General features: G+C 33.7%; 11 protein-coding genes, 2 long non-coding RNA genes and 1 pseudogene across 37 annotated transcripts in view; 6 read left to right on the forward strand and 8 right to left on the reverse strand.

Annotated features, from left to right (window-relative positions):
* Positions 1-36,986: 36,986 nt before the first annotated feature.
* On the reverse strand, positions 36,987-42,970 carry LOC112695828 (peroxisomal ATPase PEX6). Its single transcript, XM_025748323.3, has 16 exons — positions 42,561-42,970; positions 41,771-42,424; positions 41,447-41,690; positions 41,146-41,281; positions 40,823-41,003; positions 40,332-40,523; positions 39,627-39,905; positions 39,437-39,508; positions 38,796-38,882; positions 38,561-38,683; positions 38,361-38,471; positions 38,235-38,273; positions 38,021-38,142; positions 37,775-37,919; positions 37,614-37,694; positions 36,987-37,496 (listed from the first exon to the last, which is right to left on the reverse strand). Exons 1-16 carry the CDS (start codon positions 42,819-42,821, stop codon positions 37,407-37,409), a joined length of 2,817 nt encoding a protein of 938 aa, XP_025604108.1. The 5' UTR covers positions 42,822-42,970; the 3' UTR covers positions 36,987-37,406.
* A 781-nt stretch (positions 42,971-43,751) lies between these two features.
* LOC112695830 (transcription termination factor MTERF15, mitochondrial) lies at positions 43,752-45,181 on the reverse strand. The gene has a single exon (XM_025748326.3). It carries the CDS (start codon positions 45,017-45,019, stop codon positions 43,856-43,858), a length of 1,164 nt encoding a protein of 387 aa, XP_025604111.1. The 5' UTR covers positions 45,020-45,181; the 3' UTR covers positions 43,752-43,855.
* Positions 45,182-45,421: 240 nt separating this feature from the next.
* Positions 45,422-50,913, reverse strand: LOC112695829 (uncharacterized). The gene is made up of 15 exons (XM_025748325.3): positions 50,459-50,913; positions 50,283-50,355; positions 50,149-50,170; positions 49,994-50,072; positions 49,852-49,884; positions 49,405-49,553; positions 49,093-49,249; positions 48,695-48,935; positions 48,250-48,491; positions 47,309-47,581; positions 47,097-47,207; positions 46,525-46,749; positions 46,238-46,441; positions 45,938-46,114; positions 45,422-45,849 (listed from the first exon to the last, which is right to left on the reverse strand). The coding sequence occupies exons 1-15, from the start codon at positions 50,816-50,818 to the stop codon at positions 45,643-45,645; spliced, it is 2,553 nt and encodes an 850-aa protein (XP_025604110.1). The 5' UTR covers positions 50,819-50,913; the 3' UTR covers positions 45,422-45,642.
* Positions 50,914-52,740: 1,827 nt separating this feature from the next.
* LOC112695831 (peptide chain release factor APG3, chloroplastic) lies at positions 52,741-57,733 on the reverse strand. 2 transcript variants are annotated; one of them, XR_011862855.1, is made up of 15 exons: positions 57,464-57,733; positions 57,291-57,347; positions 57,107-57,187; positions 56,954-57,011; positions 56,726-56,829; positions 56,267-56,318; positions 55,928-55,977; positions 55,535-55,600; positions 55,289-55,453; positions 54,653-54,725; positions 54,435-54,567; positions 54,155-54,212; positions 53,977-54,024; positions 53,489-53,564; positions 52,741-53,072 (listed from the first exon to the last, which is right to left on the reverse strand). XR_011862855.1 is itself a non-coding variant. In XM_025748327.3 (15 exons), exons 1-15 carry the CDS (start codon positions 57,617-57,619, stop codon positions 53,001-53,003), a joined length of 1,257 nt encoding a protein of 418 aa, XP_025604112.1. In that variant the 5' UTR covers positions 57,620-57,733; the 3' UTR covers positions 52,741-53,000. The 2 variants fall into 2 exon arrangements, 1 of the variants encoding a protein (XP_025604112.1); XM_025748327.3 differs by having other exon boundaries at positions 53,489-53,572.
* Positions 57,734-59,514: 1,781 nt separating this feature from the next.
* Positions 59,515-64,774, forward strand: LOC112695832 (zinc finger CCCH domain-containing protein 32). 3 transcript variants are annotated; one of them, XM_025748332.3, is made up of 7 exons: positions 59,515-60,208; positions 60,340-60,482; positions 60,947-61,009; positions 61,183-61,302; positions 61,396-61,683; positions 61,771-62,082; positions 62,284-64,774. In XM_025748332.3, exons 1-7 carry the CDS (start codon positions 60,115-60,117, stop codon positions 62,287-62,289), a joined length of 1,026 nt encoding a protein of 341 aa, XP_025604117.1. In that variant the 5' UTR covers positions 59,515-60,114; the 3' UTR covers positions 62,290-64,774. The 3 variants fall into 3 exon arrangements, with proteins under 3 accessions (XP_025604117.1, XP_025604115.1, XP_025604114.1); XM_025748330.3 differs by having other exon boundaries at positions 63,846-64,774; XM_025748329.3 differs by having other exon boundaries at positions 63,853-64,774.
* A 3,788-nt stretch (positions 64,775-68,562) lies between these two features.
* LOC112695833 (BTB/POZ domain-containing protein At1g03010) lies at positions 68,563-72,490 on the forward strand. Of its 4 annotated transcripts, none has more exons than XM_025748334.3 (4): positions 68,563-68,907; positions 70,041-70,107; positions 70,314-71,525; positions 71,742-72,490. In XM_025748334.3, exons 1-4 carry the CDS (start codon positions 68,687-68,689, stop codon positions 72,321-72,323), a joined length of 2,082 nt encoding a protein of 693 aa, XP_025604119.1. In that variant the 5' UTR covers positions 68,563-68,686; the 3' UTR covers positions 72,324-72,490. The 4 variants fall into 4 exon arrangements, with proteins under 4 accessions (XP_025604119.1, XP_025604122.1, XP_025604120.1 ...); XM_025748337.3 differs by lacking the exon at positions 68,563-68,907 and adding an exon at positions 68,941-69,956; XM_025748335.3 differs by lacking the exon at positions 68,563-68,907 and adding an exon at positions 69,630-69,935.
* Positions 72,491-73,128: 638 nt separating this feature from the next.
* On the forward strand, positions 73,129-76,413 carry LOC112695834 (uncharacterized). 2 transcript variants are annotated; one of them, XM_072197964.1, is made up of 4 exons: positions 73,483-73,939; positions 74,610-74,737; positions 75,153-75,422; positions 76,020-76,413. In XM_072197964.1, the coding sequence occupies exons 3-4, from the start codon at positions 75,382-75,384 to the stop codon at positions 76,210-76,212; spliced, it is 234 nt and encodes a 77-aa protein (XP_072054065.1). In that variant the 5' UTR covers positions 73,483-73,939; positions 74,610-74,737; positions 75,153-75,381; the 3' UTR covers positions 76,213-76,413. The 2 variants fall into 2 exon arrangements, with proteins under 2 accessions (XP_025604123.1, XP_072054065.1); XM_025748338.3 differs by lacking the exon at positions 74,610-74,737 and having other exon boundaries at positions 73,129-73,939.
* Positions 76,414-78,370: 1,957 nt separating this feature from the next.
* Positions 78,371-78,688, reverse strand: LOC112695835 (monothiol glutaredoxin-S1). Its single transcript, XM_025748339.3, has one exon. The coding sequence runs from the start codon at positions 78,686-78,688 to the stop codon at positions 78,371-78,373; it is 318 nt and encodes a 105-aa protein (XP_025604124.1).
* Positions 78,689-82,543: 3,855 nt separating this feature from the next.
* On the reverse strand, positions 82,544-83,750 carry LOC112695836 (monothiol glutaredoxin-S6-like). The gene is made up of 3 exons (XM_072197965.1): positions 83,538-83,750; positions 83,356-83,435; positions 82,544-83,135 (listed from the first exon to the last, which is right to left on the reverse strand). Exon 3 carries the CDS (start codon positions 83,133-83,135, stop codon positions 82,827-82,829), a length of 309 nt encoding a protein of 102 aa, XP_072054066.1. The 5' UTR covers positions 83,356-83,435; positions 83,538-83,750; the 3' UTR covers positions 82,544-82,826.
* Positions 83,751-85,658: 1,908 nt separating this feature from the next.
* LOC112695837 (OVARIAN TUMOR DOMAIN-containing deubiquitinating enzyme 5) lies at positions 85,659-89,310 on the reverse strand. Of its 2 annotated transcripts, none has more exons than XM_025748341.3 (3): positions 88,956-89,310; positions 87,509-87,625; positions 85,659-86,815 (listed from the first exon to the last, which is right to left on the reverse strand). In XM_025748341.3, the coding sequence occupies exons 1-3, from the start codon at positions 88,964-88,966 to the stop codon at positions 85,945-85,947; spliced, it is 999 nt and encodes a 332-aa protein (XP_025604126.1). In that variant the 5' UTR covers positions 88,967-89,310; the 3' UTR covers positions 85,659-85,944. The 2 variants fall into 2 exon arrangements, with proteins under 2 accessions (XP_025604126.1, XP_025604129.1); XM_025748344.3 differs by lacking the exon at positions 88,956-89,310 and adding an exon at positions 87,924-88,060.
* A 488-nt stretch (positions 89,311-89,798) lies between these two features.
* LOC140173566 (uncharacterized) lies at positions 89,799-91,354 on the forward strand. The gene is made up of 2 exons (XR_011862856.1): positions 89,799-90,072; positions 90,389-91,354. It is a non-coding gene; the product is annotated as an uncharacterized lncRNA (long non-coding RNA).
* Positions 91,355-109,931: 18,577 nt separating this feature from the next.
* LOC112695839 (uncharacterized) lies at positions 109,932-118,722 on the forward strand. 3 transcript variants are annotated; one of them, XR_011862857.1, is made up of 6 exons: positions 109,932-110,864; positions 110,967-111,033; positions 111,192-111,326; positions 112,043-112,122; positions 112,643-112,717; positions 118,405-118,722. It is a non-coding gene; the product is annotated as an uncharacterized lncRNA (long non-coding RNA). The 3 variants fall into 3 exon arrangements; XR_003150532.3 differs by lacking the exon at positions 118,405-118,722 and having other exon boundaries at positions 112,643-112,998; XR_003150531.3 differs by lacking the exons at positions 110,967-111,033; positions 118,405-118,722 and having other exon boundaries at positions 112,643-112,997.
* An 8,020-nt stretch (positions 118,723-126,742) lies between these two features.
* Positions 126,743-129,038, reverse strand: LOC112698076 (histone acetyltransferase of the MYST family 1-like; annotated as a pseudogene).
* A 3,276-nt stretch (positions 129,039-132,314) lies between these two features.
* LOC112695840 (uncharacterized) overlaps positions 132,315-144,179 on the forward strand; it is a 13,725-nt gene continuing 1,860 nt past the window's right edge. Inside the window, exons 1-11 of one of the 15 annotated variants that reach the window (XR_011862858.1) lie at positions 132,317-132,892; positions 132,977-133,055; positions 133,132-133,186; positions 134,174-134,240; positions 134,950-135,245; positions 136,143-136,259; positions 137,204-137,581; positions 137,746-137,892; positions 138,950-139,078; positions 139,465-139,561; positions 141,492-141,638. Coding sequence is in view for 4 of the 15 variants with exons in the window: in XM_072197966.1 (XP_072054067.1) it covers positions 134,194-134,229; positions 134,950-135,245; positions 136,143-136,259; positions 137,204-137,273 (519 nt within the window). In the remaining 11 variants the exon portion in view is untranslated. Of the gene's footprint in view, positions 132,893-132,976; positions 133,056-133,131; positions 133,187-134,118; positions 134,241-134,949; positions 135,246-136,142; positions 136,260-136,843; positions 136,904-136,976; positions 137,613-137,745; positions 137,901-138,949; positions 139,079-139,464; positions 139,775-141,491; positions 141,639-144,179 lie in introns of those variants that run through there. The other 14 variants (XR_003150539.3, XM_072197966.1, XM_025748347.3 and 11 more) reach the window with 14 other exon arrangements.

The following is a 144,179-nucleotide window of genomic DNA, read 5'->3' on the forward strand; positions in this document are numbered from 1 at the left end:
CCCATTCGGGATGATTTCGGCAGAGATCCCCGCCTCCTAGGAATTTTTGACACCCCTACTTGTATCAATGTCCCGTCTTTATAAACAAATGCAACCATAATTACTGCAAGCGTGTGAAACCATATTTTCTCACAACCTGATGAGGAAAAAAATGATTCCACACAAACTCACCGGCAAGTGTATCGGGTCGCATCAAGTAATAATAACTCACAAGCGTGAGGTCGATCCCACAGGAATTGATGGATCAAGCAACTTTAGTGAGGTGATCAGTTTAGTTAAGCTAACAATGGTGAATTGGGTGAAATTGTATTGGCGGAATGTAAATTGCAGAGGGTATAAAGTGCAGAAGGTAAATTAGCAAAACTTAAAGAGAAAGAAACGTAAATTGCAGCAAATGTAAAGGGAATTGGGTGCTGGAAAATTAAATGAAGCAGTAAATCAAAATTCAGAACAATTGCAGAAGATTTAAATTGCATGAAAGTAAATTGAAAGCAATGGGAGCAGAAAGCAATGGGAACAGAAGATTAAAATCGAGCTCAATGTAAACTGAATTGTAAAACTGCAGAAAGGAAAATTTGCAGAAGAGAATTATCAGAAACTAAAATTGCGTAAGCCAAATTGAATTCAACACTGAAATGTAAAAGTGCAGAAATATAAAAGTAGTGTTTTAAGAGAGCCTTCTATTCTACTCCTTTCCTACTCCTACGGCTGCCTACTACTACTGCAGCCTACTCCAGCGTTCCCCCTTTCTAAAATGAAACTGATGCCTTTATATAGGTTTTCTAAACTATTAAATGAAATTCAAATTAAAAACAAATTATAATTAAATGCAAAATTTTTATTCTAGATGATCTTTGTGCTTTTGAGCGATGTTAATTGGACTCTGCTTAGTTTGGAGTTTCAATGGACTTGAATTGGAATTAATTGAGCCAGAATTGCAGTTTTCAAAAAAACGTAGCGTTCATTTAGAGAACGGAGCGTTCGGACACCCACGCATACGCGTTCCTAACGCTTGCGCGCCCTTCTTCAAGTAAGCTACATCCACACATACGCGTTGATGACTATACTTCTATTCTAATTTTTGTTTTGTTTGAAAATGCTCACTCTTGCAACGTAGCGTTCTCTTTGAAAACGAGCGCTCATTGTCGGAGCGTTCTTTGAAGAAACGCAGCGCTCCTTGCTTTTTCACGCTAAGCTTCCTTTAGATTAAATGGCTTAGCAAATTAAATGGCTCATTGCATGCATATTATTAACGCCTTAGCTTGCATATTATATTAACGCATGGTTCATGAATTGATGGCATTAATAATATTGCATGCATGCTTTCATTGGCTTTATTTACATTAATTAGTAATGCCAATACATTACTTAATTAACGTAGCGTTCATTCATTGCCCATTTGGCATTAATAATGAAAGTTTCATGCATGCATGCTTCCATAAGCTTTATTTGATTAATTAGTAATGCCAATGCATTAAATTGACGTATGATTCATCCATTGCCAATTGACATTACTAATAAAAGTTTCATGCATGCATGCTGTAATTATTAATTCATGATAATGCATGCATAAGACATTAATGCATATATATCATGCTACTAATGCCAAGGCTTTATGGTCATGGGTCACGTTTTTAAAAGTGTGGCCTAAGGTTTCAAAGCGTGCTCAATCTTTAAAGCATGTCCCAAAATTTTTCTTTTCTCCTTTTGAGCTTAATTTCTGCTTTTTTACTTCTTTCTCTATTTATTTCCTATAAAATTTATAAAATCAAAACATCAAAGCAATATACTATTTAAGCACAAAAACACTCAACAATTAAGCATAGAAAAACTCCATTTGAATTTTGTAAAACACAATCACCAATGAAAATCGAAATTCATGTCACAGATTAGAATTTCTTAGTGAGGCAATAACTCAAACACCTTGGTATCAGCCTTAAACAGAAAATTAAAAGAACAAAAAAAAACAAAGAAAATGCTTAATCTAGACTTCTCACCCACTTAATAATTGTCAATCTAAATCAATCCCCGACAACGGTGTCAAAAACTTGATGAGGAAAAAAAACAATTCCACACAAACTCACCGGCAAGTGTACCGGGTCGCATCAAGTAGTAATAACTCACAAGAGTGAGGTCGATCCCACAGGGATTGATGGATCAAGCAACTTTAGTGAGGTAATCAGTTTAGTTAAGCTAACAGTGGTGAATTGGGTGAAATTGTATTGACAGAATGTAAATTGCAGAGGTTATAAAGTGCAGAAGATAAATTAGCAAAACTTAAAGAGCAAGAAACTTAAACTATAGCAAATATAAAGGAAATTAGGTGCTGGAAAATTAAATGAAGCAGTAAATCAAAACTCAGAACAATTGCAAAAGATTTAAATTGTATGAAAGTAAATTGAAAGCAATGGGAACAGAAAGCAATGGGAGTAGAAGATTAAAATCAAGCTCAATGTAAACTGAATTGTAAAACTGTAGAAAAGAAAATTTGCAAAAGAGAATTATCAGAAACTGAAATTGTATAAGCCAAATTGAATTCAACACTAAAATGTAAAAGTGCAGAAAAATAAAAGTGTTTCAAGAGAGCCTTCTATTCTACTCATACTCCTACTCTTACTGCTGCCTACTACTACTGCAGCCTACTCCAGCGCTCTCCCTTTTTAAAATGAAACTGATGCCTTTATATAGGCTTCCTAAACTAATAAATGAAATTCAAATTGAAAAAAAAAAATTACAATTAAATGCAAAATTCCTATTCTAGATGATCCTTGTATTTTTGAATGATGTTAATTGGGTTCTGCTTGCTTTGAGACTACAATGGGCTTGAATTGGAATTAATTGAACCAGAATTGCAGCTTCCAGGAGAGCGTAGTGTTCATTTAGAGAATGGAACGTTTATTTAGAGAACGGAGCGTTCGGACACCCACGCGTATGTATCCCTCACGCTTGTCCGTTCTTCTTCAGGTAAGCCACATCTATGCATACGCGTCATGCACGCATACGCGTCGATGGCTATACTTCCATTCTAATTTTTGTTTTGCTCGAAAACTCTTACAACGTAGCGTTCTCTTTGAAAACGAGCTCATTGTCGGAGCGTTCTTTGAAGAAACGCATCGCTCCTTGCTTTTTCACGCTAAGCTTCCTTTTGATTAAATGGCTTAGCAAATTAAATGGCTCATTGCATGCATATTATTAACGCCTTAGCTTGCATATTATATTAACGCATGGTTCATGAATTGATGGCATTAATAATATTGCATGCATGCTTTCATTGGCTTTATTACATTAATTAGTAATGCCAATGCATTACTTAATTAACGTAGCGTTCATTCATTGCCCATTTGGCATTAATAATGAAAGTTTCATGCATGCATGCTTCCATAAGCTTTATTTGATTAATTAGTAATGCCAATGCATTTAAATTGACGTATGATTCATCAATTGCCAATTGGCATTACTAATAAAAGTTTCATGCATGCATGCTTTAATTATTAATTCATGATAATGCATGCATAAGAGATTAATGCATATGTATCATGTTACTAATGCCAACGCTTCATGGTCATGGGCCACGCTTTTAAAAGTATGGCTTAAGGTTTCAAAGCGTGCTTAATCTTTAAAGTGTGTCCCAAAATTTCTTTTTTCTCCTTTTGAGCTTAATTTGTGCTTTTTTGCTTCTTTTTCTACTTATTTTCTACAAAATTTATAAAATCAAAAGATCAATGCAATATATTATTTAAGCACAAAAACACTCAACAATTAAGCATTAATCATTAATTTCTTATGTGATAAAGTATAGAAAAACATGACATGATGACATGTCATCACAACCCACACGCCCTGTTAGTGTTAAGGCGCGTCCCTTTGCGTGCTTCCCTGTTTTTTTCAGCTAAACTACACTAACATTGTTAGTTTGTTACTGAAGTGTTTGGATAGAGTCTCTGATACCAGATAAATAGATACAGCTACAAATACACACACACAAAAAAACATAAATATAAAGATACATAACATATGTTTATTGATAATATATAAAATACAGTACGATACAAATACACATAGAAATATAAATATAAAGATATATAAACTGCGTTTAGTGATAATATATAAGACATAATGATATAAATTAAATATTAATTTTATTCTTTTTAAAATAACCTAGACCTCATTATATTACTACTATTACCATTATTATTATCACTACCGTTATTTTTTGTCATCACTATCATTGAAACTTTGATAATCAACCCAAATTATCGCAAGGTGTAACAGATCCTATTCTTAACCAAAACAAATAAAACAAGAAAAAACTGATGATAATAATCATAAAAGTACTTTATTTCATGTTATAAAGTGATCTTAACCACCTAATTGATGTCGAGCACTCTAAAAAAGAATAATCATTCACCACAAAAATATTGAAATACAGAAATTTAATACCTTTCTTTTTTTGTTATCTCCCGTATCATAATTATCCGTGTCGCTTCACTTTTAATATCATCGAAATCTGATTTCCTTTATGCCTTTTCTTTTTTAAACAAAGGAAAACAATTAAAACAAAAATTGAGAAAGAAAAAAAAAGGTGAGAGAAAGGGATGGAGTTTGAGCCGACGAGGTGGAAGGACAAAGTGGGAACAACGCAAAGTTGGGAACGCGACAACGAAGGTTGAGCAAGTTCCGCCATCCTCCTTGTGCTTGGTGACGGAGTTCATAGATCTAGATCATGGTGAAATTAGATCTGGACAACAGTTGAGTAACACGACCACGCGGAGTAGCAAAGCAAGACGACCTGACGGTGGCAGGGCAAGAGTTGAACAGAGTCACCGGAGCAACGATGTTGGCGAAGGAAGAGGGCGAAGGGCGCAGTGCAGTGATAACACAGTGAGTGGACCGGCTGAAATGGACAGTAGCGAGGCCGCAATGGAGGTGGTCGAAGGTGGTTGGCTGGGACGCTGGGTGCAAAGACAAGGGAGAGAACGCAGAAGGGGTGGGGTTTGTAAACCCCGCTAAAAGCGGTAAATAATTAGTTAATAAATTGCATTTTAATTAGGAAAGTTAAAAAAGCAAAACTAATATCAAAATAAGATAGAGCTCGTCAAAATGAGAATTTTGATACCAATTTAAAAAATTTGGCCCAAAATTGGACCGGAAAGACCGAACTGGTTGAATCGGGGTCCAAATCGGACCCGTAGGTCCAACCGGACCCATACTTAAAAAGGGGACAGAAGCTCTTCTTCCCCATTCTGCATCAAACACGCCAAACAGGTTGGGGAAGGAAGAGAGCTCCCTAACCCTCACTCAAACTTCATCTCTCAATAACTTTTGATCCGGAGCTCCGATTGACAAACCATTTGCGACTACACGTTCACTGCGACGAGCTCTACGAAACCCATGGAACAATTTGGTAGGTAACTCATTATTTCCTTCTCAGCCAGCTTCCCCTAATTTCGGAAATTCATGAATAATTAAGTTAAAAATTGTTCAATACTTGTGTTCTAGGTTCAAGTTAGCTTCCAGGACTTATGAGTTCAAGCTATTGAGCATATGGGTATGGTAAGGATACCCTAACCCTAGCTTAATCTTGTATTTATTATGGGAAAATTGAAATTAGAATATGTATATGTATTAAATAAAAACTAACAAGAAAACACCAAACTTAAAACATGCAACTAGACTCAAACAGAAAAATCTAAAAGAAAAATAATAAATTTTGAAAAATTTTAAAAAGAAAATAAAAGACTCTGACCCAAAGGACAAAATTTTTCTAATCTAAGCAACAAGATGAACCGTCAGTTTTCCAAACTCGAACAATCCCCGGCAACGGCGCCAAAAACTTGGTGCACGAAATTGTGATCATCAACAATGGCGCCAAAGACTTGAAGCTCTCAAACATGAATCACACTTTGTCACAACTTCGCACAACTAACCAGCAAGTGCACTGGGTCGTCCAAGTAATAAACCTTACGTGAGTAAGGGTCGATCCCACAGAAATTCTCGGCTTGAAGCAAGCTATAGTCACCTTGTAAATCTCAGTCAGGCGAATTCAAATGGGTGATAGAGTTTTCATAATTAAAAGATAAATAAAACATAAAATAAAGATAGAGATACTTATGTAAATCATTGGTGGGAATTTCAGATAAGCGTATGGAGATGCTTCATCCCTCTTGAATCTCTGCTTTCCTACTACATTCATCCAATCATTCATACTCCTTTCCATGGCAAGCTGTATGTTCGGGTTTCATCGGCGTCAATGGCTACCTCCCGTCCTCTCAGTGAAAATGGTCCAAATGCGCTGTCACCGCACGGCTAATCATCTGTTGGTTCTCGATCATGTTGGAATAGGATTTACTATCCTTTTGCGTCTGTCACTACGCCCAACACTCGCGAGTTTGAAGTTTGTCACAGTCATCCCTTCCCAGATCCTACTCAGAATACCACATACAAGGTCTAGACTTTCCGGATCTCAGGAATGACCGCCAATAATTCTAGCTTATACCACAAAAACTCTGATCTTTCGGAATGGAGGCTAAGAGATACACGCTCAATCTTAAGTAGAACGGAAGTGGTTGTCTATCACGCGTTCATAGGTGAGAATGATGATGAGTGTCACGGATCATCACATTCATCAGGTTGAAGTGCGAGTGAATATCTTAGAATAGGAATAAGCATGAATTGAATAGAAAATAGTAGTAATTGCATTAATACTCGAGGAACAACAGAGCTCCACACCTTAATCTATGGCGTGTAGAAACTCCACCGTTGAAAATACATAAGTAAAAATAGGGTAGGCATGGCCGAATGGCCAGCCCCCAATGTTTAAGGAAAATGTTCCAAAGATGTCAAATTCCAAATATGAAAATACAATAGTAAAAGGTCCTATTTATAATGAAACTAGCTACTAGGGTTTACAGAAATAGGTAAATGATGCAGAAATCCACTTTCGAGCCCACTTGGTGTGTGCTCGGGCTGAGCATTGAGCTTTACACGTGTAGAGGTCTTCCCTGGAGTTAAACGCTAGCTTTGGTGCCAGTTTGGGCGTTTTAACTCCAACATTTATGCCAGTTCTGGCGTTTTGACTTTAGAATAGGGCAGAGAAGGGGCGTTTGAACGCCAGTTTGTGTCGTCAAAACTCGAGCAAAGTATGGACTATTATATATTACTGGAAAGCCATGGATGTCTACTTTCCAATGCAATTGAGAGCGCGCCATTTAGAGTTCTGTAGCTCCAGAAAATCCACTTAGAGTGCTGGGAGGTCAGAATCTAACAGCATCAGCAGTCCTTTGTCAGCCTCTGAATCAGATTTTTGCTCATGTCCCTCAATTTCAGCCAGAAAATACCTGAAATTATAGAAAAACATACAAACTCATAGTAAAGTCCAGAAATATGAATTTTGCATAAAAACTAATAAAAACATCACAAAAAATAGCTAGATCCTACTAAAAACTACCTAAAAACAATGCCAAAAAGCGTATAAATTATCCGCTCATCACCTAACGAACCGTTTAGGGAATGACTATGATGTATTATTGAAAAACTTAAGATGCATGCGGATGCAACATCGTGAGGTTGTGATAGACGCCCTAAGCAAGAAGTTTCTAACAGATTCTTGGACGTTATTCCAAAGGAGAAAATGTTAGATGAGTTAAAGTTCTAAGTTGGAAGAATGAGAGTGTTGGAAGTGTTGGTGTAAATCCACTGCTAGGTTACAACGTGGAATTGATGAGGTACGAGACGCATAATGAGATAATAAGGAGCCGTCAAAGATGTCGAAGTTTGGTAAACAAAAGGGAATTAAGAAGAGATTCATATGTCCATTGCCGGAATAGAGATCATGGAGTCAAGGACTTAGGGAGCGCAATAATGGTGATAAGGAGATACTAAGAGTATTGAGGCATGTTGAATCAGGAAGATACCAAGAGAGAGTTATGCGTCGATATTGGAACTTGAGATGAGAAACTATTTTCCGGAACTTACGAGATAGGATTTTCAAACTTACCCTGAAACTGTTAAGACGTACCATGAATCAAAGAAGATATTTTTGGGTAGCCAGAAATAAAGAATAAAGCATAAATCGGAATGCTGCAACCATTGGAGGTCCTACACCGAGAGTAAGGAAGAGTAATTACCGATTTTGACATAGATCGTCGAGGACTAGGATAGAGGATGGAGCTTCACAGAGCACTAAATGCCCCTGTATTACTAGAGCATTGAATACCTTAGTTCCTGAGTTTGATAGCCGAGACAACAAAGAAAAAGTTACGCAAATCTGAGTTAGAATTCTTACTATGAAAGCCGACAAAGAGTTAGGCGGATCTAAGAAAAAGATTTCTCAAGTTGGAAGGAAGAAGATACCTATTCCTGAAGATCACTTCAATGAACTAGAATCGGATGACCAATCAAAAACTGAAAAGCTAAATCCCCGTTACATCGGACCAATGGCGATAGGATCGCTCTACCACCACATCGCTCGAACCTGCATGACGTGTTTCACATATCGCAGCTTTGTAAATACACTTTTGATCCTAGTCATGTCCTAGAACCGAAATCAGTCAAAGTGAGAGAAGATCTAACGCTTCTAATAACTCCGGTTAGGATTGATGATACCAGCAGCAAGCATCTAAGCAGAAAGGAGGTTCCCTTGGTAAAGTAGCTTGGAGTTGGGCTGGTATTGAAGAACATACTTGGGAGCTTGAGTCAGAAATGCGGAAGGACTACCTACACCTCTTTTCAGGTAACTCACTTTGAATTTTGAGGGCAAAATTCCTAATTAGGTGGGTAGGATGTAAACCCCGCTAAAATCAGTAAATAATTAGTTAATAAATTGTATTTTAATTAGGAAAGTTAAAAATGTAAAACTAATATCAAAATAGGATAGAACTCGTCGAAATAAGAATTTTGATACTAATTTCGAATATTTGGCCCAAAATTGGACCAGAAAGACCGAACTGGTTAAACCGGGGTCCAAATCGGACCCGTGGGTCCAACCGGACCCATAATTAAAAAGGGGACTTATGGGTTCAAGCTATTGAGCATATGGGTATGGTAAGGATACCCTAACCCTAGCTTAATCTTGTATTTATTATGAGAAAACTAAAATTGGAATATGTATATGTATTAGGTGTTACAGGGTTTTGCGAGGAGGGTGAGGGTGAGCTATTGATTCGAAAGCGGCGCTAGTGTGTGGGAAGTGGAGTTAGGGTTTCTAGTTTTTCTATATATATATATGGGTGGTAAAATGACTAAAAAACCAAATTAAAAAATAAATTATTAAGGGTGTTTAAGTAATTTAATATATTTGGGAATTGTGGAAAATACGGGGACGGAAATCCCCATTTGGGTCCCTACATCTGCTTCGGGAAATTTTGTCCCCTATCTCCGTTACCGCAGAGAAAATTTCCTGCCATCGGGGCCCCATTCAGGACGGTTCCGGCGGGGATCTCCACCTCCTAGAGATTTATGACACCCCTACTTGTATCAATGTCCCGTCTCTATAAACAAATGCAACCATAATTACTACAAGTGTGTGAAACCATATTTACTCACAACCCACACGCCCTGTTAGTGTTAAGGCGCGTCCCTCCGCGTGCTTCCTTGTTTTTTTCAGCTAAACTACACTAACATTGTTAGTTTGTTACAGAAGTGTTTGGATAGAGTCTCTGATACCAGATAAATAGATACAACAACAAGTACACACAAAAAAACATAAATATAAAGATACATAACATATGTTTAGTGATAATATATAAAATACAGTACGATACAAATACACACAGAAATATAAATATAAAGATATATAAACTGCGTTTAGTGATAATATATAAGACATAATGATATAAATTAAATATTAATTTTATTCTCTTTAAAATAACCTATACCTCATTATTACTACTATTACCATTATTATTATAATTACTGTTATTTTTCGTCATCACTACCATTGAAATTTTGATAATCAACCCAAATTATCACAAGGTGTAACAGATCTTATTCTTAACCAAAACAAATAAAACAATAAAAACTGATGATAATAATAATAAAAGTACTTTATTTCATGTTATAAAGTGATCTCAACCACCTAATTGATGTTGAGCACTCTAAAAAAGAACAATCATTCACCACAAAAATAATAAAATATATAAATTTAATACCTTTCTTTTTTTTGTTATCTCCCGTATCATAATTATCCGTGTCACTTCACTTTTAAGATCATCAAAATCTGATCTCCTTTATGCCTTTTTTTTAAACAAAGGAAAACAATTAAAACAAAAATTGAGAAAGAAAAAAAAGATGAGAGAGAAGGATGGAGTTTGAGCCGACGAGGTGGAAGGACAAAGTGGAAACAACGCAGAGTTGGGAACGCGACAACAAATGTTGAGCCAGTTCCGCCATCCTCCTTGTGCTTGGCGACTGAGTTCATAGATATAGACCATGGTGAAATTAGATCTGGACAACAGTTGAGCAAAATGACCATGCGGAGTAGCAAAGCAAGACGACCTGACGGCGGCAGTGCAGGAGTTGAATAGACAGTAGCGATGCCGGCTAAAACAGACAGTAGCGAGGCCGCGACGGAGATGTTTGGAGGTGGTTGGCTGGGACGCTGGGTGCAAAGACGATGGAGAGAATGCAGAAGCGGGTGGGTTTCGCGAGGAGGGTGAGGGTGAGCTATTAATTCGAAAGCGGCGCTAGTGTGTGGGAAGAGTAGTTAGGGTTTATATATATATATATATATATGGGTAGTCAAATGACTAAAATACCAAATTAAAAAATAAATTATTAAGGGTGTTTAAGTCATTTAATACATTTGGGGATTGTGGAAAATACGGGGACGGGAATCCCCGTTCGAGTCCCCGCATCTGCTTCGGGGGAATTTTGTCCCCCATCTCTGTTATCACAGGAAAAATTTCCTGCCATCGGGGCCCATTCGGGACAGTTCCAGTGGGGATCCCCGCCTCCTAAGAATTTTTGACACCCCTACTTGTATCAATGTCCCGTCTCTATAAACAAATGCAATCATAATTACTACAAGCATGTGAAACCACATTTACTCACAACCCACACGCCCTGTTAGTGTTAAGGCGCGTCCCTCCGCGTGCTTCCCTGTTTTTTTTTTTTCAGCTAAACTACACTACACATTGTTACAGTAGCATTTGGATAGAGTCTCTTATACTAGATACATAAACAAAGACACAATTAGTCAAGTACACACAAAAAAAATAAATATAAAGATACATAAAATATGTTTAGTGATAATATATGAAATACAATACTGATATAAATATACAAAGAAATATAAATATAAAGATACGTAAAATGTGTTTAGTGATAATATATAAGATACAATGATATAAATTAGATATTAATTTTACTCTCTTTAAAATAACCTATACCTCATTATTACTATCATTATCATTATTATTACTACTACTGTTACTTTTCACCATCGCTACCATTGATATTTTCATAATCAACCCAAATCATCACAAGGTGTAATAGATCCTATTCTTAACCAAAACAGATAAAACAAGAAAAATTTGAGGATAATAATAATAAATGTACTTCATTTCATGTTATAAAGTAATCTTAACCACCTAATTGATGTCAAACACTCTCAAAAATAACAATCATTCACCACAAAAATAATAAAATGCAAAAATTTAATACTTTTCTTTTTTTTTTGTTATCTCCCATATCATAATTATCCATGTCACCTTACCTTTAAGATCATCGAAACCTAATCTTCTTTATGCCTTTTTTTTTTAAACAAAGGAAAACAATTAAAACAAAAATTGAGAAGAAACACATAATAATAAAAAATATAATTATGAAACCATTAATAAGAATAATGAAAGAAAAACTAAAAAATAAGGTATACTTCTTGTTAGTGTCTTTGTGTCATTTCTATCATAATGGACACAAAATACACTAATTTAATGTCTCTAGACACAATATTTCTATCCATATCTCATCTATCAAATACGATTTTCTGTTTTTATCCCTGTATCAATATCTAATCTCTATAAACAAATGCATCATAATTACTACAAGCATGTGAAACCATATTTACTCATAACCCACACGCTCTGTTAAGGCGCGTCCTTCCGCGTGCTTTCCTATTTTATTTTTTAGCTAAATTAGACTAACATTGTTACAACAGCATTTGGATAATGTCTCTGATACTATATAAATAGACAGAGACACAAGTAGTCAAGTACACACATAAGAAAAAATAAATATAAAGATACATAAAATATGTCTAGCGATAATATATGAAATACAATACAGATACAAACACACAGAGAAATATAAATATAAAGACACATAAAATGTATTTAGTGATAATATATAAGATATAATGATATAAATTAAATATTAATTTTATCCTCTTCAAAATAACATATACTTTAACACTACTACCACTATCATTATCGTTACTTTTTGCCATTATTACCATTGATATTTTCATAATCAATCCAAATTATCGTAAGGTGTAACAGACCATATTCTTAACCAAAACAAATAAAACAAGAAAAAACTAATGATATTAATAAAAGTACTTCATTTTCTGTTATAAAGTGATCTTAACCACCTAATTGATGTCGAGCACTCTTAAAAGGAACTTTCATTCACCACAAAAATAATAAAATGAAAAAATTTAATACCTTTCTTTTTTTGTTATCTCCCATTTCATAATTATTTGTGTCATCTCACCTTTGAGATCATCGAAATCTAATTTTCTTCATGCCTTTTCTTTTTAAACAAAGGAAAACAATTGAAACAGAAATTGAGAAAGAAAAAAAAAGGGAGAGGGAGGGATGGAGTTTGAGATGACGAGGTGGAAGGGCAAAGTAGAGACAGCGCAGAGTTGGGAACGCAACAACAAAGGTCGAGCCAGTCCCGCCATTCTCCTTGTGCTTGACGACTGAGTTCATAGATCTAGACCACGATGAATTCAGATCCAGACAACATTTGAGAAGAACAACAGATCTAGACGAGTGAAACAGGGATGGAGAAGAGAATAGGAATCAGTGGCGGCAGTAGAGGAAGCAGAAGAGAAGGTAGAGAGTAAGGGAATAAAGTGATAAAAGTGAAGATAGGGACAAAATAGATAATTTCAAAAATAACTAGAAATACAAAAGTCAAATTTTATGTCTTAAACTCTCAGTGTCTCAACTCAACTTTAAGAAAGGATACTAAAATATATATATTCTGTGTGTATCTGTATATTAACGTATCTATCAAAATTTGTGTTTCAATAAATATATATTATCGTGTTCATATCTAAGTGTCTATGTCTCTTTAATTAAATGTTGCCATCATTCCCTCTTAAGTACTTATAGGCTGTATTTGTTTTTGAGAATAAGACAAGACAAGACATTATGAACAAGACACAAAAGATAGAGACACAAAATTATATGTTCTTGTATATTCTATTTGGAGATAAACTAGAACAAATTAGAAAAATCTAATTTATTCTTTTTTTTTTTCATTCAAAAAAAAATTGAGAAGAAATATATAATAATAAAAAATAAAATTATGAAAAATTAATAAGAATCATGAAAGAAAAAATAAGTTATATCTCTTGTTACTGTCTCTATATCTTTTCTGTCGGGATAGATACAAAATACACTAATTCAATGTCTCTAGACACAACATTTCTATCCATATCTTATCTGTCAAATATGATTTTGTGTTTTTGCATCCCTGTCTCAGTGTCCTGTCCCCAGGAACGGACCTAGAGGGGGGCGAGTAGTGGCCTCGGCCTCCCAAAATTTTAAAAACCTATAATTATACATGAGATATATGTTTAAAAATAAAAATATTATGTAATTTAATAATTTTATATGTATTATTTTTTATTATACGATAGATTTATGTCTTAATTATTTAATTCACTAATATTTTTTACTTAACTAATCTAATATCATACCCTCGAGTCTTTGTACTTTTTAAATTAGTTTTAATATAATAATCTCTATATTTATTTTTAAAAAATTATTTATTTTTTATATTAACATATTTAACATTTATATTATTATATGAATAATGACTTACGTAGTTATATTTTAATAATCACATTATGTACTTTAGATATTTTTTCTTGTAAAAAATCTCATTTTTCTTCTAAATTTACGATGTTAAAAAAAATTTATAAAGATATCTTATATCTTGTATTCTATAAGGGTACTATGTCTTTTAAATAATTAATAATTTATAATTTATTTTCAAATTTTTTAAAATTTTTGAAAGAATTAATTTTAATTAATAAGATATGTGATCATTTTTAACTAATTAAATACACTATAACTTATTGGTATTTTATAATGTACTATTGATATTGTTATATTTCTTTTATGTAATATTAAAAATAAAATTATGAAAAAAATTATATATATATATATATATATATTGATAAATCTTTTAAAAAATTAACTCTAATAACTATATATTAATTATTTTTATAGAATGAAAAAAATTATCTAAAATTCAGCACCTTCATATTAAAATTTCTGGATCCGTCCCTACCCATCCCTATAAATAAACGCAACCATAATGACTACAAGCATATAAAACCATATTTACTCACAATCCACATGCTCTGTTAAAGCGCATCCCTCCGCGTGCTTCCCCGATTTTTTTTCCGGCTAAACTACACTAACATTGTTACAACAGTATTTGGATAGGGTCTCTGGTACTAGATAGATAGACATAGACATAAGTACACATAAAAAAACATAAATATAAAGATACATAAAATATGTTTAGCGATAATATATGAAATACAATACAAATACAATTACACAAAGAAATATAAATATAAAGATACATAAAATGTGTTTAGTGATAATATATAATATATAATGATATAAATTAAATATTAATTTTATCCTCTTCAAAATAACCTATACTTCATCACTACTACCACTATCATTACCGTTACTTTTCGCCATTACTACCATTGATATTTTCATAATCAATCCAAGTCATTGCAAGGGTAACAGACCATATTTTTAACCAGAACAAATAAAACAAGAAAAAGTGATGATATTAATAAAAGTACTTCATTTTTTGTTATAAAGTGATCTTAACCACCTAATTGATGTCGAGCACTCTCAAAAAGAACAATCATTCACCACCAAAATAATAAAATGCAAAAATTTAATACATTTCTTTTCTTGTTATCTCCTATATCATAATTATCTGTGTTACCTCACCTTTGAGATCATCGAAATCTTATCTCTTTCATGCCTTTTCTTGTTTAAACAAAGAAAAACAATTGAAACAGAAATTGAGAAAGAAAAAAAAACAAAGGTGAGAGGGAGAGATGGAGTTTGAGCCGACGAGGTGGAAGGGTAAAGTGGAGACAACGCAAAGTTAGGAACGCGATAACGAAGGTCGAGCTAGTCCCACCATTCTCCTTGTGCTCGACGATTGGGTCCATAGATCTAGACCACAAGTGAAATCAAATTCGGACAACAGTTGAGCAGAACGATAGATCTAGATGAGTGAAACAGGGATGGAGAAGAGGAGAGGAAGTAGTGGCGGCAGTAGAGGAAGCAGGAGAGAAGGTAGAGAGGGAGGGCATAAAGTGATAAAAGTGAAGATAAGGACAAAATAGATAATTTCAAAAATAATTAGAAATACAAAAGTCAAATTTTATGTCTTAAACTCTCAGTGTTTCAACTTTAAAAAAGGATACTAAAAGTATATATTTTGTATGTATTTGTATATTACCGTATCTATCAAAATCTGTGTTTCAATTAATATATATTATCGTGTTCGTATCAAGTGTCTATATCTCTTTAATTAAATGTTGCCTTCATTCCCTCTTAAGTACTTATAGGCTGCATTTGTTTCTGAGAATAAGACAAGACAAGACACTAAGAACAAGACACAAAAGATAGAGACACAAAATTTTGTGTTCTTCTATTCTATTTTGTGATAAACTAGAATATATTAGAAAAATCTAATTTATTCTTATTTTTTTTTCATTCAAAAAATTTGAGAAGAAACATATAACAATAAAAATAAAATTATGAAAAATTAATAAAAATAATGAAAGAAAAAATAAGTTATATCTCTTATTAGTGTCTCTGTGTCTTTCCTGTCCGGATAGATACAAAATACACTAATTTAATGTCTCTAGACATAACATTTCTATCCATATCTCATCTGTCAAATATAATTTTATGTTTTTGTATTCCTGTCTCAGTATCTCGTCCCTATAAATAATCGCAGCCATAATTACTACAAGCATGTGAAACCATATTTACTCACAACCCACATGCTCTATTAAGGTGCATCCCTTCGCATGCTTCCCTAATTTTTTTTTCAGCTAAATTATACTAACATTGTTACACAACAGTGTTTGGATAGGGTCTGTGACACTAGATAGATAGACACAGACATAAGTACACACAAGAAACACATAAATATAAAGATAAATAAAATATGTTTAGTGATAATATATGAAATACAGTACAAATACAAATACACAAAGAAATATAAATATAAAGATACATAAAATGTGTTTAGTGATAATATATAATATACAATAATATAAATTAAATATTAATTTTATCCTCTTCAAAATATTCTATACTTCATCACTATTACTACTATCATTACCGTTACTTTTCGCCATTACTACCATTGATATTTTCATAATCAATCCAAGTCATCGCATGGTGTAACAGACCATATTCTTAACCAAAATAAATAAAACAAAAAAATGATGATAATAATAATAAAAGTACTTCATTTCCTGTTATAAAGTGATTTTAACCATCTAATTGATGTCGAGCACTCTCAAAAGGAACAATCATTCACCACAAAAATAATAAAATGCAAAAATTTAATACCTTTCTTTTCTTGTTATCTCCCATATCATAATTATCCGTGTCACGTCACCTTTAAGATCATCGAAATCTAATCTCTTTCATGCCTTTTCTTTTTTTAACAAAGAAAAATAATTGAAACAGAAATTGAGAAAGAAAAAAAACAAAGGTGAGAGCGAGGGATGGAATTTGAGCCGACGAGGTGGAAGAACAAAGTGGAGACAGCGCAGAGTTAGGAACGCGACAATGAAGGTTGAGTCAGTCCCGCCATCCTCCTTGTGCTTGACAACTGAGTCCATAGATCTAGACCACGGTGAAATCAGATTTGGACAACAGTTGAACAGAACGACAGATATAGACAAGTGAAACAGGGATGGAGAAGAGAAGAAGAAGCAGTGACGGCAATAGAAGAAGCAGGAGAGAAGTTAGAGATGGAGAGCATAAAGTGATAAAAGTAAAGATAGGGACAAAATAGATAATTTCAAAAATAATTAGAAATACAAAAGCCAAAATTTATGTCTTAACTCTCAGTGTCTCAACTTTAAGAAAGGATATTAAAAGTATATATTTTGTGTGTATCTATCTATTATTGTTTCAATAAATATATATTATCATGTTCATATCTAAGTGTTTATGTCTCTTTAATTAAATGTTGCCTTCATTCCTTCTTAAGTACTTATAGGCTCCATTTGTTTCAGAGAATAAAATAAGACAAGACACTGAGAACAAGGTACAAAAGATAGAGACACAAAATTTTGTGTTCTTATATTTTATTTGGTAATAAATTAGAACAAATTAGAAAAATCTAATTTATTCTTATTTTTTTCTTTCAAAAATTTTGAGAAGAAGCATATAATAATAAAAAATATAATTATGAAATATTAATAAGAATAATGAAAGAAAAAGTAAAAAATAAGTTGTATCTCTTGTTATAGTCTCTATGTCCTTCCTGTCAGGATAGACACAAAATACATTAATTCTGTAATTCAATGTCTTTAGTCGCAATATTTTTGTCCATATCTCATCTATCAAATACGATTTTGTATTTTTGTATCCTATCTCAATATCTCATTCTTATAAATAAACGCAGCCATAATTACTACAAGCATGTAAAACCAATTTAAATCTATAATTAAATCTAAAGACTAAAAACCAATGCAAATTATCTGCATAAAAAAATTTTATAGTTCAATAGTTGAGAAATTTGCAAAATATATTTACTTCAAAATTATCTTACTATTTGTCTAAACTTATTTTACATTAGTAGTATATTAAATTTAATGCTTACATCATAATCATAAATAAATTTAATTTTTATGCATTATCTACAATTAAAAAAATATTTGAGCCAATACTAGAGTAGATAACATGTAATTAATTTGAATTGATTGAGTGGTTAGTTTATTCTTTCGTACAATTAAGCATTGAAAGTTCAAATTTTATTTTATACACAACAAATTATTAGTCAACAACAAGTCTTTAAATAAATATTTACAACAAATTCTAAATACTTTGGAAAAAAAAGAATGATGCTACATGTACAAGCATTTTTGTAGTAAGTTTAACTAAGTTAGTGTAAGCCCAGCAAAAAAAATGCATGCATACGTCACTACTCTTCCTTTTCTGTATTTTTTTATAGCATGCAAATTTTTGAAATATAACACAACAAATTTTACACATAACACAAATTTTCAATATAGTATACAATTTTTTTGCATATAGCATACAAATTTTTACTGCGAATGTATTTTCTTTGTTGGGTGAGTGAGTATGTAGTCTTCCAAAATTTTTTATGGTGCATATCAAAATTTCTATATTATGCACCAAGATTTTTGTGATGTACACTAAACTGTATGTGTTGTGCGTATTTCATTCATATAATATACAATTTTTTGCATATAGAATACAAATTTTTGCTACGAATGTATTTTGTTAGTTGGGTGAATCAATGTTTTGGGTATATAATCTTCTAAAAATTTATATGTTGTGCATATTTTATTAGTATAGTATACAAATTTTTGTGTTATAGTTTTCTGAATATTTTTAAGAGAAGAAGATGAAAATAACGAAGACGATGATGATGATAATAAAAGAGGATGAAATAAAAAAGAAGAAGAAGAAATTAAACAACAACATCATCAACATCATTAACAACAATAATAAGACAACAGTGATGACAGCGACGATGACAGACGACAGCGACGATGGCGGGCGACAACGACAACAGGAAGTAGTAGAAGTAGTAGAAGTAGCGCCCTTATGATTGGGAGAATTTAGTTAAAAACTTGATTTAATTATAAAATAAAATGCATGCTTGAATTTATAAAATATGAATAGGTGTTGTAATTATTAACTTTGTTAGTTATGCTTTTTTACATTAATATGTACCTAAATTTAATGATCATGCATTTGGTTTCACTAAACAAATTAAATATGAATGAACACACGAAGGTGAAAGTTTTAGTCATGTTTTCTCTCACAAGGTTATGATTTTTGCTAATTTTGTGAACCGGATAGGTTTGAGAATAAACTATATTTAGGGCTAACAGAGAAAAAGAATCAAGACATGCCAACTATAAATATGGTCAGATCAACGAATAAGTAAGAATCAAATAATATTGAAAAGCATATAGAAATAATAATAGAATGCTCTAATTGCTTAAATTTGTTTATTTGATGTTTAAAGTACAAACCTTGGTAAAGTACTTATTACTATAGCTCTCCCTTCGTTTCTATTTTTTATTATTTTCTTCTATATACTGTTTCTGTTGGTGACTTCTTGTATATATATAATTATTGGTTAAGGAACCCTTGAAAGTTACTTGTGACCAACTCACTTCATTAATGGATTGGAATTTGAAAAAGATATATTGACACATAAGTTTTTATTGGTGGCAAATTAATAAAATCTTTGATGTTGAACATCTAAAATATTTAAGTACCAAATCCCACTTCAGGGCAGAGGAAAGGTGTTTGGAACTTTGGCTAGACATGGCAACAAAGGTCCCGAACCACCTTAAAAATCTGCTTAAATGTTTCGGACTTTTCAAGCATAGCCAAAGATATGTATTTAATTCAATACATTATTGATTACTATAAAAGTAGGAAAAAAAAATTATGTGTAGATTTAAAATTAGCTATTAAATTGACTATTATGTATATATACATATATTAATTAACTAATTATATATTTCGTATTTCAATGTACATTCTATATTAGTAGTTGATTTGATGTTTCATCTTTTGTGTAACAGGGTTGAATATAAAATTTATGGCATCGATCTGACAATTTACTTAATAACAATTTTTTAACTGGTAAAAACTCTGCTCAAAGTTTTATAGTTACATACTGTTTCGGACCTAGCGTATGCATTCTTAACAAGCCCAATATAATTGGTCTAAAAATATTCCTGCTATCCCAATGGCTTGGGATCGTCTCTACCTCATAACCACTTTTCGAATTATAAGAGGTAAAACTCTTTATCTCAAAGATAAGATAACCTATACCATCTATAAAAGGGGAGTTACATCACTCCTCTAGGTATGATCATTCTACCCTAACACTTATTTTATACCTCTCTAACTCTCTGACTTAGGTGTCAGAGTGCCTTTGTAGGTAACACCCCTGCTCTGAGGATTTTGTCTTGCCATCTTGTCGGACCAATGAGTATCCAATCCCTCTTCACCTAAAGAAGCACTCTTTGAACCTTCACATGCCGACGTAAACATTGACGCCATTTGTGGGGACCATAAAAATTCTGGTAGCATGACAGACGTTCGTGAGGAACAACCCAACCAAAACTCGGAACCTAACCCTCATCAACTGCATGATCAACCTCCTCAGGACCACGGCGACCCCCTAGGCTGGCCAGCATGGTCGACAACCACGCGCTGTGCAATCAACCGAGATAGTAATCTCGAGAATAAAATTACCAATCTAACAGAAGCAGGCCATTCAGTGGCCGAGGATAAGATATAAATCGCATAATCCATGAGTTTGGCCACTGAGTTCAAACTCTGGAAGGTAGGATTGCCACAAACAAATGCTACCAACCAGAGCACATCGGCAAAGTGATCTCTCGAACTGTCTCTATAAGGGAGCACAGAACAAGAATCCCACATCGATGTCACGAGAGGCATAGGAATTGCAGTCGATCCTGAGATCCAGAACTAGAAGGAGACTTAGAGAAGTTACAAATAGGACAATCCAGAGAGAAAGTCACTTACATCAACAAGAATTAGTAACTTATCTTTTAACATTTTTTCTTTTTGATATTTAGTTTTTCTTTTTCACTTTTAAAGGGCACTCTTTCCTACGCAAAGCAGCGAAAAATTTTAACGAGGTCCTCACCTTGTAAACATTCTCCATTTAAGTAAAGTTTTCCTTTTTTTATGAGTAAATCCAAAACGTTAAACGGAATTCGACATAACGACTATCCCGGAGATTGATCACTTCCGAGACTAACGAAACGGATATCCAAAGTTAATAAAACTAAAATATCAGAACGGCCCACTAAGAAGCCCAAAAGTTTTTAAAACACAAAGTAACATTTTTCTTTCCCACGCGAGATTCACGATCTCCCGATCCACGGAGAGCCGAACTCAATCAACGTGAAGCCTAAGCAAGCTTATCCTCATGCTTTGGGGGCAACTTTTCCTAACCTAGCGTTTGGATTCTTAACGAGTCCAATACAACCAGCCCAAAAATATCCCTGCCATTTTAATGGTCTGGTCCTAACCATTTTTCGAATTATAAGAAGTAGGACTTCTTATCTCAAAGATAAGATAGCCTCCACCATCTATAAAAGGGGAGTCCCATCTCTCTCACATGTATGATTATTCTACCCTAACACTTACTCCCTACCTTTCTAGTTCTATGACTTGAGTGTCGGAATGCCTTTGCAGGTACCACCTCCGCTTTAAAAATTCTGTCTTGTCATCTTGTCGGACCAACGGTTACCCGATCTCTCTTCAGTCTTCACATAAAGAAGCACTATTTGAACTTTCAGGTATCGACCTAAATACATACAAAAAGAATAAACTAGTGAACTATTCTTTTTGCTAATACTGATTAATTATAAAAATTATTTTTATCTTAAACTTAAAATATAAATAAATAAATAATTATTAATTAATTAATTTAACTAATTAAAAGTTAATTTTTTAAAAGCATTTGAAATAGCTTGGTTCCTTGTTTGTCTTTTTTTTTTAAATTAACACAAAATCGATTAAGTATACTGGGTATCATTGAGAATAGGAATAATATGAATTTTTTAGGAGGGATGCTAAAATTTTGAACACTACTTATTTGTTACACGTGACTAGTCGTATATCAACAGAAGTTGGACTATCAAAGAGAAAAAAAAAAATCGGAATAAAGCCATATAGGTGATGGATATTGCAACAGAAGTTGGCGTTATTAATGTTTTTGTTTTCTTGTTTTGTTCTAAATTTATGTAATTTTATTTTGTTTATATCATAATACTTTATGACATATTATTTTTAAATTTAATTTTGATGTATTAATAATCGTGCAATTATAATTATTTTTTTAGATAATTATTTATACAATTAATATAAAAATGAGTAATTTTTATTAATAAAACGTGATTAAATATACGTATAAAATAGTTATACACTAAACAGTACATCAAAATAAAAAGATTATTGATTGAAAATGGAAAAGAAGAGAGCTAAGGGTGGTTAAAACTAAAAAGTAAAAAGTTCATGCTACCCACGTTGACCATATGATAAAAAGGAGCAAGACAATGAAGGAATATTATTCACATGATGAGTGGGGTAGCCATTGATGCCAATATTGGGAGCCTTTAATTTGAAGTTGAAAGCGATGCGAATTCCAACGATTTTCATTTTGCCACATTTACAAGTGAACCCAATAAACCGTTGGTTGGAATATACATGTTATTACTCTTTCGAAGCAAATGGCCAGACAAAAGAATATGCCATCATCCCATTTCCAATTATTCCATCCAACCTACGGATTAAGAAAACTAATAATATTGATATTGGCACAAAAAGATAGAGTAACACCATTAATAATCCAAGACTTAGCTTTACTGCGTCTGTGTGACACGTCCATAATTTCACCATTTTTGGGCTAATAAAATTGACTATTAAAATTCTGTACCGTGTGGTCAAAGAAATTGCAACGGCTGATACTTTGAAAAGTAATTAATCATGTGGTATTGAATATTGATTAATCAATGTCTTGGAAGTTTTGAAATTAATTCATTTTATTCTCTCTATTTTTTTAATAATTAAAAATATTGATTAGGAGAATAAATTCATTTTTAAAGAGATCATTTATATTTAAGGAACGAGAAAAATTGAGAACATAATTTAAGGGTATTATTATTTATCTATAACTATAATAAAAACTTTGTCCTGATTTTTTTAATAATTTGAATATAAATGATCTTTTTAGTAATTAAACCTTGTTTGTGATGGTTATGAGTAATTTTTTCCATAATAATGATAATAGTTGAAACTCAAAAATCAAAATGTAGATGACAATAAAACTAAGAATGGACATCTATTTAAGAAAAATAAATTCTCTTAAATTTTATGTAAAATTTATTTATTTATTATATATTATTAAAATTAAGTTTTTTCAATTAATAGCATAGCTGCCGTGGTATATTTTTTAATGTGTTTTCTAATATTATTTGATTCATTTAAATACGTTAATTAATTAATTATTTATTTAATTTGATTGAGATAAATATCAAATTATTTAATATTTTATTTGATTATATTAATTATAACTAATTAATTATATTATTTAATTAATTTGACCGAAATAAATAAGTTAATTTTATTTTAATTTTTATTAATTTTTTTGTCTTATGTATTTTAATTAATTATTTTTAAAAGTATTAATTATTTATTTGATTTTATTGAGATAAATATCAAATTATTTAATATTTTATTTGATCACAACAAGTATAACTAATCAATTATAATTTTATTTAACCAAAATAAATTATTTTATTTTATTTTAATTTTTATTTTCTTATCTTATGTATTTTTATTAATAGTTTTTAAAGTGTTATAATTTTTACATGGTATATTTATAAGATATTTTATATTTATTCAACTTACTTTATTGATCCAAACAATTATAGTTAATTTATTACATCAATTATTTAATTTAACTAATTTAAATATATGTTATTTGATTCAATTTATTATCACATTAATATTTGAGTTGTTGTTTAGCAAAAATTTCTCTTTAATTCTTTCCTTTCCTTGATATTAAATATTTTGATTTTACATTTCAGATTTTTATTCATTATTTATACTTCTTTTTTTATTTTAATATCAAATCTAATATTTCTATTAATATTTTTTTGTAATTTATTGTCTAATAGTTATATACACACCATCAATTATATAATTATAAATATTTTTTCAATTTATTAAAAAAACACAATTTCATTCTTTTCTTTTTCATTTTACCTATTTCTGTATTTCATAACTTATTTATTATACAAAATATATATACTAGAAGAAAATCTCATTTTTTATCAATTGTTCTTCTATTTGGTAATACTTTTTCTTCTTCCTATTAATGCATTATTTTTACTCTTTGATTTTTTTATAAACTATAAAACATTATCATTCGTTATTGTACTCTATTTCTTCTATTTCTTTTATTTTTCTTCTATTTATTTAAATTTTTATCATTTTTATCACATACAAGTTAATTTATCATAACTCTTCACATATTGAGTTTTTTTTAATATTTAAATTATATTTTTTACTTATTTAATTTCATTTCTAATTTAAAAAATTAAGTGATGAAATAACATCGATGAAGGCTGATGTGTGTCTTTTTTTTGTCTTTTTGGCTTACCTCTCTTTTTGTAGAAATTATGAGTAATTATATATATAATGTTGTTTATGCATGAAGAGTAAGTATAAATTATGTCATATTTTCTCTTAGTAAAATTTTAATTATCTATATTGAAATAGGAAAAAACATTATAAATTATTTTGGACCAATAAACATGTCATCATTGTGACAAGATATTGTGCATTCAATTATATATTCATCTTATCTTTAACAGTTTTGGTAGGTGTTTAAACTAACAAAAAGACATGAAACAGTTTCTAGGTATATACAGATACTTTAACTCAAGAATAGTCAAAATATGTTTGTAAGTTTCAACAGGTAACAACGTTGGTCATATTATTTTGATTCAATAATGAATATTGTTAGAGTATAATTAGGATCAATTAGAACAATTAGCATTAATTATATTTACTTAGTATATCTGTATATTTATTGTTGGTTATTACGCTTTTATTACTTTGTTTCCAACATCTATATAAACCCTTGTATATTGTATCATTGGAGAATATATTGAATAATAGCCAACACTTTTTTCATATTACTCTTTTGTTTCTAACATAGTATCAAGGCCATAGATTTTTCTTTTTTCTCCATGGAAATTATTTTATAGTTCCTTTTGTTTTTCTTCCGACAGTATTCTTTGCTCTTGTTTTTTTATCATTTCCTGATGTTTTGGTTCGTCACCGCCCTTACCAACGTCTTCGTCTCGTCATTACGAGTTCAACAAGTCCAGACTTGTCATCGAAAACCACTAGACACGCCGCCTCAAGGTCGCTATCCACTTCCTTGTTTTTCCTCTCTCCAGACGCTACCAGCACCATTGGATCTACGACAACGATCAACGGTTCAGATCTCCACAAGTGTCGAAGCATCAGCGACTCCCACTGACCTACGTGTCACCCGGCTCGACCCGCTCGTTCGACCCGCACGCTAAGTCATCGCTGACGTGTCTTTTCCTTCCGCATAGACATCGCCACATGTCATTCATCTGCTGATGTGGTAGATAATGGGCCTATGCTAAGGGTTTTGGTGAGCTCTTTTCAATTTTGCCCTCTGTTTTCTCGACTTTTGTTCTGATCTTGCAGTTTTCTTTCCTCTCTTTCATCTTTGTATCTGCTAATATGGAAAAATCGGATGTTTTTCAACCTATTCCTGTTATCCTTAATGGCTCTATGTTCATTGGGTTGACAGAAAAGGTAAATTTTGTCAAAACTATAACCGTTCTGGACACCTCTTCAAAGATTGTCCTTCTATTAAATGTCAAAAATGCAAACAAAAAGGTCACATTGGCTCCAAATGTCCAAAATTGTTCTGCCATTATCGCAAGCTCTTGGGACACTTGATTACTACATGCCCTGCTCACCCACAACATTCAGATCATAACAAGTACCATTCTCGTTCCAACTACTCTAAGACGGTGCCTGCTTCTACTGTTACTACTGCTGCTAATGAATCCAACAACTATGCTTCTCTCAATCCACCTTTTGTCTCTCCATCCGACATCGAGTCTCTTCTTAAGCAATGTCTCTCCTTTTCTGGTAATACTTCTTTCCACTCCTCTAAGTAACTCTAAATGGTATTTTGATTCTGGTTGCTTTAATCACATGTCTCCTTTATGTCATCCTTTTTCGTCTTTATTTATCACTACAAATGCACTTTCTGTCAACACTATTGATGATTCCCTCTTGCATGCGACACATAAGGGTTTTATTTCACAGTCAAATATTCATCTCCTTGATACTTATTTTATTCCAAAATTAAACTTTAATATCTGTTTTGATGTCAATTTTTTTATTTCTGGTTGTCATGTGCAGGATCGGACGGGACAGATCATCATGACTGGATGTAATGTCAGAAGATTGTTTGAACTCGAAAATCTTCATGTTCCTTTTACGTCAAATCTCTATGTTATTTTTTCTCTATCTACCCTTCACTTGTGGCATCACCGTCTTGTCCACAGCTCCTTAGAAAAATTGTGTCCTCTTGTGTCTAAAGGTGTTTTAGGTCAAGTTAATGAGTCTTTTGATTGCATTTATTATCAAATGTAAAAGAACCAGCCTTATCTTTTCATTATATGTCATCTTTTGCTTGCTCTCCTTTTGATATTTCTACTCTAATGTTTGGGGTCCTGCTCCTATCATTTCTACGGGAGGGGTTCGATACTTTATAGTATTTATAGATGATTATTCACGTTTTACTTAGGTTTATTTGATGATTAATTGCCATAAGCTGCCTCAAATTTATATTAACTTTGCCACTATGATTAAAACTCAATTTTCCTAGGTCATTAAAGTTTTTCGATGCGATAATGTTATGGAATACCGTGACGCCAAACTTTTAAATTTTCTTGCTGAATAGGGTACTTATCTGAGTTTTCTTGCCCTAGTACATCTCAACAAAATGGACGGATTGAACACAAATACTATCACATTCTTGACTCTGTTCGTGCAATGCTTATTTCTTCTTCGTGTCCTAAGCGTACTTGGGGTAAAATTGTTCTCACTACTGTCCATATATATTATCAATAGACTTATTTCTTTTGTTTTTGGTAACATTACTCCTTTTGAGCGTCTTTATCATACTTCTTCAGTTTACATCTCTTTTCGAGTTTTTGGTTGTGTCTGTTTTTTTCTTTTTTAGCCTCATGAACATAATAAACTTGAACCATGGGTTCGCATGTGTTGTTTCCTTGGTTATGATACTAAACACAAAGATAATCGTTGTTGGGATCATATCTCTTGATGTATTTGTATATCTTAGAATGTTGTATTGTGGAAGCATCACATGTTCTCTAGTTTCTCCTCATTTGAGTCTATTCCCCCTACTCAGTTAGCATTTTTCACTAACCCCAATGTTGATCTTTTTCCTAGTGATGATAATACAGGTTTTGTATTAAGTCAACCTCTCGAGCCTCTCACTTTTTTGCCATCTCCACCTCCCGATGATTCCAGATCGGACGATGATCTTGCTCCTGCTGTTTTGCCTCCTCCCTCCACTCATTCTTCTAGAGTAAGAAATCCACATCCTCATCTTCTTGATTATCATTATTTTTCTACTATTCCTCATCACCATGAACTAAAATCATTCCGAGAAGCCTCCACCAATCCAAATTGGCAGCAAGCGATGCAGGAAGAAATCCAAGCACTAGAAAAAGTACACACTTGGAACTTGGTTAATCCTCTTTCTGATCAAGAAATTGTGGATAGTAGATGGGTATAAAAGATAAAGACTCGCTTTGATGGTTCTATTGAACGTCATAAAGCATGATTGGTTGCTCAAGGATGTATGCATAAGTATGGTATTGATTATGAAAATTTTTTTTCTCTTGTTGTTCGTCTCACTTCTGATCGTGCTCTCCTTGCCATTGTTGCGGTCAGAAAATGGTCTCTCAGTCAGATGGATATGAAGAATGCATTTTTAATGGAAATTTGAAAAAGAAGGTTTATATAAAACCACCAGCAGGATATCCTTGTTCTTCTAGCAAATTTTGTCTTATTCGTAAGGCACTTTATGGTCTGAAACAAGTTCTTCGTAAATGGTTTGAAAAGTTTAACACCACTATATGTAATTTCGGTTTCACTTGCAGCCCTTATGAGAATGCTCTCTTTATTCGTAAAAGTAAATGTGGGGTTATTCTTCTACTTTTGTATGTTGATAACATGCTCATTACTGGAGATGATGTTGATGGCATCACTGATATTAAAGCATCCTTTCACCACATTTTGAGATGAAAGATCTTGATTCTCTCAGTTAATTTCTTGATCTTGAAGTCATATCCTCTAATGACGGTATCTATCTCTCTCAAGCTAAGTATGCTTTTGATCTTCTTGCTCGAGTTGGAATTACAAATAGTTGCATTGAGTCTACGTCTCTTGAGTCGAATGTTCGGTTTACTCCTATGGATGGCACTGTTTTGGATAATCCTACTCTTTATCGATAGTTAGTTGGAGGTCTCGTCTACTTGACTGTCACACGACCAGACTTCGCCTATCCTTTTCATGTTCTTAGCCAGTTCTTGTTAGCTCCTCGTACTACTCATTATGCAGCAGTTCTTCGCATTCTTCACTACATCAAAGGCACTTTGTTTCATAGGCTTCATTTTTTTGCTCATTCATCTTTAACCCTTTAAGCATACTTAGATGCTGATTGGGTTGGTGATCCCACTGATCGTCGTTCTACTACTGGTTATTGTTTGTTTCTTAGAGACTCTCTTATTTCTTGGCAACCACAAAGTAAATGTTCGCTGCTCGATCAAGCACCGAAGATGAATATCGTGCTCTTGTTGACACCATTGCCAAGGTTGTATTGATTTGTTGGCTTCTCGAAGACATGGATGCCACTCAGTCGTTCCCAACTAATGTTTATTGTGACAACCACAGTGCTAATCAGATTGCCCATAATGATGTTTTTCATGAACGTACCAAACACATTGAGATTGATTGTCACCTTTGTTCAGCAATGTCTCCTTATAAATGTCGTTCGTCTTGTAGATGTTGGGACTCTGGATCAGACTGCTAATATCTTCACGAAGGTTCATCCTACTCGTTTTTGGACTTTAGTGTCCAAACTCAAGATGGTATCTTTAGGTCCCACTTGAGTTTGAGGGAGGATGTTAGAGTATAATTAGGGTCAATTAGATCAATTAGCATCAATTATATTTATTTAGTATATCTGTATATTTATTGTCGGTTATTACGCTTTTATTGCTTTGATTCTTCTAGCATCTATATAAATCCTTGTACATTGTATCAATATTCATTGGAGAATACACTAAATAATGATCAATACTTTCTTTAGACTCTTTTATTTCTAACAAATATAATACTAAAATATTAAATAATTCTAGACAAATTTTTATCAAAAATAATTTTTCATAATAATTTTTTTGTTATGATAATAAAAAAGGTAATTCAAAGATAAATTTTATCTCTTGTTAAATTTTACTTGCTCAAATCAATTTTAATATAAGAGTTAATATTTTAATTTAATCACAAACTATATGTTATTATTAATAAGTAATTGTTATACTTTGAAAAAACATAAAATTATTATTCATTGATTTTAATGTTTTTAATATTAAAAATAGTTAAATTTTAAGTTTAATAAATTTTGTAAATATCTTTACAACAAAAGTCATTTTGCGTGTTTTAATTTAATTTTTTTTATATATTTTTATATATTATCTCATACATAACACATACACATATCCTAGTAAGAATATAAAATGTGATATTTCTTTATATTTCTTGACAAAAAATAATTGATAAGAGTAGGGCACGAAACTATGGTTGCAACCGAAAAAAAAAATAGAAAAAGAAAGGAAGGAAAAAGACATCCTCTATGTCCCAAAGAAAATGAAAGAGGAATGCCCCGTTGCCGTGAGTTTCATTATGTGAATCTTATTAAACTAAAACCATTGAATACATTTTTTTATATTATATTTTTGCAGAAAAACTGAAATGACCATTTTTCTTATCAATTAACTTTTATATCCAAATCATTTAACCAACTAAGTCTAAAAACCTAATTTACCTCCACACAACATTATTTTTAACGAACTTTTGACTTAATGCACGAATATATATAATTGCTTTTTTTTTACGCAGATTTCATTTTCTTTTTCGAAAATTTTCAATATTTTCTGCATTTTCTACGTTTTCTTTTTTCTCTGCATTTTCTGCATTCTTTTTCTTTTTGTGTTCTCTTCGTTTTCTACATTCTCTTCGTTCAAGATCAATACTCTTTTGTCTTATTTGAATATTTGGATCAAATTTTTTAAAATCAAGCAGTGGAAGAACAGATACTTTATTTTGGAAGACAATAAATAATTCAAGTTCAGACTGTCAATTGAACTAGAACAAATTAGATTATTGTTTTGAATCGAATCAAGTGGTTGAGGTGTGGTTCATATCTAGTTAATGTAGTGCGTTAGTAGTTTTTGATTTTATAATTGAATAATTTTATTTTTGTTTGTGAAAATTGATGTTCATGGTTAATGATTTGCATTTGAATGTAATGTAGGAGTTCTAAATCTGAATTATTATTTTGATGAACCTGTTTCGTTTCCAATTTCAGTGCATTTGGAAGTATAATTTGGTTTATTTTGGAAATGTTTTTGGTGTATTTTTAAGTTTAGACTGTCAATTGAACCAGTGCGAATTGGATTATTGTTTTGAATTAAATCAAGTGGCTAAGGTGTGGTTCAAATCTAATTAATGTAGTTTGTTAGTAGTTTACGATTTTGTAGTTGAATAATTTTGTTTTGGGTTAAGTACTGAAATCGTTCCTAAGGTCTGGGGTGAAAATCAAAATCGTTCCCGACATTTTTTTGTTATTAAAATCATCCTCAATGTTACAAAACGTTATAAAATCGTCCTTTTCCACTTCAATTTTATTTTTTTACTATATTACCCTTCATTATTAATAAAAATAATTAAAAATAATATTAAAAAAATTAAAACAAACCTCCCCTCCCCCCTCCCGTAACTCCCTCCCGACTCCCTCACTCACCCTCCCATAACCCCCTCAGCCCACTCCTTCACCCTCCACCCCTCATCCCTCACCCCACTCCCGACTCCCAAACCCCTCATCCCTCATTCCTCATCTCTCATCCCTCACCCCCTCACCCCACTCCCGTAACCCCCTATCCCCTCTCTTCAAATTCCCAACCCCAATTTCAACTTCAATTTTTCTTCTCGCCACCGCCGCCACCCTATTCATTCGTTTCTAGGGTTTGCCGCCGCCGCCGCCGTCGCGACGTCATCGGGAGACCACGCCGTCGCGTCGTTATCGGGAGGGGGACTCCGCCGGCGCTGCTTCTTCTTCTGTGATTGACTGCCTCTGCTTCTCCTTCTGCTTCTGCTTGAACTTTTTCCACTGGCGAAGAAAACGAAGATGCTATTCTCCACCGGAGACGGCGACCTCTTCGAGTCTGAAGATCGAAGCTACCTGAGCTCTGTTGTCCTCGTCCTCACCGGCAGGAGCCTCCTCCTCTTCGCGGTGCTCGGCTTCGATATTCGACATGCTGAGATTTAAGAACATGAACATCCTTTTTTAATTCTTTTTAATTTCTGTGGTTGTTGATTTTGGATTTGAAGTGCAATTGATGATTGTTGAACTGTTGTCAAATTTAAATTTGTTAGTGATTTATTTTTTTGAATTTGTTATTGTTCAATTTGCTGGATTTGTTATTGTTGCTGGTGAAGAAGAGAAAAAGAATTGTTGTTGCTAGATTTACTTGTTGCTGTTGCTGAAGGAGAGAAGAAGACTTGGGGTTTTTTGGGTGGGAGAGGGGAAGGAAGGGGAAGTTTGCAAAGAGCAGAAGGAAGAGGATATCAATATCCAAGGCCAGTGAGTGTGGCGGAGGAAGGGGTGGAAGAAGTGAGAGGCGTTAAGGGGTCAAGAATGGATTTGCTGGTGGCGAAGGAGTAGAGGAGAGAAAGCGCGAGGGGAGGGTGGAGGAGGGTGGCGGTGTTGAAGTTGAACAAGAAGAGGAAGAAGCTAGGTTTTCCAACTGGGAAGAGACATCGGAGGTGGGGGTGGGGGAGGAGTTTTTTGTTTTTGTTTTTGTTTTTATTTTTTATTTTTTTATTAATAGTTAAGGGTAATTTGGTCAAAAAATAAAATTGAGATAAAAAAATGACGATTTTATAACGTTTTGTAACGTTGGAGATGATTTTAATAACAAAAAAAGGTCGGGGACGATTTTGATTTTCACCCTAGACCTTAGGGTGATTTCAGTACTTAACCCTTTTGTTTTTGCTTGTGAAAATTGATGTTCATGGTTGATGGTTTGAATTTGAATGTAATGTAGGAGTTCTGAATCTAAATTATTATTTTGATGAATCTGTTTCGTTTTCAGTGTCTGTGCATTTGAAATTATAAATTGGTTTATTTTGAAAATGCTTTCGGTGTATTTTCAGTTTCCGTGTGATGTTTTTTTTTAATATGGAAATGAAGTTTACTTTTTATATTTTCTTGTTTTGTTCCATTTTACCATATTACTGTTTGTTTTAAGATTAGTTTTTTTCAATTTTTTCAAGAGATTTATTTATTTTAAATATACAATACACAGACAATTCAATAGTTAAGAAATGTAGAAATTCAACCTACAAAATTTTTATATCTTCTGATGAAAATTTATAGAAAAAACTAGAGTATATACCCATTTTGGTTCTCAAAGAATTTCAGACTGGACACTTTAGTCCCCAACTAAAATTAATTATTCGATTGGTCCCTAACAATTAACTCCGTCAGTCACTTAGGTCCTTTACTCCGTTAATTCTAATGGAGTACAAAATAGTCCCTGCCAACTCTAACAGGGACAAAATGGTTCCTGATCTCTTCTGTTCGGAAATCATATCTTGCATAACACTAATAATCTAACACTATAACTTCAAACTATATAATGCACACTCTATAAATTTAATGTTCCAATTAGTTATCCTCTTGCAGTTGCGAAGGAAGATTAATTGGGTATACTAACTCTAACTCACAGGTCCTAGTCCTTTCCTAGGGAAGAGCTAGAATTTGTGAAAATAGAGTAAGACAACAATTTCAAAGTTTAAATTACACTTGAGTTTTCCAACTTAAGGGGATCCAATTAATTAACTCCCAAGTCAAGTTGGGAGTTTCAAATCATAACATAAATGCCATTTTCATATAACATGGAATAAGAAGAGATGAGAGACATGATAGATAAAATAAATTAATATTTGAAAATTTTAAAACTAATAATTGAACGGAGAAATTCAAGCAAGGAATGGAATTAAATATGCAAATGGTTTGTTATATTAATAAATGTAAAATTAAGAAAATCATAACATGAATCCAAGCAATTGAACGGAATGCGTAAGAATAAGGCAAGAGAAAAGCAAACTATAATTGAGAAACTTCAAGCGAAGGTAGTAGTAGCGCTCTCTCAAGATCCAATCCAAAAGCAAAACTATGAAAAGCTAGAACCCTAGGAGAAGTAGTGTTCTTCTCTAGGATTCCCTAAACTAAAACTAAAAACTAAGTGAGATGAAAAATGTCCCGAGTCTCTGCTGTTCCCTGACTCTAATATGTGTTTCTGGGCCGAAAATTGGGTCCAAAATAAGCCCAAAATCGTCCCCAGCGTCACGCGTGCACGTCGATGGTCTTCTGCGCGTGTCACGCGTACGCGTCAAGTATGCATACGCGTCGCTGTGGGATGCACCAAAGCACGCGCACGCGTCAGGTGCACGTACGCGTCGCTCCTCGCTGGTCAGCTCCTTATTTCTTATGTTCCTTCCATTTCTTTGCAAGCTCCCTGTCCATTCTCCAAGCCATTCCTGCCCTATGAAGCCTGAAAACACTTAACACACAGATCACGACATCGAGTGGTATAAAGGAGAATTAAAAATTGACAATTTAAAGGTTTAAGAAGCAAGTTTTCAATCATAATACCAAATTTGGAAAGCAAACGTAGAACATGCGAATTACATGAATAAGTGTATGAAGAACTGATAAAAACCACTCAGTTTAGCACAAGATAAATCATAAAATAGTGGTTTATCAGTGATGTTATCAAAGACGTGGAAGTGGATGCTTTTAGTGGGTGAAGTGCAGAGGAGGTGGATGTACCAATCACAAAGATTTAGGAAGTGTGTGGTTCATGACATGTTGAGGTAGGTGCGACGCGTGTGACAATTACACCATGGCTTAATCTTGGAGTTAAAGAGGAGGAAGGAAAAAATGGAAAAGAAGGAGAGTATGAATGTTAGGGTTATGCGAGATATGATAACAATTGGAGAAGAACCGTGTCGTTTTCGAATAAAGGGATCAGAGATCATTTTGTCCCTTGTTAGGGTTGTCAGGGATCATTTTGTCCCATGTTAGAGTTTTCAGTGACCATTTTGTCTTCCGTTAGAGTTGACGGAGTCAAGGACCTAAGTGACTGACAAAATTAATTGTTAGGGACCAATCGAATAATTAATTTTAGTTGGGGACTAAAATGTCTGGTTTGAAATTCTTTGAGGACCAAAATGAGTATATACTCAAAAAACTATAAGCATTCTTGGTGTTTATTTGAATAGTTTTTGGTGTATTCCGTGTAGTAATTTGGTGTATTACAGGAATAATTCTTCTTTTTCTGCATTTTTATGAATCTGGATTCAATCAGATTAATAGGATTTCAATACAATACAGACAGTTTCATAGAAGTTTAATTTTGCAAAGAAATTATATGAAAAGCTTGGATTGAATATTTACAAAGATACAAAGTATGTGTTTGTTTTAACTATACATTGCACAAACAATTCAGTAGACAAGTATAGAAATTCTTAATTAAATGAATATGCCGATTCTTTCATGAGCTTATGTGGCACATTCAAGACCGGGATATGCATTATAGCAGCAAATCCCAATTCTTCGACAATAGCTTTCTTATCATTGTTCATGTTGTAGAATATATCATAAATAGATATTGTAGAACATCTCAAATCACGAGTTTTTTGTAAATAAATGAAAATTATATTACATAATTATATTTATACAAAAAAAATTGAGTTGTTCTAACATATATATGCTTACATTATATTTTGGTCCTTCCTTTTTTATGGTACTCCTCTCAACAACTTTCTTGATTGTCATTTTTTTAATAAGGAATAAAAAATTAAGTTAATAGGTAAAAACAACACCATGTGCACCTCGATTCATATGGAATACACTGAAATACAAACCAAATATACCACTATTATTTCTTGATTGCATCATATAATGTCAGTTCAAAAAGACATGTAAATCAATCAAACATGCACAAAATGATACCAGAAGCACTACAACAAAATTCTATGGGCTAATTACAACAAGTCCATGAATAAAATTTCTCAAAAATGGACAAAAACACATACAAGTCACTCAAACATGCAAAAAAAAAATCAGAAATACTACAACAATATTCTGTTGCCTAGTTATAACAAAAAGAGGACAACAACACCAAGTGCATCTCAATTCACATGAAATACACCGAAGACAAACCAAATATACCGCTATTATTTCTTGATTACATCACAGAATGTCAGTTCAAAAAAACATGCAACTCAATTAAACATGTACAAAATAACACCAAAAGCGTTGCAACAAATTTCTATAGGTTAATTATAACAAATCCATGAACAAAATCTCTCAAACACATGCAAATCACTCAAACATGCACAAAATAATATCAGAAACACTACAACAACATTTTGTTGTCTAGTTACAATAAAAAGAGGATAACAACACCTATTGCATCTCAATTCAGACAAAATACACCAAAAGTTGTTATTGATTACTACACACGAACTCAGTTCAAAACATGAAAACACTCAAACATGCACAAAAAATACATTCAAATTCCTCAAACTTATACATATATAGGTTAAACTATATGAGAAATACTACGTAACATTTTTACACCGACCTAACAATGTTATCACCAAATGAACAGTATAATGAGAACAATAATATGTACTTTAACGTAAGAAAACAAAATGAATCTACTAAATAAACAGAAATATGACTTTCTAGTGTTTTGCAATTGAAAATGCAAAAGAGAAAAGTGAAAAACTAGATGATTAGTGGACAGTACCTTCAATAATCTTTCGTCTTTTGTTTTTGTGTTTTTTGGTGAACATTTGGAACATAAATTTGAGATTTCCTTGAGTTTTCACGAAGATTTTAAGAGATTTTTAAGAAATTTTGAACGTCGTTTAAAGTTTGATAGTTTCAATTTTGATCAAGGGAGAAAAAGTATTTTTCATATTAATGTTCGCGCTATTGAACAATTATGGGAACACGTGTTTACACGCTATCTAATCTAAAGTTGATTTTTATTGAACTTGAACCAACTTAGTTAGATTTAGTTGCAAAAAATATAGCATAACTATTTTCTTATTTAGCAAATAAGAAGATTGTCCATTAAAAGTTAACAAGTGCTGATAATCTGATTATATGAAGTGATATTAAATATATAATTTATAATTTGATATATTCTAGTATGAATATGTTACAATGACTATGTAAATATTGTTAAAATTAAAATCACATATTTTTTATATATTTTGATAATACTTTTTTTTTAAGTAACACTTCTTAAAAAAATAGTTTAACAATAAAAAAAATATTGCTTTAATTTTAACAATATTTTTTAAAATATCATAACATCGTAACATAATCGTACTAAAACGAACTTTATAATTTTTATACTCTCATACGAATATTTATAATAAACTACTTATCTTCAATAAATAAGGATCAACCGTGAACATGACATATCAAGGATATCAAAGCGTCTTCATAATAAAGAAAAGGAATAAAATAATGAAGATAATTCACGGAAACATGTTTACAATGAGTTGTTCATCATCTAAACGTGGCAATGAGCTTATGTAGTTGGTAGCCAAATATAAGACCTGTGCCTATCAGTTATGTAATATATACATTTCTTATAGACATAGTTGCAGTCTAGTCTATTGTGACTAGAGCACTAATACAACTTTGTCGACTCTTCAAAAATATTATTAAAATTAAAATTATATCTTTTTTATATTTTTACAACACTTTTTACTTTTATTTTTTAAATTAAAGTGTTTTCAAATATTGAAAATTTATTACTTTAATTTAATAACACTTTTCAACTGTCGCCAAAAACAGCTTATAATTTGCATGAAAAAACAAGAATGTAAGAAGAGAAATTATTTAGACGTGCCCTCAAACTGATCTCTAAGTTTCTCATACTTCTGGAGCTCAGCCATGGATAGGGAAGGAGACAGCTCTACTAGGACCTGAAATTTTCAGGAAATCGCAGTCACAATATCAGTAGGAAAAATGCTTCAAAGTTTGAACTTTGAACCATGGGTGACCAATTTTTTTGGTTTTTGGGGTGGGGGGATTCAAGATACCTGGACAAAATCACTGTATTCAACAACTACAGAATCTGCTTCACTATCTTGGCTGGAAGACTCCGGATTTGTGCTCGAAACCTAGACAAAAATCACCACGGATCAGTACAGTCTAAATCACAGAATCATGGGTGCAGATCCAATGATCTTGGTGTACTAACCTTGCGCTTTGCGGCATGGAACCAGGCGTCTGCACACAATGCATACATGTCAGCTCCGGTGAAGTTCGGCGGACATTTTTTCGCTATAGAGTACAGTGAAACATCTTCGTGCAACTTGAACTTTCGAGTTAGTGCTTTCAAGACCCTGGGAAAGTTCGATATTAGAAGTGCATAACAATCTATCACAAAAGATATCAAATAATAGATTCTTCACCAAACAGAGAACCGGAAAAGTAGAGTGCTTACCGCTCCCTATAAGACGCATCGGAGTTAACTCCAACATATAGAAGCTTATCGAATCTACCGGGCCGTAGAAGTGCCGGATCTATCAAATCCGGTCTATTACTTGCACCAATAATAAACAGATCCTAGTAGGCCACATAGAGAGATACCATTTATTAGAAGGAAAATAAAATATCACATGAATGCTAAAATAAATTTTCCAGAAAGAGAATAAAACCTGTGTCGAATCACTTAAGCCATCGATCTCGGCTAGCATCTATTAACAAGGGAAACATATTGCATTAGGAAACTCGGGGAAGGTTTTCTACAAACATGGCATTATTTAGAAAAGGTAAATAAATACCTGAGAAACCACCCTGTCCATAACGCCCCCAGAATCTCCAGAAGCACCCCGAGCTGGGGCGAGAGAATCAAGCTCATCGAAGAAGATAACACATGGACGTGCTGATCTGGCCTGTGAATTACATTGAAAGTTTAAAACATTCAAATATGCTATGAAAACTGTCAATTTCAGAGATAAAATTAGCAAAACTAGTGCTATACCTTCTGGAAAATGTCTCTAACATTCTTCTCAGACTCTCCGATGTACATGTTTATCAGTTCAGGACCTTTTACACTAAGAAAATTTAAGGAACATTCAGTAGCAACAGCTTTTGCTAATAATGTCTGAAATGCAATAAAAATATTGAAAAGAGAATGGAGTCAGAAAACTTCAGTAAGGGGAAAAAATGCAAAAGGCAGGTTGAATATTGTCATTAACGGGTACCCTGCAACTTACTTTGCCAGTTCCAGGAGGACCGTACAGAAGAACGCCGGATCTCTTTCGTAATCCAGATGCAAAAAGATCTTTATGCAGGAGGGGCAACTAAAAATATGGAATTCAGAATAATTAGATATTCTGAAACTACAAATATAAACAGTATATCCGAGCTTGCTTATTATTTAACAAGATAAATACAACAATATATAAGAAACAAGCCTGAAAATGTTTTTAAACAAAAAAATTGACTTGAAGCAGAAGCATATTATTTTCCATCAAATAGAAAAAGCTAAGATATGCTAAATAAACTGAGATGATACATAGCAGAGAAAGTCTCTTCAATATCCAATTTAACAGAATTTGCACTTTCATAGCTTCCATGTCAAACCTTAGGCGGTAGGCTAGACTCTTCAAAAGCTCCTCATTTTTCTCTTTTAACTTTTATTTTTATACCTGAATAGAAACTTGAATGGACTTCAACTCAACCAACTTACAAATATGACAACCTAATGATTAATATACAATGTTGAACATTAAAACACAAGTTTCACTGAATGTATGTTCAAGTTGCTTTGTCTCCGACATAAAAGGGTGGAGTTGTGCTTTTATATAAGAAGAAAGATGTAAAAATCAATAGTTATGCCACACAAGAAGCTCACCTGAACGGTATCCAGGATTGATTTTTTGACTTCTTCAAGCCCACCGACATCTTCCCATTTCACATTGGGAACCTGCAAATCAGTTTCATGCTTAATATCTCCATGAAGTTAGGAATAGTTTTCATCTCGAAGACAAACATGAGCTAATGTGTGCACTCTTCATTGATAAAACAATAGCAGTTTAATTTACTTTTGGAGTGCCCAATGCTGATGCATTTCTTTTCTTTGATTGTTCTAAAGCATTCATCAAATCTTCCTTCCTAGGAATTTGAGGTGAAACTTTCTCCTTCTCCTGTGTCACTTTGGAACTAGAAGAAGCATCTATATCCTCAAAACTATGTTTGTCCACTTCAGTATCGTTCCTGGGAAATAAGTTGGCACCAGCATCAGCAATTAGAGCACACATATCCCTGGGCATAAAACCAGATGTTTGACCAACTATTTCTTTTACAAAACCCTCCAAATCAGCCTGCAAGAAGCAACAATGTGATTGATCAAATTCAGCAGTAATAATCAAAGAAGTCCAATGTGCAATTAAATGCCAGTCCTAATAATATGAGGGATATTATACATATTTTTTTGGATAAAAATTTCTATACTACCATACAAATGGTGATCCTAAATTTAGTATCCCATTTTTTTCTTTTGCATAAGAGCCCACTATTATATTTTTAATTTTTAACAAAGAAGAGAGGAGAAAGTTTAAATTTTTAAATTAATCACATGGCCCAACTCTTCTACCCACTCCTTGGTTTCAATATCATTTATTCATAAATTAGTTTTTAAATCAGTTTAATTAAGATTTGAAATTTAGAGAGAACTGGCATTGGCGATGCCACAAGTAAAAAGAAGCAAAAGAAGGTTTACACAAGATGAAGCTTCATTCCAAACTTACATCAGAGAGGAGTCCAGAAACACTTTGAAGTGAGTAGGATAACATTTCAGTCCTTTGCTCTTCAGTCAAAGGTCCCATACTTATTTCATGGCTAAAGCAGCGTCTGATAGTTGGAGGTAGACCTTCTGAGCTGTCAGCAGCAGCAATCAAGAGGATTTGATGCACGCTTGTTTTCTCAACATTCTTCTCAACCTTCACCAGCATGTTGCAAAAGTAAATATCTTTGTAATCCTATATATTAGAAATGGAAAAAAAAAAAAAAGAAATGGTAGAGGTTGCCACAACTTTTAGAGTTACCACAAGCTGTTTCACTTTCATTAGATTCTTTTTCCTGTTATGAAAACTATGTACTATTTATCTGGCCTGTTGCTTCTTTTGATGTTATCTTGTTTTACTTCTTTCTCTGATTTGTAATATGATAAAGATTTAAGGTTTAACTAAAGGGTAATAATCAAAGAATAACAACAACATTCATTTAAGTTAAATCTTACAAATTCACCATTTGATTTTCCCCTGGAGTTGCTATCATGTTCACTAATTGGTTCAGTGAATCTCCTGATAACAGATGCTACTTCAGATGTATTGCCTCTTTGATCATTTAGTGAACCATCGGGAGAAGGTGAATCTCGAAAAACATCAAAATGCCGTAGAAGAAGTATTGCTGGTGAGTATCTGTAACAATCACATCCCAGAAGTGCATAAAAATCAGAAAACATATTCAAAGAAGTAAATTCCTCTTAGCCTTAGACAGGCAATCAGCTTAATATATATACATAGTTAGCTACATATATGTACTTGTAGTTTCAAAATATACCTTTGAGCTGTCTTGAAAGCTTGAGCCAAAGCAATAGATTTTCTTTCAGACGCCATCAGATCATGACAGTTATATTCCACCACATGCAAGCCCAGTCGACGAGCAACATATCTAACTACAGTTCTCTTCCCACAACCTGCATAATTCTGTTGATCAGAAATACAATATAGGCCATCAATGAATTCAAACAACACCACGTGACTTCTCAAACCAGGTATATTTATTTCAAATAAGAAAAATAACTGTGAATACAAATGGTGATTCACATGGAAAGTAGGGTATAAGGCAACGGAGAACACACCTGCCAAGCCATACAATAGAACTGAAATTCTAAACTTCGAAGAAAGGGCCGATGGACAGAAAGTTGGTGTAAGTATTGAACCCAATATCTTTACTGTGTCTCCTTGCAACGGCACAGGTCCTTCTGGTCCAGCAATTAACAAATCTGGAGGAAGGGCGGATGGTGAACTCCCTCCTAGGACCAGAGCAGTTGAGGTTTTATTGACTCGAAGGAACAGTTCATCTGATGGTTCCATAGCAATGACCTGAGGATATAAGTTACACTCTAACAAGAACCTGACATATTTCTTGAGATTTATGGGGAAAAAAAATGAACTAAATATACCTTGAAGTAGATAAGGTTACTGTCATTTTTCCTATCTGATTTTTGGTTGCACGGAATGCAAATAGTTGAATTGCATTTCCAGTTTATGTTAATCCCAAAAACATCTCCTCTTGACAAATATCTATCGACTTCGAAGTACTTTTGTAATGCTAAGTCAATCATGTCTTGCCGTTCTTTAGATTCAATAGGTGAACTTTCTCTAATAGATTCAAGGATGCCACATTCTGGCATCTTCACAAAAGAAACCCTCAAATGTGATGCAAACCTAAGAGCTTGAGCAAAAGGTGCCAACTCAACATTGATAACATAATCCTCATTGCTTTTTGCAGCATCCTCATTACAAAATTGGGGCTTGAAATAAGAAGCTAAAGTGTCCTCCCCATGTTGTAGAATGGATTTTAAGCATGACATGTGCAAATTTAGATTAAATGCTAAAAGTGGAGACAAATAAGCAACTTCATGATCAAACAACAAGGCCCCACTAGCAGGGAAATCACAAGAAGGAAACACAAGCATTACTCTGGCAGGATGAGAAGAAGATGATGATAAATTCAAACCAGAATCAGGCTCAAGTGTAGTAGTAGTTCCTGGAGGATCAAGAGCAATGGCCACAGCAACCCTCTGCACACCCATCTCAGCATTCTTCACCAGAACCTAAAAACAAATAAATGAATAAAAAACACAAAATTTATCCCAAAAAACAATACTTTTAACATCGAAGAGCTTTAATTCGATAAAGGGGTATCAGAATTGAAGTTAAAGTTTAGAGGAGCTTGTGAGTGTGGATTACCAGTGAACCAGAAGTGACAGAGAGCCTCTTAAGAAGTAAAGTGGAGAGGCCAACAAGGGCAGAATCGTCAAGAGAAGGTAGTTGGGGATGGTGATTCGGGTGGTCGGAGAATCGGAGAATCCCCACAGGTAATTGGAAGAGGGGAGTGGAAGTGGCTGTGGCGGTGGCGGTTGCAGGGTCATTGCTTGGGGAAGAGCTCAACAAGGAATTGATGAGGTGTTTGGTGGAAGAGAGAACGAGAGGCTTCCTCTGTTCCACCATTTTCTTGATCCTTTTTCAGAGAAAATTCCGAAATTGTTACCAATTTCAGCTTCAGTTGTTTATCTCTATGTGGATGATGTTAGGAGCACAAAGAACAAGGAGCTTACTCATGCAGTTCTTTTATCAAAAAATTATGCTAGGATAAGAACATTTTAAATTACTCATGAAAAAGGGGTTCATTTTATTTAATGAATTATTTTAAAGTTATTTTGTGTTATTTATATTTAGATGACACATAATACTTAACATAATACATTATTATTTAATTAATAAAAAAATTAATTTGATTTAGATTATATTTTTTATAGACTAATTTGAGATATCTTATTTTTTTAGGAATAAATTGATTTTCGAGTAATTTTTTCGGAATTATTTTGACTCTTAATTGATGTATGTTTTTTAGATGGTGTTTAGTTTTAATAATAGAATAAGATAAAATATTGAGAACAAAATATAAAAATTAATATTTTTGTATTTTAGTAAATAATAAACTAAAATAAATTATAAAAATTTAATTTATTTTTTTTATACAAAAAATTTAAAAAATATATAATAATAAAAAATATAATTATAAAAATCTGATAAAAATAATAAAATAAAAAATAAAAAATAAATTATGTCTATTATTAATATTTTTATAAAAAATAATATAAAATATATTAATTTAATGTCTGTAAACATAATATAACATAATATCGATTTTATGTCTGTCTGTAAACAAATGGAGTGTGTCCAGAAGAACTAGGACATTTTATGATCAGGATTCTCATTGGATGTGCTATCATTACATTTTTACATCACTAACTACATATGTGATTATTGAATTCAGGTATCAAGTTGATAACTGTTATTCTTCCATTTTTTGAACTCTCTTGACACATACCATTCACCATTCATATATAGCAAACAAGACATTCAGAGAAACCAGGATGCCAAAAAAAAATAGGCAATGCCACATTATGTAAACTTCTATTAATCATGTAAAAATTTAAGACAAGATTAGAATACGGGCAATAGCTATCTGCAAACTCAAATCAAATCACACTCATAAAATCCAACTTTTTCTGATACACACTCCACAACTGAGGCACCTGCAGCTCATACTTGATCACATACTTCTCCAAGAAACTGTCCTCATCAGGCAACAGCAAAGTGGACAAGCTTAACTTCCTCTTAATCAATCCCTTCATCAACAAAACCTTAGCAACAGAGCACCTAGGTTTAATCCTCTTCTCCAAGCTGAAAAACAGCACCACTGGGCACCTAACAATCATCCCTGAAGGCCAACCCATCTTATTCACCAAGTAATCCATTGTCTTCATTATCTTATCCTCTGAAAGTATCATACAATGTGGGTGCTTCTTGAATGCCGTAAGGATGTCATCATCTGACCAACCCCACCTCTTATAAACCTCGTAACAGCGGTTATATATGGATTTGTTACCTTCACCTGAGAGCACATGAATGGCCAACACAAAAGTTGTCTTTTTTGGATTAAACCCCATTTCTTTAATCTCCTTAGAAAGCTTTGCAAAGTTTTCCTTTTTCTGCATCAATGCCTCCGGGAAATGAGTCAGCAACAGCGTAACACATGATTCAGGAACATCCATCTCTTTTAGGAGATTGAGGTTTGGTACGAGGTTCTTCTTGTGATCCTCAAGGAAGACCCAAGATGTGCGCTTCAATGAAGCTGCAACCTTTTCATCAGAAATCAACACACTCTTGAGGAAATTGTAAGAGGGTATGATCTGTTTCTCCAAGCTGCGGGTCAAAAGGGTTGGGTCAGCGGTTAGGGTTCTTGCGAGGTTGGTATTGGAAATCCCAATGGAGAGGAAAAATTGAAACTTTGGCAAGAGGATATCTGGGTTTGCTAAGAGGAGCAATGGGCGTTTTCTGATGAGGTTTGAAATCTGGGTATCTGTGAAACCATGCTCCCTGAGAAGGGTGAGAACAGAGTCTGGTCTTTCAGCAGAAGGAAGGTGAAGCTTTTGGGAAGTAAGAGCAGCAGTGTCTGGAGAGAGACCACATGAGTCAATCAGGTATGAGATTGTGAAATTGGGGTGGTGAGATTGGACTATGCTGCAGCGGGAGATCATTGGTTTAGGGAGTGATAATGATGATGATGGTATCTGGAAGTGGATTGTGGGATGAAATGTGTCATAGTACAACCTAGGCGTACGGAATTGGATTGCTTTCATGGTATTCACTACTTAGTGGATAAGAGTCTCAGAATGGAAGTGGGAAGTGATAGCAAATTAGAAGCTAGCAGAGAAAGGACCCTTTTTTTCATTGGAGATAGATTTATGGACTTCTGAATATGACCGGAATCAGCATAATCCATTCGTTTAATATCTTAGGAAATTATGCTCTTCTTTATTTTCAAATTTAATATGCATTGACTACTGAAAAATTATGTGATCTTAGACAAAAAAAAAAAAAAGTGTGACATCTCATTTATTTGGTAAAATGTGATCTCACATTTTTCAAACATCTAAGATGAATTGGAGACAATTTTTAGTCCCGCCATGGTGACTTTATTCAGTTTATTGTGTTAGTTCACCCAGGAAAATGAAGTACAAACTTATTTAACTAAACCAAACTTAATATATAACTATTTTATTCAACCTTTAACTATAAAAATATACAGAGTTCCATCATTCTGTATCAAATTTGAAAGACAATGCTGGCATAGAGAGTAAAAAGACAAGCGTAATCTCTATATCACTGAAGAAAATAATTTGACACAGAAGTCAGAACCAACAAGTTGTGTATAATATGGCTTCTAAGCTTTAGCTAACATCCACTTGTGAGAACCGATATCTCATGTTGATGAAGAGGACGATTTTTTGGATAGTAAAGCATCAAGTGAGGATTGATCAGTCACAGGCGGGCTACAAGTGAAGTTTTGGCATACAAGAGCTACAACCTTGTTTGCTGCCTGGTTATTTTTCGCCATCAGAGCAATGTTGCTGTTATTCTGTTCCCAAAATTCCATCTCTTCTTTGTTGTTGGGGTCTATATGAAGAACCTACAACCAACATCCGCACAGATGTTATTGATGACAACCAAAAAGAAATATGCAGTATCAACTCAACAAAGGAGTTAAATATACTCACTGTTTTGTTTGGATCATATGATACGTGTGCTGCTGCAAGCATTCTTTCAAATTCCTCAGAATTCCTTTCTCCGACCACAACCACTTGCTTTCTGGAAGGTACACGCAGCATATCTGCTGCACAACACATGAGGGGCACCGCCATAGGCAAAGCTTTCAATCTTTTCTCAAAAACAGCCTGCACTACCATGTAAAGGAGAATCTTAGACAACTACCAAGTGATAATCACTTTCCACCCTTGGGAACTTGTACAAAGAAGAAAACAAGTTTTCTAGGAGGAAAGAGGTGGCAGTTTACGGACCAGAAGGTGCTCTGCATTTCGCTTATAGTGCTCAGCCTTACTTTCAGCAAGCATGGAAGCCAACCTAATAAGATTTATAGCTGACACTGAGTTCCCAGAGGGTTCTGCCCCATCATGGTCTTCTTTCACACGGAGAAGAACTGATGTATCTTCCCCAGTATTATTGAAATATCCACCTCCATCCCCATCAAGAAACAAAGCATCCTGCAAGTAACACATCTCAGGAGGAACTCGATGTCTGGCAAAGCACTGTGAAATTTCTTTCAGATTCAGAGATCAATCTTTACCTGAGTGCCCTGCAATTCAATTGCCCATTGAAGCCAGTTGATTCCACCACCAAACTCATAGAGATCCAGTAATCCAGAGATCAGAAAAGCATAATCATCCAAGAAACCAGGTGCTTTAGATGGAGAATTTCTGAAACTATGGTTCAGCCTTTGGGTTTCAGCATTGTGAAGTTGCTTCTTAATAAATAATGCTGCTTTTTCCGCAATTTGCATGTATTCCTTTGGCTGGAATTTGCAAAACAAAAAGGAGAAAGTTAAATATATTAGCAATTACTCAAAACTGAAAAAAAGAAGAGGATCTAATTGTCTCCAGGTGTTCCTTTAACAAGCTTCATCCACAATTCCCTTATAACTGCCAATGCCAACTAACTCAAACTGCCAATTCCCATTTTGATCAACACAACAATATAAAATTTATCCATAATAGGATAATTTACAGACATCCATGATATAAAAGCAGAGTGTCTTCTGTCTTTTTAAATACCAACAGTCATTCAGCAAAAGGGCAAAACTAAAATATCAAAGGCTCTCTAACTACATATATGGACACATCTGTATAAGGGGAAACTTACTTCAGTGCCAACAACAGGAAAGTAGAACTTAGTTCCCTCAGCTTCACCCAGGAGAATCTTGGAGGCCCTGGCAAAAGATGAGATAGCCAGCCCATTCCAAGATACAATAACCTAGAAGCATAGGATCTCTTGAGACTCATACATAAAAAGTTGAAACCAGTATCATCATAGAAGATTCTTAAATAAATTAGTAACCATGTTTAAGGGGATACTTTATCATCCAAATGTGGCCTTGCCCGCCTTGACCTTACTTCGAACAGCTTACGCCTACATTCACCAAAAATATCTTTATATGTTTCGATTGACATGCTGTACTTTGATGCGATCTCTGAAGGATCTTTTGATTCTTTTCTCTCAATCAGGACATTCTTTCCCTTGAATTCATCATGAGGATCGCTCATGCTAGATAGGTCACAGTTACCAGACTGCTTTATGTAATAGTGCTCAATAAAAATATCAGCATGCTCTCCAAGTATGTCTTCAACCTAAACCGAAAATTAAAATTAACAAAATGGTTGAAACCAAATATTCAAAAAGGGGAAAAAAAGTTGAAAGCCAACTGCAAATATAGCAAAACAACAAATCATAAATTACAACACATCTATTACATGTTGAGATGCTGTAGATATAATTACAAAATCACAAAAGGAAAGCGGGACAGAATGCCATGATGCTGAGAGCTAGACATCTTCCGAAAGAATTTACGCAGAACTGTCATATACTCAAGATCAACAACAATATTCTATTTAGATGAACACAAAAAAGGCCTATTTTAACCAAACAAATAAGCAAGTTTATTATCCTAAATCATGCTTGTGCAGTAACAAACTCTAGAAGGTAGCTTGTCATTTTAGGAAACTATCAGTTAGTAACTAGGAATTGGATAAACAACACGTTGCGTGATAAAAAATATCTTGCCTGAATAAAATAAATAGATTTAATTGATTCCTTGAAAATATTCAATTGACTGACTGCATCTGCAGATTATTGTGCCATTTCAGCAACAGATGGTTCAGGAATCCATATGATTAGGTCCCAATAACCAAATCGACTTAATTTTAGGGAGAAGAATGAAAAATTTGTGCATTTTTCAGATCTACAGTTTGTTTATCCTTAATTAAAAGGTTAAGGAAAAACTACACAGATGAAATACCTCTTTGCGGGACCATATGTAAAATGCTCCCTCCTTTTTTCTTGTAGCTCCTTCAGTCTCTGCACTGTCAGCATCCTCTGCTGAAAAGATTTCACCTTCTGGACCAATCATGTCTCTCCTTAAATAATCAAGAATATCCCGTGCTACACATGAATAGAAGGTATCTTTTGTGATAGAAAAAGCATCTAAATAAACATTAGCAATCTGGCCTTGATCATATAGCATCTTCTCGAAATGTGGAACTGCAAAAATATCACAGCCCAACAATTTAAAATGTCCAGAATATTTCAGAACAAAAGCATTAAATATGCACAGAAGAACATCATAATTAAGGTGGAAAAATCAAAATTGGAATGCATCTGTTAAGCCAGAGAAATTGAGAAGTAGAACTACAGCCGTAGACAAACCAGATACATACCAAAGATTCAGTCCAAGATAAACTTACCATGCCAGCACTCGTCCACACTATATCTGTGAAAGCCACCTCCAATATGATCATGAATGCCCCCTTTTGCCATAGATTTCAAGGTAAAGAAAACCATTTCCCGATTTGCATTAGCTCCATCTAACTTCCCAGTATCATCCAATTTCTTGGAGTGGTACAACATCAAGTTTGGCTCAACTGGTCTGGGAAATTTAGGTGCAGACCCAAACCCGCCAAATTTTGAATCATAGGTCTCAGAGAGCTATAAAGAAAATAGTAGATTGAATGATACTCAAGAATCAAGGTCATCAATATAAATTAAGGACTTAGTAAAAAAAAAAAAAAAGAAGATCCAGATGCATGCAAATGTAAGAAACAGGATTGTGCAACTGCTCTTATCTACTTGGTCAAAGCCATACCTGCTCAGCGCACAGACGTAATGCATCATCTGGAACTCCATCGGACAATTTATCAGAAACTGAACTAGCAGACAATGCCTCAGAAAGCTGTTCAATTGCAGCTGCTCCACTCTTAACTAGCAAATCCTTCTTGCTATCCCAAGCCTCTTTTACTTTTCTGGAGAGTACAGGCAGAATACACATGAATAGGAACTTCCAAGGCCACAATAATGATTTGAATTTTTAAATTATTGACGTTCACTGAAGCCTTAATAAAAAAGTAGCTTGTCCAAGCACATTGATGACAAAAGCTTCTGGTGGAATAATTCTTACCTCAGAATAGTTTTAAAGCCAGGTCGTCCATACTTATCCTCAGGGGGAAAGTAGGTTCCACCCATTAAAGGTTTTAAGTCAGGCGAAAGAAACACACTTAGTGGCCAACCTCCTCCACCATACAAAGCCTGCACATATGTCATGTACACCTGATAAAAGAGAAAATCTTTTAGTGCACCTTGTCACCGGTGGAGTGAACACTTTAAGCACCTTGATGATTCAAAGGGAGAGGGAACCACATGCTACCAATGAAACCAAGCAAACCATTTAAGCAAAAAAGGGTGACTTCCAGAGCTCTAGTTCCACAAAAATAAAAGGCAATTCATTTGTTTCCCCCTCCCCCCTAAAAATACTCCACAACTTAGGATATAAGTAACATATTTGCTGATTTTGAAATATATGCAAAAAACGTATCTTTAAATGCACCGTTTGTTTAAATTAAATCACCTTATCAACATCTGGTCGCTCCTCTCGATCCACCTGTGGCATGGATAATTATTAATATGGAATTAAGCAATATCCACATTTGAATGCCAGACCAGAAATAACACATTACCAAAAAAGGAACCAATTTTAGAATTATTATTACCTTAATGCTAACAAAGCCATCGTTCAACAACTTGGCTACTCCTTCATCCTCAAAAGACTCGACTTCCATAACATGACACCTAGCAGAACAAAAACAGTTTAGATTCCAAAAATGTAAATAACTTCATCAGTGTCTCAGTGATATATAGTACATACCAGTGACATGTGCTGTAACCAACTTCGAAAGGAATCACCATTAATAGCACAAACAAAAGAGCCAGCAGTTAATTAATTACGCAAAGAAAGAGGGAAGGAAACAAGGAGAAGTTAAAGAGAAGATAATTGAGTACTTGATAAGAAGATAGGTACATCTCTTCTGCGCGCTTCAGCAAAAGCTTCTTCGCCCCAAGGGTACCAATCAACCTTCAATTGAATAACGAAAGCAATGAAATGAAAAGAAGAAGGAAGAAAGAAGCAAAATTGAATGGAATAGTAGTAAAAGAGAGAAAGTAGATAAGGTAATTACGGGGTTATGAGCATGTTGAAGAAGATAGGGGCTTTGCTCGGAAGCTAGGCGATTGGAGTGCTTGTGATGCGAATGCGATAAGGAAGAAGAAGAAGAAGAAGATGCCATTGGGAGTTTGAGACGGAGAAAGGGCGCTGAAGACGAAGGGTAGTATGGGAATTTGGAAAATTGAGGAGGATAGTGGCGGCGGCGAAGGAGGAAGGAAGAAGGAGGATGTAAAGAGTGTAAGTGTAGAAGCTTGAGCTTGTGGGTGAGTCTAGGGAGCATAGAAGAAAAACGGAGAAGAAGAAAGGAAGAAGAAGGAAGAGAGAGAATCGGCTGTGTGAGTAAGAGAGAATGAGTACGTTGGCATGCGTACATCTTCGGAACACTGTACAAACTGCTACATGCTTCTTCATCCTGTGACAGGTGGCTCCTATTTCCATTTCCCCCTCACAAACGGATAAATAAACAAAATATGGACTCATGGATCATCCTTAATGTTATCTAAATTTTTGTTCATATAATATGTATCAATTAAAAAGTTACATAAAAAAATTAATTTTAATTTTGATGCACTAATTTTAACTCCACCTAAGTTATACAAGAAGTTGGATTTATAGAGAGAAGTTCTAAAAATATATGATCTACGCATAAATTATAGTAAGACCAAATATATGAAATGTAAATTCGCTCTGAGAAGAAAAAACTCTAACATAGAAGTGAATATTGGAGAAAACATCTTACAAAAAGTTAAAAGTTTTAAGTATGATTTACATTTTGTTCATAGGATCCAAGCAGGTTGGTCAAAATGGTAGAGTGCATCTGGTTTTATATGCGACAAAAAAAATGCGTTTAAAACTTAAAGGTAAATTGTATCTCACTTAAAACTTAAAGGTAAATTGTAATCGCACTGCTATAGGACCGGCTATGCTTTATGGTACGGAGTGTTGGGCGACCAAAGCGAGTACGAACATAAGCTGAGTGTGCGCGGAGATGAAGATGTTGAGATGGATGAGTGGTCATACGCGATTGGATAAAATAAGGAACGAAGATATAAAGGAGAGAGTTGGAGTAGCAGCTATTGTGAAAAAGATGATAGAATCGCGTCTCAGGTAGTTTGGACATGTGAGAAGAGAGAACACTCAATCAGGAGGGTAGATGAGATGGAAGATGGATAAGAGATGAAAGGCGGAGGAAAACCTAAGAAGACAATCCATGAGGTGGTCAAATGAGATCTACATGTAAACGGTCTCTCTGGATACATGACAGAACTCAATAACGTCGTTTGATTCATGTAGCCAACCTCATCTAGTGGCACAAGACTTTGTTGTTGTTGTTATTGTTTGATGCACTAGTTTTACACTACATTTAACTATGTAATATTACATCAATAAAAATAATTATCTTTTACATTGACTACTTAAATAATTATCAAAAAGAATGAATATGATTAGTTACACAATTATGTAAAATATTTTATACTGTCAATACATCAAAATTAAACTAAAAAAAAGTTAACTAAATTTAATTATAAAATAATTTATTCATTTAATATTTCTCTTATTCATATCATCTTTGAAATAATGAAATTTCCTTTTAACATATTCATATAAACATAAAAATTGTTTTATATATATATATATATATATATATATATATATATGATATTGTCAAAATAAAAATTATAATACGAACTCTCAATGTCAATATCACAAAATTAAATGACAGCTTTAGTTTTTTTTCCTAAGATTAGAAGTGAAAATTGAATCCAAAATTTTTAAATAAATATAAAAAAATTATGCCATTCAAATTATAACTTATTAGTATGAGAGCATTAGATATTACTAATGGTCTTATGGTATCTTTCATTTTATTATTAATATTAATGTATGGAGTAAAAACCATCTTTAATATTATTAACTTTTGAAAATTGAAATCCCAAACTTTTCTGGTCAGAACAGATCAATTTATAAATCATTTATATATAAAAAATTGGGGAAAAAAATTTAATTTACAATTTTTTTTCTAAAATCTAAAAGTTCATGGTTAGAGTATCAAAACTTAATACTTTTCATTTAAAAAAAACCACTATAAGTTAATCAGAAAAAGGAAGTGTTTGAGCACAAATACTTAGTAAATAAACGGAAAATTAACTAGTATAACTTAAAAATAAGATAAATTGGTAACTTAACATTTTAACCCACCAAAGTATTTTAATTTAAACAAAAATTTATTTAAAAGATAAAGAAATATAAATTTAGTTATAACGTAAATCCATAACTGGTAAGTGGTAACTGAACTCAGTTCAATAGCACATACATTGGCATTGCAACAAAACTGTTAATTGCTTCACTTTACATACATAAAATACCATTCAAATTACTGTATAGCGGAATGTTACATGTAGAAGAAGTGCCCATGTACAGATTTGTAATCAAACCATGTCTCAAACTTGGAAGATAATGGGACATTAACGAGAACAAATATGACACTTCTTCCATTTGCGAAATGCATAGTTCAGTAAAAAATTCAAAATTACACGGGGAAATGTGCTTTTACATCAGCCAGCAGGAGCACCTACAGATTCAGCAAGTTCTTCCAGGAGCTCCTTCTGCTCCGTTGTAACACAAGACTGCAAGAAGAAAGATTCTTGATGATCCGGAGCCAAGTTATGATCAAACATTTTCATTCATTCACTCATACTAAAGGCGAAGTCAGTAATATAGTGCATTCTTCTTCAAGTACAATTAATGCAACTTTTGATCAGTGCCATCTAGTGCGTGCCATTTTGCAGTGAGTTAATTGTGTTTTCTTTCTTTCAAAAGCCCAAGCAGAGTGCAACTCTGCAGGTTTAGGTCCCAGCTTTATGGTATAATGTAGGAAATTAGTTTTCTTTCTTTTCGGTTAATGATAATTTTTCAGTTAGAGAAGCCTAGCCTTTCATCAGCAATCAACACCCAACTATATTCCTTTTGAAATCTTAAGCACACTGGTAAATACACCAAAAGAACAGAGTTCATGGCAGGAGAAGTGTGCTAGATAGCATACCTGAACAGCATCTTCTATGTTACCATTAAGAAAGGAGGTGAGCTCAAAGTTCATCTTCAATCTGTGGTCAGTAACCCTGTTGTCCTAATTAGAAGAAAAAAAAAAAAACTTAAGAATCATAAACTGCCTGTAAGTACCATCATTTCGTCATTACAAATGAGACACTAAAAATGTTGCAGCGTTTTTACCTCAAACCATTGTACGATTATTGACTTGAACAACATAATTCTAGATCACTTAATCAAATCCATTTCCATTGAACAATTGTTATTATGAGAGATCTTAAAAGAAAAATTACAATGCCATATTTCTTCTACTTTTTCTTTCTAATTAAACAGCATCAGTTTTTCTCACCTAACATCTTATAGAGGGAAATTTATAATGCATATAATTTACAAAAACACTTCAAATTTGGAGTTTGGGGAAAATAAAAACATAGAAGTATGAGTGAGTGACAACAGAAAAATATTGAGATTTCTGTAATGTACCTTGTAATTATATGTCCGAATTTTTTCTGCACGTGCACCTGTACCAACCTGGAGATCGAGATATTACAGAAAAAAAAATTTAATTCAGTATCCATTGGCTCTCAGCTCAACGAGATAGCAAGTACACAAAATAAATTATGTCTGAAGCAAATCATGCTGGATCAAAAGCCAAGCATACCTGTGATTTCCTTTGATTTCGAATTGACTCTTGCTGCTCCCTTACCTTCATCTCGTATCTGTAAAAAGATTGTCGTGTCATTTTGAATGCAAGTTAAAGAGAACACTCAGAAACAACTAATAATGCGCTGCTAACATTTGGTCAGGTTTAGTTTCACAACATTAATATCCTTTAGTTCCTCATCTACCACTAAACTCAAGAAAGGATTTGAGATATCTCTCTTGTGAAGATTTATGACAGCATGAGAAGATAAGGTTGACAAGACAATTCTAATGCTTACAGTTTTGCACGGAGCAATTGAAAAGCGCGATTCTTGTTCTGAAGTTGAGTCCTTTCTTCAGTACAAAAGATACGGATTCCCGTTGGTTTGTGAAAAAGATCAATGGCTGTTTCAACCTTGTTAACATTCTGGCCTGCATGCAAGAGAAATGATAGAGGGTATGAAACCTCTTGATCCGGGAAATGTAAATATTGATTATTTAAATTAAATTTCTATACCTCCAGCACCCCCAGAACGTGCTGTAGTAAGTTCAATATCTTTTGGGTCGATTACTACTTCAACTTCATCAGCCTAGACAAAGATTTCAGATTTATATATTTAGATTCTGTCCTTAAAAGGAAGGAATATTCTAGTTGGAGAAATATTCAATAGAATACAACCTCCATGCATTAAATTAAACGAATTTAGAAAAATATATAATCCAATAAAGCATCAGCTTTGAACCTAACCTCCACATGGTTAGGCAACAAAAATTTGAGAAAATAGAGTAATGCTACGTGTACACCAAAATCAGCCATCAAAGTCAGCCACTAGTATAAAAGACATGTTGGAATACAAATAAACATTGAAAATAAATTAAACCACACATGTATTTATACACAAATACATTGGTGGCTGATTTTAGTGTACAAATAGCATTTTTGGAGAAAATATTAAATCTAGGTCTACTTTGAATCCCTATAGGCTTAAGCTAGCTACCTACTTCAATTATTCAGAATATGGACATGCTACAAAAGCAATGATATGAAACTAACAACTGTCCAGATGCAAAGACACAAAATAAAGCTTTCAGACCTAGAAGTTAAAGAGTTGTGAATACACTTTTAGCTAAAGGCCTGAAATATGTACTCTACCTCTGGCATGATTGCCACCGTTGCAGTAGAAGTATGTACGCGACCCTGTGTCTCTGTTAGAGGAACACGTTGAACTCGATGGACACCAGATTCATATTTTAATTTACTGTAGACACGTTTTCCTTTTATCTCCATCACATAAGTTTTGTACCCTCCTTTCTCTGCCTAAAAAGATGGCAAAATTAACAATTATACAAATAAGAATCAATTAGAAACTAATTTATACAGAGTTTTGATGAGGTATACCGGAGAGCTTGATATAACAGAATGTTTCCAAGAATTCAGCTCACTGTATTTTTCATACATCCGAACCTGATTTAACATCAAAACAGCATCAGATTACATTGGATTCAACTTCATAATAACAGTTCATTTAATAAACATTTAAACTAAACCAATCAAAAGGTCAATTGTGGAGAAATTAAAGAAATAGATTTTTGTCAAAGTTACACAATTCAGAAAATGATCCAATAATAGGATTATCTTTGTGTGTATGCACGTGCACGCTCTTTAAGCATGTTTCATTCAATATGACATAATGTCACTTTTAGGCTTTCTTTACGATGTGGGGCATTGATGAAGGGCATGCCCTATTTTGAGTCCATGGACTAGAAAGGACAAATAAAAGCATGTACCTACAAGATCACCAGCCCATATTCCAGCCTCGTCACCACCAGTACCTGCTCGTACTGCAAAAGTAATCATAATGACAATACTCTTCAGAGTTAAGAATGACAACTAGAAGGAACAGAAAAGAAAGAAGTTGCCCAAGCCAAGTGCAATCATTCAATCCACTTACCCGTAGATTACATTGCAATATAAGCTTTATCAAATCATCACTGATATTTAAATTTTAGAAGTCAGCATGCTCTCTAGTCTCTACCAAAATCTTAATGATGAAACATTCAACTAAGCCATAAACAAAAATATAATATAAATTTGGCTCTATCTCATATCATAAAGAAAAAGATGGTGTACCTTCAAGCATTATGTTTCTTGCATCAAGAGGATCACTGGGAAGAAGTAAAACCTACCATCATCAAAGATACTAGTAAGTTTCTAAAAACCAGGAGAAATGAGAAAACGGAGGGAAGTACCTTGAAAACCCACAATAACCAACAACATAATAGGTATTCAGGACGAAAAAGAGAAAAGAAAGTAATTCCATGGCATGGTTTTGAAATAAGAGGAATAAAACTTCATGATGGTCAGTGATGATAGAGAGTACATAAAAAATAATTACAATTCCTCCTCACAGTTTTGGAATTTCAGCAGATTGTACATTTTGAATTAGTGAATTTGAAATATTAAAAAGAAGTTCATTTTTCCAACTAGCATATGAATAGACTTCATGAATGTTGGACTTTAAAAGATAAGCAATCGCATGACATGACATAAACTGAACTAGCGATACTTGATACAGAGTAAATGAGAAACCTTGAGCTTATCCTCAAGCTCTGCGATTTGCCTTGACAAAGAGTCTATTTCTGAAGATATCATTTCAACCATATCCTCGTCATTTTCATCGTCCTTTGCCAAAGCTAACCATCCATAACAGATTGAAAAAAAAAAAATTAATAATAAACCAAAATCAAACACACTTCAATTGTCTAAAAGTCACTAAGAAGGATGAACAAGCACTCAAGCAGTGAAACCTAATCAAACCTTTCGTTTCTTCTAGAGCCTTTTCACACTCTTTAAACCTCCTATACGTGGACACAACCTTCATTGAAATTTAGAAATATTAAAATTAAATTTTCACCTTAATACAGTGTTAAAAAAAGTATCAGGTGAAGTGCACATTACAAATGAAAGTACCTCATCAAGCTCTGCCACTGATTGTGCCAATTTTTGGTACTCACTCGGATTAGACACAACGTCAGGGTCAGCAAGCTTAACCTAAAACACCAACCAAACTTTTAATAAAAATAATAATAAATCGATTTAGGTAACTGGTTGCAACAAAATTTCATAGAAACAAAAAAGAAAACAAGTTTGATACCGATAATTCTTGCCAGGTCTTCTCAGCAGATTCCAGCTTCGTTATGAGATAAGGTTCCTATAATTCAACGCAAATATATAAAATTACAGAAACGCACCATTGGATTGAGCTGAACTAATGCTAAAATTAGATGAAAAAGTTTAATTAATTAATTAATTAGTGAAGTTACTGACCGCCATGCAGGTGATTCTTAGTGTGTAAGGTCTGAGTGTGGTGGTGTTGGGAAAAAGAGTGAGGCGTCTGTTATGAAGGGGACGACGTCGTATGGGGAAAAGGTGGTTGGTGTAAGCAGAGATGCGAGCTGTGAAGCTCGCCATTAAGCTGCTCATTGTGTAACTGCAAAGCGCGCCAACAAGAGCGGTGGTGTATCGGATAAATGAGAGAGAGAAATGGAAAGAGCTCTGCTGTTTGGAACTTTGGATTTTGTGGTAATGCTCACTTTGGTGATTAATGGGCTCAAGCTGGGCTTGAATACACATATATTGGGCCAAATATTCTATGGGTTCGCTGATTCGCTCTTTCTTTTGCTTGTTTGGTTTGGGTTTTGCTCTTTCTGTCAAGTTGGACCGTTTCGTCGATATCAAATCGTTTAGTCCATTAAAGCGGCAAACTCTTAAATGGAGCTCACTACCGCGATGGATTAATCCTTGACTTGTTGGGTTGGGGAATACCATGAAATTTTGAATATATATAATAATTTATTAACTAATAACAAATTTTAAATATAACAAATTAGTCATTAAGATACCAAACTAAAAGATACAGTAAAAAAAAACCAAAAAAATATTCTAAAAAGATAAAATAATAGAATGATAAAATAAAAATCACTATTAAATTTATAATTTTTATCATATATAAGAATTTTACTTTAATTTATGAGTGTTTAAACACTTATTTTTTTTTATTTTCTAGCTTCTAACTAGTCAAATACACCAAATAAAATTAACGTGAAAAAATAATTATTTTTCAATAATAAATATAAGAATTACACTTAACAATTTTTAGTTCCTCTCCTTACTTGAATGATGAAAAATAACTTTGATGGATTTATTAAGAAAATGGCTTCGTGTAGGGGGTTGGTGCATGATTATGGAGGTTTGTTTAATGTTTTATGGTAACATGGTCTTTGAATCAAAGGACTTGCTCAATAACATTAGTAGAATTATATGGAATGCTTTTTTGGACATTATGAATATGTGAATCACTTATTAGTTTTAAAATGTGATTATAGAGTTGAATCCATGTGTGCTTAAATTGAACTGCCGATATAAAATATCATATTTCCATGAACAATTGAACATTCTTCGCTGGTTTAGTTAGCAAAGAACTGCATAAGTATGTTCTTAGGCGACAAGATTTGGCTTTACATGATTGCAAGGGATGTAAGTATATAACGATGTAACTTTCTTTTCTTCCCCTTTTTTTGACTTATGGGCTGGTAACTAAAATTACAAAACAAGAATAAGAATTGAACGTAGAATTATAATGTATGTTGTAATCTTTTAATAAACTGAAATTTAAAACGGTTGAAACTGAAACCCTATTTGCAAACACTTTTTCTTTTTTGACATATCCAAATTATTTGACACCAACTGAAGTTACAATTTATGAACTTCTAAAAAAGTTCTTAGCCCATACTATTTTTTTCTTTGGTAATTTAGCCCATACAGTCTTTATTATGAAGTCTTATAGTCACATGATTCACATTCATTTACTCTAAATATCTTTTTTCTTTTTGACAAACTAGCTCAACACAACAAAGTGAAACGATAATAAGAATCAAGGAAATAAAAATAATAATTAAAATAAAATAAATTTTATTTTTAATATTATTTTTGTATTGCCATCAACAATTAAAAAAATATACCACATTCCATTTTTATAACTAACGATCTGTAAAAATTGTTTTCAACCCCTACTTCCTTTTTATGAACTTCTCAAGAAATTCTTAACCCATACCGTTTTATTATAAAGTCTTTATAGTCACATGATTCACCTATCTTATGCTCTAAATATCCATCAAAGTATAATAAGAATCTTCTCCTGTATAAATATAATATAAATTAAAGAAAAAAAGGAGAAAATAAAAGGACAGCTCGGAATGAGGTGGTACAATTTAAACGGACCAGCAAAAAGTAGGAGGCTAGGGTAAAGTTGAAATGACAAATTCATCCCCCATTTTCGAACCGAAATATCAAAGCCCACTTTTGTCACAGCTCACACCACACCAACCAAATCAAAACCCCATTCCGTTGCCATCGCCCATCATTATTACCCCGCAGGGATATTCGCGTCATTTCACCACAGACTAGTAGTGTCGGTTACACCTCCTCAGCCCCTCAAGTTTAAACTAAACTATTCCCCCGAATATTATCATTTTCCAGGTGCGCCATTTGGCGGGTACGCACCCAAAAAAAAAAAAAAGAAAAAAAAGAAAAAAGAAAAAAAAATGGAGCTGGAAAAAAAGCCTACACCAGACCGTACAGTCCTAGAGAGAGAGAAAGAGAAAGCACACGAAACACACGCTCCGTTACAGTCTTAGAGAGAAACAAAACCCATCTCTGTCCATCTCAGTCTCTCTCTCTTTCTTTTTCGGATTCGCGACGCAAACCCCAGCGGCTAAGAGAGCGGACGTATCCGATCTTCTTCCTTCCCTCTTCCTTCCAGAACATTCTAGAACCCTCCACGATCCCCGTTCTCTGTAAAGCACACAGCAATAACACACGTCCCTTTCTCTCTCAGACTCTCACTTGTTACACTCTAAACTTGTACATAAGCTTCTCCCTAAAAAACAAAAAGCAGAAAGAAACAAAACCTGGCTTCCATGGAGCTTTACGGTCGCAACCCGGGGAGGAACGGGTCGAACCCGGGGAATCAGCCCGAATGGCGCTCGCCGGGCCCCGATACTGGCCTCGAAGGTTTTCCCCTTTTCAACTTTTGGTTTCGCTTCGGGTCGAATTTTTACTCCTTTTTGTCGGTTTTGTTAGGGTTTTGTTAATGTGGGAGTTAGGGTTTGGGGGATATGGCTGATTTTGTGGTTTCGATGCAGAATCAATGTGGCAGTTGACGCTGGCTAGCAGCGAATCGTACCCGGAGCGACCCAGTGCTCCGAATTGCGTGTATTACATGCGAACCGGGTACTGTGGATATGGTGCAAGGTGCCGTTACAATCACCCTCGTGACCGTGCTGCGGTAACATTTTCATTGTGAATCTAAATGATGTCTGCATTAGGTTGGATTGAAGTGTCGCACTCCTATCTGCATTAGTTCTGTGGTTCTCACATAGTGCTTTCTTTTTCTTTTTAACTATAGCTGAGTTTGGGACTTAGGATTGTGTGCTAAAGGGTTAATGTGCTGTTATTAACTTAACATTGTGATTCTATTTTCTTTTGTGGTAGGTTCCTTTTTTTTAATGAACTATTTTTCTCCTTTTTGTAAATTTAAATGTTAGTTGTGATTTTTAGAGTAGGAATGAGGTTTGGATTTGGAATTATTCAATGCGGACTGAATGCAGTTCAGGTGGAGCAAATTTGTTTCCTGTTGCATAAGTACCACAAGATCAATCTAGATAACTAATATTTAATTTCGTCTAATCTTAGTAAGAATCATATGGTTGCACAAGTGTATAAATATGTATTAAATCAGTTACTGCTCAGGTTGCTGCGGCTGTAAGAGCAACAGGGGAGTACCCGGAAAGAGCGGGGGAACCTCCATGTCAGGTATATATATGTTTTTTAATTTTACTTGCAATAATGCAATGTGAATCATTAAGACCTGAACTTTCTTGTTTTTACATTTCGGTTGTCCCAGCCTCTGATGGGATCCTTACATTATTATATTTGTAATAATTATCCGCTTGTTATGTTGATTATGTGTCTCTTCTGGTGAGCAGTATTATCTAAAAACTGGAACATGTAAATTTGGTGCATCCTGTAAATTTCACCATCCAAAACATGGAGGTGGATCTTTGAGCCAAGCACCACTAAATATTTATGGATACCCATTACGGCCGGTTTGAGTCTTATCCCTTTTCTTTTCTTTCATTTAACTGATAGCAAATTATGCAATGGCTAAACCATACCTGTCACTTTTATTTCCACAATAGGGTGAGAAAGAATGCTCCTATTATTTGAAAACGGGGCAGTGCAAATTTGGTGTGACTTGTAAATTCCATCATCCTGCTGCTGGCACATCATTGCCGGCTTCTGCACCTCAATTTTATCAACAGGTGCAATCTCCTACGGTTCCTCTGCCTGACCAATACGGGGGAGCATCCACAAGCTTGAGAGTGGCTAGGCCTCCTATGTTGGCTGGTTCGTACGTTCAAGGGGCTTATGGTCCTGTACTTCTTTCTCCAGGAGTTGTTCCATTTCCTGGATGGAGTCCTTATTCGGTGAGATAAAAATACTGTGTTAGAAAGTTATTTATTTTGACTTTTCTTGAGTAGTTACTTAATGGTGGTGCCATTAAATTGGAGCAGGCACCTGTTAGTCCTGTGTTATCTCCTGGTGCTCAACCTGCTGTTGGGGCTACTTCTCTATATGGAGTGACCCAATTGTCTTCATCAACATCAGCTTTTGCTAGGCCATATACTCCACTGCCCTCTTCTATTGGCCCCTCAGGCAGTGGTCAGAAGGAGGAAGTTTTTCCTGAACGTCCTGGCCAACCTGAATGCCAATACTATCTTAAAACAGGGGACTGTAAATTTGGATCGGCTTGTCGATATGATCATCCACGGGATAGGGGTGTGACACGACCACTTCTCAGCCCCATTGGTCTTCCTCTTCGTCCGGTAAGTACAGTTACTCATTTGATTTGACTATTTTGTTTAATTTATTGCCTCAAATTTGTCCATCTCATGTTATATGGTAATAATGTATTTTCAAGTTATAGCTTATGATGTTCTATTTGTTTTTTTTTTAATATTTAAATTTAAAATTAGTTGTTCATATCTTAGCTACTTTTTTTTTTGGCACCTGTGGCAATTTCACAGTTGTAGGCCTCAATGACTTATTTGCTTAATCTACTCTTTTGCCTGGAATGAACTGAAGACTTGGAGCTAAGTGTTTTCTGAGTCATCTGATTAGATATAAATTCTGTAGATCTTGGCTCAATTATATTGCATTAAACATGCAGATTTGTACTTATTGTGGTTTCTCTGATGTTTTGCTTCCTTCAACATTTGTTGATTTTTCTTCAGGATATTTCGCGACATAATTGAATCTATGTATTGTACGCTGATTATGAAATTTAAGGGATTTATTTCTTCTCCTTTTGAACAATAGTTTCCCATATAAGAGGGTGAAACATGCATATGGCTTGGAGAACTTTATAAAGTATTTACTTTTTATTTTTACTTGGGGCATGTATCTTGGCAGTTTGTTTGAGACAAATAAAATACATGCCTGGGGCAAAGCTACATTGACATCTAGTGTCTGTATGCAAAACGCATGACCCCCTTTATTTTTAGCTATTTGATAAAGCGAAGATGTTAATTAAAGATGTGTGTTTTCCTTCTCGCGCTATATCAGCTGATATTGTCATGTTAAAAAACCACTTCTCTGACTCTGGACAGTATTGACGTACGCTGAATTCCTGTTTTGACCATTTACTTGTGTCAGGCCACAGTTTTTTGTTGTGTTATGCATATCTGCGCAATGAACCCATGTTTGCAAATGACTTTTTGAAACATCTTTTTGTACTTGTATGTCGAGCTGATAAATATTCCAACTTAGGGTATGACACCGGGACTTATTGATTATTCTGAGAAGAAACTTATATTAATAGGATTCGGAATAAGAAGTCTCTGAGGGTATCAAGTACCCATGTGTGGCATTTAAGTCATAACCCTGACCTCAGTTGCACAAGGTCAAACTTGATAGTGATAGGAATCAAAAGTAACTGTCATATTGCTATCAATGATGAATAAAGAAGATGCTATCATTTTTGTAATTCCCTGCTTATATTGGCTTCTCAAGATATCTTTTTAGCTGTAGTATTACTGGTGTTCAGGGATAGGAATCTGATTGAATGAGTTAATATAATTCTGCTATCTTTGGTTTTCTGATAACTATATAGGTAGGTATCATCTTTTGATGTAGGACTTCTTTTTGTTCATTTATTCCTTGTTTTAATTTTTGATTGTTGACATAAGTGAATCCTTTGTTGATTACTGTATTAGACATTATTAGTATGACGAGTTCTTTAGAGGACATGCTGTTTTTGCTTCATACTTGTTTCCTTTCTCATTATAACCATAAACCATTCAAATCAATAATACTCTCTCTCTCTCTCTCTCTCTCTCTCTCTCTCTCAAGAAGGTTACTTAATAGTTCTTATTGATACCTCTTAAGTGCATTGGATTTGTTCTCACTTAGGTAGTCTTACATAGTTTGAGATTACTAGTAAAAAGCATATCTAATTCTGCCTGTTCCTTTTAATCCTGTTGCAGATGTTTTAATAATTTGAGTTACTTGTTTCTGCATGATAATGCAGTGCAGCATTATAATTGATGCACTTTCGTTGGAAGTTTTTCTTAATCAATTCCTTTTCTAGAAAACAGGGGGTTCAACCTTGTGCATTTTATTTGCAAAACGGGCATTGCAAGTTTGGCTCCACATGCAAATTTGACCATCCTTTCGGGCCTGTGAGATATAGTCCATCGACATCTTCCCTGACCGATGCACCAGTAACTCCATACCCCGTTGGGTCTTTGCTGTCTACCCTGGCTCCTTCCTTAACATCCTCAGAGCTTCGGCCTGAATTGATGTCGGGGTCCAAAATGGAATCCTCCTTTTCAACCAGAATGCCTTCTTCTGGAAATAGTCCCACTACCTCTGTCAGTTTAATCTTTTCACAAGGTGGAACTGTCTCACTATCTGATGTGCAACTCTCAACTCAGAGTTCTGCCCCTCTAAGCACTAGCCGAAGCACCAGATAGGAAACCGATGAAATACGTTTAGCAGGCTAATTAATTATACCAATGGAAGAAAAAAGGTTTTTCCTCATTAGCATTGAATGTTGTTTCATTAGCCTCTATTGCTTCTGTCTATAGTCTCATTGAATATCTAGTTCAAACTACTCCAAGTTCCTTCCAGTGTTTATAATTCACCAGCGTAGGCCATTCGAATTATGTTCATATATTATCTAATTATAATATTATTATGTGGAATAAGCTTCAATAGAAAACTTGATATGGTGTTTTCTTTAATGGTCTCATGGGATAATGGTTTTGGTATGTGTACATTTTACTGAGGCATTCCAGATACTACCCTACACTGCTGCAAAATGGCGGTTCCAGTTACCTTCCTCGCTCGAGAAGGGAGAGCGACTGTTGCTTTTAGTATTTTTCTGGGAACACAGGGTAACCCTATGGCTATGGGGGCCTTTAAAATTAGTGAAGGGTATTTAATATTTATTCTTAGACCAGTAAATGTGTTGTAATTCTAATTTGTTAATTAATTTGAAGGTGTTGATTTTAGTTCTTTCTCCCTTTTTCCCCTTGTGAAGTTTTTAAAAATTTATATATATTTGGACTTATGATATCATTATCATATTAATTTAGCTGATAAATATTTAATTATATTGATTTTTTTTAGTTAATAGATACTTTCATTAACTATATAAAATAAATATTTCTTGGGTTGGGTTAGTTAGGGTTAAGAGATTGTAATACCCACACAACCCAACCCACTAATTAAATGAAATGGGTTTCGTTGGAAAATCTTCAATCCATTCAACTCGGTCCACGGACAATCGTAATCGAAACTAATATTTTAAAGCGAAATCAATATTTTGTAGCTCATGATTAGATCAAATGACACTTTCTAATTAGATATGTTAATTTTCACTTGTCCTTTAAGTTCCAACGGAATTCCAACCCCCTCCCTCTTTTTTCTATTAGTAATTAGTAATTAGTTTATTGTTCTTTTAAAAAAGAAGTGTACCAATAAATGAGGAATCAAACAGAAAGTACCTGCTGTAAATATTTAATCCTGTCTTACCATTTGACTCTAAATAAAGCTGCTCTTAGTTCATAGATAATAAGTTGAAGATTTACAATGTTACTGTAAAGTTTGTAACATAAATAGGAGTTAAGACCACCTGCCAGGTGTTCATATATATAATCATATTTCTTGGATGGAATGGCAATTGTTGGCTGTAAAGCCTGAAATGTTGATAAATAAATTGGTGACACTCTAGAGCATAGAGTAAAAAATTTAACTAGCGCAACATAATATGCGGCGAATCATTTTTACATACCTAAATTTTTCTTTTCCGCACCAATATTTGTGTATTTATCAGGTTTTGACTATTGATGTGATATTCATCTAAATTCTTATTAAACGCTATAACTTAATTGAGTTGGATGTGCATAAATATTCTATTTTTACGTGTTCAAATATTAAGAATTCCAAGTTCACAACCATAGAAAATAAAAAAGTTCAATTAATAAGTTGGTTTTTTCAATCAATATCAGTTAATTTTTTATTATATATTTTATATTTTAAATCTTAAATTTTAAATTTTAAATTCTCCAAAAAATAAAAATTATTATTACAATAAAATTTGATAATATTAACTAATTAAAATCTGATTCTCTATTATTATTCAAATAAAAATATATCTATAGTTTGGTATCAAATTATGATATGATTACCCAAGCGGACTATTCGGCCATTGAACAAAAGAAATTGATGGCCTCATGATGACCACCAGATCGATGCAGTGTGAGACCATGATTCATCCAGCAGTTGTCACATTATTAGTAATTGTGATAGCTACACTATCATGACTTGTGTCTTTTATTTTAATGCATACTTGTTAGTTGTTACTTGTTTACCTTTTATTTGGCTCAACATGATGTACTAATTGGTTGTCCATTGAGTCATCAGCTCCATTATCATACACTATATTATATTATGCATCAAAGTAATTATTATTATTAGAGAAAATATACATAAACAATGTAAATGTTAAACAACGTTTACCAACAGTTTAAAAATAGAAAAATTAAATTAATTATTAAAATTAGATTTTCAATTTATTAGAATAATCAACTTTTTAAACTTAAATTATTAGAATTAGACAACGTAACCTCCTCTTAATATACCATTACATCAGATTCTTATTTCATTTTAATTCACTTTCGCTCCTCTACTCACACCGTCGTTCATCCCGGTCCTCCTCCGTCGCTCAGCCTGACACTCCTCCACTTCTGCCAATCAACCGGACGCGCCTCCTCTTCTGACGCTCAGCCCAACACGCCTCTCACCCACCGTCTATCCACTGTTGCCGCTGTTTTTATGCCACTCTTCGTTCTCCTCTTGCGAGGTCAGCAAAAGTTGTACAATTTTACTCTCTTAATCATTTCTTCTTCTTCGTTTAATCCTTCATCTTCATCGGTTAAAGGAGCAGCAACAGTGTTAGTTATTGAGTGATTTTCTACATCAATGGCCACTTGAATTAGTGGTTGAGTGGTTTTCACTTGAATCGCTGGAGAAGAACTTTCATCCTCACCGGTGACTGCGGCGGGTAGTTATCAAATCGTTGAAGGAGCAGCAGTAGTGTTAGTCGTTGCATCGTTTTCACCACAGTCTTTCAGTAAAACTATTTTATTGGCCAGATAGTCATTTTAGTAAGTATGCAGATGATTATTTTAATTCTTATGTGAATGGTTATTTGATTGGATTGGGTTTAGTTATATACAATTAAAACATGTTGGATGTTCAATCACTAGATATGCGGATGGTTATTTTTATTTTAAGTGGATGGTTATTTTCACTAGGGGTGAGCGATGCCGGTGACGGTGTATGACAAACCAAGCAGCGACGACGAAAAAAAGTCCGGCGGCACTGTTCATTTTCGGTTTAGAGAAGAGCGATGCCGATGAAAGTTTTTGTTGACGAACCAGCGGTGGTGAGTAGAATTTCGATAGCAACGATGAAGCTAGTTGGCGACCAAGCGACATAGTAGAGGATTAGGAGAAGAAGCTAATACTTTAATAAATTAAAATATAATGAATAATTAAAATTTTTAAATTATTGAATAAAATTTTTTGATTAGATAATTAAAATAAAATATTTTTTTATTTTATTGAACTAAATTTTCAACCCATTATTTACGTCATTCAGATTTTTCATTATCTACGAAGCCGTATTACTATGCTTCGTAGTTGTTTTCCTGAGCTTGCTAGTTGATCTTAAAGATGTCTTAAAGAATGTGAACATTTTAAATATTGGAATATTTTTGTAAATAAAATTATACACCAAGACTTACGCGTCATCCAATAATAGATAGTATATATACTAATAATTAAAAAAATGCAACATGCATGATGAATAACCTTCGAGTCATTAAATATTGCAAGATGAACAATACTTTTCATAATTGTAATTTATTCATGTATTTAAGTTGGTCTAGCTAGTGTAAAGAGCAACTTAAATATTTTTTAGGTATTGACTTTTATAGTAACAAAATTGATTTAAAATTAAAACTTAAGTTGAATACAATCTTTAAAATAATATTGATATTAATAAAGAGATATTGTATCATTTAAAAAAAAGACTAATAAAATATTATTATTTGTATATTCATTAAATTTTTTAAATGAACATTATAATTTTATTATTGTAACATTGTTAAATTAAAATAAAACTAAGTATTTCAATGACGAATTTTACATTAAATTTTAAATTAATTTTTATAATATATAGTTCCATAAATATTTATATAGTAGTATTATGTGAAATCCAAAATAAAATAAAACTAAAATCGAGCATTGGAGATATTCTTAACTTGTGGTTCTCATTATGACTTGTAATAATCCAACTATTATTTAAATCCGAGCTACTTTAGTGAGCTTTACATATATGAATATATGATAATATTATTATTTATGCTAATCTTTTCATGGTGGGTAGCTTTAGCTAGCCATTATTATTATAACTCTCAAAAGCACTATAATATTCTTGCAGATTCCTACGATTCATGTCAAGAAAACGTTTGATAGTATAAAGGTTAAATTACTAGAAATTATATTCGTACCACTTTTTAGTTCACTTTAAAAGTATATACTTTCTTTTTCTTTTACTGATATAAAAAACAAATCTTTTGCATTATTATTTTTCCTTTAAATACTAAAACGAAAATGCATACACAAACATATAACATTTTTGTTATTGACAAAGTTGTCACATTCCTAGTCCTTTTTATAGGCTTGCATGGCTTCATGTGATTTTCACTTCATCACTAGTCACCACAACTTTTTATTACAGACAGAGTGAAGTGGTCCTCAACAAAAGAAGAATAATGTAAGAAGAAGCAGACACGTGTTTCTTTTATTTTTCATTCTTCAATTTATTATCTTCTTATGTTACTTTAACTGGCATAGATGTATGGAATTGGATTGTTATAGGGTTATAGCATATAGTCCCATTCACATGCAGAGTGACAATTCCTTAGTAGGGTTGGTGCTACTGCAGTGTTATTATCAAAATACTCACAAGTCAAATTTGTTGGAGATGGGAGTTGTAACTGTTGGTGAATTGAAGCCTAGTATTTCTCAAGGGAAAAGGACCTTTCGTCCTAGTTCAAGCATAAGACATGCCAATGAATGGTAATAATAATAATAATCTTCTCTTTGCTTCTTAATCAAGTTTGTTATTTTTTGCATTTAAAGTGTTTGATTGCAATACTACATGTGTGGCATTTATGTACATGAATGAATAATGGAGGGTTCATTAAATTTTCTTGTATGTGCAACCATTTTTCACAGACCTTCTAGTAGTAGTTCTTCAGTTCATTAGATTTGTTCAAAGAACAATACCAGAATTGGTTATAATAGAGGGTGAATTTTGGCACAATAGTATAAGAGCATAAGTAGTTGGAACCTTAATTTTTGTTTTGCCTTGTCCTGTCTCATCATGCTTTAATTGTGTTTGTTACTGTTTAGTGCATTCCTTCAATCATTGTACCAAAAATCTCTCATATGACTTGGTCACAATGAATCCAAATCAATGTCAGAAAACAACATGTGAGGCATTATATTGATCCGATGGTAATTGGTCAAGCTCTGATCAGATATTGACCTTGATGTAGTAATTTACCAACATGACAGCGGTTTGGCGCTGCATGTTTTGGTGAATGGTTTCAGATCTTTTCATCATGTTTTGCTTTTGTTGAGGACAATAATCACATTTGTGCATCAATTATTATTCTTGTGTTTTTATTATCTTTAGGCCTTAAATGAATGAATTTGATAATAATAATTATAATGATGTGATAATAAGATCTCACCGACTATGTGGTAATAAAAATGAAAATTTTTTGGCTGCATGTGGAAATAGAACAGACAGCCATAGACATCAACTTATTTGACCATACTATAGAATGGCTCAAATGATTTTCCATCTTATCTTTAGGATTCAATGATTTGCATAAATGGGTTCCACGCAATGACACAACCAACCATGCAATATAAATTCAATATTGGAACTTACCTTATCCTCTGCAAAATTTAGGCTTGGGGGCCTATTCTATTTCAAGATTTTGATATTGGAAGATTAGATTGTTTCACTTTTTTCTTATAAGCATTCATTAAATTGCAAAATACATGCTGCACAAGAGGCTCTTTCAAGGTCTATGGTAATTTGGTTTTGGTAATATGTATGCCTCCACTGTTTGCCTTATATTGAAAATTTCCACCCCTATATGATGCAATGATTCAGCTAGATTTGTTGTTTCTTTCAGGCCAATATCTGAAGTCTCTAGTGATCTTACTATTGAAGTAGAAGACTCAAGCTTTCCACTTCACAAGGTATATCCTTATTCTGCCATGCTTATGAAAATATATATAATTGATCATATATATCCTTATTCTGCCATTCTGATATGATGAATTTTTAATGGTTTCAAAGTTCTCCCCATGTAAGAAAATGAAAAATAAATCTATTGTTATGGACCTATATATTTAGGTTAATGTTTAAACAATGAACTAAAGTACTTGGCAACAAATTTTTGCAGTTTCCTCTAGTTTCTAGGAGTGGAAGAATCAGAAAACTGCTGCTAGAAGCAAAAGATTCAAAGGTTTCACGCATAAGTCTCCAAAATGTGCCTGGTGGTATAGATGCATTTGAGCTAGCAGCTAAATTCTGCTATGGAATAAATGTTGAATTCACTCTCTCAAACGTTGCCAAGCTACGTTGCATAGCGCATTTTCTAGAAATGACTGAAGAATTTGCTGAGAAGAACTTGGAGACTAGAGCTGAATCATATCTAAAAGAGTCAGTTCTACCAAGCATACAAAACAGCATAAGTGTTCTTCACCATTGTGAGACTCTTCTCCCAATTTCAGAAGAAATTAACCTTGTTAGCAGGTTAATCAATTCAGTTGCAAACAATGCATGCAAACAACAACTTACCTCTGGATTGCTAAAACTTGATCATACTTTAAATTCTAAGACAATCTCAAACATGGAACCAGAAACTCCCTCAGAATGGTGGGGGAAATCTTTCAATGTTCTTGGCCTTGATTTTTTCCAGAGAGTAATTTCTGTGTTGAAATCAAAGGGTCTAAAACAAGATATGATCAGTAAGATTTTGATAAACTATGCACATAGTTCACTACAGGGGATTGCTCTTATTAGGGATCCTCAAGTTGTTAAAGGGAGTTTACTTGACTTGGAAGTAAAGAAAAAACAAAGGGTGGTTGTTGAAGCCATAGTTGGATTACTCCCTAATCAATCAAGGAAGAGCCAGGTTCCAATGGCATTCTTATCATTCCTGTTGAAGGCTGCTATCGCGGCTGGGGCCCCAACTTCTTGCAGGTGTGATTTGGAGAGGCGAATCGGCCTACAACTCGACCAGGCAATCCTAGAAGACATACTAATTCCGGCTAACTCGCTTCAGAACACACACAGCACAATATATGACACAGATTCAATCTTGAGGATTTTCTCAATTTTCCTTAACCTGGATGAGGAGGACGATGATGATGATAATGATGGTGGCTGCTTCAGAGATGAAAGCCAAATGGTGTACGACTTCGACAGCCCCGGATCGCCAAAACAAAGCTCAATCCTCAAAGTATCTAAACTGATGGATAACTATCTTGCTGAAGTAGCATTAGACTCAAACTTGTTGCCATCAAAATTCACAGCACTTGCAGAACTACTCCCAGATCATGCACGCATAGTGAGTGATGGACTCTATAGAGCAGTTGATATCTTCCTTAAGGTAAGAAAAGCAGAGAATCCCTTTTCTCCATTACTCTTAATCATTTCGTAACTTAGTCAAACATGTCAAATTATCTAACAGTTCTTGATTATCATCTTTACACGAAGAGATATCTTTATATGGGTAATTAACATCTATTGTCCATGGCTCAAACACATGGCGTGCGTGTTAGAAATAAAATCATTCATGTACTAATAAATTAGTCTCTTGTTATAGGTTCATCCAAATATAAAGGATTCAGAGAGGTACCGGTTATGCAAAAGCATAGATTGCCAGAAACTGTCTCAAGAAGCATGCAGCCATGCAGCACAGAACGAGAGGCTGCCGGTGCAAATGGCGGTTCAAGTGCTTTACTTCGAGCAAATGAGACTGCGAAACGCGATGAACGGCGGAGGACACCACCACAGCAACAGCTTCTTGTTCGGCGGCCATTTCCCTCAGCGGACGGGAAGCGGTGCCGGAAGCGGCGCCATGTCGCCGAGGGATAACTACGCGTCGGTTCGAAGGGAGAATCGAGAGCTGAAGCTGGAGGTAGCGAGAATGAGGATGAGGCTGACTGATTTGGAGAAAGACCATGTTTCCATGAAACAGGAGCTTGTGAAGTCACAATACCCCGCTAACAAGCTTTTCAAATCTTTCACGAAGAAACTAAGCAAACTCAATTCTCTCTTTCGTTTAAGCACTAGTACTTTTAAGCAATCATCGTTTGGTGCCAGTAATAATAATGCCAAAGGTATCGCTCATTCAGAAACTCATCGCTTTCCTTTTCCAAAAAGAAGACGCCACTCAGTTTCATGACTGCAATGTATATAGTATGCATAAATCATCATTTTCTAATTTCTCTCTCTTACTTCTCCTTCATGTTGCTGCTTTTTAGTGATGGGTTTGTTAGTAATTCTTACAATTCTGGAATACGATTTTAAGTATATGGAAGATTGTCTTCTTGAGTTAAGCTTCATAACAAATGAATATAGCTTACAAATAACTTTTAAGATAATATAACAACAGATTAAGAGGCATCTAAGAATGAAGGAGCAGAGAAGAGACAAAAAGTAAAAAACTATAAAGATCACTCCTCAGTTCTCACAAATTTATAATATGTAAAGGAATTATTTTTTATTTTAAATTTTAAATTTTTCAAAAAAATAAAGGTTAAAAAATAATTTATAATAAAAAATTAACTATATTGACTAATTAAAAATTGGTTTTACATATTTATTTCATAAATTAAATTATTATATATGTAAAAAAATGTATTTCACCCTGCCTTGTAGGCATGATTTTAGAAGCAAAAAAATTATTAAGGGAAAAAATGCATATAGGAATTAAAGGGGAAAAAATGCCTGGTGCTATTGGTAGCCATTTTTGTTTTTGGTCATTGTCTGGGCCGCATAACCTAGCCGAAACAGAGATACATCTGCAAATATTGGTGAGCAATTTCACTTCTTCGAAACTGAACCACCAATCCGCGCAGCTCTTGGTTATGGTTTCTAACTCGGTATCATTCGCCACCATCACTGTCACAATGGTTGATGGCAACTGGTTTCTCCTGTCTGCCTTACCATAATATCAGTTCGCATCTTCTTGACCTTTCTTTTTTTTGTTTGTTTTTGGTCTGGGCCGAATCTTCTTGACCTTTCTATCGGTAGCTAATTGGAAACTAATATACGAGCTTGATGGGCCATTCTATTTTGGGCCCAATGGCCATTCCTTTTGGGCCTGAATGAGCCACTGTGAGAACACAAACCCAGCTGAATGTTCTGAAAATCGGATCGGACAGGCAGGTCGAACCGGTTCAACCGGAGACAGGCGAAAAACGGTTCGGTCCAGTGTGTAAAACCGCAGAATCTAAAACCGTTTCAAGAACCTCTGAACCGGCCGGTCGGACCGGATCAGAAACCGGCCGGTTTACGAAAACGACGTCGTTTCCTTTCTTGAAAGGAAGATTGCACGCGTTATCCACTTATCCCCCTTCTCCAACTCCTTCCTTCAGCAAATGCCTTAGCCTCCACCAAAGAAAGCAAACCTAGCAGCCTCCACCAATCGTTGTCGCCGTCTGTCGGAGTGAGAGACTGCTGCCGCCGTCCGTCGCACTCAAGAACTACCGTCTTCGTGGTGTCGGGCCTCTCGCCGGATCCTCTGCTTCGTGTGCTCGCATCTCCCCTCTCTCCTCTGTGCTCGGCTGCTCGCGCCTCCCTCCGCCAGTGAGTGCTCGAGCTGTGCGCGTTGGTTGCTGCTCGTTGTCCGTGGTTGTCTCTGCTCGATTCTGCCTCCCAGTGTCACTCGAGTCTCGTCTCGGTCACTGGCATCTCGTGGTTCGTCTGTCTCGTCGCCGGCGGCAGAAGCAACTCGTGGGGTTGTCTCTTGCTTCGTCGCCTTTTGTGGGGTGGTTGCCGACTCGTCGTCAACCGTTGGTGAGTCCCTGAACCATCGCTTCCCTGTTCTCTCTTTTCCAAATTTTCCTTCTCCCTGTATTTTTGCATGTTGCTGAATTGCTAATCAATAAATTTGCCTTGTTGCTGATCTAAATGTTGCTGTAAATCGGGACTTTACTAAGATTTGTTAAATATGTTGCTGTAACTTGAATTTGTTGCTTCCCAGTAACAGAATCATAACAGAATGCTCAGTCAGTGCTTGGTTGATTGGCTTTGCTCACTGATTGTATTTGATGATAGATTTTAAATTGATAACTTTTAAAATTTAAATTTGCACTGCCCATGTTACTGATTCACTGTTCCTTCAGTGTTTTTTTGTTGTTGTTAATCATTGTGATGAGCTTTGTTAAAATTGGGTTGAAAAATGTTAATCTTTCTTCATTTTTCATTGTTCTTAACTTCTGTTCTTATTAAAAAGTTGCAATTGGTGATCTTTCAATTTATTATATGCTTCATGTTTTTAATTTCACTCTGCTTCTAGGCTTTGAAATCAGTTTATGATAACTGTGATGCAATTATTTAGTTGGATAACTGATGTAATTATCGAGTTCAAGAGATTGAGTTTTTCTGTTCTCATTATTAGTAAGACATGGATAGTTTAGAATTTTCTATTTCTTTCCCTTACTTCTGAAGTTCCATATTTCAAAAGGTTCAGTGTTGGCTTCAACTTTCAAATGGGAATTGGGAGCTGGTGAAGATAATAACATCTTCTGGAGCTGAGTCTGATCTAGAATTATGCTAGTACACAGTGATGTTTGTTCCATTTGGCTGGACTCAGTGAGACAACTGGGAAATGTTCTTTTTTTGTCTGATTAACTACAATATTTAAACTTGTTAATCATATCTTGTACAATTCAGACAAAAGCAGGGCCTATTTTGGTTGCCATAAATTCCTTCAAGAAAGTTCTTCTGTATTGTATTGAAGCCTACAAGCATAAAAGAATTAAAAGGGCCTGTTTTGTTTTACTTTTTTACTCAATTACTTTAAGGCAATATTGTCTATCTTTAACTTGTGCACTGCAATTCAATCCAGTTATTTTTAATGGAAGTATAATGATGTTAATTTTGCATATTTTGATGATTAATTAATTACATTTAGTTGGTAATAGACTGATAGTTTGTGTAGGGTTTTAAATTTGAAAGATATTTTATGATGTTTATTTATAATTTTAATTATTTTATTATGGAACAGTTTTTTCGGTTGAATCACGGTTAGACCGGTTGGACCAGTAAACCAGTGAACTAGTGACTAAAGCGGTTTGATGACCGGTCCAGTTTTTAGAACCTTGCCCAGCTCACTCTGATACCAAACCAAAAAAAAAAAACAAAGCTCACTCCGTCCCTGGAAAGTGGAAACACGACGACGTATTTCGCCGAAAGATCACCGTTGGGTTCGATTGTTGCAGTGTCAGTGAGGGATCATGGGGTTTCGAAGTTCGCTGCCATTTTCCGGGCTAATAAGGTGAACTTCTTTTTCATCCTAATCACAATTCGTAGTTGCCCCCGCCCTCTCAATTATGAAATTAGGGTTATGTTAATGCTTATTATCGATTTGGGAACATTGCCTTTATATTTCATAATTACATTAGCATTGTTTTTGCGACAAAAAATTGTTCTGTTTGATTGCGCTACTCTGTAATGTAGAAAAACTCCTCCGGCTGAAAAGTTTAACAGAAATCGAAAATTTGATGTTGTTTCGTAGAATTTTAATTGTTTAACTTTAACCATTCATATTTCACAAATTGTGAGAATATATAGCAATGTAATCCTTACTTGACTCTTTTTTATTAAAAGGTTATTGATTAAATTTTATATTTCAAAAATTTTTTGGGGGGAAAAATGCATTTTTTTTAGTAGAATATAGAGCTGTTTTGTAATTTGCTAAGGGGAAAAAGAGGATCCTCTATGTTGAATTTGTCTCTAAAGTATAACTGTCTTTTAATGGTATTCTGAACCCACTAAATGATTTAAGGGTGCATATTAGAGGAGCCTGATCTTTTTGGTAAGTGGGGGTAATTTATTATTATTTCTTATGCAGACTTGTTTGAATGTGTTACAGACAGCTTGAACAAGAGATGGAAACTGTGATTAAAGTATTGCAGCCTGGACCCTTGGGAATCATAGAGCATAAGTTTTCTGCTGAGGAGATTCGTAAGGCTAATGATACTGTCTCCAAGGCTGTGGCCAATTGGCGAACCAATGCAAATTTGCATCACAAAAATCAACTTTTGAAAGACTATATTCAGAAGTGAAATAACTTCAAAGTGCAGGCATATTTTGGCTCTTACATGTGAGGACAGTTTTATTTTAGATCCTCTAAACGTTTTTTGAGTTTTGCAAATTCCTTTCTGTACTTATTTATGATGTTGTATTAAACATGTGAACTTTGGTACACATGGCATTAGCTATTGAATCATGTTGACTGTTTCACTATAATGAAGATCTTTAGTGAATGAGGAGTGAGGTTAGTCGTTTTTCTTTTGTTATTTAAGTTCATCTATTAGTTTATTCTTGGAGGTATATGATGTTAAAATTAGGTTGCATTTGCCTTATTTGACTAAAAGAATGACAAGGAATAAAGTTCTGCTTAGTCGTTTAGGTAGTGATAGCACCAATGAGAAACGATTTAATACACCACTAAGAGCGCCTAAGAGGCATAACTTTTGCGAAAAAATCAATTATGTAGGTAGAAAACCGAAGTAGTTCCATTATTTTGTGTTATGTAGTTTTTATATTGGATTTTCTCTATCCATTGATCAAACATGCATAAAGTTTTCGGTTTGTCTGCTGAAAGATAAAAGAAAGAAACCATGTTATTTTGAAGGAGTTAGATCGGTCGAGTGATTAGTTTACTCGTACACTTAAATAAATACTGGAAATTCGAATCTTACCTTATGTATGCAACAATCTATTGGCCAATAGCCAGAAAATGAAATCAAAAATGAAAAAAGCTAATAAAATAATATTTTTTAAATAAGAAAAAAAAACCTTTTGAACTAAAAATTATGGTTTTCTATAATTTAATTGTCATGCATTGAATTCTGTAACTTGTTGTCTGCTGAAAGGTAAAGAAAGAAACCATGATATTTTAATTTGGAGTTAGGTTGATCAAGTGATTAATTTACTTGTTCACTTATATAATAATTCATTGTCATCAACAAATCTTAAATAGAGCTCAAATTAGTGATAGATTAGTCTCTCATCTATCGAATACAAAAATATTATGGAAAATAAAAAAAAGTAAAAAAAAAGATAATGGAATTATATTTTTTAAACAAAACAAGAAAAAAAGACCTGTTGGACCCAAAAATTATTGTTTTATATAGTTTGTCATGCATTGAATTCTATAACCTGTTGATGAATCTCTTATATTTTCCATTTATACATGCTTTCAAAAAGTTAAATATAGCTTTCTCTTGATAAATCAAGCTAATATAATGCTCAATCTTTTATCATTTGGCTATAGCTATCTTCGATTTCATTAAGAATATTCTTACAAAAATTTCCCAGGTGAAAATAAACTCATTGTATGAATGAAGGGTGTGTTTCTCTCCAAGCATAAGAACATTGAGTTTTTTGAAGTTGAATTATTGTTGGCATATACCCTTTGCAAAACAAAAATTGAAAAGGTCTATGGCATATGCGTTTGGGGAACCAATATAAAAAACACAAAACCTAGTGCGAGGTCAGTTCTTGGCATCACAGTGGGGACTCAGGATTCCTCAACAAATAAATGCTTCTGCTTCAGAATTTATCTCTATACTTTCTGTTTTTGCCTCTCACTCCCTCTACTTCTCTCTAATTTATCTTAGGATATCCCACCTATAATAAAGTATAGAATATATCTCTGTGAAATCTATATACATACGAATACAATACTTAAGTTTTGGCACCCTGCATAGTTAATCTTCTGTGAAATATATACACACATAGGAGATTCTTTATTTATCAACTTCAAAACTAAATGTGTCCTAAACAGGATACACTATAATAAATGTGCTATATTATAACTGCTCTGGTGGTACAATATTTTCAATTGAAATCTGTGATTGTCTATACTTGGGGATTGTTATAATGTTATTAGCATATTGTTCATTTTTTCACATTGCAGAGATTGCACACTGAATTTGGACTTAACTCTTCAAAATCAGATTATTACTCTCCAAAAAGGGACTATAATATGATAGAGCCATCCATGACTATGATGATGTAAAAGCTTAACTACTTGCATTATACAAAATTAGGATTAGGATAACAAGATTCAACAAGAGAAGAACACAAGAAGCATTGCTAGAAGAAGGTCTATACTCATCGGGGTTCCCAAGAACAATACTAGAACCTCTTATTTGCTCATGTGAGTTGAAGTGAAAGGGTGGAATTTACTTTGCAATTGGATAGCTATAGCTACAGCTACCTACTCCAGATGAATATAGCTTTAGCCCTTAGTAGCAATTGAGCAAGCTTGTTTTGAACATTGAGACTTATGAGTTCATCAGCACCACCTATGAATTGCTGTCCAATGAACACCGCCGGCACGCCTGGCCGGCTGCCGAGCTGGACCAGTGCTCTCTCTACTTGCTGACCATTTGGCAACTTGTCAAGCTCAATCATTGCAGGGTTTGCACCAAAGCTTTTTATCAGAGCCTTCACTGTGTGGCTCATGCAACAAGTGCTCTTGCTGAAGATCACCACTGGCTTCTCAGCAGTCAACATTGTCAACACATCCATTACTAATAAGGCTGTAGAGCTTATAATATAATCTAATATATAGTTTGATATAATATTATAAAGTAACTACTAACTAGAGAGAAAGATATGCAGTTTATGTCTTTGGGTTTCTGGTTTGGTTTGGTTTTGGTTTAGTATGTGTAACTTTGAGATCAATTGGTGGTCTATTTATACCATCATTGCACTTGGTTTATTCTATTAGATGAGATTGGAAGGTTTCTTTCACTCACATACAGAGAAGAATAAACATCTGGAAAAGAATAAACGTTTTTGGTATATAAATAAAAAGTTCTGTCATCAATGGATTCCCAAATTGCCCTTTCTGATTGCTTGATTTTTAACCCATGTATCCTTTTTTAGAGTGAATGATAAGTGTAACTCATGGTTAGAGACTTAAAGTCAATGTATCCAACCCATGTTCTTGGCTATGTTAGCATAGCACATAGACTCACATTCATGTTGCAATTTTAGCTTAGAATATTTCAAAGAACATTGTGAAAATTATTCCAGGTGTCTACTTAATTATCAATCATCTTAATCTTTCTTTTTTCTTGTGCCTAATCAATTAATCAGTAATATTCAAAATTTAGCATAATTACATTATGATTTAATTAACTACAGCAGTGTTTTGACATGATAGAAACTAACTATACCTACTGTTGTTTTTGTTGAAGGGGAATCTTGATCAAAATGAAGTGAATGGAGTTGAGTTTATCTATTGCCAGCAAGTAGCAACTTTTTCCATGCCTTAACAATATTCCCACAAAGTTCAAGTACCAAATACCCAAAGATAAGTTGAAAGGTGAAGAACTAAAAATAAAAATAAGAAAAAGATTATTATTTTTTTTTTTTATGGAAGGGTGGGGGCAGATAATAGATGCTTATATAATAAAGTTATATACAGTGCACTATAATAGCATTTGCCTTTGCCTTTTAATGGTTACCATGGTTGATTGGTCATTCATCTCATGAAAATCTAAATATCCTTATACCTTATATAGGCATGAAGGAACACAAAACTCTATTCATTGGGTAGCCATAGAATTTTGCTTTTTTTTTTTTTGTTGCACGTTGAATAGAGAAAGATGCTAGAAAGATGTTGAGTTTTTATGTGCTTTCTGCTTAGGCATATGGTTTTCATTTAAATATTATGTAACTTTGCATGGTCTCATGGTGTTTCCAGTTCAATGTATATGATTGTATGGCTAGTATTTTTGGTAAAGTATTTAGGCACTAATTAAAGAGGTTATTATATTCGTATTAATCTAATCAAATACTATTATAGTCAATAGTAAAAAAAGCAGTATTCGGTAGCACGTTACGACTTCTTCATGAATTACTTTTTTATTAAGAAAATTATCTTAAGTTCTTATAACGTAGGTTTTAACCTTTTTCTTGAGTATTTTTTGTTGACGGATGATATGAGAGACATGTCAAGCCATTTTTTCTCCCTCTAATCAATAGTTGAGTTTAATTAATAACCAAAACTTTTATTTTACAAGTCATTTTTTTAATGATATATATCTTTTGATTCGGTAAAATAAAGATTAGTTCATTACAAATTTAAATTTTATTTAAAAATTTATTACTATCCAATGATTATTATATGGTGAAAACTCAGGTAAAATCAACTTCACGTGAAGTTGATATCTGAAAGCCGTTAGATAATTTGACTGATTTGACTAAATTTTCATCTAACAACTCTCAAATATCAACTTCACGTGAAATCGACTTCACCTGAGTTTTTACCTTATTATATATATAAAATTTTGATATTTATTTAAAGTGAACACTATTTTACAAGTTATTCTGAGTAAAGCAAGAATTGAGTTGTCACAAAATCAAATCCACATCCTTATAGAATAATATAAGCTATTTCTTGTTAGTGCAACTAATCTTTGGTGAGAATAGCAGTGAACTGCGAAATCATGCACACAATGTCTTCAAATGTCTTCAAATGTTGTCATAATTACTTCCACAAAGATGTATGTGAGGGGTAGAGACTAGAGAAGAGAGGGGAGTGATTCCTTTGCACCCATTTTAATTGGTTATTAGAGAGAGAAAAAAAAAAAAACAAGATATCTAAATAGTTCAATATCATCCTGATTTAGATTTGGATCCAATAGGGATCTTACTTTTATGCCAGGCATTTTTGCCAATAACAGATAACATTAAAAATGTGCATGTTCATTTTTGTATGTATATATACAGAGATTATTCGCAATGTTCTAGTAAGAGAATTTTCCACGTGCCATGAGCTTGTAAAAACAACCCTTGGCTCCAAGTTTTCAATTGTGTCAACCACCTTTGTTCCATCAATCTCAATAAACGGCTCAAACATAAATCAAAGGGCCAACTCTTTTGTACGGTTCCTTTGATCCTCACAATGCTTCATTATCTGCTATCTATGCTGAAAAAGTGCATAACCATCAAATCATGAGATCGATTTATCTTTGTTTTTTTTTTTTTGAGTTAATTATTAATTAATTAAGTATTGGTGTTTGATACGGAAACGAAAACGATATATGCTTTCACTAATAATCACAATATCTACCTACTTTTGGTGAAGCTTTATTTTGAATTTTCATACTATATGTGCTTGTTAGAGCAGGTGAAAGAATAATTAAGGTAGAAAAATTTGGAATGATAATCACTTCACGCAAACTTATAATTATTAGCATAGTAAAAAAAAATGTGAGAATATATGATTAAGCTTCTCAGTCACATTTTGCTATTGACTATTATTATTTTCTTCCATTAGTGTGTCAATGTGTCATTATTTGTCGTACAAACACAAAGTTATGTAAACTTGATGAAATATGTAAACGACACGTCTTAACCTTAACTAGATTAGGACAAGTTTTCAATTTAAAACTTTCAGTTAAAAATGTGAATGTTAAATATGAATATAAATGTTAAAGAAATATCTTAAAAGTAAGACTACCTATAGCCAAGTGTTAAAATTCGAATTTCATTTTATACAGTAATTTATTAACTAGCGACAATTATTAAATAAAGTCTCGATTTGCGACGAATAAATTCTTAATTTATTGTAATGAAAGATAGCATAGGCAACCAAAATAAATATTAAAGGTGCAGCATATTATATATGCAAAACTTTCAATTCCATTTTTAACTTCTAAGTACTTAGAGATTGGCAGAGTCAACAAAATGGTAGTTATAGCGTGAAATATCAGCGAGATGTTTGTATATCAACAAAATTGTATTATATATATATATATATATATATATATATATATATATATATATATATATATATATATATATATATATATTAAATCGTGCATAAATTTACATCTCTATAAAGTGATTAGTCACACGAATATATTTTTATGTAAGGATAATAATAATTAAAAATTATTAAATAATAATTACATATAAAATATGCGTCTAACATTTTCATATCAACAACATTTAATGTATATTTGTACATTATATCACCTTTAAAATGCTATTGCAATTTAAGAAAGCGTTATAGTTTCAGTATGTACGATATATTGTAAAGCTAATAATTAGTTTTAAATTAATAAGAGTAAAGTAATAAATAAATTTTAAAAATTTATAGTTTAGATAAATTAATTGTTAAAAAAATATTAATAAAATCTTTTAATGTGAACACACTATTTTTAAATTAATCCTTATGATTAAAGTATGTAAAAGGTTTTAGTTTAAACTAACTTATCTATTTTTATGATTCTAAAAAACTACATTGATAATTTTTTAAAAAAATTAATATATTCAAAATATAAATTTTTAGGAATTTATTTGTCACTTTACTAAATTAAAATTGAAATAGATGATGAACATACATAAAGTAAAACAATACATCATGCATAGCAATAACGCGCCAAATTTTCATTATGTTGAAATTAAAGTATCCATATATAATATAAGTAGTGCATGGTAACTACTCATAATAAGTGATATTATATATCACTCATGCATTCATAGTTACTATATATATTAATCATATAGCTAATGTTGCTCACTAATTAATTAACTACATATACATAGCAAGAGTACGTAACATAGAAATACATATATGCATATGTAACTATATATCCTTATATTATAGACTATAGTAGTAGTAGTGATTTAATTTTGGTTACGTTGATGATCAAATCCAAATAGCCTTAGCATCTTTGAGCAATGGAACTAACTCATTCCTGACATGGAGGCTCATGATTCTCTTAGAACCACCAATGAATTGTTGGCCTATAAACACAGCTGGCACACTTGGCTGGCACCCCATTCGGATCAACTCGTTCTCAATCTGCTCTCCATTTGAGATCTCATCAAGCTCATAAACAGTTGCATTTGCACCAAAGCTTCTTATCAGTGATTTCATGGAGTGACTCAAGCAACACGTGCTCTTGCTGAATATCACCACTGGCTTCTCAGCCACCATGCTCGCCACACCTTCCATCTTCAATGATTATTATTATTATTATATGTATATGTGTTTATAGATATGAATGATGTAAAGTGAGAATTGATGAAGGGTTATTTATAAGGTGGTGTGTGAGGGGTGGGGTTGTTATTGCATTGCCGACCCATGATTGAAAAATAAAATAAAATGATGGAAAATAAAGGGAATAATAAGATAGAAGAGAAGATTTGAAGAGTATTCTCGATAAATAATGTACCTTTTATTGTACTGCACTTGCATTGCATCAATATCTATCATACATAACAACTTGCCTTATAGCTAGCTGTTAAGGTCGATCTAATTCTTCAAAGAATAAGATTCATCAGAAATATGTGCATCAAAGAGAGCATATATATCTTTTTTCTTTTTTTTCACAAAATGGAAATAATAAATGCTTGCCTTAGCTTCTATTTTGCGCCACATCTTATCATCATCGTCATAACAACACAGAAGTATACACTATTATTGCTATGTGACTATATGTGTGTTATCTCTTCATTTTTGGAGCATCTACTACTAAGGTTGAGAGAAAATAATAAAGAAAGTGGTCCTAAATAAAACACTACTCATGAGCAACTTTATTTATTTTATATATTTTCTTTGTAAGATTCTCACCCCTTCCGATCCGTAGTAGAAAAATTGAAGATATATTTGGTACCATGGTACTCATCTAAGGACAAAATCAAACATACGTACGTAGTCCTACTTATATTAATGACCGTGCAGGAATGTTTATAGATTATTATAACCAATAACTATAGTCTATATATATAGCATATGGAAACGTGTTCATGGTTATTATTATATGATTTCCTTGATTATTGGATGGGAAAACTTAGGGGGGGAGGGGGGGAAGAAATATAATAAATTTTTGTGTTAGTATGTTTCTTTGAACTATGTCATACAAAAATAATTAATGTTTGTAGGTATAATAATGACAAACTTGCATTAGCAAATTTATCAGAAAGTCTAGTGGTTAGTTCGCTAGCGGTGGGGGTTTGAATCTTACTTTATACATGTAACAATTTATTGGCTAATAACAAATTTTTAAATATAACTCTGATACTATTAGTCTTTAATCTTTCATATTGGAAGAACTGTGGGAAAAAAAAAATAGAAAGCATATTAACTGTTATATAATGCACGGTCCCTTTGGTATATTTACATTATCATCTGTTGGATTTTAATTATTAATATTAGATCAAGATCAAAGGTAATGAAAAGAAAGGAAATGCATATGGTTATTGAAGAATAAAATGGAGGTCAAGAAATTTCGAGAGTTATATCACTTGAGGAATCCGTTACATAATACATACATTGTGGTCTCCAAGCTCATATAGGCGTGAAGATCCTTCGATTTTGCTAGAGAAGTTCTTTTTTTTTTTTTTTACGTATTACTTACTATTTATTTATTTATTTATTTATTTATTTTTGTCAGAGTGAGAGATTAGAGATTTAACATCATAAATGGATAACACTTTTAAGTAACAGAATGTGCTTCAAGAACCCTAACTCTTGTATTACTTACCTCTTGCTATCTTGGTATGTAGATATAGGCTTTTTGTGATTAAGTTGTATTCTATTGTCTTAGTGGGATTTCAAGAAATCATGGAGCCTCACGAGTCACGATGATGCATAGTTATCTCCAAATGTCTCTTCTACCTTAGATATTTCCTTAAGCAGTGATCATAAAATATATGAATGGATATATTCTATTTGGTTCATTAAAAAAAAAAAAAGAAAAAGAAAACACTTGAAACTAAAGGGTAAAGGCCTCTATTATGATCTTACCTTGCCTCAACCACGAGTTGAAACTCAGCATTGGTAACAATTCGATAGGGGGAATATATTGTAGAAGTGATTATGAGAGAGACAAATTAAGATAGAAATGGAATAAGAATATATGGTAAAAAATAAAATAAATAAAGTTGTGGCGGAGCGTGACAAAGGCACAAGAATAAAAAGAAAACGAGGACGGTTTTCAGCATACAAGATTGTAAATTAAGGAACCTAGACACAGTTTCTCTCGTTGTTCCAAGCTGTTTATGCTTCAACTTTAACCCTTTTATAGATGCAAAGCAAAGTATTCCCTTTGCTGAATGTTCAACAACATAAAATTTGAGCTGCTCAAAATTTGAATTATGTTGATCAAAATCATTTACGTGGATCACAATGGTTCAATGAGCATGTCAATGACACAGGACTAAGCCAGCGGAATCTTTAGGTAAAAGTAAAACCTACTCGTTTACCTTCATTTGGCCACGTGGCAGAAAACTTTAGTTGTTAGATATTTAGATATAACATGGTATAGTTGGGGGTGAATAGAAAAAAATTAATATACCATGTCCAAGTTTACTAGACTAAACCCTTGGCACTTGCATAGCAAATAGCCAAATACTAATGAGCACTGAAAAAAGTAAAGATTGCATTACTTCCCCCAAAAATTACCTTACTATTAAAGGTGAAAAAAATGGAGGAGAAACAAAAATATATAACACCTTAAAGTGTGCATTATAAAAATACAATAAAACTAAAGTGTGCATTATGTTAGAGCAAATATCTCCCCTCATATATGGACTTAGGTAAACCATTCAAAATCAGGCAGACGCCATAAGAAAAATTTGATACATAACTATCAAATATAACTTATCCAGAAATCATACAGTAGAGAAATGTACAGTTATAATAACCATTACCAAATAACAACTTCGGTTCCAAGAGATCTTCCATCAAATGTTTGGCTTCTAAGAAAAATGCTACGAGGCAACATCGTCATAAAAATGCTTCTTGTGATATACCCATCAGATCATGCTGGGACCACAGAATTATAATGCTCACCAAGTCCAAAAGCATGCTTGTGGTAGGAAAGCATAATACTTGAACTCGATGAGGCAGTGGTAGCAGCGGATTTATACTCCTTCCCCATCTCCACATCCGGGAAGGAGCCGGAAAATATCATAATATGCTTCTTCAAGCAGTGAGTCAAGGCACCAAGCTCTAACTGTCCTCCCCATAAAGCCGTGGATTCCACCTCTTTACAATAGTTTTCAAATTTCTCAGCAAGTGTTTCATCTGAATCATCTTCGATCAAATTTTCTGAAAGGAAAAACGGAAGGAACTCAGCTGAATGCTTTCTCATATAAGCAGCTGCCATTTCTCGAAGTTCTTGGTATGTATGAGGTGATCTACCGCCAGAGAGGAGGGCCAGCTGATCCTCAACAGCTCTATAGAGGCAGTGCCCATCAGGCTTTATTTCACACACAGTTAAACCGAGAGGCTTCAACTTCTTTTCCAATTTTTCATTTTCAATTGTACGATCACTTATAGTGTCACTCTGCTCTGCTTGGATTCTCTGCTCCCTTTCTGCTTCTTGTTGAGCTCTTCGGTCACGCTTCTGTTGGGCCTTGCTAACCCTTGCACGGTCAGGCTGATTGGCAACAGATACTCCAGCTATGGCCTTTATCAAACTGTCTAAATTTCCCTTTTCATTCCCATTACCACCACTGCTATAGCCTAATTCAGCCAGTTCTTTTGCATGTTTCTCTTTAAGATTAGCAGAAAGTCGAGTAACCTCGTCCTCCACTTGTTTCTTCTTAGCTTTCTGTTCAGCCTTGCTACCTCTAGCTGCTGCCTTTTTCATTTCAATTTCTTTTTTCTGCAGTTGTGATATCTCTTTCCTGAAAGTACATAGTCATCGTGGAGAAATGTGTCACATGAGACAAGAACAAGAAAAACTAAGAAGTAATAAAACGTATACAATCTAGAGTGAATGAAGTGATATTTTTGTAATTACAATTTAAACAAATAAAAACAACAGACAAACAAGTTTGAGATCAGTAATGTGATTCAAATGTTGAAATATCTGAAAATCCATAGGAAGAACCTAATGAAACCTCATGGCCACACCTTTGATATCTTATTCATACGCATATAAAGGAAAAATTAAATATGCCTATATCTATGTTGAACATCTGGATGGTTGTGGGGGAAAGCCGACACATATCAATCACAAGATACATTGATATTACTTCTAATCAATAATTAGGAAGCCCATCTGAAATACATTTGATCAACAGAATGAATACTTTACAAGTGAAGTTTGTATTCCATGATTACTTTCAAGTTCAACATGTTAATCTACTGAAACATTATCCTGGATACTCTTCTTATATATAGTGTCCCTTATATCATTAACTAGGTTATTGAAGCTACAGTGCTGTCTAAACACCACGAATTCACCATAAACTCTTCTCTCTTGCTTAGCAACAGAAATGAACTACAACAACCATAGATTCCATGACAAATAGATCCTACTACATGAACATGCAGAACCAAATAGATTCACTAAAATGACAAGCCTAAAACATCACCTGTGCCGCGAAAGCATCTCATCACGAGTTTCCTGCTTCTTTTCAGTTCCATTGTCTGAAATCACTTCTTCCTGCACCTGCTCCTCAATTTCCTGGCTATCCTCCATTGGACCAACTCTAAAACAAATAAATAGATATTAACCAAAAATCACCAAAATTATCTTACAGTTATAAGAAATCATATGCAAACATCAACAAGAAAAGAATCAAAAGCAAACTAAGCATCGAAGTTAGAAAGGAAACAGTGAGGCTATACGCTATGCAACAAATTCTCAAAATTAGACAGTTAAACCTGGATCAACCAATGCCAAATTTTATTGAAAAAAAAAAGAACCACAAAAAAATAAATGGAAGATGCAATGAGTTTAGAAAGCAACAACAGAACAAAGATAAAGGAGAAGGGGAAAATTGAAACCACTGCTTGCAGCCACCGATGTGGAGGAAGTAGCCTGCAGCCGCCGCAAAGAGACGAAATTATGGAAGATGCATCAAAGAAAGAACAATGATTTTATTTCAGAAACAACTGAGACAGAGTTGAGTTTTGGGGACAATGAAAAAGTGAAACCCTAGTGTTAGTCGGTGAAACCATAGTTGTAAGAACCGAACCGGTGATCAAATCGATCAGGTTACTGGTTTATTGGTTTATTGGTTCAACCGATAAATTACTGGTTGAACCGATAAAACCGGTTTCACATAAATAAAAAATATAATAGCAAAGGTATAAAACAAAAGCTATTACAAAATACAAATTCACATCAATTGTTCAATGTTGGAAGCATAACCTATTTCCAACAGTTCAATTCAAAGGGTTCCTGTTAAGCAAGACAAAAGCAACCATATATGCATTCACTAAAATCTGTTTTGGACATAAAACTAGTTTTGCCGACATGTTTTCAAGCCTAAATTTGCCGAATGATTTAAATTATGAGCAAGATTGGTACCTAACTAAGACATACAACCATGAGAAATTGATGAATGAATAACAAGCACTTAACTCGCAAGTAAAATAGTTGCATTCAACTTGAAAATAACCATTCAATTCAACCCACATTTAAAAGCAACACCATAGTAGTTCAACAGCAAATAATTCGACAAAAAGACTCAGAGTCACTACACTAAACAGATTCACAATGGCAAAATAGTTCAACAGCACATAATTCAACAAAAATTGCTAGAAAATCCAGCAATCCATCTTCTAAAGCAAACAGGCATAATGGCATAATAAAAAATTAATAAAAAATCCAGCAATCCAGCCATCACTACACTAAACAGATGCACAATAAAAAATTCAACAAATTCGGTAATTTCATAATCAAGAATCAATAAATTCATAATCAAGAATAAACAAATTCAACCAATTATAATTAAACATTTAACATAAACAGAACATAATAACTACAAAAACAGAGATAATGGCATAATGCGAGGAGACCACCAACGGACCAACCTGTCCGACATATGAGGCAGTGGACAGAGAGGACGCGATGACGCCGCCGACGGAGCAAGGAGCTGCGATGAAGAAGACGACCTGCGAGGCTACGAGCCAAAACGCGACGTGCAAGGAGGTCGTCGGAGCCGCACCGTGTCTGGAAGGACGAAGACGACGAGACGGCCGGCGGGGTTGGAGCCTGGAGGCGTTGCTGCCTTGCTGCCTTGCTGCCTTGCTGCCTTACTGGGGAATGGGTGCCGTTGGGGATTAGGGTTAGGGGGAATGGGTCAATGGGGATGGGGATGTGGTTGGTACTTGGTAGGTTCGAGTGTTTTGTGTGATTATTTTTTTTTTTTGTTATAAAAACCAAAACGACGTCGCTTTAGTTAAGGGAGAAAAAAAAAAGAGAACTTCGAACCGGATGGGTTATTCAAAACCGCCGGTTCGTCGATTTTTCACAAAATTGGACGGTTCAATCCGATTTTATCCCGTTCATTCTTTATCCGGTTAGATTACTCAATCGCAGCGGCTAATTGACCGATTTATTGGTTTTTTAGTCGAATCGGCCGGTCTAGTCAAATTCTTACAACTATGGGTGAAACACATGAGTATGGTTATCATGGAATACGTTTTATAAATTTTATTATAAAATAATTAAATCTAAAATATAATCTATACTAATATAGTAATAAAATTTATAAACACCATATGGAGCTAAAGAAAAAGAATTCACTTAAACACAAAATTTATCATATGTCTCAATTGATGAATATTAAAATTTACATGAGTAAATTAACTACTGTAAATATTAATTATATAAAAAAATTATTTAAAAATCTACATCTTAACTCTCACCAACTCTAACCAAAAGAAAAAAAAGAAATTCTCACCAAATACTCAGATCTCCATTACTCTCCCACACCAACCACTAAACTCCCATCCTGGAAGAGATGCAACAAACTCAGATCCAGGCGAGGAACCAAGCGGTGATAGATCTGTCGCAGCAGTCTCCACCATCGAGTCTCTCCGTTTAGAGAATTGCCGTCTTCGTCTGGCCAGCGTCGCTGCCGACCTGCCGTCCTCTTCTCCGAGCTTTGTTGTTTCGCAGTCCTTTTTTCCAACCCTCCCCTTCGTGGTACTATTTTCTGCTTCTACATGCTTTGGGTTTTTTTTATTTGTCTCTGTAAGCTCTGATTATAGTTCTTCGGACAGTACTAAAATTTGTTCCTTCAAGCAATTATTAATGTATATTTTTTTGGTCTCTTGTTTAATTTAATCTTAGTGTCTATAGAAGTTAACAGGAGAAAATTTGTGCTATTAAGTAATAAGTTGATTTAAGTAATAAGTTGAATCAATCTGCTGCAAAAGTTAAGCTATTAAGTAATAAGTTGATTTAATTTTTACCAACCCACATCATTCATTTGACACCATCACTCCCAATTTTGAAAAAGGCTTGCTGCTCCTCGTTAACATCATCTCCCTCTGCACTACCATAGTCTCTCTTTATGCTTCTTCTCTCCTTCTTCTGCTGCCGCCTCCTCTTCGTCTCTCTGCTCCTCCTCCTGCCTTCCTCCTCTGCTTTGTTCTACTGCCTCCTCCTCTCTCCCGGTTTGCTCTAACTCTCTGTCTCTGCAGGTTTTTCTAATTTCAGTTGATGATCTCTTTTAACTTGCTTTCCTTTCTCATGCCAGTTTTTTCTATTGATCTTCTCAAATGAGAACAACAATACCACGCTCTCATTCCAGTATTTATGCGTATTATCAAGTTCTAAATACTAAAGTTAGATCATGTTTGCTTGGATTTTACCTCTTGATCAATCAACTCTTTATTGGGAATCCATTTTTCAGTAATTTTTTTTATAGAACCTTGCAACTGAACTTGGGATTGAATTTTGCTCTTCGGTGAGTCACACACTCTTTAATCTTTGATTGTTACGGAAACGTGTGATAGGAGAATTTAGATCTAGAAATGTGCCTTCAAATTTGGTAAGTTTCAACTTCTCTTTTTTTTTAAATTTATTTTACAATCAATAATTAGTTTAAATCTTTTGAATTTAAGGCTGTACTATTAAGGAGTGCAATTGGGTTCTCCTCCAGTTGATTTATATGTGCAGATTGACACTGGCAGTGATGTTTTCTGTATTAGCTACAACTTTTTGGATGGTTGTTCCCAAACAAGAGGTCTCTTATGAATTATTTTAGTGATATTATCTTAAGTTATAATTACACCAAGTTTTATTTAAATAATATGATTTTTATTTCTATTTTAATTCATTTTTTTCGTTAACTATGTTTTTATATTTTTATGTTTTTATATTTTTATGCCCACACGATGTAATTGTTGTGTATGTAAACTAATTAAATATATTATGAGGAGAAAAGAAAAAAGTGTGAAAAAAAGCTGCTTTCTGTTGTGATAAGAACAAGCAACGTGGATGCCCATTCCCATGTAAAACTCACATTTTCAAAAAGAGAATGAATATTAAATGCATGTTGAAAATAAAGACCCCATGCATGTATAAATAGGGGTATGGTACGAGACTTTTTACATAGAACAATAATAAACAAATACTCTCTCTTTTCTTTCTTACACTACAAAGCAATATAAAAATGTTCTCTTTCTTTCTCTTACTATAAACAAATGCAATTCTCTCTCTTTTTACTTTTAATACTTCTTTCTATCTTTATATATATATGCAATTCTCTCTCTATTTACTTTTTATACTCTTTTCTATCTTTATATATATATACACATTACAACATATAATATTATTATATATACAAATCATTATTGAGCTAATTATTTTAATGCTAGAGTCTTATATTAATACATCTTTATTTTATATATCTTTTATTTCACAACACGTTATCAGCACGAGACTCTGATAAAATTTTAAGAAGACTCAGGTAACAATTTTTCATTATGTCGAAACTCTCTCATCTTATATCTGGAAACAATTATTTATCATGGATACTAGATGCTGAAATCCATATTGATTCAATGGATCTTGGAGATACCATTAAGGCTGAAAATAATGCATCTCAGAAGGATAAAGCTAAAGCCATGATTTTTCTTCGTCGTCATCTTGACGAAGGATTGAAAAATGAATATCTCACATTAAAAGATCCTGCAGATCTTTGGAAAGACCTTGAAGAAATGTACAATCATCAGAAAACGGTGATACTTCCTCAAGCCCGATATGAATGGACGCATTTGCGTTTACAAGATTTTAAATCCATAAATGAATATAATTCTGCAATGTTTCGAATCACCTCACGAATGAAATTGTGTGGAAAAAAATAAGTGATCATGATATGTTGGAAAAAATTTTCTCAACCTTTCATGCCTCAAATGTGCTCCTGCAACAGCAGTAACGAGAAAAAGGGTTTAAAAAATATTCTGAGTTAATTTCTTGCCTTCTTGTTGTTGAACGCAACAATGAGTTGCTCTTGAAAAATCATGAAGCACGCCCAGCTGGCGCCGCCCCATTTCCTGAAGTAAATACGGCAAATTACCCCAGAAGAGGTAAATGGCAAGGTTTTAATAACAAGAAAAATTATGGAAGGAAAAAGAATTATATTCAAAAGAGAGGATCTCACCAGAAGTGGGATAAAGAAAGAAATATCGGGCAGAATAAATCAACAGAGGATAAGTGTTTCCATTGTGGTGGAAATGGCCATTGGTCACGTACCTGTCGTACCCCAAGGCACCTAGTCGATATTTACCAGGCATCTTTGAAAAAGGACGACAAAGGAAAGGAAACAAATTTTGTTTCAAATGATGCTGAGAACTCCACCACTCATTATGATGTATCTGATTTCTTTGAGGATCCTGAAGGAAATATTGGTCATTTGATCAATGATGGAATAGTTTAATATGTGGGATTGTGAAGCATCTATGTAAAGAACTTATTGTTAAGTTTTATTTTCTATGTATTTAAGTTTCAAATGTGATGTACATAAATAATGAAATATTAATGTTTATGAATTTTAAAATTATTAAATGTGTCAAATTTTAAAATAAAATTTTAGTATATGACATTATTTTATGTACAGTGTTTCTTAGAAAAATAATTCTGATCAAGTATTCAATTTAACTGTGCATACTACTCATTTTATTATTATTTGTTTTTGAAGAGAATGACAAGGATATGTAATGAAGATGTATGCCTTGCGGATAGTGCAAGTTCGCACACTATTCTCAAAAGTGATATATATTTTACCCATCTTGTGCCAAAAGAGGAATATGTTAATACTATTATTGGCTCAGGCAATGTGATAGAAGGCTTCGGAAGAGCTATAATTTTATTTTCTGGAGGAAAAAAATTTATAATAAATAATGCACTATTATCTACCAAGTCTCTGAGGAACTTGTTGAGTTTCAAAGATATTCACCGAAATGGATATCATGTTGAGACGATGAATGAGGAAAATCATGAGTATTTATGTATCACAACTCATGATTCAAATAAGAAAGTTATATTAGAAAAATTACCCTCACTTTCATCTGGGTTATATTATACCAAGATTAGTGCAATTGAATCACATGCCATTGTAAACCAGAAGTTTACTAGGTCAAATGAGTTCATAACTTGGCACGGCCGATTGGGTCATCCGGGAACAACCATGATGAGAAAAATTATTGAAAACTCTCATGGACATTCACTAAAGAACCAGAAGATTCTTAAAACTAGTGAATTTTGTTGTGCTGCATGTTCTCAAGGAAAGTTAATTTTAAGGCCATTACTAGTAAAGATTGGATTTGAGTCCCCTGATTTCTAGAAAAGATTCAAGGTGATATATGTGGACCTATTCATCCACCATGTGAATCTTTTAGATATTTTATGGTCTTAATAGACGCATCTTCGAGATGGTCACATGTGTGCTTATTATCTTCTCGCAACCTGGCGTTTGCGAGATTATTGGCTCAAATTATTCGATTAAAAGCACAATTTTCAGAAAATCCAATCAAAGCAATTCATCTTGATAATGCTGGTGAATTTACTTCCTAAGCTTTTGATACTTATTGTATGGCTAATGGTATAAGTGTTGAACATCCAGTAGCTCATGTTCACACACAAAATGGGTTAGCAGAATCACTTATTAAACGCCTCCAATTAATTGTTAGACCCTTACTTATGAGAACAAATCTCCCAACTTCGGTTTGGGGCATGCTATTTTACATGCCGCAGCACTTATTCGTTTGAGGCCAACGAGTTACCATCAGTTCTCTCATATGCAATTAGCTTTTGGCCAGCAGCCAAATGTTTCCCATTTAAGAATATTTGGGTGTGCGATATATGTTCCCATTGCACCACCTAATCGCACCAAAATGGGACCCCAAAGAAAATTGGGAATATATGTTGGATATTATTCTTCTTCTATAGTGAGGTATCTTGAGATACAAACTGGAGATGTATTTAAAGCCCGGTTTGCGGATTGTCATTTTGATGAATCAAGATTTCCAACATTAGGGGGAGAGAAAAAGATTCCTAAAAAGGAACTTAATTGGAATGCGTCATCGTTGATGTATTTAGATCCTCGATCAGGGCAATGTGAACTAGAAGTTCAAAAGATTATACATTTGCAAAGAATAGCAAATAAATTGCCTGATGCATTTTCCGATACAAAGAGGATAACCAAATCTTATATACCAGCAGAAAATGCTCCAATTTGAATTAATGTCCCAGTAGGACAAGTAGCCACTGAAGCAAATTCACGCCAGAAGCGTAGCAGGCCTGTCGGTTCCAAAGACAAAAATCCTCGAAAGAGAAAAGAGGTAAATAATATTCCTGTTGAAAAAGACATAGTAGAGACACCTGCAGTTGTCCAAAATCATGATATAACGCCAGAAGACGTTCAAGTACCTGAAAATAGTGAAAATGACGAGATCTCGATAAATTATGTCTTTACAGGAGAAAAATGGGACCGAAATAAGACAATTGTCAATAAAATATTTGCATATAATGTGGCATTAAATATCATGCATGAAAGTAAGGATCTTGAGCCAAGATCAGTCGAAGAATGTCGACAAAGGAATGATTGGCCAAAATAGAAAGAAGCCATGAAGGTTGAATTAGACTCACTTGCAAAACGTGAAGTCTTTGTACCTGTAGTCCGTACACCTGAAGATGTAAAACCTGTTGGATATAAGTGGGTATTTGTGAGAAAACGAAATGAGAAAAATGAAGTTGTGCGCTACAAAGCCCAACTTGTGGAACAAGGTTTTTCACAAAGGCCCGGTATAGATTATGAAGAAACGTATTCCCCTGTAGTGGATGCGATAACATTGCGTTATTTGGTCAGTTTATCTGCATATCATAAACTGCATATGCATTTAATGGATGTGGTAACAGCCTATTTATACGGCTCATTAGATCGGGATATATATATATATATATATATATATATATATATATATATGAAAGTTCCTGAAGGACTAAAGATATCTAAACCATCCAATGAATATTCGCAAGGGTTATACTCAGTCAAATTGCAAAGATCTTTATATGGCCCAAAGCAATCTGAACGAATGTGGTATAATCGTCCTACTGAGTATCTGGCCAAAAAACGGATTCAAGAATGATGATATATGCCAGTGTGTTTTCATAAAGAAAACTGCTTCTGGATTTATTATAATTGTTGTGTACATTGATGATTTAAATATCATTGGGACACCTGAAGAGATTCCAACAATTATAAAAACTCTAAAAGAAGAGTTTGAGATGAAAGATCTTAGAAAGACTAAGTTTTGTCTCGGCCTGCAGATCGAGCATATAAAAAGTGGGATCTTTATTTATCAAACAACATACACAGAAAAGATCTTGAAAAGATTTTATATGGATAAGTCACATCCATTAAGTACCCCAATGATCGTAAGATCTTTGGATGTGGAAAAAGATCAATTCCGTCCTAAAGAAGAGAATGAAGATATCCTTGGTCCTGAAGTACCATACTTAGTGCCATTGGAGCGCTAATGTATCTTGCTAATAATACGCGACCTGACATATCATTTACTGTGAATTTACTAGCAAGATATAGTTCCTCTCCAACCAGAAGACATTGGAGTGGAATCAAACAAATCTTTTGATATCTTCATGGGACGGTTGATATGGGATTGTTTTATCCCTATGGATCCAAGTCACAACTAGTTGGCTATGCAGATGCCGGATACTTGTCTGATCCACATAAAGGGAGATCTCAAACAGGATATCTGTTTACATATGATGGAACAGCTATATCATGGAGGTCCACGAAATAGACGATTGCTGCAACCTCCTCTAATCATGCTGAAATACTTGTGATACATGAAGCTAGTCGCGAGTGTTTTTGGCTCAGGAGTTTGATCCAATATATTCTATCATCATGTGGACTGATTGATCATATGATAGCTCCAACTGTCCTGTTTGAAGATAATACAGCATGCATTGCTCAACTTAAGGGTGGATACATCAAAGGTGATAGAACAAAGCATATTTCTCCCAAATTCTTCTTCACTCATGATCTTCAAAATCAAGGGACAATTGATGTCCAACAGATCCGCTCAAGTGACAATCTGGCAGATTTATTTACAAAGTCACTCCCAAAATCCTCCTTTGAAAGATTGGTACATGAGATTGGGATACGCCGATTTCGAGACATTAAATGATGTCAGCAAGAGGGGGAGACTGTACTCTTTTTTCCTTGGTCAGGTTTTTTTCCCATTGGGTTTTTCTTGACAAGATTTTTAATGAGGCAGTCTCCATCACAAAGGATATTGTACTCTTTTTCCTTCACTAAGATTTTTCCCACAGGATTTTCCTTTAGTAAGGTTTTAATGAAGCAATAATCCTAAATGGGCATCCAAGGGGGAGTGTTGTGATAAGAACAAGCAACGTGGATGCCCATTCCCATGTAAAACTCACATTTTCAAAGAGAGAATGAATATTAAATGCATGTTGAAAATAAAGACCCCATGCATGTATAAATAGGGGTATGGTACAAGACTTTTTTACATACAACAATAATAAACAAATACTCTCTCTTTTCTTTCTTACACTACAAAGCAATATAAAAATGTTCTCTTTCTTTCTCTTACTATAAACAAATGCAATTCTCTCTCTTTTTACTTTTAATACTTCTTTCTATCTTTATATATATATTTATGCAATTATCTCTCTTTTTACTTTTTATACTCTTTTCTATCTTTATATATATATATATATATATATATATATATATATATATATATATATATATATATATATATACACATTACAACATATAATATTATTATATATATATATATACAAATCATTATTGAGTTAATTATTTTAATGCTAGAGTCTTATATTAATACATCTTTATTTTATATATCTTTTATTTCACAACACTTTCATTCATTATCATTGTACAATATCATTGTAGAAATTTACAAAATACAATTCAAAGAGGAAGGATAAGACTAGTTACATATAAGCTACATAACTATATGTAACAACACTAAATGCAATCCAAATTGCTGAAATACACCGTACTAAATGAGTAATCACCGTAACCTACGATTGTCAATACAGCCAAATAAAAACTATCAAAAATACTTATATCCTCTAAAAAATAGGCCATAATTGTTCCACTACCAATGACTAAGAAGATAATAATAACGGCTGAAAAAACTTTTACTTTTTGGACTAACTTATTCTCAATTATCCACCCATTTGGTATGCATGCTGCAAGTGTTGTAATGATGCATGGTTATAACTTTTTAAGAAGGTATTGTATGAAGTTTTGAAGAATATTAGATGTAAAAGAGCAACAAAGAGATACAAAAATAGTTCCTATTTTACTTCATGTAGAACGAGGAGTAACATCCCTATATCCTATCTGTACTTAATGTAACTGAAGTAAAATAAAGAATATCTACAAATTTTTTTATAGACTTAACCTTAAATTTGCCCTTCAAGTAAATTATAATTCCAACAAAAAAAAAGACACACTAAAGTTAATATAAAAAATAAAATAAAAGCATGTCCCTGAAATTAAATCATAAACTTTTTATAATAAACAAATTAAAAATATGTAAACAATAACATGTTAAAGAGTTATATCTAAAATTATATTTTAATTATATATTTATTAATTTTTTATTTCAAATAATTTTTTTAATAAAATAATTACAAAATTAGAATTGATTTCTTTAATTATTCTAAATATTTTTTTAATATTTTTTTAATTTTGAATAAAGAAATACAATTAGAAACGTCTTTCTTTTTAATATAAAAAAATTTAATATAATGATTCATACTCAATAAATATTTTTGGATTCTTATTTTTAAGATTTTTAAACAATACATGACCAAACTAATTAATTTAAAATATAAAATAGCAATAATACCAAATAAAAAAAAGTATTTAAAGGTAAAAAAAATTAAAATTATAGCCCAAGTTCAATGTATAATAACAGAAAATTAACACACACCTGTAGAAAAGGTAGGACAACCGACATAAGATTTTGCCACCATGATGGTGGATTTCCACCATTAGCTTCCGTCTCTGCAGCAGTTTCAGGATCTCTATCACTGGCCGTTAAGGAATGACCGGTGGTGATGAGGGGGTTGAGATTGTTGGGGTTGGCAGTGTCGGATACCACTGGTAAGGACCGGGGGCGACGAGGGGGGAGGGTTCTGGGGTTGGCGGTGTCGGATCCCGCTGGTAAGGATCGACTGCGGGTGATGAGGGGGTGAGAATGTTGGGGTTGGCGGTGTCGGATACCACTGGTAAGGATTGACTGCGGGCGACGAGTGGGGTGAGGGTGCTGGACTGACTGGTGGCAACGAGGGTGCTAGGGTTGGCGGTGTTGGATCCCGCTAGTAAGGATCAACTGGGGGCGACGAGGGGGGTGAGGACGCTGGGGTTGGCGATGTCGGATCCCGCTGGTAAGGATCGACTGCGGACGACGAAGGGTGAGTGTGCTGGGGTTGGCGGTGTCAGATATCACTGGTAAGGATCGACTGTGGGCGACGAGGGGGGTGAGCGTGCTGGACTGACTGGTGGCGACGAAGGGATTGGTGGCGACGAGGGGGTGAAGGTGCTGGGGTTGGCGGTGTCGGATACCGCTGGTAAGGATTGACTGCAGGCGACGAGGGGGGTGAGGGAGCTGGACTGACTGGTGACGACGAGGGGGTTGAGGGTGCTGGGGTTGGCGGTGTCTAGCGATGGTGGTGGTAGAATGGAGGGGGTGGGGTGGCAGGGGCGGTGGGGGTGGCGGTGATGGGGTGGATGTGGCTTCGGTGGTGGTGATGGCGTCGGCGGCAATGGCAGTGAAGACGACGGAGGTGACAACTTTGGCGGCGAAAATGATGGCAGCAACAAAAATGACGACGGAGGGGCCGGCGGCAATGGCGGCGGCGGCAGTGCTGGTGGCGGTGGCGGTGTCGGGGTTGGCATCGGCGGCTGCAGTGTTATCGGCGGTGATGGTGGGCGTGGCGGTGGTGTGGTAGTGATGAGGGTGGGGCTGGGTACTGGGGATGAGTCAGCCTCTCCAACATAGTCATAGGGCTGTAAAAAAAATAAAGTGGAAAAAAAGTATTGGATCCACAATTTTAAAGGTCCAATTCTGAAATAAAGTGAGCATAAGACCATGTGTGTCATGAGGTATGGATTGTATGTGTGGTTGGTGATGCCTTTTGGCTTGACCAATGCTCCTGCGACCTTCTGTACCTTGATGAACGAGATCTTTCGATCTTACCTTGATCGGTTTGTAGTGGTCAACTTGGATGACATTGTTGTCTATAGCAATACCTTGGAGGAACATGTAGAACACTTACGAACCGTGTTTAAGATCTTGCAAGAAAATAACTTATATGTGAAGAAGGAAAAGTGTTCCTTTGCAAGGAACGAAGTCCACTTCTTGGGACACATCATTAAAGATGGAACTCTCTGCATGGATCAAGGAAATGTGAAGACTATCACAGAATAGGAGCCACCAAATAAGGTATCTGAATTGAGGTCATTCCTTGGGTTGGATAATTACTATCGGAGGTTTATCAAGGGATACTCCACTAAGGCTGCACCATTAACTGATCTTCTCAAGTAAAATCACTCTTGGGAATGGTCAAAGGAATGTCAAAAGGCTTTTGATGAGTTGAAGGCTGCTATCACAGAAGGACCAGTACTAGCACTACCGGACTACTCAAAGGTGTTTGAAGTCCACACTGATACTTCTGACTACGCTATTGGAGGGGTTCTGATACAAGAAGGGCATCCTATTGCCTTTGAGAGTCGCAAGTTAAATGATACAGAGAGGCGATACATTGTCCAAGAGAAGGAGATGACCACGGTGGTGCATTGTCTGAGAACTTGGCGTCACTACTTGCTTGGTTCACACTTCATCATCAAGACAGACAATGTGGCTACAAGCTACTTCCAAACTTAGAAGAAGTTAAGCCTCAAACAAGCTAGGTGGCAAGATTTCTTAGCTGAGTTTGATTTCAAACTTGAATACAAGTCAGGCAAGACTAATGTGGTAGCAGATGCGCTGAGTCGCAAGGTTGAGTTGGCGGCCATTTTTATGGTTGAAGGAGATATTGTGCATACCATCAAGGAAGGGTTGCACCACGATCCATTAGCCAAGAAGTTGGTAGAGTTAGCCAGAGAAGGTAAAACCAAAAGATTTTGGCTAGAAAATGACCTTCTCTACACTAAAGGGAGAAGACTATACGTCCCTAAATGAAAAAATTTAAGAGAAAAATTAGGGAGACAATGCCATGACACCAAGTGGGCTGGTCACCAAGGTCAGCGAAGGACCTTGGAACTCATTGAATCTTCTTATTATTGGCCTCAAATGAGAGATGAAGTGGAGAGCTATGTGAAGACTTGTCTTGTGTGCCAACAAGATAAGATTGAAAATAAGACACCAAGTGGTTTGTTGGAACCTCTGCCTCCATCAGAGCGATCGTGGGAAAGTGTCTCTCTATATTTCATCTCTGTCTTACCAAAGTCCGAGGAGTTTGGATCTATTCTCGTGGTAGTGAATCAATTTTCGAAGTACGCTACTTTTATACCTGTCCCTACTGATTGCACTGCAGAAGAAGCAGCACGACTATTCTTCAAGAATGTGGTGAAGTACTAGGGATTGCCTAAGAGCATCATTAGTGATCGAGATATACGCTTCACAGGAAGACTATGGACAGACTGAGAGAGTGAATGCCTTACTCGAGTGTTACTTGAGACATTTTGTAAGCGCTAATCAGAAGAACTAGATAAAACTTCCCGACATTGCTCAGTTCTCATACAATTTGCAAAGGAGCAAATCCATAGGGAATAGTCCGTTTGAGATTGTGACTAGACAATAGCCACTTACACCTCACTCTCTTTCTTTTCCTTACTCTGGGAAGAGCCTTGGAGCTTATCATATGATTAAGTCATGAGAAGAATAAGCAGATGCCACTCGTTCTTACGTCGACAAAGCTGCAAAGAGGATGAAGAAATGGGCAAATAAGAAGAGGAGGCATGCAAGCTATGAAGTGAGAGACAAGGTAATGATCAAACTTCTTCCACAACAATTCAAAGCCTTTCGCAAGGTTCATAAGGGTTTAATCCGCAAATACAAAGGGTCATTTGAGATCATTGGACGTGTTGAGGAGGTTGCTTACAAAGTACAACTTCCTCCCTCTATGAAGATCCACCCGGTCTTCCATGTGAGTATGATTAAACTATATCGTAAATACCAAGATGAACTGAGTAGAGGTGACTCAAGTCGTGCTCCACCTGTGGTGATTAGATCCTTTGATAAAGAAATCAAAGAGATCTTAGCTAATCGCATCGTGCGACGAAAATGAGTACCACCAAATATCCAATACTTGATCAAGTGGAAAGGACTCCCGATAACCGAAGCTAGCTAAGAAGCTTGAGAAGATCTATGGCAATTTCAAGAACACCTAGAGCGCTATCATGAACAGAACGCGACGAGGACGTCTGCGCATTAGGTGGGGAAGAATGTCACGGTAAATTTTAGAAGGTTAAATTTAACAGTGTTTGTAGAATTTTCCAAAGTATTTGAGAATGCTCTAGATGGCTCCAGAACGTTCTAGAATGTCCTAGAAGGTTCCAGAACATCCTAGAAGATTCTAGAAGACTCTAGAAGATCATAGAGTATTCTAGAAGAGTGTGGATATATATAGAACTATGAATAGTAGTATGGAATAATCTAGAAGTATTTAGAAAATTGTGGTAGGATAAAATTTTTTTATGAAGGTTCTAGATGATTAATCTGGACCATTGATTAGATTTAATCCTAACCATCTATTAAGGAGGTGGATGGCAGGAGGTGAAAGTTAGTGTGAGTTATGTGTGAATCATTTGTAACAAACACTTGAGCAATAAAGTGTTCTTATACCAAAACTTCCTTTCTCTTTTGTTCTCTTGTATTCTTAGCTTTCTTGCTAAGTATTGAGGGTTAGGCTGATTTGGTCTTAGCTTAAGAGGTTGAGTAAGTTCGAGTGCCAGCACGGTAGCGTTGGAGTGTGTCCAACGCCGTGACAATATGGAGCTTAAGAAAAAGAATTCACTTAAAAATAAAATTTATCATATGTCTCAATTGATGAATACTAAAATTTACATGAGTAAATTAACTACAGTAAATATTAATTATATAATAACTTTTTTATTTAAAAATCTACATCTTAACTCTCACCAAACCTAACAAAAAGAAAAAAAAACTCTCACCAAACACTCAGATCTCCATTACTCTCCCACACCAACCACTAAACTCTATTCTTGGGAGAGATGCAAGAAACTCAGATCCAGGCGAGGAACCAGGCGGCGAGAGATCTATCGCAGCAGTCTCCACCATCGAGTCTCTCTGAGGATTGCCATCTTCATCTGGCCAGTGTCGTCGCCGACCCGCCATCCTCTTTTCTGAGTTCTGTTGTTTTGCCGTCCTCTTCTCCGACCCTCCCCTTCGTGGTACTATTTTTTGCTTCTACATGCTTCGGGATTTTTTTTGTCCTTGTAAGCTCTGATTATAGTTTTTCGGACAATGCTAAAATTTGTTCCTTCAAACAATTATTAATGTATATTTTTTTGGTCTCTTGTTTAATTTAATCTCAGTATCTATAGAAGTTAACAAGAGAAAATTTGTGCTATTAAGTAATAAGTTGAATTAATCTACTGCAAAAGTTGTGCTATTAAGTAATAAGTTGATTTAATTCTTACCAACCCACACCATTCATTTGACACCATCACTCCCAATTTTGAGAAAGGCTTGCTGCTAGGGGTGTCAGGCGGGAAAACCCGCCCCGCCCCGCCCCGCCGGAAACCCGCTCTCTGGCGGGCTGGCCCGCCCCGCCCCGCCTATTCAGGCGGTCCCAAAATCCTAGCCCGCCCCACCTAATGGCGGGCTGGCGGGCTAAGCCCGCCTAATTAGTTTTTTTTTAAATAAGAAAAAATATCTTCTATTTAAATCAATATAAATCGGGCTAAGCCCGCCTAATTAATTATTTTTTTTAGAAGAACATATCTAATATCTTCTATTTAAATCAATATAAATACAAATATTAAATATAAATAGTCTTCAAAGGATATAAATAGTCTTCAAAGTAAATAAACATAATCCAATTATCCAAAATACTCAAGTCATAGTTATAAATAGTCCCATAGACAAAATAAATATATAATCCAAAGTCCAAAAACATAATTATAAATAGTTTTCAAAGCAAATTAAACTTAATTCAATACACTTAATTTTCATCTTCATCTTCATATAAGTCAATAACATCATTGGAACCAACTCCTGAAGAATAACCTTCTCCTTTTGCAATATCTTCCTGATCTTTATCTTCCTCTAGAAAAAAGTAAATAAATATATTAGCAAAATAGTACATAATAATGTTCAAAATCACTCAAGTATGTATGTCATAAATATAATATACCAAAATCATCATATCCACGTATCCAATTTCTGGTGCAAATCACCGCTTCAACATTATCTGACAACAAACGACTTCTATACTTATTCAAAACATGAGAACCCATGCTAAATGCAGATTCTGAAGCCACGGTAGTAATAGGAATGCTCAACAAATCTCGTGCCATTAGTGATAGTGTTGGAAAACGATGATGGTGGTCTTTCCACCATTGCAAAACATCAATGATTGCATCATTGCAAAATAATGTTGCCTCACTCAAATAAATATCCAGTTGGTTCTTTCCACTTTTCACTTCAGCTTCTTGATTACGGGACATCAAATTCTTTGCATTACAAACAATATATGAATCAAAAAGCATGAAAAATAAAAAACACATATAATCAAGTAGATAAAAATACTTACGCCAACAATTTTAATAAGCTGAGTTCCAATTGCAGAAGATGTTGCTTGAGAAAAATTACTTGAAAGTTGGGAAGAACTCTCTACAGTTGTAGAGGAATTTTGATCATAAACCTCAAACAGCTTGTATAACTTACTCTTCACAAGCTCCACTTTGTCTTTAGCACTAATAGGATCAATCTCATTATAGCAATGAACCAAAGTGTTGAGTTTAAATCTAGGATCAAGAACTGCCCCAAATGTAAGAACAACACTGTATTTTTCCCAATATTTATTGAACTTAATCATCATTTTTTCTCCCATGTTCCTTATAAGCACTTCATCATTCTTTAAACTATTCATTAAAATCAGCTGGATTTGCCAAACTTGTAAAAAATACAAGTTGGATGTTGGGTAAGAAGTTCCAGACATCAACTTGGTAGTTTCGTAAAATGGTAACAAGAAATCACATATCTTTTCAGTTCTTCTCCACTCATCTGATGAAGGACAAAACTCCCTAAACCCAGCTTCTTTTACTTTATACATTTCAAAAGCTTTCTTATAAGGAATAGCACTTGCAAGCATTGCATAAAGTGAATTCCACCTAGTTGGAACATCTAAACATAATGCAGTCGTATACTCAAGTCCCTCAATATCTTCAAAACATTCTTTAAACTTAACCATTCGACTTTCAGATTTTCTCAGAAACTTAATACCCTCTCTAATCTTAGACACTGCATCACCACATATTTTCATTCCATCTTGGATAATAAGATTTAAAATATGAGCAGAGCAACGAACATGAAAGAATTCACCACCACACAACAATGAACCATGCACATCCAAAGTACTTTTCAAGTGTTCAACACAAGTATCATTAGAAGAAGCATTATCCAAAGTAATGGAAAAAATCTTTTTATCAACTTTCCACTCAGTCAAAAGCGTAAAGATTTTAGAAGACAATTCAAATCCTGTGTGAGGAGGAGGCATATGACAAAAATTGATAATTTTACTCTGTAATTTCCAGTTCTCATCAACAAAATGTGCAGTCAAACATATAAACCCCTCATTGGTACTGGAAGTCCAAAGATCAGATGTTAAGCAAATTCTATTTGGAATGGAAACTAAAATTTTTTTAAGTTTCGCAGCTTCTCTCTTGTAAACTTTCACTATGTCAGCTTTAACCGTATTCCTAGAAGGAAGTTTCAAAGTTGGACTAATATATTTCACCCAATTTCTAAATCTCCTATCATCAACCATATTAAAAGGCTTATCCCCAGCAACTACATACCCAGCAAACATATCTCTAGCCACTCCTGAATCAATCTTAAGTGAACCCATTTTAAGTTGCAATTCTGCTATAGTCTGACCAATATCTTCATGCTTAATTTGAGTACAACTATCAAGATTCCGTTTTATAGTAGAAGTGCCATATCGCTTACCTCCAGCTTTAAACACTTTCTTGCATCCTTTACACTCAGCACGTTCTACTCCATCCTTATCTGGACCGAGCTTTTTGAAAAAATTCCAAACATCAGAGGTTGCTGGTCTCAGCCTTTTCGAACTAGGTTCATCAACCTCGACCGGAGCAGCCTCAGAACCAACTCCAGTGGTAACAAGGTTACTCACAGTTTCAGAATTCATATTTCCTGAAATAAAAGTAAAATGTAAATTGTTTATATGAACTAGGTTTTTCAACCATTAGCAAATCATACAAAAAACAGTAAGTATTCAGTCATAATCAAAACTCAACCATTATGAAGTATATTCAAAACTCAACCATTATCAAATTCAAGCATTTAACCAACAATCAACCATTATCAAGTATATTTAAAAATTGAATACTCATCTAGTTAGAACAATTTAGCACATTAACTTAAATGCATATTTTAACAACGAAATAAATTGTTGTCCCGCAATCAATGTATAGTCAAATACTGTTATTTTTCTTAAGAACTGGTACCACCCTCAAATCTCAATTACAACCAGTTGACCCTTTGCCAGGGCAAAATTTTAATTTATAAACCATAACTCAAAGTTATCTTATTTAACTTAATGTTTATAATTTCATACATATAACATTTATAATTACACACTTATTACATCTAATATTATTCAATTTTAAACCTTGGCAAGGGAAAAATTTTAATTTATAATGCTTACTGAAACAGAATAGGAGGAAAAATATTAAAAGAAAAATAATCTCCAACTGTGAGATTCTAACAAATTTAGAACTGAATTATATGAAAACAACATCCAATCAAAGCTAAATTTATTGGGAACTAAATTTCAAAGACTCTGTATTCTAACAACAATCATAAAGGATTAAGTACCTTGGAGCCAAGTTTGGATCTGCCACAGGAAATCTTTCACCAGTTTTTGGGAGGGGATAGTAGTCTAGAAGAGAGGTTTTTGAGGGATCAATATGTTCACTCAATTCCTCTAATTGATCATCAGTGAAAAGCTGTCTAAGAACAGCCCCACCAGTGTTTGAAGCACCGCCAATAAGCCATTTATCATCGAGGCGATGGCTATACACACCAAACCTTGAATCCTCAATTCTTGTGTTACTCAATAGCTTAATAGCAAGTGTTGAACCCAGAGAAGTGACATATTCAACAAGAATATGATTGATAAACAAGCTTTAGTTTAATAATTGAGAATAGGATGAATGAATGTCTAATCAAATGGCCTAGGAGAAAGATTTAGATGCAAAATAATGATATAGATGAATAATGGAACAACATATTTAACATTCTTGAAGCTGAAGTTTCTTATATAACAAGATTAAGCTGTCTATAATGAGAGTATGGCAGATCATGAATACTTGTGATTAAAGAAAAGTTGGAAGTTTAAAAAATTTACTACTTGACCTGACACTCATAATCAAAACTCAACCATTATGAAGTATATTCAAAACTCAACCATTATCACATTCAAGTATTTAACCAACAATCAACCATTATCAAGTATATTTAAAAATTGAATACATGATGGATCCATAAAAATTGAGCAATTAATCCATTATCAAATTCACCACTTGGGTGCTAAAAACTGCACTAACAACTGTATAGACAGCTGCATTTGATGTAACAACAGAACAAAAAAAAGGATTAGTTGCATATGAATTGAAAGAATATGTACAATAGGTATGAGTTAACCACCAGAATGACAAATTCAAAGAATATGTCTTCTGTTTTTTTTATAATGACAGTGAGCTCAATAACTCAGATATTTCTTCTCATCAATAAAATTGTTCAATTCTCTTAAGATAACTCCACCCTTTTTCTGTACATAATAAATAACAACACCATGCACCTTCACTTAGCAATACACACTATAAATTACAATCATCAAGTATATCATATATCAACTTGTGTTAAACTGTTAATAATTTGAAAACAAAGAATTAGTTACAAATATGTGTTCAGGACTTCAGGTAATAGCATTAGCAAAGGTTAGAGTTGTGCAGACCTTGAAGGATCAAGGAGACAAGCAAGCAGCAGCCGTGACCGAGAGCGTGGAGTAGCCGTGACCAAGAGCAAGGAGCAGCCGTGACCCGTGACCGAGAGCGAGGAGCAGCAGATTCAGAGGACAAGCCACGACTCACAAGACCCAGGAGCCCAGGACCGAGACCAGCAGGCAGCAGCGACGACGGCCAGACAGAGGTGAGGACGTAACTCTGAAGTTCGAGCTGAGGTCACTGGACGATGGAATTGAGAGACTGAGAGTGACGGTGAGGAGCTTAGGATGACCGAGTGAGAGACTGAGAGTGGCGGTGAGGAACTGAGGAACTGAGACTGAGGAACCGAGTGAGAGGCTGAGATCCGTCGAGGAGACTGGAGAGTGGAGACGAGACGACTGAGTGTCTGGGTGCTGCCGTCTGCCGAGGAACTGAGAGGAGAGGACCGAGGAGTGAGAGTGAGGCAGCTGCAATGGGGATTAGGGATTGGGGAATGGCCGAATGGGGATTCAATTTAGGGTTTCAGGCTTTCAGCCGTTTAGGTGGGTGGGGAATGGGGATTGGGTCGGGTCGGGTCGGTTGGGGTGGGTTCATGGGTTCTGGGTCTGGGTTCATCGGTAATGGGTTCAGCCAAAAAAAAAACCTTCAGCCCGCCCTGCCCCGCCAAAGCCCACGGTTTAAGCGGTTTGGGTTAGGCGGGCTTTTGTCTTACGGCGGTCCCAAATTTCCAGCCCAGCCCGCCTTTTTTGGCGGGTTACGCGGGCCGGCCCGGCGGATTAAGGCCCGTTTGCCACCCCTACTTGCTGCTCCTCGTTAACATCATCTCCCTCTGCACTGCCACAGCCTTTCTTTATGCTTCTTCTCTTCTTCTTTTGCTGCTACCTCATCTTCGTCTCTCTGCTTCTCCTCCAGCCTTCCTCCACTGCATCCTCCTCTCTCCCGGTTTGCTCTAACTCTCTGTCTCTGCAGGTTTTTCTAATCTCAGTTGATTATCTCTTTTAACTTGCTTTCCTTTCTCATGCCAGTTTCTTCTATTGATCTTCTCCGATGAAAACAAGAATACTACATTCTCATTCCAGTCTTTATGCGTATTATCAAGCTCTAAATACTAAAGTTAGGTAATGTTTGCTTGGATTTTGCCTCTTGATCAATCAACTCCTTATTGGGAACCTATTTTCCAGTAATTTTATTTCTTTTTTTATAGAACCTTGCATTTGAAGTTGGGTTTGAGTTTTGCTCTTCAGTGAGTCACACACTCTTTAATCTTTGATTGTTACGACAACGTGTGATAGAAGAATTCAGATCTAGAAATATGCCTTCAAACTTGGTAAGTTTCAACTTTTCTTTTTTTATTTATTTTACAATCAATAATTAGTTTAAATTCTTTGATTTCAGGTTGTACTATTCAGGAGTGCAATTGGGTTCTCCTCCAGTTGATTTTTATGCGCAGATTGACACTAGCAGTGATGTTTTCTGTGTTAGCTACACCTTTTTCGGTGGTTGTCTCCAAACAAGAAGTCTCTTATGAATTATTTTAGTGATATTATCTTAAGTTGTAATCAGTAGGGGTGGCAAAGCGGGCCAACCCGCCCCGCCCAGGCCCACCTCATAAACGGGCAGACCGGCCCGCCCCGCCAACTAAAATGGGTTCAAAATGCTAGTCCGCCCCACTTTATGGCGGATTGACGGGTTGGCGGGCTAGCCCGCTTGACTCTTTTTTTTTTTTGAAAATAAAATTCATTAAAATTAACAAAAAAATAATAATTAAAAAATAAAATACAAATAAAAAATAGTCAAATTATAATATAATTTTTTTATTATTTTTTTAATTTTTAACTTCAATAAAATTGTTCAAAATAATATTTGTCAATAAAATCATCTTTATTTTAAAAGATAAGTCACATAATTTGAGCATATATACGAAATTGTAAAATAAAATAAATAAAGTTAATAACTAAAAGAAGAATAAAAACAAAAAATGAAAAAAAATGTTTAAAAATTCTATAATTATTAATTTTATAATAGTAATCACTATTTTATTTAATAAAAAAAAGAAAAATAAAAAGTTTCGGTCCGGCGGACCGGTCCGCCCCGCCCCGCCAAAACCCGCCAATTTGGCGGTGTGGATTTGGCGGGTTTTTTTAATTTGGCGGGCTCCAAATCCTAGTCCGGCCCGCTTTTTTTAGCGGGTTTAGCGGATCGGCCCGGCGGGCTCGACCCGTTTTGCGACCCCTATTCTCTTGCCACCGCTCTGGTGTTCTTCGCTGCCAGGTGCAATGCTTTTTCTATTCTCCGCTGCAATTCTTCTTTTATTGTTTCTTTTTATTTTTATTATTTTAAAATTTGATAGTTTGCTTTCTAACTTATGCGTCTAGTACTCTTACTTCCTGGTAAATTTTATTATTTAATTCTATTATAACTTTTTAGTCTTTATTGATGTCAAATGTGTTGCTGCTGCTTAAGTGTTATTTTTACTGAGTTTGCTGCTCAAATTTTGTTATCACTTTATCAGAATGATGTTAGGTGAATTTCATGTTGCTCAGTTTGGACTTTGTAAATGAAAGCTTAACTTAGATTGGTGCCGATGAGTTTTTGCAAATCAAGGAAAAAGGCTCACATATGAATTGAATTCATTTCCATGTGCCGATGAGTTTGAATGGATGGCAATTTCTTAATATACTTCTCCGGCAAAGAAATGAAATAGGGAAGAATTGCATTAACGAAATGAAAAGTAGTATTATCTTTTAATTTCCATTTGTTGTGATTGATTATCGGTTTACTAATAGGATTTAATTTTCTGTAAAGTGTTAAAACTTGTATATAGATATCACATTATATATTGTTACATCAGTATTATTTTTCATACCCACTACATGAATGCTCATCTTTGTGAGTGAATCATTTTGATTGCATGAACCTTTTACATTGTCTGTGCATTAGATATCACATTATATATTGTCTGTGCATTAGAATCAACCTCATTTTTTTTTTCTTGAAAGAAAGATTATATGTAATGTCTATTAACTGTTGCCTACGCTATTTCTGAGTTTGGATTGGATTTCAATATTGTATATTTCAGTGCATATTAGGGGGGAAAAAAGGTACAACAAAGAAGCAAAAAGAACCGTTGTTCCAATGCTATTTAATTGCTATCATTGCTGTGTAGTTTGAGTTATTACAGGTTAGCCTAGCTATTTATATATTCAATATTCATTCTAAACTCCCATTTAGTGTTTATTGAAGTTCTCTATTATTCATGTTGCACTCCTAACTCTTGGGATAGGTGGAACTCCGTTAATTAAGTATCGGTCTAAAAGAAGTGGTTTTAGTATTCCACTCCTGTAGTTAACGTAAACACTTTATCTTAACTCTTCATCTATTATAGTTTGTTTTGGTTTTCCTTCATGACCAAGTGATTATAATACCAAAGTTTAACTTAGTTGCCCAAAAGATTCATTGGTGAACCTTGCTTATCTAAGAATTTCTCTTATGTGTTTGAAACTTTCAGGATTTTGGTGTTCTCATGATCCCAACAGTACCAGGGTCTCCACCAAAGCTACAAACAGATCCATCTGAATTAGAAGTTTTTCGAGCAAGGGCATTTAGCTTGCTGTCCATTGCTGGAGTCTCTGGATTTTGCCAGGTTGTTCCTCTCTCCGCTATTATATATTTTTTAGAACTAATTGAAGCAATAAGAGGCCTCTTCTTATTTTAATATATCAGCAGGACTTTGCTCTCGTTGAATGCATGGTTTGACTATTATTTCAATTAGTGCCTTCATTATATATATTCCACTAGCCTTGCTTGCTTCATTTCTTTTACGGGCCTAGCTCATTATCATTATTAGGTCCTTTATCTTCTAGATTATTTCAAAATATATAGATGTGCCTTTCTAATATAAATTCATTATTGACTCTAAATTAGGATTTTTCCCTTAAGAAAATTTAATAGCTCTTTTTCTTTTTTTCAAATAGTAGTTTTCAAACTAAATTATTCAGTAAATTGCTTCATGAGAAGGGAAGAGAATATATAATTGACGTGTGTGGTGTTTCTTTTTTTTTTTTTCATCACATGCTTTGAATTGAAATAGATCAGGTCATCTGTAGTTAATTAGCTACCTATTTTGTATGTATGGATAAACTCTCGCAGTCATTTTATTTCATGAATTTTCTATATATTTTATGGTCTATATATTTTTTAATTGACAGGATGTGAGGCTTATGAGAAGAGGATATAATGTTATTTTTTGTGCCTTAAAATACTAGTGTAGTACTAAATACGCTTCAAGGATTTGGCCAATTTTAAGGGCTGGGTTCTTGTTCTTATTTTTCTCTTATTTTTATTTATTTTTTTTACCAGAGAATCACTTACAGTTAGATTCCCAGTTATGCTTGCTTGGTAAAAAGAAACTTCTTTGCAGAGGAATAACTGGTTTTCAGGTACTTCCGTTTATTTCTGATTTTTCTGCCAATGAGTCCTTTGTCTTTTCTCCCTTGAAACTCCTTTTTCTCTAATATTAACTGGAATATACACCTTCTGCACTTTCTGTCTCTTTTGGCAAGTCCTTTGCTGTCTCCTTTGATTCATACATGATAGCAGTTTATCAGAAGGTTAAGAATTGTGTGCTTGCTCAATTAACTGAGATTGTAATTTTAGCTTAATATATATCAACATGTCACATCTTTCCCATTTATTTTTGTTCTCTTTTTTCCTTCTTATTTTTAGCTAATTTTGTTCTTCATATGTGAAATTTCGAATAGATTAATTTGACATGGTTAATCGAAAAAAGGTTATCAAATTAGTCCGGTTCATTGTTGGACCTTTTGTATTTTTTGACTATCCAATTGGAGTATTTATTTATAATAAAAAGCTTCTGTATTTATTTATAATAAAAAGCTTTTCCAGCATCTATTTATTTATAATAAATTTAAGCAGGTTTTATTTTATCCTTTTCTTTAGGTTTGAAATTGATTGCGTAGCTTCCATTCTATTTTCAAGCTTTGTAATTATGTGAGGGGCGTCCAACGAGTTAAGGTACTTTATTTTTATTTACTTAATTGTTTATCAATTAATGTTTTATTGTAGTTAAAATGTGATTTGTTCATGCATTTAGTTAAGATGCACTATTACAATGGGACAGGTTATGAATATGAGTCAGAGTCGCAATTGGATGTACAATAGACTAAGACTTGGTCGAAAGGGTTTAACTAGTGAATTTACAAAAGGGGTAGAAGAATTTATTTCCTTTACTGAGAGATCAGCAGATTTGTCAAGTGGACAAATTAGATGCCCTTGTTCTAGGTGTAAAAACAAGGTTTATATGAAGTCTGAAGATGTAATAATCCATTTATATAGGAAAGGATTTGTTCCTGATTATTGGCTTTGGACAAGTCATGAAGAAAATTACCCAACTTTATGTGAGATCCCTAATAGGACGGGAGAACTTGGGTTAACTTCAGTAAAGATTGATTGTTGCGTTAATGGTTACATGTTGTTCTATGCGAAAGATTGCAAAGATTTAAAGGAATGCAAGTTTTGTGGTGCACCACGGTATGATGCAAAAATAGTGAATGGAAGGCACAAGGAGATTCCTGTGAAAAGGATACACTACTTGCCTCTTATTCCTAGGTTAAAACGATTATATGCTTCTTTGAGTTCTGCTCCACATATGAGTTGGCACCGTGCACAACAGAGAGAACCAGGAGTACTATGTCACCCATCGGACGGGGAAGCATGGAAGCAATTTGATCTCAAGCATTCGGACTTTGTAGCTGAACCAAGGAATGTGAGATTAGGTTTATGTGCTGATGGATTTTCCCCCTATAATCAATCAGCTACCCCTTACTGTTGTTGGCCTGTGATTGTGACTCCCTACAATCTTCCACCAGAACTATGCATGACCATGCCATCTATGTTCCTGACCTTAATAATTCCTGACCCTATAATCCCAAGGGAAAAATAGATGTTTATTTGCAACCGTTGATAGATGAGTTGAAGCTATTATGGAATGAAGGTGTCATTACATGACATATCCCAAAAGAAGAATTTTTTTTATGAAAGCTGCACTCATGTGGACTATAAACGATTTTTCTGCATATGGCATGTTATCAGGTTGGAGCACTGCAGGTAAATTGGCATGTACGTGTTGTATGAATCAATCAATTACTTTTACTTTAAAACATGGTGGTAAATGCTTTTGGTTTGATAGCCATCGTCAATTTTTGCCTTTGGATCATCCATATCGAAGAAATAAGGTTTCATTTTTGAAAAATCGAATTGTGACAGCTCAAGCTCCGGTTAGATTGTTAGGCGAGGAGGTTTGGCGAAGTGTTTGCAATCTTTGAAGAAGTACAGAAGGTCAATCTTGTTCATGTCTTGGTTTTGGTATTTCTCATAATTGGACAAAATGAAGTATATTTTGGGAGTTACCGTATTGGAAAGACAATTTGTTAAGACATAACCTTGATGTGATGCACATTGAGAAAAATGTCTTTGATAATGTCTTTAATACGGTAATGGATATTAAAGACATGACTAAAGACAATGTGAAGGCAAGAATGGATTTGAAGGAACTCTACCGACGAAAGGATTTAGAGTTGCAATCAAATACATGAAACCCAAAGCAAAATTCACTCTCTCTATGGAACAAAAAAGGGCAGTTTATAAATAGGTTAGTGAGATTAAAATGTCAGATGGATATGCTTCTAATTTGCGTAGATGCATAAATATTCGAGAAGAGAAACTGTTTGGGATGAAAAGCCATGACTGTCATGTCTTTCTGGAACGTTTGTTATCAATTGCCTTTGCCAATCTTCAACTCCAAATCTGGAAGCCTATAGCTGAATTAAGCAAATTTTTCAAGGATTTGTGCTCCACAATTTTGTAGCCGATAACTTATTGTTGATGGAGCAAAATATTATCACCACCACATGTAAGTTGGAGCAAATTTTTTCTCCAGGATTTTTTAACTAAATGGAGCATTTGATAGAGTATATGAGGGTCTCTGCCAGTCTTTGGACACGAAAGAAGGAGAAAAAGGTATATACAGAATCGCAAAGGGGCGGAAAAGAAGAACGAGAGATTTGGATCAGATTAAGTGCATAAAGGATAAGGATGGAGAGGTGTTGGCTCAAGAGGAGAAGATTAATGAAAAGTAGAAGAGCTACTTCTACGAGTTATTTAATGAGGGACAGAAGACTCTTCCGAGCCTTGGTCGATTATGCACAAGAGAAAAAGATAAAAACTTTGACTACTATCGAAGGATTCGAGACTTCGAGGTAAAAGAGGCTCTAAAGCAGATGAAAAATGGCAGGGCAGTAGGACCTGATAATATCCCGATTGAGGTTTGGAAGGGTCTTGGAGAAAAAGGCATCAACTAGTTAACCAAGCTTTTTAATGAGATTTTAAGGTCAAAAAAGATTCCTGATGAGTGGAGAAAGAGCACCTTGGTACCTATCTACAAGAATAAGGGGATATACAAAGTTGCGAAAACTATAGAGGGATTAAGCTCATGAGTCATACTATGAAGTTATGGGAAAGGGTGATAGAACGGAGATTGAGAAAAGAGACACAAGTAACAAAGAACCAATTTGGATTTATGCCAGGAAGATCTACCACTGAAGCGATATACCTATTAAGAAGAATGATGGAGAGGTATCGTAGTAATAAAAGGAATTTACATATGGTGTTTATTGATTTGGAAAAAGCGTATGATAGGGTACCAAGGGAGGTCTTATGGAAGGTTTTAGAAAAGAGGAGAGTAAGGATCGCATATATTCGGGCAGTTAAAGACATGTATGATGGGGCCACAACTAGTGTGAAGACTCAAGGTGGTGTGACGGAGGAATTCCCTATTGGTATAGGATTACACTAGGGATCATCCTTAAGTCCATACCTTTTCACATTAGTCTTGGAAGTACTCACAGAGCACATCCAAGAGCCTGTGCCATGGTGCATGTTTTTTGCCGATGATATCGTCCTTATGGGAGAGTCATGGGAAGATCTAAATAAGAAGTTGGAGTTATGGAGAGAAGCTTTAGAAGTGTATGGTCTGCGCATAAGCCGTAGCAAGACGGAATATATGGAATGTAAGTTCAGTCTGAGAAGAGAAAACCCCAATATAGAGGTGAAGATTGGAGAGATTGAACAGGATGTAAATCATAGGATCCAAGCAGGTTGGTCAAAATGGCGGAATGCATCTGGTTTTATATGCGACAAAAAAGTGCCTTTAAAACTTAAAGGTAAATTCTATCGCATCGCTATAAGACCGGCTATGCTGTATGGTACGGAGTGTTGGGTGGCTAAAGGGGAGCACGAACATAAGCTGAATGTGGCAGAGATGAAGATGTTGAGATGGATGAGTGGTCATACGCGATTGGATAAAATAAGGAATGAAGATATAAGGGAGAGAGTTGGAGTGGCACCCATTGTGGAAAAGATGGTTGAGTCGCGTCTCAGGTGGTTTGGACATGTGAGAAGAAGACCGATAGAACATCCAGTCAGGAGGGTGGACGAGATGGAAGATGGACAAAAGGCAAAAGGCAGAGAAAGACCTAAGAAGACCATCCATGAGGTGGTCAAACGAGATCTACATGTAAACGGTCTCTCTGTAGACATGATACATGACAGAGCACAATGGCGTCGTTTGATTCATGTAGCCGACCCCACTTAGTGGGACAAAGCTTTGCTGCTGTTGTTGTTGTTATTTGTTGTTGTTGTTTGTATCTTCCGTATGAAGCAAGAGTGGGAGGTCCAGTCCAATATCAATGGATGTACCCATTTGAGAGGTATAACTTTAATTCAATGCTCTTAGTCATTTAATCTCAATCTTATGGCTGCCACTCTATGCTTACATGTTACTGCTTTAGGTACTTGAATAGATTAAAGCGAATGGTTAAAAATAAATCACGCGTTGAAAGATTTTATTTGTGAGGCGTACATGAGTCAAGAAACCTCTCATTTCTGCACTTATTATTTTGAGTCTCATGTACAATCAATGAGAACTAATTTGGGCCGAAATGATGACGGTGGAGCCATCAATATTCAATTTCCAACTTTATCAATATTCAACCATCGTGGACGCGCATCTAGGATAATTAAGAGCCGATACTTAGAGGATAAAGAGTTGGTTGCTGCACACTTACATGTTCTACAAAATTGTGAAGAAGTTGAACAATACATTGAGTAAGATCACCAAATACTCCATTTTTATATTTTAGTAGTCTTATTTACGAGGTACTTATATATATATGTATATTTATATGAAATTTAGATATTTTGTGAAAGATTTGAGAGGTAAAAATCCAAATATCAGCCAAGATGAAACCAACCGAAGAATAACATTAGAATTTCCAACTTGGTTTGAGAATTATGTAAGTTTCCTACCATTTCTTGTTAAATATTTTCATTTTTGTAAGTTAGTTATTAACACCTTGAATCTTTTCTAGATTCATGATAGCAGAAATTAAGTAATGAATCAAAGTCTACACCATTTGGCATGGGGTCCTAGTAAAAAAGTGCAAAGTTATTCTTGGTATATAGTAAATGATTTTAAGTTTCATACAGAAAATTGGAGTGTTGGTAAAAAAAGCTTTCAATGCTGGAGTTTGTGTTAATGGAGATGATGACGGCAATGAGGAAAGTTATTATAATGGAGTAATTATAGAAATCATTGAGATTGAATACTCTGGATGTGAATTGAATAGATTATTGTTGTTTAAGTATTAATGGTTTGATTGTACTCTTAACCGTGGAGTCAAGATTAATAAACAACTTGGCATTGTGGAGGTGTGTAACACAATAGAATATTTAAGATACGATCCTTTCATATTTGCTCAAAATGCAATTCAAATTTATTATGTCCCATATCCTGAAAAGATAAGAGAAAAGACCAATTGGTGGGGGGTTATCAGAACCAAATCAAGACGTACAGTTGATGATCGGTATACACTAGAACATGCATATCAAGATGAAACAACACCTGAAGAACTTGTAGGAAATGATGAACCATTTGGAAGTTTAAGAGCCGAGGATGGTGCATACGAAGAAGTTCAAGTGAATGAAGTAAATGTAGTTCACACAGATGATGGGGAGTTTGAGTTTGACAATGATTCTGAATATGACAGTAAAGATCAGATGGATATATTGCTTGATGATAATGAAGAAGATAACAATGATGAGAATCAAAATAATGTTGATAGTGATAGTGATAGTAAGGATTATTAGTCTATTGCTACCCCCAAAATCGATGCTTTCTTCTCTTCTTCTCAGCACAGGTTAACTTACTCTTCTCTTCTGTTTTGTGGGAAGGAATTGAATTGTATTTTGATGCCCTTGAGACCTTATGCACTTAATTTTAATTTGGTCTTTCAACTTCATTTCTATTTATTCTGTGTTAGTAGTTGTATGAGAATAAGAAGAAGACAGAACAGAAAGAGAGCAAATAGTATAGGAAGTGGCAGTAGAGAAATAACAGATAGAGATAGGTGAAGAATGCAAAAATCACAGATGAGGGAATATCAATGAGTTCCCAAATCGGTGGAAAAATATAAATTGTTAACTGCTTATTTTAACGTAATTAGATGCCAATCTCTCCACAAATTCCCACTCAATTCTTTTACTACTTCCAAGTGAATAAATTGTTAATTGCTTATTTTACTGAAAAGACCATTTATTTGAATTAATAATACATGGTGGTACTTATTTTATCTGAAATTATGCAGACATTGACAAAAGAAAAGGAAAATAAAAGATGACATCCAACAATAAAATAAAAAAGGTGAAATTGCCACAACTTGCTGAAAGTTTAGAAGAACCAATAACATCCAATTCTACTGCTACTCCATTTGCTACAGTGGCCAATACACTTCCGTCATTAACTCCCAATCCAAGTACCTCTGAAAACGCTCAAATAATGTCAGATCAAAGAGAGCAAATACCTAACAATGAAGTTGAAACCTAAGGCAATCAAATTGGAGTGTTATCTATTCACGCGTCTTCAAATGTTGAGACAAGTCAAAGGAAGCTAAAACTGGATTTGGCAGGAGAATGATACGTTTATATAGAATAAATGTACATAACAATGAAACTACTTATTAATAGAATAAGAAAATAGATACTTATTCAGATACAAATAATAAAGAATATAATGATTGAATAAAAAAATAATTATTATTTCTTAAAAAATAAACAGATCTTGAAAATCTTTATTAATTTGTTTTGAATGGATTTGATTAGTTATTATATCTCAATCTCAATGATATATATTTCTGATTAGTTATTAGTAATTTTTAAGGGTATTATAGCATTTTCTGATAATTACAAATGACTCTTGGATTCTCCTTATTGTTGTATTTTTTTTAATATATCTAACATTTAATCATGACAAACTGTTTTGTTATATGCCATTGTTCATTAATTTATTAATGTCCACTATAAGAAGGTTTCACTCCTTTGGTGCTTGATCGGTTGATGATTTTATTTTGTGTTTTGTGGGGATATATTTACTTCTTTAACAAATTTTTTGGATTTAAGATAAATTTACTCTGTTTTTACTATTAGACAGGGTCTTATCATTCTAAGTTTACTTTCTTAACACTATACAAGACTACAATAATTTTTTTTGAAGTTAATCTCTTATATTGTATTCCGATTGATATTAAGTAATATCTATAGATTTTTATCTTCACATACCGTGACTCATACAATTTCGGACATTATTAAAGGGCATTACTCTCAACCGTGGCTTTCGTGGAAAAAAATACCACATGCTACTAGGAAATTTTGGTGGGAAAAGTTCGAAGTTGGTTTTAGAGAAACATTTAATCTTTGGTAGATTAAGAATTAGTTCTAAGTTTGAAAAATATAATATATATTAACTTATAACTATTTTTACTTGTGTTCATTATCTAGAGCAAACATCAGTTTTTTCCTCCAGATCTTCATGGGGCTCGAAAAAATTTTGAGAAGCGAGGTGCGGCTTTACTACAAAATTTGTTGGGAAAACCTTGTGTAAGTCATGTCAAACCTCAATGGATAGGAGATGTTGTGTGGGATGCTCTCTATGCTTATTGGAATACTGACACTGGGTTTCTACAAAAGAGCGCGCAAAAAGTAAAATTGCAGCGGATTTGGAGCGGCTTTTCATACTGCTGGATCAATTTCTGTACCCAACAGAAAGCTAATATGGTGATGTTATAAAAAAACTTAGATCTTTTATGTTATAATTTTATACACTTCAATTGGTGGTTGATACTCATAGGTTTTTTAATTTATATGTTTGGTAGAAAAAATCATTAAAGAGGACTCCAACACAGTTAGAATTGTTTGCGAAGACCCACAAACACAAAGATGAGACATGGGTAGATAAGAAATCAAAACATGTTCAGGTGAGTCTATCTTAATCAAAATATATATCTCTCTGTATGTATTATTTTAATATTGTATTAGGGCTAGTGTTTCAGAACAGCCCTATGAGGCGAAACACTAGCCCTAATGCAATATTAAAATAATACATATAGAGGTACCCATGTCTCATCTTTGTGTTTGTGGGTCTTCGCAAACAATTCTAACTGTGTTGGAATCATCTTTAACGATTTTTTCCACCAAAGATATAAATTAAAAACCTGAGTATCCACTACCAATTGAAGTGTATAAAATTATAAATGAAAGATCTAAGTTTTTCTATAACATCACCACATTAGCTTTGTGTTGGGTAACAAAAATTGAGCCAGCAGTATGAAGAGCTGCTGCAATCAGATGCTCGATTTAATTTGCTTTGCCCGCTCTTTTATAGAAATCTAGCGTCAGTATTCCAATAAGCATAGAGAGCATCCTACACAATATCTCCTATCCATTGAGATTTGACACGACTTGCACGAGCTTCTTTTAATAAAGCCGCACCTCGCTTCTCAAAATTTTTTCGAGCCCAATAAAGATCTGGAGAAAAAACGGATGTTTGATCTAGATAATCAACACAAGGAAAAAATAGTTATAAGTTGATATGTATTATATTTTCCAAACTTAGAACTAATTCTTAATCTACCAAAGATTAAATGTTTCTTTAAAACCTACTTCGAACTTTTTCCACCAAAATTTTCTAGTAGCATATGGTATTTTTTTTCCACGAAAGCCACGGCTGAGAGTAATGCCCTTTAATAATGTCCGAAATTCCATGAGCCGTGGTAGGTGAAGGTAAAAATCTGTAGATATTATGAATATAATATAAGAGGTTAACTTCAAAAAAATAAAATTATTGTAGTCTTGTATGGTGTTAAGAAAGTAAACTTAAAATGATAAGGCCCTATTCTAATAGTAAAAACATAATAAATTTATCCTAAATCCAAAAAATTTGTTAAGGAAGTAAATTTATCCTCACAAAATACAAAACAAAATCTGTTGATGACAACAGATCAAATACCAAAGGAGTGAAATCTTCTTATAGTGGACAACAAATCAATAAATTAATACAAAGCAGTTTGTCATGGTTAAATGTTAAATATATAAAAAAATACAACACTAGGGAAACCTAAGAGACATTTGTAATTACCAAAAAATGCTATAATACTCTTAAAAATTACTAATAACTAATCAGAAATATATATATATATATTATTGAAATTAAGATATAATAACAACAAATCAGACCCATTCAAAACAAATTAATAAAAATTTTTAGGATCTGTTTATTTTTTAAGAAATAATTAATTTCTTATTCAATCATTATATTCTTTATTATTTATATTTGAATAAGTATCTATTTTCTTATTCTATTAATAAGTTGTTTTATTGTTATGTACATTTCTTCTATATAAATGTACCCTTCTCCTGCCAAGTCCAATTTTAGCTTCTTTTAACTTGTCTCAACATTTGAAGACGCGTGAGTAGGTAACACTCCAATTTGATTGCTTTCGATTTCAACTTCATTATTAAGTATTTGCTTTCTTTGATCTGACACTGTTTGAGCGTTTTTAGAAATACTTGAATTGGGAGTTAATGACAGAAGTGTATTGGCCGCTATAGCAGATGGAGTAGTGGTAGAATTGGATGTTATTGGTTCTTCTAAACTTTCAGCAAGTCGTGTCAATTTCACCTTTTTTATTTTATTATTGGATATCGTCTTTTATTTTCCTTTTCTTTTGTCATTGTCTTCATAATTTTAGATAAAATAAGCACCACCATGTATTATTAATTCAAATAAATGGTCTTCAGTACAATAGACAATTAACAATTTATTCACTTGGAAGTAGGAAAAGAATTGAGTGGGAATTTGTGGAGAGATTGGCCTCTAAATTACGTTAAAATAAGCAGTTAACAATTTATAAATTGGTTGCCAAATCGATCGCTAAATTAAAAAATAGCGACCGCTTTTGTGACCAACCGTTTCAAAGACATTATTTTATTTTGGTTGCTAAATCGATCGCTAAATAAAAAAATAGCAATCGATTTTAGTGACCGATTTTATTTTTGTAGTTTAAATTTATCGGTCGCTAATTCAGTTGCTATTAGCGATCGAATTTATTGGTTGCTAAAATCGGTCGCTAAATGTAATTTAGCGATCGATTTAGCAACCAATATTGATTTGGTTCTAAAAATTCTGTATCGATCGCTAGATTCCCATGAGGTGAAGTTAGGACTTGTGACTCAAGTTGATTGTTTTCATTTGATTTTCCTCTATACTTAGGGGATAACTAAATGAAGCAAGGCCTAATTGTTGTCAACATTGAATGGACTATAAGGATAGAAGTTCTAATGCCAACCCTAAGCCAAGCCTTTTGATAATTGATTGTTTGTTTTTCATTACTTTGCTAAAACCTTCGAAGAATTCCAACGAGGCTTACTAAGTCAATAAGATGCACACTTTGGCAATTTCAAGGGAGAACGACTCGGGAGACTAGTACTCTCGGATATAGATTGTAGATTTGTTTGATGATGGATTTTGCGTTGGTTTAGACTATACTACGATTGATTACTTGATAAATTCTATACCGACAAAAAATTCATTTGTCAGTAACACTCCAATTTGATTGCTTTCGGTTTCAATTTCATTGTTAAGTATTTGCTTTCTTTGATCTAACACTGTTTGAGCGTTTTTAGAAGTACTTGGATTGGGAGTTAATGACAGAAGTGTATTGGCCGCTGTAGCAGATGGAGTAGTGGTAGAATTGGATGTTATCTTTTATTTTCCTTTTCTTTTATCATTGTCTGCATAATTTCAGATAAAATAAGCACCACCATGTATTATTAATTCAAATAAATGGTACAATAGGCAATTAACAATTTATTCACTTGGAAGTAGGAAAAGAATTGAGTGGGAATTTGTGGAGAGATTAGCCTCTAAATTACGTTAAAATAAGCAGTTAACAATTTATAAATCGGTTGCCAAATCGGTCGCTAAACTAAAAAATAGCGACCGCTTTTGTGATCAACCATTCCAAAGACATAATTTTATTTTGGTTGCTAAATAAAAAAATAGCAACCGATTTTAGTGACCGATTTTATTTTTGTAGTTAAAACTTATCGGTCGCTAATTCAGTTGTTATTAGCGATCGAATTTATTGGTTGCTAAAATCGGTCGCTGAATGTAATTTAGCAATCGATTTAGCGACCAATATTGATTTGGTTCTAAAAATTCTGTATCGATCGCTAAATTGGTCGCTATTAACAATTAATTTTTTCCGTCGTTAAAATCGGGCGCTATTCCAATACTTTCTTGTAGTGACAATACACTTCTTTAGTGGTGAATCTTAGTCCTCACATTATGACTATCAACAACAAAATCTTATTCATGATTTTATAGTGGAGAGTTACATTTATAGACAGGAACTTAACCAAATATTCTATATTCATCAACCACCATATGATTTGGTTGATTGACTTCTCCGAAATATTTGACATACACACAGTCATATCTTTATTTTCTTCAACTGTATACAATAAATTTTGTTTTTTGACTCTTCGGAAATACTTTTTTTTCCTTTTCTTGAATTCCAAGAGTACACAATCAATTAATAATTTTTTCTATAATATATCAACAACCTAAAACCTTTAAAGCAAAAAGCACCTGATTTTCTCTCAACCATTGTATTTACTTCATCATAAACCTTACATAGGTCAATTTTCCATTGGATTCAGAATGAATTGGATTCACAATTGATAACAATTATCTAATGTTAATAAATAACCATATATTAATCGATAAAAATTATCTAAACTATTTTAATGATTATAGGGTCATAAAACAATTCAATACTCACATTAATGGACCCGCCTTATTTAATTACCTATTATAACATGCTGGCAGTACGCCAGCACTGCATATATTTCAAGCACTATGTGAAAGACTAAAGTTACTTTGAAAATTGTTCTCAGGATGAAAGTGTATTAGCGTAAATTTGATGCTTCTTTAAAAATAACCTCAATATCTAAACTTCATATCAAAAATTGCTTTTTATATCCGTTGTTATATAATAGATTCAGTTATTCGTGACACATAATAAATAGTACCGCACGAATAATATATTTAAAATATTTTATAATAATTTAATTAATATTAATTTATATTTTTTACTATTTTTTTGAATTGGTAAATTATAGTATATTTTAATTAAATTTATTTTTTTTAAAATTATTATTATATAAAAATAAAATCAACTATTGAAATTACTGTTATATAATCATACTTGTCAAAATTTAGAAAATTATCTCAACTTAATATTCAATATATACCTAATTAATTATTTTTAAATTTAGAATTCTAAGAGCAACAACTCCTAACAAGTCATCTTTAGGATCAAAATAGGCTACGATTAAACTCTACTTTCCATTAAACCACCACAAACTTTTTTTAATTTCATATTGTTATTTACAGATAAAATAAACATATATGTGTATTATTTTATACGTAATCTCAACAAATTAGACCGACTCTTTTTAATATGACTGTTATAAAAAATTATATAATTTTAATATTTTTACTATCATTATTTTATTTTTCAAGGACTAAGACCATAAATTAGCCCAAATCTAAGAAAACCAAACCCTAATTTGCTAACCGATTCAGGCCATGGATTCTTTACTTCTCATTTTATGTGGGAGTACCATTAATCCACTTAAAAATATTTACAAATTGAACCCCATTTTTTTATTTTTGAAAAAATTAATAATTAAAATTTTGTCTTTCTAATTTTGCTTTTTACACCTTTTCGTTTTTCTTTTAATTATAATTCCATAAATTAGAGAGATGTCTCTGCTAAGACTTTTTTTCCTAGTGTTTGTGTTCTTACTGCAGCTACCACAGTTGTTGTTGCTGCTTGTACTTAGCATCGCCACCACACCACACTTCCGGTCCCTTTGCATTGTTGTGCTTCGTCTCTGCCCCTGCGAACTACTCAAATTTCATTTAATCTTAATTTCAGGGATGAAAGAGATGTATCTGCTAGAGCTTTTTCACTAATGTTCATGTTCTTGTCACATCTCTGCAGACTACACCGTTGCGCTGTTGCTACTTGCACTCACCACCGCCACTACTCCTTCTACTGCTGCCACACCACACTTTCCAATCCCTCTGCGTTGTTGTGTACTTCGTCTTTGTCCTTGCGAACTACTCAGATTTCATTTTACGTTATTTGGTTTTATTACTTTTTCTATGGCAATTTTTGTGTATTTGGAGATTTTCTGCCGTCTTTGCACCGCAATGTTTATTTTAAGGGTGGAAAAGAAAATAAAACAACTACTTCACTTCAATGACAGATTAAGAGTGGAAAAGAAAATGCATTGCCTTAACTAAGCATTGCAATTGGCAACAAGCACAATGAAATTTTCTTTGCAAATTTATGATTATTATTAATTGGTGTCTGATTGTGTGAAAATTTTAGATCTGACTTGAGTTGAAAAAATTTTTCTGAAAAAGAAAAAGATTTGTTCCTTTGATTTAACCAAAACAACACAATTCGAATAGGAAGTGCAATTTTTCCTTCCCTTTGTTTTTGATTGAATCAGAACTTTGCATCATATCATATGTATAATTTTTTCTTAACAATTTTTCTTATCTTGATATGAGGGGAGGCATTCTTATACTATTACTAGGTTATAATTTCTAGTATTTTAAATTCATTATAATTACCAGTTATTGATGAGAAATTGTTGGTTAAAATTGAAACGACATAATCATTATGTGCACCATTTAAATATAGTTTCATTATATTACTAATAGAAATACAAAATTTATGTTTTCATGATTATCCAGTTGGACTAATCAGCAAAGAGTGGCTGCAGCGAAGGAAGGTTGGGGTTATAGATTAGTATTTTCAGTGCGGCTGGTAATTTGCCAAATCTATGTTTCTCTCTGTTAGTCGCAACTCTCTTTTTCTCAATCATGATGTTTTGTATGTTTGATCATTTCCTCACAGCTTGGAGTATTTCTTGCGGTAGATGCGTTTTATCTCGGTCTGTAGCAAATTGGTCGCTATATCCAAGATATCAGGAGTCATTAGGGTTACTATGGTTTGCTTGAACATGAAGTGACTAACCCTTTTTGTTTAACAGTGTTGCTAGTCATGGATGAGCATATAGAGAAGACAGTAGGCTAAGAAAACCAATTTTGTGTTCTGATGACCAACCATTGCAAGAGCCTTATAGCATATCTGTCTTTTAGTGGTTTTCAACTTTTCATAGATTTTGAGTTTTTCTCATCTTAATTCTTTTGGTGGCTTGTAAATGCAAGTTTGATTGGGAAGTCTTTTTAATTTCGGGTTTCTTCTATGACAAAATATTGTGATATTAATTTCAGAATTTAATTCAATATGCTATCTCTTAAATTAAGTACAAATTTACAACAAATTAATTTTTAAGTTGTAGGATTGGAAGATACCGCGAAAAAGAAAATACAATACATGCCTCAAACTGCACGAAAAGAGACGATTCAGTACATTGCACATAAGAAAAGGTAGAACTAAATCTAATCGTTACCAATTTCTATTTTTTTTAAAATATTAAAGGTCGATTTCCAAGTATTCTCTTTTCTTTTTGTTGAAATTAAGCACAAATAAATTGAGTCATGAATTAAAACAGGTAAGAATGATTCAGCTTATAACAATCAATGTGTTCCTAAGCTAGCTAAGATCTTTACAAGACCAAGTATTTGTTATTTGTTAATACACAAAAGGAGGCAATGCTAAAACAACTAACCAACCAAACCTAAAATCTATATATACAAGTTCATCAAAGTTACTTAAAGGGTAGGTAGCTCTTGCCTCAACTTTGTTCCGTGCAAGGGGTCCAAATCAATTTGCTAACATCAACCTCAAGACCCCTCTACCAACAACTTTAAGATGGCGATCAAGAACCTTAGGATCTGCACAAATAAGATGCCGTCCTTTTCTGTATTGGATCAATTCTAGGCTCTGAAGAGTTGTCAATATATCTTCGACTTTAATGGCAGTCATATCACTTAGCTCCTGCAGAAAGACAACTTTCTCAGTAACAAGATAACACGCGTTCTATGAAAAAATTATTATACAGATGCTTACCTTGATGGAAATGTTACCCTTATGCTTTTTCAGAATGTCCAAGAGAACCCTGGTCTAATATCCTCTGTAGCTTAGCAGTCCAAGATCTGAAAGGGGTCTTTCTGGCGTGCCAACTTTGCCCTCCTTCTTGGAAAGTTCATATACTGTTCAATATTTGAAATTAAAATGGATGAAATCTACAAAAATGTGTGTGCGCATCGGTGTGAGAAGGATAGAGGAGGGGAGAGCGCGCTTACAGAAGGCTATTAGAAATTTTTAATAGGATTCCTCGGAATGTTTTTCCTTTATGATAAAAGGTAGTCAATATCAACACCAGTATCGTTCATGTAAAGTAAATACGAAGAAATAAGTGCAACAAAACCATAAGGCATAAGTATGCAGGAGAAATAAGATATTTAAATTAAAACAATGTCCAATGTCAAGTTTCACCAATTACAAGCATCACAGGTTTCTGAGAAGAGATGAAAGAATTGGGATAGCAAATTAAAAAATATAAATACTGAAATATCTCATGCCAACCTGAAATGATTAGAGCCAAGTATTATTTACCTTAGAGAAGTAGCCAACCATGTGGCATCCTAGATTATCACATTCACACAAAACATAGAACAAAAATAGGTCTACATCATAATAGAGGGTCTTTTGATCAGGAAACAACTTTGCCAAATAACACAGATTCTGGCCATAAACCTTGTTCTTCTTCCCGTCAACCTGTTTAGACATAGAACAATAATTAAAAGTAATCACATCGTTGCAAGAATTAAGGAATTGAGTTTGGATATAAAAAAATATCAATCATAGTGGCCTAGGATAAAACTTACCATAGGAGGAGAAAAATGAATAGATGAACTTATATTAATAATAACAAAAACATTACTGTAAATATACATCAAACATTGATAGGGTACCACTTCTGTATATTTTATCACCAGGGGGATGCTTACAATCACATTTTTTCTGCACGAACAGGAACCAATGTTGTTACATGGGCTCAAAAAGGCATATAAATTATGCATATGATATGATGCAAAGTTCTGATTCAATCAAAAACAAAGGGAAGGGAAAATTGCAGTTCCTATTCGAATTATGTTGGTTTGGTTAAATGAAAGGGACAAGTCTTTTTTTTTTCAGAAAAAGTTTTCTAAGTCAAGTCAGATCTGAAATCTTCACACAATCAGACACCAATTAATAGTCACAAATTTACAAAGAAAAATTCATTGTGCTTGTTGCCAATTGCAATACGCAGTTAAGGTAATGCATTTTTTTTTTCACCCTTAATCTGCCATTGAAGTGAAGTAGTTGTTTTATTTTCTTTTCCACCCTTAAAATAAACACTGCGTGCGAAGACGGCAGAAAATCTCCAAATACACAAAAATTGCCATAGAAAAAGCAATAAAACAAAATAACGTAAAATGAAACCTGAATAGTTCGCAGGAGTAGAGACGAAGCACACAACAACGCAGAGAGACTAGGAAGTGTGGTGTGGCAGCAGTAAAAGGAGTAGTGGCGGTGCTAAATGCAGGCAGCAACAGCGGTGCTAAGTGCAGGCAGCAACAGCGGCGGTGTAGGCTGCAGAGATGTGACAAGAACATGAACATTAGTGAAAAAGTCTTAGTAGAGACATCTCTTTCATCTCTGAAATTATGATTAAAATGAAACCTGAGTAGTTCGCAGGAGTAGAGGCAAAGCACAACAACGCAAAGGGACTAAAAGTGTGGTGTGGCGGCAGTAGAAGGAGTGGTGACGGTGCTAAGTACAGGCTGCGACAGCGACGTTGGTAGCTGCAGCAAGAACACGAACACTAGGAAAAAAAGTCCTAACAAAGACATTTCTCTTATTTTTGGAATTATAATTAAAAGAAAAGGAAAAATGTGTAAAAAGCAAAACCAGAAGACAAAATTTTAATTATCAATTTCTTCAAAAAAAAAATGAAGTTCAATTTGTAAATATTTTTAAGTGAGTTAATGGTACTCCCACATAAAATGAGGAATAAAGAATCCATGACCACCGATTCAATTTTAGTGTTTTATTGAACAGAAAATTCCTTTTGATCCATTTATATCAGATCTCTTGATATTTTGTTTGAAAATTGAAGTCTTCCATAGAAATTTTCAGTCCGATCATTTACTTACTCAACCAATCAAAATAACAAATATTAGTGAGATAATCAACTTTTCCTGATACAAATAACATTCAAAATGAAGTTGGTTAATATCAAATGCAACTTTTGAGTGCTCTCGTCGATGGATTAATGCTGCAAGTTATATTTAAGATAATTGACAAACTATCAGAACAAAATATAAAATATGACCTTTTTACATATTTTTACATAGAAAAATGTTAGGAAGCCAGCAAAGTGATAAATAGTCATTAATTAGTTATCATTAATATTTTTAACAGTATGAAATGATATTTAAAGATATCATCAATGTAGCATTATTCATTTTTTTATGGTTAAGTGCTGGCTAAATTTCAATAAAATTTTGACCCCTAAAATTTTTCTTTTAATATATCAAATCACTAACCCTAGTCTTTTGTCGAAAATCGAAATACACCAGACATTGCCATCCAATTTCCAAAATAATAAATTAATAATTATCTATCCTAATTATATACACCAAAATTAATCTCATTGAAAACATAAATCTATCTAATTTGTATAAAAATTTTAAATATTTTTATTTAATGAATACAAAATAAATACATTAAAAATTTAAATTTTTTATATTTTCAATGAAAAGTTTCTTAATTTATAAACTTAACATGTTAGTTAAACCTTTTATAAAATTATTAGGATTATGCAAGGAAGACAAAAAAAAATAATAAAAAATTTATCTTATTTAATATTTATTAATTATCATAATAATTAATAGACATTAAATAAAATAAATTATGGCCGTTTTTTATTAATTTATTTTGGTTATCAAATATTTTCGATAAAATTATAGTTCAATGAATCCAATTGCATTAAAACAAAACCACGATATCTTACCGAGCAGCTTTCATACTCTTTTGGAGGACTTTTTAATCTATATTTAATTTATTTTTTTGTTAGGATTTTTTAGAAGATCTGAATTAGTTTAGTTATATTTTTAAAAAGTTTAAATTTAAATCAAATCTGATCTAATACAATAAAGATAAAATCTAATTTAAATTAAATTATCTTTAAATATTTAAATTTAAATAAGATATTTATAAAAATTTAACTTATTTTTAAGTTGATTTGTTCATAACTTATTTAAAGATTTTTTGTTAATCTTTTTGAATTAATTTTTATGAATGAATTTTTTTAATTTCTTTAAAAAATTCAGGTGTAAATAAGTGAAGTAGAGTAATTCTCTTAACTCAAAAAATCAAGGTAGAGAAATTTTTTTTTTAAAATTTCCAGCTTATTTTGAGTTCCATTCTATATCAAACTTGCAAAACAAAACTATGAACAAGAGCACCAAATGAACTCAGATGAAGAATACTAAAGTGTACAATAAAAAATAAAGTTAGTCCGATAGTTTAATTATTCAACCAATTAGAGTATATTTTAGAGATATTAGTGACTTAATTATAAAAATGGACATTAATTACTTATGCTGTTAGTTACTAGTGTAATCATAACAAGCAGCAAGTGTTTTAGATTTTTAATATTTTTAAATAATCTAGTCTTATCTCCTAAATTGTTTAAAAAAAACTTCTTTAATATATTTTTTAGAAAGATATAAGAAGTTTTTTAGATAATTTTTTTAATAAACCAATTTTTTTAAGAAAAAAATAATTTTTCTTGCAAACAAAGTTATAATAAGAACTTCTAGCTATTCAATTATATTTTTAAAAATTATTAAATGTAAACTATTTTTAAAAGCAGCTTTTTTTAGCATAAAGAATAATCATAACAAGCAGCAAGTATTTTAGTTTTATATTTTTAACCTTTTTAAATTTTTTTTTCTTAAATAAACCAAGTCTTACATAATAAACTGGTTAAAAAAATTTTTTCTTTAATATATCTTTTGAAAAAATATAAGAAGTTTTTTAACATAATTTTTTTTTCTAAAACAACCTTTTTAAGGAGGAAAAAGGTTTTCTTAAAAACAAAGTTATAGTAACAACTTATAACTATTTAATTATATTTTTAAAATTTTAAATGGAATTCTTTTAAAAGCATTTTTTAAAGCATAAAGTGTAATCATAACAAGCAAGAAGTATTTTAGTCTAATATTTTTACTTTTTTTTAAGTTTTTCTTTTTTTTAAATTAAACTAGTCTTACATCATAAATCATTTTTTTAAAAAAAATTCTTCTTTAATATATCTTTCAAAAAAATATAAAGAGTTTTTTAGAGAATTTCTTTTCAAAAACAACCTTTTTAAAAAAGACAGTTTTTCTTAAAAAACAAAATTATAGTTACAACTTCTAACTATTTAATTATATTTGTAAAAATGATTAAATTACTTATTTTTTGAAAACAGCCTTTTTTTAGCATAAACAGTAATCATAACAAGCAACAAGTATTTTAGTCTCATATTTTTATCCTGTTTTTAAGTTTTTCTTTTTTTTTAAATAAATCATTTTTGCATCATAAATTGTTAAAAAAAAATTATCTTTTTTAATTTATCTTTTAGAAAAATATAAGCAGTTTTTTTTTTTGAGAATTTCTTTTTTAAACCAACCTTTTTAAGAAAGAAAGTTTTTCTTGCAAACAAAGTTATAGTAATAACTTTTAACTATTTAATTCAATTTTTAAAAATTATTAAATGTACATTAGTTTAAAAAGCAACTTTTTTTAAGTATAAGGGGTAATCATAACAGGCAACAAGTGTTTTAAACTTTTAATCTTACATTTTTAATTACTCTTTTTAATTTTTTTAACGACTTTTCTTTAATAATTTTTTACTCAATGTTTGATTTGTGATCGAAACTAATTTTTACATGGATAATAAAAGTAAAATTCAAACAAAAGATTGTTCTTTAATAATATAATATTATAGCTTAATAATATTTAAGGATGGAAAGATTTAGGTTTTTCTTGTGGTAATAACTTAAGGATAGAAAAATTTAGTTTTTTTCTTTCCAACTCTAAACAATAATATATGTTGCCGTGCGAATGCACTGTATGATATATGATGAAAGGAAAACATGAAAGAAACAAAAATCTGAAAGTTGTCAGTATTCAATACAACAGTAGAAACTAGGCGGGATATTTGAAATTAAAATCAAATTTGGATTCTTTTCCGTTCTCACTCAACTCAACTCAGTCTCATATCTCACCGGTGGCGCGTTCTTTCCCTTTTGGATCAGAATTTGAACTTGAGCATTTGAAATTAGGGTAAGGGTGAACAAATTTAAAATTAGAGTTTTAAAAATCAAATCTTTCCTTGATTTCTTTCGATCTCTCCTTTCTCTTCTTTCTTTTTCGCGCTCTCTCTCTGGTTGATTTTCTCTTATCATCTTCTTCGTCCATAACAACGACGTGGTAGAAGTATTGGACAAGTCACAGGCGAGAGAGTTGAAAATCAAGAAGAGGAGAGGAAGATCTAAGAGACGAGGAGGCGGAGGAGCAGATGCAAGCTTCAGGAGCCGAGGCGAACAGAGCTTTCACGGTGATTTCAGAGGCGACAGAGTGGGGAAGTAGCAGCACAGCAAGGATAGGATGTTCATCGCACCCCCTTCAAGCAACTTCCTTTCTGTTGCTGCGCGTAACTACTTTCCCTCTAACTCTCCCTAAGCTTCCTCCTTTTACGTTAATTATCTCTTCACCTTATACTTTTTTAACAATTCAGGCTTTCATTTACTCAGTTTGAATATCCGGTGTGCACAACTGATGGGAGTATATGATAAATTGGGTTTGAAAATTTACTGGTAAGCCATCACAAGTGTTTTTCTTAAAAGTTAATGAGCTGTTATATGATAAATTGGGTTTGCAAATTGGGTGCAGGAACATAATCCCGTAGCATAATCCCGTGCAAATTGGGTGCAAACTGCGAGTTACTGTAAGCCATCACTCTCTCTCACTTTCACTGCATTGAATTGCTATTCCTTTTGCTTTTTCTGCGTTGAGACGCATTTGGTTGAGAAACCTTGAGCTTGAGCTGAATGGTGAATTTTAATTGCATGTTTCTTTGTATATCGTTTTCTTCATTTTTTTAGGAAAGAATATTCATGATTGAGGAATCGAGCTGTGTTTTTTTCTTCTCCTATTCTTTTCTGCCATTAAATATTTTTTTTATTGAAATGCAGCGTCTTGAGTAAAATATTAACAAAGTTTATACTGTATAAGAAGGACAAGAAACTAGCGTTAAGAGATTTTCTCACATTGTCGATGATTTTGTTTGATTTCCTTCTGTTTTATTTGGTGATATAAGTTTCAGGTTTCTATCGAGCTGGCCTGTGAGTCTGTGACTCGGGTTTTAATAAACTGAAAATTGGAAATTGTAAAGAATATTCATAAACATCATTAGAAGTTTGATTATTAAACTGTATTATCAGTGTGATTGTTCATCAGCCACTTATTCAATGTAGCTTTATATTGCTGATTAGGTTGTGGATGCAATTCAAATATCTATACATATATACTTTTACATGTAAATATATAATTCCTTTTAATACATTAGCCTCAATAGAAAAAATAATTAATTGCTTTCTTTTACTATAAACTGCAATCAAAAGCCAAAGAACCAGCAGTATAATTGTTGACCTGTTTTTAAGGACTGTTTGCTTTGATATCGGTTTTCAATCTCTTGGATATGAGTCTTTCATTTAATATTACTGTGTAAGGCTTTGAACTGACGTATAGATAGTGAAAATTGTTGTATTCCTTGAAGCTGTGATTGAATCAGAGTAAAAAAGCTTTGTTATTTGAGAATGTTGATGCAATCTACGTATGTTCTCCATGTATTTTAAATTTTCCATAATTGTTCTGCAGTGTTTGTTGAGGGTCCTTAAAAAGGAGAACTCAAAGTTATTAACTGCCTCTGCAGTGTTTCTTCCAGTTCACCCAATGATGGTTTCAGTTATTCAGACTAGGATGATGGAGGTAGCATGTTTGTGAGAACTTTGTCCTTAACTTTTAAATGTTGAATGGTTTAGGATTTATTTAAATATAGCATCCATGTCACCACCTTAATATTTAATATAAAGAAATTAATTGTTGGATTAGAATCAATCTTCTTTAATTGTTTTTGTAGCGAAATCTGAATAAATATGAGAAACTACATGAACTATATATGAATTATACGAGAACCAAAAAAGTTATTTAACATTTTTTGCATTTTGGTTAGTATGAGGACGTTAAACATTGATGCAATTTATGTTCTTCCTGTAACTTTGTGACTTAAAAAAATATATATTTAAAGGAGATTATAACATGAAGTTAAGAAAGAAAAAACCTCAAACAGCTCGACCTTTGTTGTTTTTTTTTTTCCCTTTATTCTCTATTGACTTGATTTTTATCAAGTCTACACTCTACAGATATTGAGATACATGTATTTCCAGTTTTGTAATAGTGATAATGACTTTCTTGACCAAAAGCACATATGGTAGTATTCACTTCTAAAGTTCATACATTTTCTCAAACTATTCATCTAAAATCATGTTTTGAGATCCGTCTTTTAGAAATCATATCGTTGACTATAGATAAAGTACTATTAACATTGAGAAATTCTGATCTGTCCTCTGATCAAATGATATTGGATTAGGATAAAATTTAATTTGTGCATTTGATAGTTGTTTATTTATTCTTTTTGTTGTTGGATAGCTTACAAGGGAGCCAGAAGCATCAGACAGGGCAGTGGCTCAATGGCATCTCTGGAAGAGCGTAGTGGCAGAATGGTGTGCCGCACTTGAAGAGGAGAAGATTGGGAGATCTCGATGTCGGCAATGGTGGAATGATGCGACAAAAGAGGGGAGCACACAGACAAGCTTTTGGTGGTTTGAAGTCACTCCCTCAAAGCATCAGAATGAGTTTCCATCAGTGCCTCCTGTAAACTCAGCTTACCCTATGCAGTTGAAAATAAATCATATCAAAGCTCCCCAAAGTACCCTAGCAGACAGGTATTATTCTATCATTTCATTTTTGGATTTTGATTATATTTTGTTATACTTTTTTCTATCCTCTTCGGTACTCTTGATATTTCTATTTATTTGGGTTTGATGCCTGTAGTCAGCAGCCCTTATTCTATGACATATAGAGAAAAAGAATAAACATTAGTATGTTATATCCATTTCATTTTAGCTAATTGGATCCAAGACTAAATAGCTTTATGGATTTGCACCCACCATCACATTGTTAGAAATTCTTCATTTGGTATGTCAATCCTCTCATCACTAACACTTTACATACGCCAATATAAATTTTTTCAAAAGATGTTTTGAGTTCTTAATTTATTAGCTGGAATAAAAAGGATTTGTTTCTGGAAATTCTGTAAGAGATAATTTTGGATTAATGAAGATCCTCAAGTAATGCAAAAAATAATTCTGTAAGAATTTTTTGCTGAAATGTGAACATGAGTCGTGGTGTTGTGCAAAACTCAACTCTGTCTCAGTTGTTTCTGAAATAAAATCATTGTTCTTTCTTTGATGCATCTTCCATAATTTCGTCTCTTTGCGGCGGCTGCAGGCTACTTCCTCCCCATCGGTGGCTGCAAGCAGTGGTTTCAATTTCCCCCTTCTCCTTTATCTTTGTTCTGTTGTTGCTTTCTAAACTCATTCATCTTCCATTTATTTTTTTGTGGTTCTTTTTTTTTTTCAATAAAATTTGGCATTGGTTGATCCAGGTTTAACTGTCTAATATTGAGAATTTGTTGCATAGCGTATAGCCTCACTGTTTCCTTTCTAACTTCGATGCTTAGTTTGCTTTCGATTCTGTTCTTGTTGATGTTTGCAAATGATTTCTTATAACTGTAAGATAATTTTGGTGATTTTTGGTTAATATCTATTTATTTGTTTTAGAGTTGGTCCAATGGAGGATAGCCAGGAAATTGAGGAGCAGGTGCAGGAAGAGGTTATTTCAGACAATGGAACTGAAAAGAAGCAGGAAACTCGTGATGAGATGCTTTCGCGGCACAGGTGATGTTTTAGGCTTGTCATTTTAGTGAATCTATTTGGTTCTGCATGTTCATGTAGTAGGATCTATTTGTCATGGAATCTATCGTATTTAGTAGAAATTGTTGTAGTTAATTTCTGTTGCTTAGCAAGAGAGAAGAGTTTATGGTGAATTCGTGGTGTTTAGACAGCACTGTGGCTTCAATAACCTAGTTAATGATATAAGGGACACTATATATAAGAAGAGTATCCAGGATAATGTTTCAGTAGATTAACATGTTGAACTTGAAAGTAATCATGGAATACAAACTTCACTTGTAAAGTATTCATTCTGTTGATCAAATGTATTTCAGATGGGCTTCCTAATTATTGATTAGAAGTAATATCAATGTATCTTGTAATTGGTGTGTGTTGGCTTTCCCCCACAACCATCCAGATGTTCAACATAGATATAGGCATATTGTCTCCTAGTAAATGTATAGGCAAGGCTGTTTCTTTTTCAAAACCTTAGCAAATTTCTTGATCCTCAAATGGAAGGTTTCTATAACTATACTTAAGGCATGATTCATGGACTTCAGAGTTCATTGCAATACTTTAGCATTGTTCTTCTATATCGCTGCTGCCATTACCTTCTTTGTTTCTTCCCATTCTTGTCAATTTTCTTATAAGTAAATGCATAAACTAATAAATTTTATTATTTTAATTTTTCCTTTTTATGCGTATGAATAAGATATCAAAGGTGTGGCCATGAGTTTTCATTAGGTTCTTCCTATGGATTTTCAGATATTTCAACATTTGAATCACATTACTGATCTCAAACTTGTTTGTCTGTTGTTTTTATTTGTTTAAATTGTAATTACAAAAATATCACTTCATTCACTCTAGATTGTATACGTTTTATTACTTCTTAGTTTTTCTTGTTCTTATCTCATGTGTCACATTTATCCACGATGACTATGTACTTTCAGGAAAGAGATATCACAACTGCAGAAAAAAGAAATTGAAATGAAAAAGGCAGCAGCTAGACACCGGAGCTAATAGTGAAAGCCAAATTCACTCCACCTGCTCCGTATAAACTCTGGCCATTCACGCTCTGTGAATGCTCCCGAATGCCGTATATTCAACATCGTTTTTGTCAACCCCCATATGGAAACCCTAACCCACCGAGCTAAGCAGATTCTTCGTCGGAGAGCACAATCACGGCGATGGCGCTGGTTAGTTTCAGCTGGTGAGATGTAGGCGATGCTGAGAGACTGAGATCTCTGTTACGAGCTTCACGCGTTCACGAACGTCAACAGGCTTGGTGAGACATGCTGGATCAAGATCTCAACCAGCGCTCGCATCGTGTAGGGATTCTCTCGATTTTTTGTTTTTCTGGTACTCGATCTTTAATCTCTTTGATTTAGGGTTTCCTTTGTGTTTTCGTGGTTTTTGATTTGGTTTTTGGTAGTTGTTTTCTTTCTTGATAATTTGAGATGGTCTGAAGTTTATTTTTATCAATGTTAACTAGATTGGTTTCCGTATGATCTGTCGCCAGAAAAAACCATTGCCTTTATGATCGTTGGAGAAAACCCCACCGCTCTGGTCGTCGGTGTAAGTTATGTGCGGCGTCGTGTCTTTGCCCTGAATCTTCCCCATTATCTCAGTCGAATTCAAGGTGGGTAGGTAAGGGTTTTATATTTTGAAATTAATTTTGTTTATAATCATCGTGTTTTCTATGTATTATTGTGTTTAACGTAATTATGAATTCGCTGTTGCTCTATTTATAATCTTCCCTTTAGTGGCTCTGTTTTTGGCTATGGTGTTTCTGGTCTCTTTTTTTTTAAACCCTTATTTCACTGTTTCATACTTATGTTTTTCGTGAATGATTGTCGATGAATTGGATATTCTAATTTCCTTTTTTCGTGGAGCATGTGGCCACTTTCAAGTCTTTGTTTTTTTCAACTCTCATTCTGGATTTGATTTTTATGTTGATTTCCTTTGGCTTTAGGCATGTTTATTTCTCATAATAGTAACAACTGCAAACAGTATCATTTTATTTTAATTGCAGAATATAGTCGCCGAATTAATCTTCAATTTTTCTTCATATTCAAAGGTGTAAAAAATAAGTTAATATATTTATAGTGTGCAATTTTGGCCGCTGATTTGTTGTGTTGTGTGTCTGTTTCTCTGATCTTTGGGTTTTTTATCTTCTTGATTATTTACTTGTCCATCTCTATTGTTTATTTCTTCCATTATACCATCCTTTGCTTGAGAATCGCCCTCTCTATCTGTCGTTATATCTCGAGGCAGAAACCCTAGACCTTCCACCCCAATTTTCTCCTTCCAGTTCATGTGGTGAAGCACTTAAGAATCATATGCTTATAGCTATCTTTATAATAAATTCTGTTTTATTCTGATTCATTTGTGTCTTCGTGATGTTTTTGGAGTTTTGATTAGTTGGTTATATGTAAATAATACTGGGTGTAAATTGCTTGGATGTTTTAGTGTTTGGATCTGTTGATTCTGTTTGAGTTTATATAGCACAAAATACGTTACATATTCCAGCGTGGTTATATATGTCCATTTTATTTTTTCATTCCTGCTGTGAAAAAAGCAAAAGGTTATTGAATGAGAAAAATAGTAGGCTTATATTAAGAATTGTTGGATATTAAGTTTGTTTTCCATTTGAATTCATAAATTAGTTTTTATCCTTGGTTATCTTATAATTTCAGGTAAAACAGGCCAACAATTTTGATCGGATCATCAGGGATGAAGAGAACATTACAAAGGAAGTAGGTCAGGCTATGACTGCAAGCAATGAAGTACAGCCAAAGAGGCTTATTAGTGGAGTGAGCTAAAATGTTGTTATTATGCTTTTCTTTTTTTTTTCTCTCAATTTGCTTTGCACTGGAACTCTTAACACTTCTTTTTCTAACCCTTATTATTTTTTGAATTGTGATGAGTTAGTGTATAGTGTTTGCTTATGTTAGTGTAACTATTTGTTTTCTTTTAATTAATAATTAGCTATAGTTTTTTTATACTTGAGAATCAGAAATTAAAATCATGTTTTATGTTTAGGACATTATTATGGTGAATTTGAAGCTAAGATTGTGTCTGTTCACATAATAAACATCATTTGAGTTGTTAATGTTTCCTTTAACTTATTATTTTTCAAAATCTTTATTTTATGCTGTTAGTCTGTTGTTGCATCCGGTAAACTTTTATCAACTTTTAATTTATTTTTTAGGAACATTTAGAAGGGAGAGAAGAAAGAACTAAGCTTTCCACGCATTATATGCAAGGTGCTGCCGTTTTCTCTAATGACGATGAGTTGATGATATCCGGTTAGTTGTCTATATGATTAAGTTTATGCTATGAATGGGCATTTCCATATATTATATGAGGTCAATCCTTATTATTTGTTATGTATGCTGCAATTGTTGTAATGATGCATGGTTTTAATTTTTTAAGAAGGTATTGTACGAAGTTTTGAAGAATATTAGATGTAAAAGGATAACAAAGAGAGAAAAAAAGTTCATATTTTATTCCATGAAAAATTAGGAGTACTATTTCATATTCTACTGTACTTAATGTAACTAAGATAAAATAAATAGTATTTACAAATTTTTTTGTAGATTTAACTTTAAATTTTCTCGTCAAGTAAATTATAATATAATCCTAACAAAAAACTACACTAAAACTAAAATAAAAAATAAAATAGTAGCATGTCTCTGAAATTAAATAAAAAATTAAATAGTAATTAAATCATAAATTTTTTATAATAAATAAATTAAAAATATGTAAACAATAACATGTTAAAGAGTTATATCTAAAAAAATATTTTAATTATATAGTTATTAATTTTTATTTCAAATATTTTAATAAAATAGTTACAAAGTTGGAATTTTTTAATAATCTTTTTTAATTTTGAAAAAAAAAATACAATTAAAAACATCTTTTTTTAAATGTAAAAAATTTAATATGATTATTCATATTTAATAAATATTTTTAGATTCTTATTTTTGAAATTTTTAAAAAAGTACATGACAAAATTAATTAACTTGAAATATAAAATAACAATAATATCAAATAAAAAAGTACTTAAAAGTAAAAAAATTCTAAAATCATAATTCAAATTCAATATATGATAAAAAAAACTAACAAACACCTGCAGAAAAGCTAGGACAACTGACATAAGATGTTATCACCATGATGGTGGATTTTCACCGTTAGCTTCCATCTCTACAGCAGTTTCAGGATCTCTATCATTAGAATTACATGTCGTTCTTTAACAGTCAATGATAGAGATCATGGAATTGTTGTAAACCGAAGCTAATGGTAAAAATTCATCATGATGACAACATCTTATGTCTACCTTTTTCGCAGGTGTGTGTTAATTTTCTATTATCCTACATTAAATTTGGGGTATGATTTTGAAATTTTTTTACTTTTAAGTATTTTTTTATTTGGTATTATTATTATTTTATATTATAAGTTAATTAGTTTGGTCATATTATTTAAAAATAAGAATTCAAAAATATTTATTGAATATAAATCATTATACTAAAATTTTTTATATTAAAAAATGTTTCTAATTGTATTTTTCATTTAATTTAAAAAAATATTAAAAAATTTTAATTTTATAATTATTTTATTAAAAAATTAATTATTTGAAATAAAAAAAATTAATAAATATATAATTAAAATATTTTTTAGATATAATTCTTTAACATGTTATTGTTTACATATTTTTAATTTGTTTATTATAAAAAATTTATAATTTAATTATTAATTATTTATTTTTTTTATTTAATTTAAGGGACATGTTATTATTTTATTTTTTATATAGCTTTAGCGTATTTTTTTTTTGTTGGAATTATAATTTATTTAGAAGGGAAGTTTAAGGTTAGATCTACAAAAAAATTTGTAGATGCTCTTTATTTTACCTCAGTTACATTAAGTATAATAGGATATAGAGAAATTACTCTTCGTTTTACATGGAGTAAAATAGGAACTGTTTTCGTATTTCTATGTTGCTCTTTTGCATCTAATATTTTTTAAAGCTTCACAAAACCTTTTTAAAAAGTTAGAATCATGCATCATTACAACATTTGCAACATTAATAGTTGAGAATAAGTTAGTCTAAAAAGTAAATTTGTTCCGCTGTTATGGTTTTTTTAGTCATTGGTAGTGGAACAATTATGGCCTATTTTTTAAAGGATATAAGTGTTTTTGATAGTTTTTATTTGGTTGTAATTTTCATGACAATCGTAGGTTACGGTGATTACACATTTAGTACCATTGCAGGAAAGTGTATTTCAGTTACATATAGTTATGTAGCTTCATATCTAATTAGTCTTGTCCTTCTTCTTTGAATTGTATTTTGTACAATGATAGTGAATGAAAGCAATTTTTTTTACACATTATTTTCTTTTCTTCTCATAATATATTTAATTAGTTTACATACACAACAATTACATCGTGTGAGCATAAAAATATAAAACATAGTTAACGAAAAAAATAATTAAAATAGAAATAAAAATTCATATTGTTCAAATAAAATTTAGTGTATATAATAGTAAACTAATTACAATTTAAGATAATATCACTAAAACAATTCATAAGAGACTTTTTGTTTTGGGACGACCACTAAAAAAGGTGTAGCTAACACAGAAAACATCACTACTAGTGTCGATCTGCACATAAAAATCAACTGGAGGAGAATCTAATCGCACTCCTGAATAGTAGAGCCTAAAATTCAAAGGATTTAAACTAATTACTGATTGTAAAATTAAAAAAAAAAAAAGAAGTTGAAACTTACCAAGCTTGAAGGCATATTTTTAAATCTGAATTCTCCTATCATTCGGTTCCGTAACAATGAATAGCAAAACTTAATCTCAAGTTCAAATGCAAGATTTTATGAAAAAAAGAAATAAAATTACTGAAAAATGGATTCCCAATAAGGAGTTGATTGCTCAAGAGGCAAAATCCAAGCAAACATTACTTAACTTTAGTGAGTATATTTAAAAAAGTTACAATTTTATACTTTTGATCAAAATATTTTTTTTTGTAAATTTAGAACAAATTATAATTTCATAAAAATGACCAACAATATATACAATAATGATCCGAATAATAAAATCAATCCTTATCTCTTAATATTTTTAAATTAAAAAAAAAAGACAAAGGGTCCAAAGAAATAAGGCCTATAATCTTTTTTTTTAGTCGGTGGATTGAACAACTCCTAATTCTAGATATACAACACACCTACACATTCCTCATACATTTTATCACATTTTTCCTCAATTACATTTTCTAGGGGTTCGAACCCTAGACCTTTGAGATGGGGAGGAGGATATATGTCATTAGAGCTAAGGCTCATTGGCATAAGGCCTATAATCTATCTTCAATAATCGATTTCCACTTTATTTCGGAATTGGACCTTTAAAATTGTGGATCCAATACTTTTATTTCCACCTTATTTTTTTTACAGCCTATGACTATGTTGGAGAGGCTGAATCATCCCCACCACCCAGTCCCACCCCATCGCCACCACGCCGCCGCCACTCCCACCATCACCGTCGCTGCCAGCACCGCCGCTTCCATGACCGCCGCCAACACTGCAGCCGCTGACGCCATCCCTAACGCCGCCGTCGCCATTGTCGCCGGCCCCTCCGCTGTGGTCGTCATTTCCGCCACCAAAGTCGTGACCACCGTCGTCTTCGCTGCCATTGTCGCCGACGCCATCACCACCGCCTTAGCCACGTCCACCCCATTACCCCCTGCCACCCCACCACCTCCATTCTACCACTACCATTGCTAGACACCGCCAACCCCAGCACCCTCACCCCGCTCCTCACCACCAGTCAGTCCAGCACCCTCACCTCCTCATCGCCCGCAGTCTATCCTTACCAGTGGTATCTGACACTGCCAACCCCAGCACCCTCACCCCCTCGTCGCCCACAATCGATCCTTACAGTGGTATCCGACACCGCCAACCCCAGCACCCTCATCCCCCTAGTGGCCACCAGTTCCCTCGTCGCCACCAATCAGTCCTTACCAGCGGGATCCTACACCGCCAACCTCAGCACCCTCGTCGCCCGCAGTCCATCCTTACCAGCAGTATCCGACACCGCCAACCCCAGCACCCTCACCCTCCTCGTCGCCACCAGTCAGTCCAGCACCCTCACCCCCTCGTCGCCCGCAGTCGATCCTTACCAGTGGTATCTGACACTGCCAACCCAGCACCCTCACCCCCTCGTCGCCTGCAGTCGATCCTTACCAGCGGGATCTGACACCGCCAACCCCAGCAACCTCACCCCCTTCGTCGCCCCCAGTCGGTCCTTACCAACGGTATCCGACACCGCCAACCCCAGCACCCTAAGCACCCTCGTCGCCACCAGTCAGTCCAGCACCCTCATCCTCTTCGTCGCCCGCAGTCGATCCTTACCAGTGGTATCCGACACCGCTAACCCTAACACCCTCACCCTCTCGTCGCCCGCAGTCGATCCTTACCAGCGGGATTCGACACCGCCAAGATAGAGATCTTGAAACTGGTGCAGAGACGAAAGCTAATGGTGGAAATCCACCATCATGGTGGCAAAATCTTATGTCGGTTGTCCGACCTTTTCTGCAGGTGTGTGTTAATTTTCTGTTATTATATATTGAATTTGGGCTATGATTTTAAATTTTTTTATTTTTTAAGTACTTTTTTTATTTGGTATTATTGCTATTTTATATTTTAAGTTAATTAGTTTGGTCATGTATTGTTTGAAAATCTTAAAAATAAGAATCCAAAAATATTTATTTAGTATGAATCATTATATTAAATTTTTTTATATTAAAAAGAAAAATATTTTTAATTGTATTTCTTTATTCAAAATTAAAAAGAATATTAAAAAAATATTTAGAATAATTAAAGAAATCAATTCCAATTTTGTAATTATTTTATTTAAAAAATAT

The sequence above is a fragment of the Arachis hypogaea genome, chromosome 6, assembly GCF_003086295.3.
Source record: "Arachis hypogaea cultivar Tifrunner chromosome 6, arahy.Tifrunner.gnm2.J5K5, whole genome shotgun sequence".
Lineage (NCBI taxonomy): Eukaryota > Viridiplantae > Streptophyta > Magnoliopsida > Fabales > Fabaceae > Arachis > Arachis hypogaea.

Excerpts from the sequence above, each read along its gene's own strand:
- LOC112695828 (XM_025748323.3), bottom strand. The coding sequence starts at position 42,821 with ATGGTGGAACAGAGGAAGCCTCTCGTTCTCTCTTCCACCAAACACCTC. Across the intron at positions 42,425-42,560 it reads CTGTCACTTCTGGTTCACTG|GTTCTGGTGAAGAATGCTGA; the intron begins GTAATCCACACT and ends ATTTGTTTTTAG. Across the intron at positions 39,509-39,626 it reads CAGCATTGGGCACTCCAAAA|GTTCCCAATGTGAAATGGGA; the intron begins GTAAATTAAACT and ends ACTGATTTGCAG.
- LOC112695830 (XM_025748326.3), bottom strand. The coding sequence starts at position 45,019 with ATGAAAGCAATCCAATTCCGTACGCCTAGGTTGTACTATGACACATTT.
- LOC112695829 (XM_025748325.3), bottom strand. The coding sequence starts at position 50,818 with ATGTACGCATGCCAACGTACTCATTCTCTCTTACTCACACAGCCGATT. Across the intron at positions 48,492-48,694 it reads TGTGGACGAGTGCTGGCATG|TTCCACATTTCGAGAAGATG; the intron begins GTAAGTTTATCT and ends ATATTTTTGCAG. Across the intron at positions 46,442-46,524 it reads TTGAATTGCAGGGCACTCAG|GATGCTTTGTTTCTTGATGG; the intron begins GTAAAGATTGAT and ends TGTTACTTGCAG.
- LOC112695831 (XM_025748327.3), bottom strand. The coding sequence starts at position 57,619 with ATGAGCAGCTTAATGGCGAGCTTCACAGCTCGCATCTCTGCTTACACC. Across the intron at positions 57,012-57,106 it reads CAGTGGCAGAGCTTGATGAG|GTTGTGTCCACGTATAGGAG; the intron begins GTACTTTCATTT and ends ATTTCAATGAAG. Across the intron at positions 55,454-55,534 it reads CTGTTATATCAAGCTCTCCG|GCAGAGAAAGGAGGGTACAA; the intron begins GTATACCTCATC and ends CCATCTTTTTAG.
- LOC112695832 (XM_025748329.3), top strand. The coding sequence starts at position 60,115 with ATGGAGCTTTACGGTCGCAACCCGGGGAGGAACGGGTCGAACCCGGGG. Across the intron at positions 60,209-60,339 it reads CCCCGATACTGGCCTCGAAG|AATCAATGTGGCAGTTGACG; the intron begins GTTTTCCCCTTT and ends GTTTCGATGCAG. Across the intron at positions 61,684-61,770 it reads CTGGATGGAGTCCTTATTCG|GCACCTGTTAGTCCTGTGTT; the intron begins GTGAGATAAAAA and ends AAATTGGAGCAG.
- LOC112695833 (XM_025748334.3), top strand. The coding sequence starts at position 68,687 with ATGGAATTGGATTGTTATAGGGTTATAGCATATAGTCCCATTCACATG. Across the intron at positions 68,908-70,040 it reads ATAAGACATGCCAATGAATG|GCCAATATCTGAAGTCTCTA; the intron begins GTAATAATAATA and ends TGTTTCTTTCAG. Across the intron at positions 71,526-71,741 it reads CAGTTGATATCTTCCTTAAG|GTTCATCCAAATATAAAGGA; the intron begins GTAAGAAAAGCA and ends CTCTTGTTATAG.
- LOC112695834 (XM_025748338.3), top strand. The coding sequence starts at position 75,382 with ATGGGGTTTCGAAGTTCGCTGCCATTTTCCGGGCTAATAAG. Across the intron at positions 75,423-76,019 it reads CCATTTTCCGGGCTAATAAG|ACAGCTTGAACAAGAGATGG; the intron begins GTGAACTTCTTT and ends AATGTGTTACAG.
- LOC112695835 (XM_025748339.3), bottom strand. The coding sequence starts at position 78,688 with ATGGATGTGTTGACAATGTTGACTGCTGAGAAGCCAGTGGTGATCTTC.
- LOC112695836 (XM_072197965.1), bottom strand. The coding sequence starts at position 83,135 with ATGGAAGGTGTGGCGAGCATGGTGGCTGAGAAGCCAGTGGTGATATTC.
- LOC112695837 (XM_025748341.3), bottom strand. Across the intron at positions 86,816-87,508 it reads GAGATGCTTTCGCGGCACAG|GAAAGAGATATCACAACTGC; the intron begins GTGATGTTTTAG and ends ATGTACTTTCAG.